General features: G+C 40.8%; 4 protein-coding genes and 2 pseudogenes across 5 annotated transcripts in view; 4 read left to right on the forward strand and 2 right to left on the reverse strand.

The window, feature by feature from the left end:
• Positions 1 to 7,337: 7,337 nt before the first annotated feature.
• IL5 (interleukin 5) lies at positions 7,338 to 9,579 on the reverse strand. The gene is made up of 4 exons (XM_090289238.1): positions 9,412 to 9,579; positions 9,183 to 9,215; positions 7,789 to 7,917; positions 7,338 to 7,681 (listed from the first exon to the last, which is right to left on the reverse strand). Exons 1-4 carry the CDS (start codon positions 9,553 to 9,555, stop codon positions 7,583 to 7,585), a joined length of 405 nt encoding a protein of 134 aa, XP_090145364.1. The 5' UTR covers positions 9,556 to 9,579; the 3' UTR covers positions 7,338 to 7,582.
• Positions 9,580 to 10,452: 873 nt separating this feature from the next.
• On the reverse strand, positions 10,453 to 10,899 carry LOC150000549 (small ribosomal subunit protein eS24 pseudogene; annotated as a pseudogene).
• A 9,884-nt stretch (positions 10,900 to 20,783) lies between these two features.
• RAD50 (RAD50 double strand break repair protein) lies at positions 20,784 to 98,523 on the forward strand. Of its 2 annotated transcripts, XM_090288041.1 has the most exons (25): positions 20,784 to 21,171; positions 22,936 to 23,019; positions 34,372 to 34,523; positions 38,194 to 38,379; positions 38,723 to 38,927; positions 52,562 to 52,690; positions 52,919 to 53,084; positions 54,961 to 55,154; positions 55,547 to 55,753; positions 56,831 to 57,013; positions 57,437 to 57,594; positions 59,090 to 59,265; positions 59,816 to 60,053; positions 65,685 to 65,874; positions 66,176 to 66,302; positions 66,749 to 66,942; positions 68,854 to 68,964; positions 69,507 to 69,599; positions 69,671 to 69,784; positions 80,906 to 81,033; positions 82,269 to 82,493; positions 93,576 to 93,661; positions 94,205 to 94,347; positions 96,647 to 96,780; positions 98,174 to 98,523. In XM_090288041.1, the coding sequence occupies exons 1-25, from the start codon at positions 21,043 to 21,045 to the stop codon at positions 98,358 to 98,360; spliced, it is 3,939 nt and encodes a 1,312-aa protein (XP_090144167.1). In that variant the 5' UTR covers positions 20,784 to 21,042; the 3' UTR covers positions 98,361 to 98,523. The 2 variants fall into 2 exon arrangements, with proteins under 2 accessions (XP_090144167.1, XP_090144168.1); XM_090288042.1 differs by lacking the exons at positions 93,576 to 93,661; positions 94,205 to 94,347; positions 96,647 to 96,780; positions 98,174 to 98,523 and adding an exon at positions 90,640 to 90,821.
• LOC150000551 (ADP/ATP translocase 2 pseudogene) lies at positions 44,700 to 45,605 on the forward strand (annotated as a pseudogene).
• Positions 98,524 to 127,220: 28,697 nt separating the features above from the next.
• Positions 127,221 to 129,148, forward strand: IL13 (interleukin 13). The gene is made up of 4 exons (XM_090289240.1): positions 127,221 to 127,384; positions 128,237 to 128,290; positions 128,507 to 128,611; positions 128,949 to 129,148. Exons 1-4 carry the CDS (start codon positions 127,262 to 127,264, stop codon positions 129,054 to 129,056), a joined length of 390 nt encoding a protein of 129 aa, XP_090145366.1. The 5' UTR covers positions 127,221 to 127,261; the 3' UTR covers positions 129,057 to 129,148.
• An 11,130-nt stretch (positions 129,149 to 140,278) lies between these two features.
• The window catches only part of IL4 (interleukin 4), a 7,185-nt gene continuing 3,284 nt past the window's right edge, over positions 140,279 to 144,179 (forward strand). Inside the window, exons 1-2 of the mRNA XM_090289241.1 lie at positions 140,279 to 140,458; positions 140,718 to 140,768. Coding sequence (XP_090145367.1) covers positions 140,324 to 140,458; positions 140,718 to 140,768 — 186 coding nt within the window. The 5' untranslated portion in view covers positions 140,279 to 140,323. The remainder of the gene's footprint in view (positions 140,459 to 140,717; positions 140,769 to 144,179) is intronic.

Raw genomic sequence — 144,179 nt, forward strand, 5'->3', positions numbered from 1 at the left:
GAAGACTTAAGAGACTGAGTTCTTGGAAGGAAAGCGTGGAAGTAAGCCTGGCAGTTGGCTTCGCTTTTTGTCTTGGGCATTTATAGATGCAAGAGCTGTGGTCTAGAGCTTGAGAAGCTGAGAGAAAAGCTGTGGCTGAGGGATTGGATGAAGCAGAGTTTGGGGCAGTCACGTGGGTATAGAGGAACAAAAATTGGAGTTCAGGGCAGCCCACTTGGAGGGGCTTTCCACTGGGACCCCTGTGATGCTGGAAATCAAGACTTCTGATTTGAGGTATGTTTACATGCCTCTCGGTCCAGGTGTTTAAAGATCCGAGCAGCGAGCTGGACTTGCTGGTGCCGATAGTCTCTGATTGCTCAGGCCTCAGGATCTTAAAGACATCCTGTGACTTAAAAAGAATCTTGCTGAGTACTCCATCTTCCCTGATGTTGATAAGGAAATCAAACAAAACTAAGCACAAATGGTGTTTAACCTTGATTGCTTTCTGTTAGTGTTTAAGGAACAGTGCATCCGTTCCATAGCCTTAAAAGAATAAGTGATTGGATTTCTGTTTTTCTGTTTTTGAATCTACAGATGCTATATAGACTTGTTTGTCAGGAAGCGTTCTCTTCAGTTGATCCTTTAAGCTTCCTTTGTTGTAAGTTTCAAGTACATTGTAATCATTCCAGGGATGTGCCTGTGAGCTCATTCCTGGACCCTCCCTGTTGATTAGCATATCTGCAAAATCCAATAAAAGGAAGGTGCTTGCACTGCTCAGTGCTGATCCTGCCTCAGAGTGCAGCAGCCCTCCGCCCATCCCACATTCTGTCTACAGGAATTACTTGTGTGCCCTCGACCACAAAGTACTACAACACCCCTGAGGAGTTATACTCAGAGAAGTAAGAAGCCACTTAAACTAAACAAGCCTTTTAAAGCCAAACCCAGTTTTCCATCAGCTGATTCTCAGACTAAATTAAGATGACCTGTTCTTACCCTAACTGTGTTCTAGAAGAAAAGTAAATCATTTTTGGAGGAAGATAACATCATCCTGTGTAAAAGAGTAATTGTATAATTCCTTCTTGCATTGCTTCTGAGATGATTCATCTCCTTCCAGAGTATGATCTAGCAAAGTCCTTTTAGTGAGAGTTTATTGGTATAAGCTCTTTTACTTATCTTAAACTGCTCTTAGCTGATTTAAAAAGTGGGCAAAAGATATGAACAGACACCTCCCCAAAGAAGACAGACATATACAAATAAGCATATGAAGAGCTGCTTCACGTCATATGTCATTATGGAACTGCAAATTAAAACCATGAGATACCTCTCACTACACACCTATTAGCATGGCAAAGCCCAAAACACTGACAACATTAAGTGCTAGCGAGCCTTTGGAGCAACAGGAATCCTCATTCACTGCTGGTGGGAATACAAAATGGTACAGCCACTTTGGAAGAGAGTATGTCAGTTTCTTAGAAAAATTAAACGTACCTTTAACATATGACCCAATGATCACGCTTTTTGGTATTTATGCAAATAAGCTAATAACATATCCACACACACATGAACCTGCACGAGGATGTTTATAATTACCAAATATGGAAACAACCATGATGGCCTTCAGCAGGTGAGCGAACAAATAAATTTTGACACATCCACAATGCAATATTACTCAGTGCGAAAAAGAAATGAGCTATCAAGTCATGACAATAGTGGAATTTTAAATGCATATTATTAAGTGAAGAAGCCAATCTGAGAAGACTACATATTGTATGATTCCAATGATAGGACATTTGGAAAAGGCAAAACTATAGAGGCAATAAAAATATTAGTGGTTTCCAGGAGTTGGAGGGGAGGGAGAAATGAAAACGTGGAGCACAGAGGATTTTTAGGGCAGTGAAACTCTCCTATATGATATTATAATGGTGAATATATGTCATTATACATTTTCCAAAACCCATAGAATGTACAACAGCAAAAGTGAACCCTAATGGGAACCATGGATTTTGGGTTATAATAACATGCCAATGTCAATTCATGGATTATAACACACATGCCATTCTGGTGCAGGTGTTGATAGTGGGGGAGGCTGTGCACATGTGAGAGCAGAGGATATCTGGAAACTCTGTACTTTCTGCTCAGTTTTGCTGTGAACCTAGAACTGCTCTAAAACTGAAGTCTATTTTTTAAAAATGTTTCTAGTTCATCCTTATTTTTGAAAGAAATATTTACTGCTCACAGAATTCAAAGTTAACCATTTTCCGCCTCAGCATTTTGAAAATAACATTCTGCTGTCACTAGTCTTCCATGTCTTGCTGTGGAGACCTCAGCCCTCAGTCTTACTGGATTTTCTTTGTAGGCAACCTAGCTTTTCTTTCTGGCTGCTCTTAGATCTTTTTCTTTTTTTCCTCTATGGCCCACAGAGGAGTGAAGCTGCTTGCTCCAGGGCTGGGCACACAAAAGATGGGGTACGATCCACCTGCTCTGCCCTTCCTCTGAGTCCTGAGGTGGCTGCTCCCTGCGAAAGTCCGTGCTGCACTAGGTCAGAAAAGCCCTGGGCCTCCTGAGTTGGTTTTCCATATGTTTTCCGATGAATAGTCTGTGTGCTCCTAAAACAGAGGGGGAGAAGGAGAAATGGGATCGGTCTGCTCCTCATGGAGGCGGACCCCTGTATCATCCCAGGCGCCAAAGGAAAATGTTTTCAGGGATTGGAAACAATCATGGATTAAATTGTATTCTCCCAAAATTTGTAGGTTGAAGCCCTAGCCCTTAGGATCTCAGGGGTGACTGTATTTGGAAATAGGGCTTTTAAAAAGGTAAGTTATCATGTGGCCTCTAAGACAGGTCCTCACCTAATCTGACTGGTGTCCTTTATAAGAAGGGGAGTTTAATCCATCAAGAGAGATTCCAGACTTACATGCACACATAATGCAGACCGCGTGAGGATGCAACGAAGAGGCAGCCCATCTGCAAGCCAAGGAGACAGGTGTCAGAAGAAACCAACCTTGCTGACACCTTGGTCTTGGAATTTCAGCCTCCAGAACTGTGAGGAAGTTCATTTATGTTGTTAAAGTCCCCCAATTGGTGGCAGTATTTTGTCATGGCTGATTCACAAGTAAATGCCACGTGAAGTGAGCTTCAATCCTTCGATCCCCTGGCTAGTTGGTCAGTGGAGCAGGACTGGACTGGGCTGGGGACAACTTGCTCTTTGAAAGCCCTGCAAGAAGTTTTGCAGTTATGCAATGGTGGTGAGGGATGGGGCCTTCCCCACATGCGAATGGCTCCATCTCAGTGTTTGCTCAGATTTCAGAGGCATCTGGGCCATTTCTTCTGGGCCCACATTTGCCAGGAGCTGGGCCCATCTGCTCCTCTTCCTCAGCAAAGCACCTGAACACTGTGAACATTTGTTGGGGGTCTATTGTGTTAGATATTAGCACTACTCTTCAGTAGTTCTGATCGTCCTCTCTTTCCGGGCACATGGGAGTGTCATTGCTCTAACCAATGTAATGTGAATGGAAGTATTTAAGAATGGACGTGTGATTTTTCATGACTCTTGTTTTCTGCCAAAGAAATTGCAAAAGTGCCATTAGGTTGCACAGGCCCACACCCACAGTGTGATGAAGAAACAAATCTTGTTGTGTCCTACCATTGGGATCCAGGAATGATCCGTTCCTGCATCACCACCTGGACTCCTCAGACTGATACATGTGCAGAGATGTGTAAGATGTATCTGCAACCACTGACATATAAAAACAAGAGCTCTGATAGAGACATGTCCCCAGTAACACAGGACACTCAGAAAGGAGCAGCTAATACTGCTGGGCTAGGCAGGGAAAGAAGGAAGGAAGACTCACTTGAGCTGGACTATGTGAGCCAAGGGAGAGAAATGAATGAAATATCCAGGAGAGAAGTCTGTGTTCCACGTGGGGAAGACAGATGTACTGAGTCAGTGTGGCAGAGGCACACAGATGTGAGAGTTCATGAGGTGCTCCAGGATGAATAAGACCTAGCACTCTCTATAGAACATCTCCCCAATGAATGTTTTCCCCACAGAACATTTCTTCATAGGACACATTTAATACGTGTCTTTCAATACAATGCCTGTCTATCAGTATTTATATAGGAAAAATATTATGTTTATGTGCCCCACAGTTGATGCATTTTTTTAACAAAGTGATGGGAGGGAGCTCAACAGAAAAAGTATTTAGATTTACTCCAAATGTAATTGCTAATACAGCAAAGTTCACAGGAGACAATTGGAAAGGCTCTGAGGTCAGCCAAGAGGACATGTAGTGTGTTATAAGACCAAGCAGCCATGTTAATGAGCTAGTGACCAGAGAGTACTGCTTTAAATATTTTACATCCTTATTTTACCACAGTTTACTAAATAAATATATAAATTCCAAAAAATATTTTACAACCTAACACATTAGCTTATTGCTTATATACAGGCATTTTACTATGCTCTATGTTTTGGAAAATTGGCTGAGGGCTCTCAATGGAGCAGTAACGCGCTAGAAATGTTCCCATTGAAAATAACAGGAATGAGGCTCTTGGCTAGCATTTCCTTTCAAACGGTATTAAGTGAAAGATGCCAATATTTCTGGCAGGGCTTAGAGCAGTGGGTCTCAACCTTCCTAATGCCGCAGCCCTTTAATACAATTCCTCATGTTGTGGTGACCCCTAACCATAAAATTATTTTCGTTGCCACTTCATAACTGTAATTTTGCTACTGGTATGAATCGTAATGTAAATATCTGATATACAGGATGTATTTTCATGGTTATAAATTGAACATAATTAAAGCATAGTGACTAATCACAAAAACAATATGTAATTATATATGTGTTTTCCGATGGTCTTAGGTGACCCCTGTGAAAGGGTCCTTGGACCCCCAAAGGGGTCACGACCCACAGGTTGAGAACCACTGGCTTAGAGGGAGCAGAGGTGTGACCTGTGAAGAAGCCTGGACCTGAGGTAGCACTGAGCCAGAGGTTTTGCTGCCCATGGGGACAGGAGTGACATGGGGACATGGGTGTATTTTATCAGCAGCCCTCACTCACACACATGGGAGAGTCCAAAGCAGGGAGCTGGAGACAGCTGAATCTAGGTAGGAGACAGTGGGGTGGAGACAGGGAATCAGAGAGACATTTCAGAGGCTGAATGCTGGGAGGGGAGGCACAGAGGGTAGAGTTCAGGGAGCTGGTCAGAAAGGTGATGGGGAGGAAATCAGGGTTGCATGAGCCACGACAGGGAACCTCAGAGGAAGAGGAGAAGGAAGGAGAAGGAAAAGCAATAAGGGCAGGTTTCAGGGAATAAGGGTGGCAGACAATGAGTGACTTTGGCTTTGGATTTATTACGTTGAGGTGTTCTCTACGGAGGTCCCTCAAAAACCAGGCTCCTGGCCCACATTGACTCCAGCACCCACTGGAAATAATAGACACTACTGAGATAGAGTGAAAATAGATGCTCTGTTATTGGGATAAGCTTTGGGGAGGAAAAGCAAGACTTACGAAAGTATCCCTGTAACTTGAATCCTGCCAAATCCCTCTCCCCTGTGGATCCCCACAGCAGGCAAGCCTGGGTGTGAGGCAGTTCACATAGTGTTCAGAAACCCTATTCCCTCTGGCCAGGGACCATCACAATGGCTCTGTTTCTACGGGGAAGGTCGAACCAGCTAGAGAATTGTAGTTTCTGCCTTAAAAATCCTTGGTACATCTAGGAACTCCCATTTTGTTAGTTGCATACAGCCCTGATTGCTTTTTGCTTCTCTAAGACCTGGAAGATTGGTAACAGTTCATCTGTGAGCCTTTAGATAGGATATTCCAGCCTTAAATCCACATAAACTATATTGGACCTTGGTAAAGAAGTAGAAAGATGACCTTTTCTGAGAGAGAATGTAAGTCTTATAAGAGCAGGGAATTTTGTCTGTTGTATTTACTGACAGATCCTAGTCCCTAAAACAGTCCTGGCACACATGGAAGCTCAATACATATTGGCTGAATTGAATTAGACAGACATCCTGTTTCCTGTCAGTTTCTAGAGCAGTCAGCGTGGGCCGTTCTGATCCATCTTCCTCTTCACTGACTCAGCTCCAGCTTGTGGTGCTTGGTGGGAGCACAGGTGGGGGGCCTGGGCCAGGGTGCAACGCTGGGTTTGTGGAGGAAGGAAAACACCTTCTTACACAGAAGGACTTGCATTCTGCCACCTGGGAATCTGTGCGGACAGCTCTGGCCCCTCTCCCATGCCCAGCAACAGTAGGAGAGGTTGCTCCACACACGCAGTCAAGCACATCACATGCCATCCACACAGCAGACGCTCAGGGCAATGGCTCTATCTGTAAGGACCTTCTTTCTGCACCTGTCCACACTGTGTCCCAGTATGCAGAGTAGGGCCTGTGGTCAGTAACTGAATGAAGGATTCGGTGGCATAGCTAAATATTCGTTACTGGGTCTCTCCTCCAGGTCTCAGTTTTAAAGTATAGAATATATTGTAAAGAATGTATTTTCTGGATCCTTGAGAAATTTTCTCGAGCAGGAAGACCTCCAATTATGGTACAGAGAGTCCTAAGTGGGCAGATAGAGTGTTGTTCTGCCTGATTTTCCTCTGCCCCTGAGAATACAGGCTGGTGGGAACCTTTAGAACCCAGCCTCCCAGACATAACTGCCTGCCAGCGCTGCTCTGCCCCTTGTGTTATGCCACAACGTCAGGCAAGGTGAAGCATAAGTCCTCCCGGCCACCAGGCTCTGGTCTCCACAAAGAGCGTTTCTGGCTCCTTCCCTGAACCAGCGGTAGGATTGACCTGCCAAATTCTTCTCATGGGCTGAGATGAGACCTAGTTACAGATTTGTACACTGTCCTACTGTCCTCCTCAAAAAGGAAGCCTTGAAACTCATTTTAATTCTATGGTCAGTCCTAGAAGGCCTGTGCATGCATGCATGCATTCATTCATTCATCACCTACCATTTAACCTGCATCATCCTAGGTTCTGGGTAAATCATGAAGAAGAAACCAGGCTCAGCCCCTGCTGGTGTCCCTGCTGCCCACACCCCCAAGTCCTGCTGTGCCATGTCCACGGTGGCATGCCCAGCAACCCTGCAACTTCTGCTGCCAGGGTGAAGGGAGTGCTTAGCCGGCACCCAGGCAGGCCCCCCTCCACGCTCACTTCTAAAATAAGAAAAAGGCCAGCAGCAAAGTCAACCAGAGTTGTCTATTTTTATTTTATTGGCACACAGCCTGACATGAAATAAATACTAATTTTCCAAATTCTTAACCATTTCATAAATAATATTAAGTTAACAGACATTTTTACAGAATGTTGCATTAAATAAGATAAAAGTATACATCTATTTTGCCTGGAGCAAACTGGAGGAAAATACTTCCATGATTCCTATATCTGAAATATATTTCGAATGTTTTATTTTGATGCTTTCTGCCTAGGGTGAGGTAGTGAAGTAGCAGTATACCTGAAATGATCGATACTTTGCCTCAGAAGTTTAATTACATTGAACATGAAGGCCCTTCCCTTGGTTGACCCTCATTCTTGTGGTAAGAAAACATCTTTCTCTTCCTCCAAAATCCTTTGCTACCAGACGCCAGTTTAGTCTCAACTCTCCATTGGCCACTCGGTGTTTATCACACCGAGAAACACTTGCAGGTAGTCTAGGAATTTTTTTACTCTCCATCGTTCCCCATCACACTTTTTCTGTGGAAAAGAGCAGACAAGAGGTACTGTAGGAACCTGTCAATTTCAGTAAAAATAGGCACAACCGGACACAGATACTGAAGTTTCCACTAAGTGTTTTAACTTACTTTTTGGTGATCTATGTAGTCTTTTATTGAAGACAGGTTTTGGAAGAGTTTTTCCACGGTGTCCCCTTGTACAGTTTGATTCTTCAGTGTGTCTATACCCTGAAAGACTTCTTCAATACACAGCTGGTGCTGAATAAGGAAGGTTTAAAAAACACAAGTAATCACATCAAGTTATAAAAAAAAATTGATCCAAGAAGCTGGACTTTGTTTTGTGGTGCTTACACGTGTTTTCTTCCCCAAAGAGTGTTTACTTGTTCTGTTTCTAGGTGACAGCCAACTCACACTGATATATAATTTCCAAAAGGAGGTGAGGTTTATACAATTACTGAAGAATTGTGCAAATGATCTAAGTACTGAACCAAAAATAAAATATTTAGGAAGTGTAAGGCAACTACATTACAGAGTTTCTTTTGATAGTTCTACCTGGTAATTTTATTCTATTTAGACTAATGAAGTCATCTATTTTACATTTTAGTATGAACAGGACATACTCCAAATGTAGACAGTTCCATTTGTAATGGGTTATTTTTACTCTTTGCCATCTTTTGCGTTTTACCCCAGTGGCAAGTTATTTTTTTGCTCACATATCCTAGCAACCTTGAGCCCCCCTTCTTGCTAGCTGACTCTAGCTGTTATCTGGCCACCCCAAGGACATGAGAATAGTGTTGGGCCAAGTATTTATCAGCTGAAGTTCCTTCTAAATTAGAAGTGTTGGGCCAAGTATTTATCAGCTGAAGTTCCTTCTAAATTAGAAAATATGTATATATGTAGTTTCTCACGCCTGTGTAGTTTTTTTTTTTCTTTTGTTGTTATCTAGTTACCTCAAGGACATAGGAATAGTTCTGTTGCCTTTAAAAAACCTTTTAGTCTGTAAGGCGGGGCGGCTCTCCCATCTTCTGCTTCTGAAAGTGGGAAGACCCGTCCCTGGCCAGGTAAATAAACGCCATAACTTTACTTCTAAATTGCCTCGTGTCCTCTTTACTCGCTAATGCTCCATAACACATTATATGTCATGATCGTTTTGAAATGTGGAAATGACTGTTAATATACAGCATTCATTGTAAATTTCAATGTGTACTGACCGTGATTCTAAAAATATTACCCTGAGTTGCTAACACTTTCAAAACTACATTCAAGTGAGGAAAGCAGCAGGTGGTCAGAGCTGAAAGGGGATGAGGAGGCACCTCTCTCCGGACAACCTCCCCAAAGGTCCTGACCTCCTTGTTTAATGGGTTCTACTTGTTATAAAGTCGTTCCTGATATTTACAAGTACAAACACTCACTTCACACCCATAAAAACAAAATACAGAACATAAAGCAGTTCCAGAGATAACTATTGCTTTATAGCCTAAAATATGCAATCTACTTATTCATGCAATCATACTTGAACTTACATTATTATGTCCAGGAGTAGGAATCATCAGGTTCTGAAAAAGAAAGGAGATACATTCATTTTCAAAGCACTTTAGCATTCATGACTTAATAAAAGCGATCATGAAATAGTTACCAATTATCTATTACTAACACTCATACTTTCCTTATTCATAATAGATCTTTAAACATCAACCACACCAATGGTAACCGATGCCTTTTAAAGACTATAGGACTCAGAAAGAAAATTACCCCGTCGCCTATCAGCAGAGTCCGGTGAGAGGAAAGCAGTGTCAAGGTCTCTGCCACCAGCCTTTTCATGGGACTTTCTACAGCCACGGCACAAATGGAGGCGGCTCCAAGAGCTAGGAGACTCAAATGCAGAAGCATTCTCATGGCTCTGAAATGTTCAGCAGTCGCCAGGGGCACAGAAAGTGCATTGTGCAAGACTGTATCACCAACCAATTTATTCTCTCTCCCTTGAGGAAATGAATAATTTCCACCCATCAGATAGAGGTTGTCTAATAATGACATACTGTGACACCAAATGTTTCCAATGCCCTGTATCTTAAAAATTTTCATTTTTATCTTTTAATAATAAAAATCCCTGTTTTTCCCCTTCAAAAACATTTTCCAGTACAAAAGAAAACCTTTGGGTTTATATATCATTCTCCCACATTTGCATTTCTTAAAATTAGAAGATAGAATTTCCTCTTAAAAGATATACAAAAAGAAGAGAAGTATGATATAAACCACTAAATAGAATTTTATGCTGAAATATATAAATATTGAGAAATTTTTTCAGATCTACTAAATTCTATCACAGTTTTTACTTGATTGATTTTCTTTATTATTTTAAAGTATATTTTATTGATTATGTTATTACAGTTCTCCCAATTTTTCCCCTTTGCCCCCATCCACTTGGTACTCCCCTTCCCTCCAGCAATCCCTCGCCTTAGTCATGTCCATGGGTCGTGCATATAAGTTCTTTGGCTTCTCCATTTCCTTTACTATTCTTAACATCCCCCTGTCTATTTTGTACCTATCAGTTATGCTTCTTAATCCCTGTATCTTTTCCCCCATCCTTCCCCTTCTTCCTCCCCGCTGATAACCCTCCATATGACCTCCATAGCTATGATTCTGTTCCTGTTCTAGTTGTTTGCTTAGTTTGTTTTTGTTTTTATTTTTTAGATTCAGTGTTGACAGTTGTGTTTGTTGTCATTTTATTATTCATAATTTTGACCTTCTTTTTCTTTTTTCTTTTTCAAATAACCAGACACATAAAAGGTCTTTTATTAATCCTCATGAAAAATCTGCATCATCACCACAGATAAAGTCACTGAAGAATCTTTACTCCTTTTTGCCAGCACCAACATTGACCTTTGCAGTCCCCCTGACTTTCTTCATTCTGTTCTTGCATTCCTTTCTCTTTTCTCTTGAGGTCTTCTTCTTCTCATATAGGCCATGTCTTGCAAGTCTATGTTTGTGTTCATTTTTCTTTGCATAATCCAAGGAATCATAAATCATGCCAAAGCCAGTTGTCTTGCCACCACCAAAATGGGTTCTGAATCCAAACACAAAAATGACATCTGACGTAGTCTTATACATTTTGGCTAGTTTTTCCAGAATTTCTGTCTTGGGTACTGCTGCCTTGCCAGAGTAAAGGATATCAATGACCATTTGTTTTTGCTGAAGTAGTCTGTTGGTCATGAACTTCCTGGTCTGGATAGTCACTGTGTCATTCACGATGGCAGCTAATCTTCAAGCAGCAAGGGAGGAAAAAAGATGATCTTCTTTTTCTTAAATAAGTCCCTTTAACATTTCATATAATAATGGCTTGGTGATGACGAACTCCTTTAGCTTTACCTTGTCTGGGAAGCACTTTATCTGCCCTTATATTCTAAATGATAGTTTTTCTGGATAGAGTAACCTTGGTTATAGGTCCTTGCTTTTCGTCACTTTGAATACTTCTTGCCAATCCCTTCTTGCCTGCAAAGTGTCTTTTGAGAGAAATCCACTGACAGTCTTACGGGAACTCCTTTGTAGGTAATCCTCTTCTCTTGCTGCTTTTAACATTCTCTCTTTATCTTGAACCTTTGGCATTTTAATGATGATGTGTCTTGGTGTGGTCCTCTTTGGGTCTAGCTTCTTTGGGACTCTCTGTGCTTCCTGGACTTGTATGTCTATTTCCTTTGCCAAATTAGGAAAATTTTTTAAAATTATTTTTCCAAATAAGTTTCTAATTTCTTGATCTTCCTCTTCTTCTGGTATGCCTATGATTCAGATGTTGGCACTTTTGGAGATGTCCCAGAATCTTCTTATTCTCTCCTAATTTTTTTGAATTCTTGTTTCTTCATTCTTTACTGGTTGAGTGTTTATTTCTTCCTAATGTTCCAATTCATTGATTTGAATCCCGCTTCCTTCCTTTCACTATTGGTTCCATGTAGGCTTTTCTTCATTTCACTTAGTGTGGCTTCACTTCTTCCCTCATGCATTTGCCATACTCAGTCATTTCTCTGAGCATTATTATTATTAGTGTTTTGAGCTCTGCTTCTGATAGGTTGGTTATTTCCTTTTCACTTAGTTTTCTTTTTGGGGTTTTGATCTTCTCCCTCGCCTGGACCATACTTACCTGTCTCCTCAACTTGACATCTTCCTGTGTTTGCCTCTGTATGTTAGGTAGAGCTGCCACACCTGTTACATTTAAGGGGCGGAGCCTTAGGTACTGGTCAGTGAGGGGCAACCCATTTCACCACGTTGTGGCACTCTATGTGGGAGAAGGGTTAGAGAGGGAACAATGCTGCTTGCTTGGCACTCTCCCCTTTTTCAGTCACTTTACCTATTTCCTGTATGCGACTGGCACTCCTCTAGCTGTTGCCCTGGTGATGGTTCCCAGAGTGGGTGGGTTTACTTACATTCTACGATTGTGAGGGCCTCTAAATGGACTCTCCTGAGGGTTGGGCAGTTTCTTCCACCTCCCCAACCCCCATTGGTTTTCACAGCCAGAAGAAATGAGGCTTTATTTTCCCAGCTCTGGACCCATGAGATGTGTGGTCTAGCCTGGGGCTGGGATCACTCCCCAGGTGTCACTGCCCAGGTGTCCCTCCCGGCTTTTGTCTGGCACACGTGAATGTGAGGTCGCTAGTTCTGCCATCAGCAGCCACTGCCTTGCCACCACTGCCTCATCTCCATGACACCGCATCCCCTCTGCTCCAGATCCCTTTCTCCTCCTACCTGTCTGGATGAATATTTCTTCTTTAGATCTTTGGTTGTTGGACTTCCACACAGTTCAATTTTCTGGCAGTGCTGGTTGTTGTTGTTGTTGTTGCTGTTTCTGAGATAGTTGTACCCTTTATGGTTGTGCAAGGAGGCAAAATGCGTCTACTTATGCCTCCATCCTGGCCGGAACTAGATTGACTTTCTTTAAAAGGAGCTGAAAATACTTGTGTGAAGGTGGTGATTAGAGCAAAGACCATCAAACCTGAGTGGGGTCAAGATGTGTGCACTGGGGTCTTCTTTGTGTTGCCAGTGACCAAACACCGAACCCAAACGGGTTGAAGCCAAACAGGAAGCTCACACTGTGATCCCAAGATGACGTCAAAACTCCCAGATCTATATGTATCCTCTTCATGATTAACAGGAGAAAGCAAATTGCTTTTCTGATTGGTCCATCAAAAGTCCTAGAATTCAGCCTCCTTGTGACAAGGGATCATGTGTTCACCCTCGAATGGTGGCCAGAGGATTAGCATATTACTGGTTGGCTCTCCCTAGAGCTGGAGTTTGGCTTCCTCCCACCCAAATGGCAGACCTAAGAAATCTGGGGTCCTGTCTAGTAGCAAGAGGGATATGGATGCTGGAAAGGTAACCAGTAAGGATCTATCATAGCCACATTCCATACAGGCATGGCCTCTTCTTCATGTCTGACAAGGGTGGAGGTGCCCTTTCCCACCTTGTGTGGGCCAGACATGATCAGGGGAATTAGCTTTTGTGTTCCTTAAACCCAAAAGGGATCCAATGAGGGCCCCTTTAAACTACACGTTTCCTTCTTCCTTGGCCTGAGCACACATAAGGGAGTTGTAAGCCGTTCGCTTTTAATGGAGGGTTTCAGTGAGCATCCCAAAGTGGTTCTGGATTGGTGGCCTGGAAGCCTGACTTGAGGACTATCTTGAGCATCTGGGAAGATAGTACCAAACACAACTGGTGGTGCAGAACCCTTTTCCAAGGCTAGATAGAGTTTTGTAGGAGAGACAGAGGCAGCTGGCAGGTAGACATGCCTTTTGCATGCATGTAAGCAGAGCTCTGCACAGGTAGGACAAAAGTAGGTAGGACTTGGGTGGCAGCCTTCCTGCACCATGTCTTGTTTGCACTGAAGTTTGGGACTCTTGGTTAGACACCTCTGATTTGAACACTTAAAAGGCCTTTTCCTTGAGACTGCAGGCCCACTTCAGGAGTCAGGTAGGAATCACAGTAGACGTGGATGGAGGTGTTCTTAAAATGTGCAGTCAGAACCAAATCTGGGTTCTGGCAGGAGCCTTCTTTCTCCCACAGGATTTCCAAGGAGTGTTCACTCTGGTTCTCCTTTGACTCCTTTGGGCTACACTGAGGAAGGGCAGGTTTAGGTCAAGGTTTCAGAGGAACTGCCAAGGGACTTGTTATTTTAATACCTTAAATACACTGAGTTCAGAGTTTTTAATTTCTATTACAGGGCTGCATGGGCAATCTGAGTGGTAGAGGATTGAGGTACCACTGTACGAGCCGGAGAAAACTAAGCAGGAGAAAACTCTCCAACTGCTCACTACTGTCAGAAGAGTCATACTCAGTGTCTATGAAAATGAAGGAAATGAGCAAGGTGAAACATGACAAAGGTGGCAGGGCTGTGGTAAACTGCAGCATATATGACCTGCCTACAGGTGGCAGGTGCTACTCAGCTACAGCTGATTGCTGCCCTGTGATACTCTTGGGCTTATGTTGCCAGATCATCAATTTTTCAAAGAAGCCAGAGATTTTGACTGTTATATATAACCTCTTGATTTTTAAATTTTGGCAATGAATATTTTTAGAAACCATACATGGTGACATTTTGCAGCTTCTGATTTATAAAATAGCTGTGGATTCCTATTGGAGGACTAGTAATTTTTAAAAACCTATTCAAAATATTTCTTTTTAAAATGTTTTAAGTTGTAAAATACATGTAAGAAAGTATAACATCTTAACCATTTTTATTTGTACAGTTTAAGGTGTTAAGTACATTCACAATGTGGTGTGATCCATCTTCAAAATTCTTTCCATCTTGCAAAACTGAAACTCTGTTCCCATTAAACTAGAACGCCCTATTACCCCCTCACCCCACTGTTGGCAACCAAGCTTCTACTTTCTGTCTCAGTGAATTTGACTATTGTCGGTAACTCATACAAATGGAATTATACAGTATTTGTCTTTTTGTGACTGGTTTATTTCACTTAGCATGTTTTTAAGTTTCATTCATGTTGTAGCATGGGACAGAATTTCTTCCATCGTATGAATATAGCACATTTTGTTTATTAGTCATCCTCAATGGTAAATATTTGGGTTTCTTCCATACTTTAGCTCTTGTGAATAATGCTGCTATGAAGATGGGCATACAAAATTGCATTTCTTATAATGTTGTGTTTGTCATTAACTTTCCTTCTCTGAGTCTGATCTTCCCCACCTGACTGCAAACTCTCTCAGGGCAGTGACCATAAAATAATATATTTAAAAGAACTTTATTAACATAAAACTCCCAAGAAAAGTTAATGGATTTAATCTCCTGTGCAGAAGAATCCCAAGTAATTTATGTAGCTATTCCACCCTCAAAGAAGTGGCGTATCACCCACCTTAAGTGTGGCATACACAGTGACTTTATTTAAAAGAGTGTGGGTATGGAAAGAGGATTGTCAAAGGAATGACTTTGCAATGGAGAGATCTGTCAAATCTCAGCCAGGTAATCAAGATCAACGTCAACAGTGCTAAGTCAATGTTAATAGCATGTACCCTTGATACGATGTGGTAAGAATGGCATTTAATCTCTGTGGTCTTTCTCCCCCAAACCCATACACTCTGTTTAACCATGAGGAAAACATAACACATACCCAAAGTAAAGGACAAAAATACCTAAGCAATACTCCTTAAAACTGTTAAGGTCATCAAAAACTAGCAAAATCTGAAGAATTATCACCACCCAGAGGAGCCTATGGAGACATAATGACTAAATGTAATGGGATATCCTGGATGAGATCCAGGAACAGAAAAAGGACAGTAGGTAAAACTAAGGACCCCTCCCCCCAAAGAAATTGTGGAGTCTAGTAATGTGCCAGTGTGTGTTCCTCAGTTGTGACAAATGTGCCCTACTAATGTGAACAACAGAGAAAACTCAGTGCAGGGTACACAGGAACTCTCTATAATATTTTTGTAACTTTAATGCAAACATAAAATTATTTAAAACAAAAGGTTTATTTTAAAAATAACATTGTACATTCAACAAAGTTAATTGTTTTACTATGAGACTTTGTAGCCCGTGATGTCATACACGTGGGACCTTTTGACTTCACTGTTAGTCTGTGGTCTCCTTGAGAATAAGGATTTTATTTAATTGATCTCTTTATTCTCAAAGATCAGCCTATTGTAGGCACTCAATTAATGTTTGTTGAATAAGTAACTGAATGAATAATCAGGAACTTGGTTGTTTTAGTTGAACAAATTAATATGAATAGTGTGAAAACTCAAGGAGTCTGAAGGAATAGAAGCAACTTTGACAGGGCTATGAAAAATAAAATAAAATAAAAAGAAGATAGAGCAAAATTTTAAGGCTAAGGTAGAGACCAAGCCAATGTGAACTACCATGACATTTAAAAAAATCCACATTACTTTAGAATAGAAAGAAATTAGCAACCAGTGTTAAGAATTAAGAATTATTAGTAATTATATCATTTAGAAAAAGGAGTTTGAATAGTGTTGACAGGTGTACTAGTGGGTAATATCCATTCTTTTGCCATAAAACCTTTATCTCTATTTGTGGCTTCCAAATTGGCAACCTGTTTTTAAAAACTGATAATTGTGGTTTTTACTAACTGTATAGTCATTTAAGGTCAAATGACTTTTCTATGAACTGATTCTAATCAATCAAGTAGGCATGATGCCACAGAATTTTGTTGGTGACTAAATGTAAAATGATACTATCTCTTTCCTTTTTTGACCTTATTCTAACCTCCATCCTTTCAATCCTCAAGCATATGATTAAAATAATTTTTTGTTGAATAAACATAATAGGAAAATAAACATAAAACTTCTTTCCCTTGGCCTAACAGCTATGTTATTTTTTTTTATCACTTCTTCCAATCTTTACTAACCCAGACAGCTCTACAGAGTTGTAATCAATGAATATATGCAATTTGTGTTTATCTTTTTTGTTTATTAATACTTCTTCAAGTATCAACTCGTTATTTTAAAGGTTACTTGCTATTAGATGAAATTGACGTAAAAAAAAAAAGAAAAAAAAAAAGAAATTGATGTACCACAATTTACTTCATTTGGGTTGTTTCCAGTATTCCACAATTGTATCATTTCTAAAAATATTTCCTTATGCTAAGGAACTTGTATGATAATTTTTGTTACATTTTACTACATTATCCCTCTGAAAATATTCAATGCACAAAAAATAAATCTCATAATTTTACAGTGTTTTGCAATTATAAAGCACTTTCAAAAAAACAACAAGAACTTTAATCTTAACATCAGCACTGTGGAATAGAATTCTTCAACAATAGGGTTTGATAGTTCTGCTAATGGAATGAATGAAATGAGCCCCCGAAGGAAGGTGTGATGCCAGAGGCAGTGGTAATCAAAGAGATTGAAAAGTATGTTGGTAAAGCTAAATAACCAATGCCAGTTAAAAATAATTTATTTAGGGGATTTCAAGGCAGTGAGGAACAAAGATATAAAATAATGATAATGCAGGAAATGGAAAGAGTGATGGAGTTGTGCATTTTATGGTAGTTGTACTCTTGGGAGAATGCTAAAGATATGAACTTTACACTTCAAAGTAGGCATGTAAAAAAAAAATTAAAAGTAATCACTAAAATAACAGAAATTGAATGTGTAAGTCCCAAACCAGTAGAATAAAAGATGGGAATAAGGAAGCTCAATCAATCCAGAAACCAGGAAAGGAGAAAAAGAAGAAAATAAAAAGTACAGAAAAAAATATGAGAAATACTTCCAAATTTATCAAGAATCACAGTAATTGAAAACAGATTAAACTCACCTATGAAAAGGAAGATACTATAAAATTATATTAAAATCATCTCATCTATGTTCAAGATATGCCTTTTCTGAAAAATGATATTAAAATGTCAAAAATCAAGGGATAAAAAGATACACTGGACAAATACTAATCAAAATAAAGCTGACATACCAATACCAATACCAGAAAAAAAGAATTTATATGAGAGAGTATTACAAGGATAAAGAGAGTCACTAGTAGGTATAAGGTAATATCTCATGGTAGTTTTATTTTCCATTTCATTGAGTATGATATAAGCGAAACCAAACATTTTTCAGTAGTAATTTACTGAGAACTGGGAACTTGACTGATTTGCTAATTTAGTTCTTTTTATTTAGGGATTAATCATTTTTATTGCAAATCTTTTCCACTTTCCTCCTAGAGTAATCTTAGTTTGAGTTTCCTATTGTTACAAAGTTGAAAAGTTTTGTAAGGGAATTTACCTTGTCATGTCCATTTTTTCTCTTTAACTCATATTTTTTTCTAAAGTATTTTAAATGACAGAAAGCATGACATTGTCCATTAACACATCCATATGCACCTCAAAAATGATCATTTTCTTACATAGCAAAATATCACATCTAATATAATGAAATTAACAATAATTCTTTTTTAGCATTTAATTTCCAATCTACACTTAGAAAGTTTCCCCATGTATCCCCCAAATTCCCTTCACATCTCTGTGTCCAAACCAGGATCAAATCCAGGACCCTGTGTTGCATCTGGATGACATGTAACTCAAATCTCTTTTAATTTGCTACAGTCCTTAAAAAAAAAAAAGCCTTTCAAAATCTCGTTTTAATGACAAGCAGAACCTGGGCTAGTGTCTTGCAGCACATCCCACCTTCCAGATTTGCCTTTTCCATCCTCATGGTGTTATTAGCGCAATCCTTAATTCCTAGAAACTAGAAGTAAAAGGTGTGATTAAAATTTAACCTTAAAAAAAAAAAAACAACTGAGTAAGAGCTGGGTACTTCATGTTAAGATCACCAGAGGAGACATAATGTCTGGTTGTCTGATTCATTGTTAATTTCTTGTGTTACTTAGTTCATAAAATTCTCCTTTAAAAGTGAGGGTAAGCCCTGGCCGGGTGTACCAAAAGGTTGCAGGTTTGTTCCCCTTATTGTGCTGCATATGGAAGGCAACCAATTGATGTCTCTGTATGTCTTTCTCTTGTCTCCCTGCCCCCCCCCCCCTTCCTTTCTCTCTAAAACCAATGAACATATCCTTGGGTAAGGATTTTTTTTTAAGCGAGAGTAATGACATTTCTGGTTTTTTCTTTTATTGCTGTCAGAAATATCGAAATCTTCATCAACCTGGAACTTAAGAGTGGTAAGTAAAATACAGATTTGCTTCATTCTTACTATCATCCAAGTATTTATTTAAATAGTGGTGGTAGGGAAAAAGTGATCTTGGTGGTTGTACATCTGTTTACATTTGTCAAAACTCATAGAACTGTACACTGGAAAGAGTGAACTTTACCATATGTAAATTATGCTTCAATAAACCTGACTTTGAAAAAAAAAAGGGCTTTAATTATGTTAATACCAGGCAAGAGCATAAACCAGATTTCTTAGTTTCCTCACTGTTGATGTTTGGAGTCCTGCTATGAGAATCTCCTTTCAGTCAGCCACAGAAAATAATTATGAAAATAATGAACTCACCAGTAAAGTCGATTCTGAATTGTCTTACATAGAAACTTTGTAAAAGCCTCAATGAGAAAAATGGTGTGAGAGAAGTGGAACCAAATGGAGATGCTAAACATTCATTACTTTAGCTTCTCCAAGAAGTTTTCTGATATTGAGTAAAAAAAATAAATAAAAAAGTAAAAGAAAAATTTTTAATAAAAAATGAGCTTTAATCCAGTGTCATTGTTTTATCACATCTGGTTGGTCACTTAAGACATTACTGTATAATTTTAATGTTTTGTTCCGTTGATAATTTAAAATACGTACTGTAATAACTGACTTTTTAGTTCCTTACTTGGTACATCAAGACACTATTCACTAGCTTTTCCCACTTGCATCCTTTCATGTGAATTTTTGTTTATGTATTAAGTTCTACAAATGATTGTTTTGCGAGTATGTGTTTTGAGAGTGTTTCCTCCATTTTTCTATCTCAGTAGTCTAAAATTTTTGTTTTTAATGTTAATCTCTCCCACTGTTGTTTTGTAATTTTGTTTATACATCCTTGCATGTGATATCCCTCCATTAAGTGGGTTTCCAGAAAAGCAATATTCTCATTTTTGAGAAAGGTAATTTCTCTTTCCCTTATTTTATTTTTAATTTTTTTTTGACATACAAAAGGTTGTACATACTAAATGTATACTATGTGATGACTTTGGAGACAAGACTACTCCAGTCAATGCCATTAGCATACTCATCACCTCCCACTTTATTTTTTTGTAAGAACACTTAAGATCTACCCTCTTAGTAAAACTTTCAGTATACATTATAGCAGTTAACTGTAAGCACTATGGTATACAGTAGGTCTTTTATTATTATTCTTGTATAACCAAATCTTTTTTGAAAGGTGTCCATTCCTATCTTGTGTCACTATTTATAGGAGTGGATTTCATTCACATCATATTTGCATAATATCTTACAGTTTTGTAACAGCATTTAACTTTTGGTCTTAAACAACTGTCTGCACTCTTAAAAATTACTGAGGACCCTGAAGAACTTTTAAAAATATTTTTATTAAAATACAGTTGGCATACAAGTATTATATTAGTTTCAGGTCTACAATATAGTGATTTATACACCTTATGACGTGATCACCACACTAAGTCTAGCAACCCTTTGTCACCATCAAGTATTACTGACTATATTCCGTGTTGTACACTACATCTCCAAAGAGCTTTTATGTCATTTATAATTATCAGCATTTACTAAATTACAAATTGAAATTCTTTTGAAAGCAGAAGAATTAAAGCATACATTTCATCAGTCACCAATGCGATGGCGTCACCAAACGTCATGTGATCACTGGAAAACACTGTAGAAAGGAGCAAATTAGAAAAGTTAAATGACGTCCGAGAATTTCCAGGCAATAGTTTTGACGTTAGTGGACACCGCCCTCCCGTCGATCCTTGGGATCATCACCCTTCGAAACTATTGTCTGTCACAAGTCTTTGTCTCCCCTTAGAGTTAGTGCCTCTAGGTCCAGCCCCGACCCCCAGCAAAGAACCGGAATCCGCGGCCAGCCTTAAAACAGAGCTCAACCCTCTAGTTCGGCACTACTCCCGGAAGTCAGAGTTGCGCGCGCACCGCAGGCCTCCGACTTCCCGGCGTGCCCCGGGGCTGCCATGTAAATACGCGCTGGCTTAGCGACTCACGTGACCCACGGGTCAGCCGAGGCGGGAATCTGTGAGTTGGCAAGGTGGTGGGGTTCCCCGCGGGCATTCCTTGGGCGACCCTTGCCCGCTCTATCCTGCCAGCCTCGAAGGAAGTCGGTGTTGAAGGAAGGTTCCAGCCAGAGCCTTCGCTCCCACCTGGACTTTGACGGCCCGCGCTTGCCGCGGTCTGCCTCCACCGCCAAACCTTGTTGGGCCGTAGGCCCCCGGTGTTGAGATAACATTTACAAACATGTCCCGGATTGAAAAGATGAGCATTTTGGGCGTGCGGAGTTTTGGAATAGAGGACAAAGATAAGCAAATTATCACTTTCTTCAGTCCCCTCACAATTTTGGTTGGACCCAATGGGGCGGGGAAGACGGTAAGTCCGGAGTAGCCACCTTCAGTATAGGGGTCGCTACATCCTACGAACGTGAATAAAATATCTGGAGAGTTACGAACGCGAATTAAGACGAGAGGTATCCCTGGGCCCCAGGAAATGCCTGTTCCTCCCGGGCACTCTGGGGCCCCGGGGCGTGGCCAGCGACTTTAAAAGTCGACCAGACCCGGCATCTTAATGGTGTTGACGTCTGTCTGCCAGACAGGATTTCCTTAAGAATCTCACGAGACCGAGAGCTACGGCTCTCAGCTCAGTCCTACAAGAGGCCTTTTTGTTTGTACTGTATTGATGTTTTTTAAACAGTCCTTGCTCCCGAAGCATAGCACTCATTTCCTGGTGTTGTCTCAATAAAAAGTTACAAAATAAAAGTATGTGAGTTCACAAATATAAGCATAATGAGTGGGAAACAAATGGCCGAATTTTAAGAAGAAACTGATGCGGTGGGGCTTAAATTGGAAAACTGTCGGCATACCTCGTTTTATTGCGCGTGGCTTTATTGCTCTTAACAAGTGCTGCATTTTTTAACAAACTGAAGGCAAGTCCGTCCACCAGCAAAAAATAAATAAAATACGACCCGCTTTATTGCGGTGGTCTGGATCGAAACCAGCATCTCTGAGGTGTGCCTGTATTTTGTTGTTAGGATGCCCTTACCTAGTTAGAAATTTTGAGCACAACTTATTTACTGTGATTTTTTTTTTAAGCCCTGAGAATATTTAGAAATTTAAGTTGGTCCCTGAAATGGAAAGTAATTATGGAAAAAAGTATGGTTAAGAGGCTGTCTGTTCTGGAAAAGTGGCTTGAGAAAAAGCAAGGAGGTAGATCTAACAGGGAGGAGGGTAAATGAAGTTTTGTTAGAAGTGTAGAGAAAGAGAAGGTTTAGTGTTGAGAGTGGAATGCCTGACTCTTGTCTACTTTTATGTAAAAGTGTTCTATTTATTGAGTACCTATCATGTACCTAGCATTGCATTGAGTGATCTACTGTAGATATGAGCACTGGCTGCCTGAATACAAATATTTTGCTTCACCATTTGTTAGCTGTGTGACGGCAAGAGTGACCTAAATGTTCTGTGCATTAGTTTTCTCATTTATAAAATGGAGATAAAAATAGTTTCTACAGCCTAGGATTAATGTGAGAATTAAATGGTTGCTGTATGTAAAAGCAGTTAGTACAATACCTGGCACATAGTAAGGTCTATGTAACTGTTAGCCATTGGTTTTCGTAGTGTTTTTTTTAACTTAAAAATAAAATTCAGTTTTATTAAGGTGTAATTGACATATGAATCTGTAAGATATTTAAAGTATACATGCTGGTGATTTGATAACACCTAATGGTGAAAGGATTCTCCCTGTTAGTTAATTAACAAATCCATCGCCTCACATATTTATTCTTTCTTTAGTGAAAACATTTAAGTTCAGTAAATTTCAGTTATACAATAGTGTCGTTAACTATGGTAACCATCTTCTACATTAGCCGGTTATGAAATTAACTTTAATAATTGGAAATAGAGAATCTTTCCAAATAATTCTTTATTTTATTTTATTATACTTTCTCAATTATATAGTTTTTCTATGAACTTACAAATATTCTTTAACATTTAATTATATCTATATAAGGTTTTGTGTCAGATTTTATCTGATTGTATCCTTTAGAGTCTCTATGGTAAATAATATTTTTATAATGAATATTTTATGATTAACTTCTGTGGTTCTCTTATGACTACATGATATAATTTTCTCTTTCTCTAGACTATTATTGAATGTCTAAAATATATTTGTACTGGAGATTTCCCTCCTGGAACCAAAGGAAATACATTTGTTCATGATCCCAAGGTAATGGTGCTAGTAAAATTTTGTTCTGTTAAAATAAAATTTTTATAATTATAAAAGTGATAACAGCTTATTGTAGAAACCTAGAAATGGAAAAGTATAAAAAGATATGAATGTCACCACAGTAGTCTCAGCACCCAGTGAAAACTATTGTTGATAATTTCATGTACTTTTTTATCCTTTACATACTGTTTTACATAGCTGAAATCATACTCAAATTTTGTATTCTGAGTTTTTTTTCCCACTTATCATTATCATGAAGTCCCATATCGTTAAAAAATTATATTAAGTTATTAGTTTGGGTGTTTGGTATATAGGTGCTTTTTAAAAATCTTTACACTTTTTTGTATGTCTGAAATAGTCCCTCCTCAAAACATGTAACTCTTTATGAACGTTTTAATAATTTCATAATTTTCTTACATTTAGATGGCTTTTAATTTTTCATTAAAATGTACCATAATGAAAGTCTTTGTCTGAATCTTTGTTTGAATTATGGTGTTTATACTATTGGTGTGTGTAAAGAACATAAAATTTTCTATGCATATTTGGTTTATAGGTGTTTCTTGTTTCATATACTGTATAGTGGAGTCATGTGCCTCTCTCAATACCTAAGCTCCACAAGAGTTGGTTGTATATTTATTCCAGGCTTTTTTCTCTGTTTATGAAAACATATCTGTCTGTGTGCATATATAAATACACTCACATATGTAATATTTTATCACATGGATAGAATTTTATTATACCATTTTACAAATAAAAAATTATTTAGCAATATACCACATATGTTTATATATATACATATATATAGGGGTGGGCAAAAGCAGTTTCACAGTTGTCAATACATGAAACAGAGTTTATTCTCATATTATTATTTTTTAATTATGTGTTATATTCCATATGAATGATGATTTTATTATTTTTCACCTCTATATACTCATACAGTTTATATCATTGTTTTTTCTAAGTAGTATTACAATGAGTTTATATTCTGTAATTTATTTAACTGACCCTAGTTGGTGGTCATTGAAGGTTCTACTTTTATATGATTAAAGATAACTAATAATGAAAATATTTATTAATTTTCTTCTTAGAAATAAAAATACCATTAGTACATTTACTAAGCCCTCTCTACAATGACTATTCACGTCTTCTCTCTTCTTGAACCTACAATCTACTCTTCTTGATTGATGATCTTGTCTTGTACTTATTGAGAAAATAGGAAGAGTCAGATGAAAGGTCCCTCCCTCATTTTCCAATCATAAAACCTACCAAACTACTCTGCATATGTACCCATTCTATCTGTTTTCTCTCCTCTATTCAGACTGAATTGTTTATTTTATCTGAAGGTCAGTCAACAACTTAGAGGCTGGATCCAATCCCTTTTGTTATCTCAAGCATTTTGCTTTCCAGTTGTCCCTTCTTGCTCCTTAATAGCAGTTTCTCCCTCTGTAGCAGTGGTTCTCAACCTTCCTAATGCCGCAGCCCTTTAATACAGTTCCTCATATTGTGGTGACCCCCAACCATAAAATTATTTTCGTTGCTACTTCATAACTGTAATTTTGCTACTGGTATGAATTGTAATGTAAATATCTGATATGCAGGATGTATTTTCATTGTTACAAATTGAACATAATTAAAGCATAGTGATTAATCACAAAAACAATATGTAATTATATATGTGTTTTCCAATGGTCTTAGGCGACCCCTGTGAAAGGGTCATTCAACCCCCAAAGGGGTCACAACCCATAGGTTGAGAACCGCTGCTCTATAGGATTGTTCACATCAGCATGTAAGCATGCTCTGGTAGCTGCAATCTATAAGCATAAACAACGGTCTCTTTAATCCAAATCACACTCTGACTACTTACTACCTTTTCTCCGTTTTAGTTTGTAACAAAATTCACAAGAGGTGTGTGTACTCAGTGTCTTCACTTCATTGCTTCCCATGTTCTCTTCAGCCTACTCTGTTCAGATTTTCTTCTTTTTTACCTCACTAAACTGCTTTTGTAAGGTCAGTAATCTCTGTGTTGCCAGATAAGGTGGTCATTTTCTAATTCTCAAGAACTTCTCAGCAGATTTCGTATAGTTGGTTATTCCTTTTTTTAAAAAATTGCTCTCTTGGCTTCCATGACATAATAATCTCACACCTCCTTTTTCACTGGCCACACCATAGTCTCCTTTGCTGAGTCTGCTTTTGCTTGACTATTCTTAGGCAATCTCATTTAACCTCATCACTTTAAGTACTGGTTATATGCCGATGACTCCCAAATTTATTCCTACTCTAGACCTATATCATCAGTTATTTGTCTGGATATTTAATGGGCATCTCAAATTTAACATGTTCAAATAAAACTCTTGGTTCCCTGTCCCCAATTCCTTTCACATTCTCAAATTCATTAATGTCTCAGTACTCTCAGTTTAATAAATGATATCATCATCCACACATTTGCTCATGTCAAAACCCGTGTGCCATCCTTCATTGATTTTGTCGTCTCGTCTTGCTTCCAATTCTTAAGCAATTCCTAGGTACTTCTCTAAAATGTGTACAGAATGTGTCCCTTCATTTCATTTCCACTGCTCTTTGCCTGTTCCAAGCCACCATCTTCTTTCCTTTGAATTATTCTAGTAGTCTCCAGACTTGTTTTCTTGTCCTTATTTTTTTCTTAAAATTTACTTTTCAAATGTTTATATAAGAAAAGTAAAAAGGCTTACAATTAGCGACGTGTGTTTTCATCTTAAAGTTGAAAAAGTTAAATTCAAAATAAGCAAAAGGAGGGAAATTAATTAGAGCAAAAATCAGTGAAATAGAATACAGTTACAACAGAGAAACTAGAAGCTCATTCTTTAAACAAATATAATTAATAAACCTCTAAGCAAAGTGATCAAGAAAAAGACAAATTACCGATAATAGGCATGAAAAAGGTGACATAACTGCAGATCTTACAGACAGTATATAGGGAATATAATAAGGGAATATTGTTAGCAGCCTTATGCCAAACAACTCAACAACTTAGATGAAATGGACAAATTCTTTAAAGGGCACAAGCTGTCAGAGCTCTTTCAAGAAGAAATATACATTTAAGGAAATTGATTCATAGTTAAAAATCTCACAAAAAGAACTTGTTTGAATTTTACCAAACATTTTAGGAAGAAATAATGCAAATTCTATACAAACCCTTTCAGAAAAGTGAGGCAGAGGAAATACATCCCAACTGGTTATGGAGGTAGCATTACCCCATACCCAAACCAGAACAAGACATTACAAGAAAACTGCAGATGGATACCTTTCATGAATACAAATGCCAAAAACCCTTAGCAAAATATTAGTAAATCAAGTCAGCAATATGCAAATAAAGATAATACAGCTTGACTAAATAGGGTTTATCTCAGGAGTGCAAGTTTTGTTTAACATTTGAAAACCAATCTGTAATTTGCCACATTAATAAAAAAGAAATATAATTTGAGCATCACTAGGTACAGAAACACCATATAAATTCAATATTCATTCATGATAAAAACTCAGCACCATCCTTCATTCCTAAGTAAGTCCAAAAGCTAGCAGGTGAGGCTGAGGGAGGACTGCATCAACAAAAAGCTAGCTGTGGGAGCATGGTTAGGAATTGAAGCCCAAGTGGGGAATGAATGAGTCCATAGTTATATTTAAAAATGAAAAAAATCACTGGGGGAAGGACAAATCCTTTTCTTAAGTAGAATTTGTTTTAATTTTTTTGATGTAATCTTTATTGTATTTTTTCCACTACCATTTAGTCCCCCTATACTTCCCTCCCCCCAGCAATCACCACACTGTTGTCCATGTCCGTGAGTCCTTTTACCTTTTTGCTCAATCCCTCCACCCTCTCACCACCCCGCTCTAGCTGTCATCAGTTCCAGTTGACATACACTGTATTAGTTTCAGATGTACAACATAGTGATTAGACATTTATACCATATGAAGTGATCACCCAGATAAGTCCAGTACCCATCTGGCACCATACGTAGTTATCATGATATTACTGACTATTCTCCAGAGAAGGAAAACTCTGACTCCAAAAAACCTCCGCTGCCTTGCGGCATACCTCTTCAGGGGAAAGGCTAAGGGAGTAAACCCCGACAGAAAATCCGGAGCCGGAGTCCCTAAGGCGGTTTGACGTTGTAGTCAACACCGGCAACTCCTGCGGCGCACCTGAAGCCAAGCTGTATTGACTCCGTCTTTCCCTTGGACCCTTCAGCTGCGAAGAGAGGGGGGGCCTGCTGCATGGGCAACAGCAGACCCTCCATATCACCCTGCCCAGGCTCTGTAGCTTCAGCTTCACTGGAGAGGACACTCCAGCGTCATCGCAAGATGTCGATTCAACATGGGAGGAGACAGATACCCTGTCACTCCTGAGTCGGACTGCACAGCCATTCTCGGCGGTGCAGATAGACTCTTAAGAAGCTACACCATCGTCTCTCGAGACGGACGGCTGCCGACGACTGACTATTCTCCATGATGTATTACACATCACTGTGACTATTCTGTAACTGCCAACTTGTATTTCTTAATCCCTTAACGTTTTTCACTGATCTCTCCAACTCCGCTGGCCCTCATCTGCCAAGTATCAACTGGCTCTCTGCATTTGTGAGTTTGTTTCTGTTTTGTTTGTTCATTTTGTTTTTTATATTCCACATATAAGTGAAATCATATGGCATTTGTGTTTCTCTGACTTATTTCACTTGGTGTAATACCCTCTAGGTCCATCTATGTTGTTGCAAATGGCAAGATGTCATTTTTTTTTTAATGGCTGAGTAATATTCCATTTTATACTCTTATGTACCATATAGTCATTCGTTTATTGCTGGACACTTAAGTTGTTTCCATATCTTGGTTATTGTATATCATGCTGCAGTGAACATAAGGGTGCATATATCTTTTCAAATTGGTGTTTTGAATTTTTCTGATAAATACCCAGAAATGGAATTGGTAGGTTATATGGTAGTTCTGCTTTAATTTTTTGAGGAACCTCGATACTGATTTCCTTGGGTACTCCAATTTACATTCCTACCAACAGCTCATGGGGGTCCGTCCCTTTTGTCCACATCCTGGCCAACACTTATGTGTTAATTTATTGATTATAACCATTCTGACAAGTGTGAGGTAATACCTCATTGTGGTTTTAATTTGCATTTCCCTGATTAATGACATTGAGCATCTTTCCATATGTCTTTTTGCCATCTGTATGTCCTCTTTAGAGAAACTTACATTCATGTCCTTTGCCCATTTTTTAACTGGATTGTTTGGGGTTTTATGCTGTTAAGTTGTATGAGTTTCCTATATATTTGGATACTAACCTTATATTGGATACATCATTGGCAAATATCTTCTCCCGTTCAATAGGTTTTCTTTTGGTTTTATTGATGGTTTCCATTTCTGTGCAAAAACTCTAGTTTGATATAGAATCATTTGTTTATTTTTTCTGTTGCTAAGAGCAATGACTACACTTCTAGGAGTACCATGATTTCATGCCTTACATTTAAGTCTTTAATTCATTTTGAGTTTATTCTTGTAAAAGTGGTCTAGCTTCTTCTTCTTCTTTTTTTTTTTTTTGGCATGTATCTCTTCACTTTTGTCAGCTCCATTCATTGAAGATACAGTCTTTACTCCATTGTATATTCTTGCCTCCTTTGTCATAGGTTCATTGACCATATTGGCATGAGTTTATTTCTGGGCTCTGTGTTCTGTTCCATTAATCTATGCGTCTGTTTTTATGCCAGTTACCCATGCTGTTTTGATTACTGTTGACTTTTAGAATAGTTTGATATCCGGTAGCATGATACCTCTGGCTTTGTTCTTTTTTCTCAAGATTGCTTTAGCTAGTTGGAGTCTTATGATTCCATATACATTTTAGGATTATTTGTTTTAGTTCTATGAAAAAAGCCATTGGTATTTTGATAGAGATTGCATTGAATCTGTAATTGCTTTGTGTAGTGTGGACATTTGAACAGTGTTAACATAGTTATGGATCTGTTCAGATTTTTTGTTTCTTGATTTAGTCTTGCAAGATTTTTATGTTTCTAAGAATTTATCCATTTCTCCTAGGTTGTCCAGTTTGTTGGCATATGATTATTCTTAGAATTCCTTTATAATCCTTTGTATTTCTGTGATGTCAGTTGTCACTTCTCCTCTTTTATTTCCGATTTTATTTGGGCCCTCTCTTGATGAGCCTGGGTAAAGGTTTATCAATTTTGTCTATCTTTTCAAAGAACCAGCTCTTGGTTTCATTGATATTTAGTATATATTTTTTTAAGACTCTATTTTGTTTATTTCTGCTCTGATCTTTATTATTTCCTTCCTCCTTCTCATTTTGGGCTTTGTTCTTCTGTTTCTAGTTTCTCTAGATGTAAGTTTACTTGTATATTTGTGATTTTTATTTCTTGAGGTAGATCTGGGTCTCAAGGCCTTTTTTGATTTCTTCCTCGATCTCTGTGTTAACCCATTCATTGTTTAGAAACATGTTATTTAGCCTCCATGTGTTTGTGTGTTTTCAGTTTTCTTCTTGTAAATGATTTCTAGTTTTCGTACCATTATCATTGGAGAATATGCTTGGTATGATCTCAGTCTTCTTAAATTTATTGAGACTTGTTTTGTGACCTAACATGTGTTCTATCCTGGAAAATGTTTCACTTGAAAAGAAAGTACATTCTGTTGTTTTGGGGTGAAATGTTCTAAAAATACCAAATCCATCTGTTTGGCCATTTTAGGCCACTGTTCCCTTGTTGATTTTCTGTCTGGATGATCTATCCATTGATGTCAGTGGGGTGTTAAATGCCTTACTCTTTCTTACTGTATTACTGATACTGATGATCTCTTTCTTTATGTCCATCAATATTTGCTTTATATATTTAGGTGCTCCTATATTTACAAAGGTTATGTCCTCTTGTTGGATTGATCCCTTTATCATTATGAAATGTCCTTCTTTTTCTCTTATATCCTTTGTTTTAAAGTCTATTTTGTCTGATACAAGTATTGCTACTGCATCTGACTTTTTGTTTGCATTTTCATGAACTATCTTTTTCTATCCCTTTATATTCTATCAATCTGAAGTGGGTCTTTTTTAGACAGCTATGTATGTATGGGTCTTGTTTTATATCCATTCAGTCATCCTATGTCTTTTAATTGGAGCATTTAATACATTTACATTTAAAGTAATTACTAATAGGTATGTAGTTATTGCAATTTTATTGTTTTCTGAATGTATTTTAGTTCTCTGTTCCTTATTTTCTTGCTCTCTTTTCTTGTATGTTGGTGACTTTGTACAGTGTTCTGTTGGATTTCTTTCTATTTACTTATAGTATATATCTTGTAGATTTTTGGCTTATGGTTACTGTGTGCTTCATACATACAGGCTGTGTAGATAGCAGTCTCTTTTAAGTTGGTGGTCGCTTAAGTTCAAACGTATTCTAAAATCACTACAATTTTTTATCATCCCTTTCACGTTTATGTTTTTTGTCATTATTTTTTACTTTTGTATCTGTGTGTGTAGCCAATTTATTGTTGTAATTACATATGATCTTCCTACTTTTGCCTTTTAAACCTCTGTACTAGCTTTGGCAGATCTACTGTTTTTACTTTTTGTTTTTATCAGTGAGAATTTTTTTCTTTCCTATATTTTCTTATTCATATTTTCAAGCTTTTCTTCTTAAAGACGTCTTTTAACGTTTCTTGTAGTACTGGTTTAGTGGTGATGAACTCTTTAACTTTTTCTTGTTTGGGAAACTCTGGATCTCATTTGATTCTAAATGATAGCTTTGCTGGGTAGAGTAATCTTGCTTGTAGGTTTTGCTTTTCATCACTTGGAATATTTTATGTGAATCTCTTCTGGCTTGCAAAGTTTCTGTTGAAAAGTCAGCTGATATTTTTATGGGAGCTACCTTGTATGTAACTAAATGCTTTTCTCTTACTGCTTTTAAAATTATCTCTTTGTCTTTAACCTTTGGAATTTTAATTATGATGTCTTGGTGTGGGCCTCTTTGGGTTCATCTTGTATGGGACTCTCTGAGCTTCCTGGACTTGTATGTCTATTTCCTTTGCCAGGTTAGGGAAGTTTTCAGTTATTATTTCTTCAATAGGTGTTCAATTTCTTGCTCGCTCTCTTCTTTTGGTACCTCTATCATGCGAATGTTGGTATGCTTGATGTTGTCCCTTTTGCTTTTCTGATTGGTTGTTTTCTGCTGCCTAGTATTCAGATTGTTGAGTCGATCATTTGCTTCATGTAATCTGTTGTTGATTCCTTCTAGTGTATTCTTCATTTCATTTATTATAATCTTCATTTCTGACTGGTTCTTTATGTTTTCTACCTTTGTTGAATTTCTCACTGAGTTAATCTGTTCTTCCCCTAAGTTCATTGAGCGTCCATATGCCCAGTGTTTTGAACTCAGTACCTGGTAGGTTGCCTGTCTCTGTTTCTTGTAGTTATTTTTCTGGAGTTATGTCTTGTTCTTTCATTTGGGATGTATTTCTTTGTCTCCTCATTTTGGCTGCCTCTCTGCATGTGGTTCTCTGTATTAGGTAGAGCTGTTATGTCTCCCAGTCTTTGCAGAGTGGCCTTATATTGACATGTTCAGTGGGTCCCAGTGGTGTAGTCTCTAGTTACCTTACCCATGTGTTTCAGGGGTGCCCCTTGTGTGGGTTGTGTGTGTCCTTCTGTTGTAGGTGAACCTTGATTGCCGTTGGCATGTCATAGAGTTTAGTTGACCCTCAGGCTAACTAGCTTTGAGTGCTCACCATGACTACAATGGGTGAGCTGTTAGGCAGAAGCTGATGCCATGAAGAGGGCATTGCTTTAGTGGGCTCTGGTGCCTGCTGAGTCTGCCCTTTGAGTGTGTCGTTTGTGGAGCTGGTTTGGTGGTGCTTTGGTGTGGTCTGAAGCTGGCCATTGGGTGTGTTGGTTCTGGAGCCTCTTGGGAGGGGCTGTGGTGCAGGACAAGGTCAGTTGCCACTTGTGCTGAGCTTGAGGTCACCTGGTAGAAGCTACAAAAGGATATGCAGTTGATTGCTGCTTAGTCTGCCTTGAAGGCTCTTGGGAGATACCATGTTGTGAACCAAAGCCAGTTGCTAGTTGTGCTGAGCTTGGGACGTTTTGCTGGATACCTTAATGTAAGCTGAGGCCAGTGCCAACTTGTGTCTGGCTATGGCTGCTTAGTTGAAGCTATTTAAAGCTAAGACTGGTCACCACTTATTTCAGGATATGGCCACCTGAAGGGAATTACAGTGCAAGTTGAGACCAGTCACTGCTTATGCTGGGCTTAGGGCTGCTCGCGGGGCACACTGACGTCAGCTGCTACTTGTTTGGGGCTTATGAACCTCGGAGACAGTTTTAGGAAGGTTTGCAGCATGAGCCTAAACAGCCTCCCTGTGTGGAGCAGGCCCTGGAAGAGGTTCAAGGCAGGCGCTCCCCTTGAGTGGGGTGGGGTCTCAGGGAATCACCAGGGTGGGACTAACAGTGTTAGCCAGGTTATTGGGGAGCTCGCATTTGGTGCTTGTTTGTACCTGCGGGCTGAATGGGAGGAGTGTTCAACAAAGGAGTAAAGATGCCTGTGCCCGCATTTCCTTCCCCAGGGGTAGCTGCCCACACCCTGGCCCCTCCAGCCCTTGCCCCGAAGCTAGTTCTTCCTTGCATGTCCCTGGCACTTTTTAAGCTGCTGTCCCTGCTCTGGAGCCCAGAGTGAATGAGTTTGTCAGCAAGTGAGTTCTTGTACAGGCTCATTAAGAGGGCAACTTGATCTCCAGCAGTCCTCCCACTCACTTGCACTCAATCCCTGCTGGTTTTCACAGCCAGATGTTGGGGGAACTCCTTTTCCTGGCATTGGTGCCATGGGCTGGGACTTGTTGCTTCTTAGGGGAGATATCTGCAACCCAGATAGCCCTCCTGGCCCCCCCCTTTTTTTTATTTTAAATCCTCACCCAAAGACTTCTTTTCATTGCTTTTAGAGAGGGAGGGAGTGGGGGAGAGAGAGAGAGAGAGAAACATCATTCAGCAGCCCTTTCTGCACCCTGAGTGGGGAATGGAACCCGAAACCTGGGTATGTGCTCTGACCAGGAATCAAACCCATGCCCTTTTGGTCTATGGGATGATGCTCCAACCAACTGAGCCACACCAGCCAGGGCTCCCCTTGTGATTCTTAATTGCGACCCGGTTGTGAGACCTTCCCATTCTGCATCTCTGCCTCTCCTGCCAGTCTTGACACAGCTTCTTCTTTATAGCCTTAGTTATAGGACTTCTATTCAGCTGGTTTTCATGTGGCTCTCAGTGATGGTTGTTCTGTAACTTAGCTGTAATTTTAATGTGCTCATGGGAGGAGGTGGGCACAGCCTTTAGCTACTCTACCATCTTGACTAGAAGTTCACAGCATCTTAACTAATAAATGTAGGAAAAATAATGGAACTAGGAAATTACTATTTGGTAGCTGTTGCAGTAATCGTTCATGTAAGATGCTAAAACTCATGGAGGAGAGCTTGATAAGGTATGAGATATTTACATGATCTTAGTAGATCTCTCCCCCAATATTTATTAATAGCAAAGTAGTAAAAAAAACAAAACAAAACCAAACTTATGGTGGAAAATACTGGCAGATACCACCCCTTTTATCAAGAGATTGACGTTAACATCCCGGTAAGAAGATAAACTGAAATCATGTTCCGTCTGGTAAGATACAATGAAAGGAACACTCATCACTTCTATAATATTCCTGCCAAAGATGTGTAATCTGATTATAGTCATAAAGAAATATTAGACAAAGAAATATGGGGAGATATTCTGTAATTTTCAAAATTGTCAGACATGAAAGACAAGGAAAATCTGAGGGACTATTGCAGACTGAAAGGAACTAAGGAAACATGAAAACTGTAATTCTGAACTGTGTAATACAATGTGTAATTCTGAAGTGGATTTTTTTGGTTGTTGTAGTAAAAGGCATATTGGGACAATTGGAAAAACTTGAATGGGATCTGGGGACTATTAATATATCAATAACAATTTTCTGATTTTTATGATTGGAAATGACCTTGTTTTGTAGGAAATATTGGTGATGGGACAGAAGATCAGCAACCTACTCTCAAGTGGTTTTGGGAGAAAATTATGTATACTGTATTTCTACTTTTTTGTAACCTTTAGTTGTTTAAAAAACATTTTTTTAAATGCTTTTGGTGCTTAAACAACTAAAATTCATATATTTAAAAAAATCACATACATGACTTCTTAATAATGCTGAATAACAGAGGGAGATATATAATTTTAACAAATCAATTAAACAGTAAAATTAAATTCTTTTCTCTTATTTCAGTAAGATTGCTTATTTTTTTTCTATTTTACCTTGAAAGGTTGCTCAAGAAACAGATGTGAGAGCCCAGATTCGTCTCCAGTTTTGCGATGTCAATGGAGAACTTGTAGCTGTGCAGAGATCTATGGTGTGTACTCAGAAAGGCAAAAAGACAGAATTTAAAACCCTGGAAGGAGTCATTACTAGAACAAAGTAGGTGTTCATTTTATATTTGATTATCTGTTCATTTTGTCTTTTAGTTTCTTTATTTTTTTCACTACCATGTTAAGTTTATTTTAGAGTATTAATTTTTTAACACTTTGTATTTTAGAGCAGTTTTAGGGTCTTGGCAAAATTGAGCAGAAAGTAGAATGCCTATATTTTCCATGTCCCTATACACACACAGCCTCACCGTTACCATTTAATTGTTTATTTGATTACAATTTATCAGTTAAACAGAATGATCCCATTAAATATTTAGTGATAATGCTCCATTCTTTTGAGTAATTTATGAACAGTTGCTGAATTGAAGGTGCATGATTACTCAAATACAGATTGAATGAATGGAAAAAATGCTAGTATCATGTGTAGGGATGGGTGAGATGAAAAGTAGACAAGTAGGAAAGAGGAATAATTTGTCCATTTCAACTGTCAGCATTCTGTTAGAGCAGGTGTCGTCTGGCAGTGAGTATGGATTTTGTAATTAGTCTACTCTAGATTCAAGGCTTTATCTTTGTTGAGCAAAGCACTTAACTATAACCTTACCTCTTACTTTCATTTATTATTTTGTTAAACTAATTAAATAATCCTTTTATTTAACCATAATGTTTAGCAGCTATTATATGCTAGAAGTACAATACTAGCCACTAGCTTCCCAAGCTGGTTCTTTTCATTGACTTTAAACACACTCAGGTCTCCCATACCCTCGATCTCATTCCACGCCAGTTACTGCTTCCATCTTCCCCTTTCCAGCCAATTACCTCAAAAAAATTGTTGACACTCACTCTTTCCATTTCTTTACTTTCTCCTCATTCCTCCTTTAGCCCATTCCTCTACTGAAGCAGCTCCAACTAAGGTCACTAATAACCTCTGTATTAATTAAGATAACGCTATTGCTGTACAAAGTAGACCTCATAGTGAGCAAGCCTGTTTTTTTCATTTGTAAAATAGAAGTTTCTTATCACTGTACATATCAAGAAAGATGTTGTAGGGATTGAACTAATGCGTATAAAATGCTTAATACGTAGTAAGAGATCATGTATTAGTTTTCCGTGACTGCTATAACAAACCACAAACTTAGTGGCTTAAAAACACACAAATTTATTATCTTACAGTTCTGTAATTTAGATGTTTGAGATGGGTCTAATTGGCCTAAAAGCAAGGTGTTGTCAGGGCTGTGTTCCTTTTTAGAGGTTCTAAGGAGTAGTTGGTTTCCTTGCTCTTTCTACCTTTTAGAGGCTCACATTCTTTGGCTCTTGGCCCTCTTCCTGTCCTCCATCTTCAAAGCCAGCAACAGTGGGCAGAGTTCTCACATCACATCACTCTGACTTCCTCTTCTGCTTCCCTCTCCCTTCTCTTGACCTTGGCCTCACCCAGATAATCCAGAATAATCTATTTTAAAGTCAGATGATGGGCAACCTTAATTTCATCTGTAATCTTAATTCCTCTTTGCCACATAAACTAGCACATTCATGAATCTTAGGGATTAGAATACAGGTATCTTTGGAAGGCCATTGTTCTGTGTATTCGTCGTCGTCGGCAGCCGTCCGTCTCGAGAGACGATGGTGTAGCTTCTTAAGAGTCTATCTGCACCACCGAGAATGGCTGTGCAGTCCGACTCGGGAGTGACATCGTATCTGTCTCCTCCCGTGTTGAATCGACATCTTGCGATGACGCTGAAGCTACAGAGCCTGGGCAGGGTGATATGGAGGGTCTGCTGTTGCCCAAGCAGCAGACCCCCCCTCTCTTCGCAGCTGAAGGGTCCAAGGGAAAGACGGAGTCAATACAGCTTGGCTTCAGGTGCGCCGCAGGAGTTGCCGGTGTTGACTACAACGTCAAACCGCCTTAGGGACTCCGGCTCCGGATTTTCTGTCGGGGTTTACTCCCTTAGCCTTTCCCCTGAAGAGGTATGCCGCAAGGCAGCGGAGGTTTTTTGGAGTCAGAGTTTTCCTTCTCTGATGTACCCTGACTGGAAGATCGAACCAGCGACACTTAGCTCGCAGGCCGACGCTCAATCCACTGAGCTAAACCAACCAGGGCCTGTTCTGTGTATTATAGCTCAGTAAATGGTAGATGTTAATCACTTCTTACTTGAACATTTTTTTAGATTTCCATGACATGTTGCAACAGTGTTCCCTCTTTCTGTTTCTTTTAGGCACATCCTACTCAGCCAATAGAAGTTGAAGCTTTACAGACTCAGTCCTAGATTCTCTTTCATTTGTGTTCTAAATTCTCTTCTTAGATAATCTCATTCATCTCTATTGCTCAAATTACTGTGTATTCATTGGTGACACAGATTTATGTCTCCAGGCCAGACCTCTGTTTCCAGGCCCTTTTGAGTAAAAGGCTCTTTCATTTTCTACTGTTTCTTTTTTCTCAGACTGTTCTTCCTCATGCTGTTACAGTTGTCCCTATTTTTCCCCCTTTGCCATGCTTCACTTCCATAGTCAACTCCCACACCATTGTCCATGTCCATGAGTCCTTCATATCTGTTCTTTGACTAATCCCTTCACCTTCTTTCAGTCAGTCCCTTCATTGACCAGTTGTTTCAAAGACATCTCATATTGAGCTATACCAAGTTCATGATCCTTTCCCCTGACTCCCCTTAAAAAAGTGTCCTGCAACCTGGTCCTCTGTGGTTCTTCTTTCAGTGAGTGACTCCACTATCCATAGAGATGTCTACCTTGACACCTCCTTTCCCTTCATATTCAGTCCATTACCAAGTTGTATGAATTTAACCTAAATGTCTTTTGAGTCTCTTTTTCTCCATCTCTGTGATGATCATTTCAGTTCAAGCTATGATCATCTTTTCCTGGTCTATCTGTGTCCATTCCATCCCCCTACAAAACAGTCTCAATTCATTCACTGTAATATTTTAAACACATAGAAATTACAGTAAAGAAAGACACTGTCTCTGCCCACCTAGTCTAGTTGTTAACAGATAGTGAACAGAAGATACGAAAGAAAATGGTAGATTTGTCCTTCTGCTGAAAGATACTAAGAGATCTCCTGGAATCCAAGGACAAGGGTGCTCCTGACTCTGGGTATAATGATGTAGAGAACTCATTTAAAAGATCCTGAGGCAGTTCTCTCTATTGAATTGCTTTGTCAGTGTGACCCTAGAGCTTGAGGTCAACTGATTAAGAATTCTCCCTGGATTTGCTTAGATGGGCACCGTTAAGGTTAGTTGGCTTTTACTATACTTTTACCATGTGTCTGTTACTGAATAACCCCTTATCTAAACTACACAGACTTTAGATGTTTTTGTTTAAAGGCACCTTTGCCTGTCTGCTGTGGATCATCATGTTTTATTTTTTTATTTTAAGTCTCTTATTTTCCTTATTTTTAAGTTCTAGGGATGGAATATAGTTTATTTCTTCTCTATGTATTATCTGTAAGTATTTTAAATGATTATGTTTAAATGTACAAATATGTAAAAAAAAATTTATTTTTTTCTGAACTGCACAGTTTTATGTTCCTTTTTATTCATGAACTGCTGAATTATTTCAGAATACTTCTTAGCATAAGGAAGCTATTATAACAGGATGAATGAGGGGATTTTTTTTTTTTTTTTTACAAGTACAGCATGAAGGAGTGATTAAGCAATAAAAGGGGTACAACTGGAGGTTATTTTACATAAATTCTTAATTTTCATTTTTTATAGGCATGGTGAAAAAGTCAGTATCAGCTCTAAGTGTGCAGAAATTGACCGAGAGATGATAAGCTCTCTTGGGGTTTCCAAGTCTGTGCTAAATAATGTTATTTTCTGTCATCAAGAAGATTCTAATTGGCCTTTAAGTGAAGGAAAGGCTTTGAAGCAAAAATTTGATGAAATTTTTTCAGCAACAAGGTTTGTAACCTTTAATTAGCCTTTTTAGCTCATTAAGTTATTGGGCCATGGTTACAATTTGGATATTTCTTTTTTAAAACAGATAAAATTTAAAAAGCAAAAAAGTCATTAATTATTTTGTCTTAGTGGCAACCAGTCGACATATTTCCTTTCAGTTCTTTTCTATGCATGTTTATTTACTACCTGGTTGACAGTGTATATATATATAAATTTTTCACTTACCATAATGACATAAGCATTTTCTAAGTTATTAAAAAGTCTAAATGGCTGCATAATATTCCATTGTTTCCTATACTATCATTTACTCAGCCAGAAATTTCTTTTTTATTTAATATCTTCAAAGGTACATTAAAGCCTTGGAAACACTTCGACAGGTACGCCAGACACAAGGTCAGAAAGTAAAAGAATGTCAAACAGAACTAAAATATCTGAAGCAAAATAAGGAAGAAGCTTGTGAGATTCGCGATCAGATTACTAATAAGGAAGCCCAGTTAACATCTTCAAAGAAAATTGTCATATCCTATGAGAATGAACTTGACCCATTGAAGGTAATTTGATTTCTTGTATGCTAAGGAGAGAGCCACTTTTTACCATGGTGGCATGCATCCCTAAAGCACTTCCTATTTTTATGAATTTGAATGATATATATATTTCTTGAAAACAATTATCAGGGACTATATAATGTTGTGATTTAATGTCTTAGGTGTACATTAGATGGTTAGTCTTAAAATTGCCTAAAGATCTTGGATTTGAGAGTAAACAAATTTGTGTTGTCATACTATGTTAGTAATGTAGACCCTTAACTGTTAATTATCAGTATAATGACCCAATTGTAGAGTTTGTATTCTTCAGTAGATTTTTTTTTTTTTTTTGACTGGCCAATCTTTCTAGGGAATTTTTATAATTTGCAGAATGTTCTTGACATTGCACATATATTATAATTGATGCATAACATGTTGATAGACACTTGTGTACCACATAGTGATGTTTTGGTTAACAGCAGACCATATATATGACAGTGGTCCCATGAGCTTATAACAGAACTGAAAAATTCCTATTGACTAGTGACTTTGTAGCCATCCTACTGTCATAACACAATGCGGTATTCATGGGTTTGTGGTGATGTTGGTGTAAACAAACCTGCTCTGCCAGTTGCATAAAAGTATAGCACATAAAATTATGTACAGTACATGGTACTTGATAACGGTAATAAATAACTATCTCTCTGTTTTAAGTATTTACTACACTGTACTTTTTATCATTATTTTAGAGAATTTTAAAAGATTGCTATTAAACAGTATGCCTCATTATGCCAGCAGTAACCTCAAACATCTCTTGTTTACTGTGTCTCTTGATTGCATCATTTTTTCTTGTGCTTGATTCAGTCTCATGTTATTTTATTCAGTGTGGTTCCTAAGTGTACAGAATCCACTGCTAATGTTGCCAGTAAGAGGCCACGTTCAGTGATTGACCTGGAAATGAAATTAAAAGTTATTAAGGGCTACAGAGGTGGGAAAACCAGTTGTGGTTATTGTATGCCAGTGAAACATGTCCCGTTTTACCACAGCTACAATCTTAAAGAATAAGAGAAATGTAATGAAAACTATTTAAGGATCGTTTTATTGAAGGCAAGGAGACTAACAAAAATTTAAGAAGGGCCTATATCATACATGATCTGGATTGAAGATCAGATATAGAAGTGTATCCCTTTCAGCACCGTAACGATCATAGCCAAAGCAAAAACATTTGTGATGTTGAAAGGAAAGGCTGGACCTTACTATGATGTTGAATTTATTGCTAGCTGTGGACGGTTTAAACTCTTCAGGAATAATTATTCATTCCAAAATGCGAAAGTGAGTGATGAGTCTGTGAGTGCTAATGTGAAAGCAGTTGGAGAATGTTTGGAAACTCTAGAGAAGTAGATTGTGGAGGAAAATTACTTGCCAGAGGAGATGTTCAGTATGGATAAAACCTTCCTATTCTGGAAATGGATGCCTAAAAGGACTTCATCCACAAGGAGGCCAAGTCAATGCCAGGTTTCAAGGCTTTTAAGGACAGAATTATAGTCTTATTTGGGGACAGTGTTGCAGTCAGCAAATTGAAATCCTTTGTGATCTGGCACAGTGAGAACCCCAGGGCCTACAAGCGTATCAGTAAGCACACACTGCCAGTGTACTACAGAGGCAATAAGAAGTCATGGATGACCCAGCTCCTCTTCCAAAATGTCCTCCTGAATTCCTGTGCTTGTGAAATGGAGAAGTAGTGTTTCGAGAATAACCTAGACCTATCAAGATTCTGCCTATTGCTGATAGTGCTCTCGGATATCCTCCTTTTATTGGTGATCTTCATCCGAATATCGAAGTGGTGTTTTTCCCTCCTATACTTCCTGTTTGTATCAACCAATAGATCAAGGAATTAGAGCAGCTTTTTAAGGCCTTCTTCCTGAGGAGGACCTTTGCCCAGGCTATTGCTGCAACTGAGGAAGACACTGATGTAATTCTGGAAGCATTTCAACATCTATGACTGTATTAAGAACCTTGCTTGGGCTTGGGTGATGTCATCTAGGAGTATGAATGCCATCTGGAAGAAGACACTTCCAAGAATTTTCCAGTATAAGAAGGTTGCAATAATCAGTAAGACTTTGGTTGAGATAGCAAACAATTTTAACCTGGATGTGGATCAGGATGATGTGGAAGAGCTCTTAGAGGTAGTTGCTGAGGAATTGACTGATGAGGAATTATTAGAACTGGAATAGGAACACAGAGGAGAAGAGGAAAGAGAAAAGGAAACTGAAGAAGAAGAAAAAGATGAAACCCCATGAGAATTCAGAGCGAAGCCACATGAATCCCAAAAGCAAAAGGTTTTCATTAATAGAGAGGAATGTTCATGGTGCATTATCTGCTTGCAAGCAAATCTATGATGAGAAAAAAGAAAGAAACCAAGCAAACCACCATGAACATATTTCTGAAAAGAGTGACACCTATTTAAGAAGAGCCTCAAGCAGTTCCTTCAGGAGGTGTTCCAGAAGAAGGCATTGATATCACAGGAGATGGCAGCCCCATGTGCATTACTGCCCCTAAAGATGAGTTGAGATACAGAGATGAGATGTGGAGATGGGAGACAGTGATATTGATGATCCTGACCCTATGTAGGCCTAGGCTAATGTGTATGTTTGTGTCTTAGGTTTTAACAACAACAAAACGGTATAAAAGTAAAAAAATGTTAAAAGTAGGGATTATAGAATAAGCATATAAAAATATTTTTATACAACTGTATGTTTGTGTTTTAAGTTATAACAAAAGAGTAAAAAAGGTGAAACAAATTAAAGTTTGCAAAGTAGAAGAGTTACAGTAAGCTAAGGTTAACTTGAAGAAAGAAAAATAGTTTTTATAAATTTAGTATAGCCTAAGTGTAGTGTTTATGAAGTTTACAGTAGCATATGAAGTGTAGAGTATGTCATAAGCCTTCATATTTACTCATCTCTCATTCACTGACTCACCCAGGGCAGCTTCCAGTCCTGCAAGCTCCATTCATGGAAAGTGGGTATAAGTGGACCTGTGTAGTTCAGACCCGTTTTATCCAAGAGTTAACTGTACTGTCCCTTTTCTGTGTTTAGATACACAAATACCATTGTGTTACAGTTGCCTACAGTATTCAGTACAGTAAATGCAGTACAGGTTTGTAGCCTAGGAGCAATAGGCTATTCCAGAGAACTAGATGTGTTGTAGGTTATGTCATCTAGGTCTGTGTAGGTTTACTCTATGATGTTTGCATAATGATAAAAGCAGTTAATGGATTTCTCTGGTAAGTGATGAATGACTGTATTTGCAAATAAGTATAGCTTTCTAAACTCTTTTGTTTATTTAAAAAACCTTATGCAAATTTCATTCTTTTAATTTCACAAGCATTTGGGTGTTTCTTGTATACAAGGGTGTACTGTGCTTTGGGCTACAGGTACATTGAGGACCTTCCCCTTAAGGTATTTCTAGTCTAAATAAGTATAAGAGTATTCATGAAAATAGCTATTTTCTAGGTTTCAGATAGGAGATTTTTTAAAGCCATTTTCAAATTATTGATTTGGTTTTTTAAAACTTACCTATTAATGCTGGTATAGACCTTTGAGTGGTAAGTAAACTAGAAAACTGGTTTTGTTTCTGTCCCAAAGCACATTGATATTAATGCATTCTTTAATAAATATTTCTTGTTTTATGCATCGCAATATGCCAGGTGCCCTTGGGGATGAGGAAGCCAAAGACTTGGACTTTGTTTTTAAGAACTTAAAATCTAGGTGGAGAAACAAGGAAACTCTTTTTAAAAATAGATTATAGAAAAGTAAATTGAAGAGCTACATGAATGATATAGTTTGGAACATAGATTCTCTAGGAGCTAAAAGAGTGACTGTAGCATGAGAAAAAATAGATAAATTGGACTTTATCAAAATAAACTTCTGCAAACTATACCATCAAGAAAGCAAAAAGACAACCCAAAAAACTGGAGAAAATATTTGCAAGTCATATATCTGATAAGGGACTTGTATCTAGATGCTAAAAATAACACAGACTTCTGGTCAGAATGGAGGTGTAAGTAGACACTCATCGCCTCCTCATGCAACTGCAAAAAGAATTACAACTAAATCTCAAAACAAGTAATACCCAGAACTGTCAGAGAATTGAACTGTATGGAAGTCCAATAACCAAGGATTTAAAGAAGCCACATTCATCCCCACAGGTAGGAGAGGCAGAGATGGGCAGAGAGGCAGCGTTGGCGTAATGGGCACAGGCAGTCCCATATTCATGTGTGGTGGATAAAAATTGGGAGGAATACCTTGGGAGAAAGCGATTCCAGCCCAGGCGAGACTGCACAGCCTAGGGTTCCAGCACCAGGAACATAAATCCCATACATTATGGCTATAAAAACCACTGGGGATTGGGGTGGCAGAAGAAACTGCCAGATTTTCAGGAAACTCCACTTAAATGGCCCGCATGGTCTTAAAGCATATGTAAACCCACCCACTCTGGGATTCACCACCAGTACAAGAGCTGGAAGTGCTCCAGTCACATATAAGGAGTGGTTGAAGTGACTGGAAAGGGGGCAAGTACCAGACAAACCTCCAGAAGCCAGGCATCAGCGTATTCCCCTCTGAGTCCTCCCCCAGCACAGAGCCACGTATCAGTGAAGCAGTCTGCCCCACCCTGGTGATTACCTAAGGCTCCCCCACACACAATTTACAGGTGCCTTTTCTACAATAGGCCACGCTACTAAGACAAGGAGGCAAAGTAGCTCTACCTAATACACAGAAGACTGCCAAATTGAGGAGGCAAAAAAAAATACGGCCCAAATGAAAGAATAGAACAGAATGTATATGAGTCACGTATATAATCAGAAAAAGAACTAAATGAAATGGAGATAACTTAACCTATCAATCAGATGCAGGATTCAAAACACTGGTGATAAGGATGCTCAGAGAACTCACTGAATATGGCAGCAACATAAAGGAAGAAATGAAGGTTACATTAAGTGAAATGAAAAATCTACAGGGAACCAACAGTGAAGGGCAGGGAGCTGGGATTCAAATCAACGATTTGGAACATAAGGAAGAAATAGACATTCAACTGGAACAGAAAGAAGAAATAAGAATTTTTAAAAGGATAGTGTAAGGACCCTCTGTGACATCTCCAAATGTGCCAACATCCAAATAATAGGGATGCCAAAAGGAGAAGAGGAAGAGGAACAAATTGAAACTTATTTGAAAAAATAATGAAAGGAAACTTCCCTAATTAGTTGCGGGAAATACACATACAAGTCCAGGAAGCACAGAAAGTCCCAAATAAGTTGGACCCAAAAAGGACCACACCAAGACGCATCATAAATAAAATGCCAAAGGTGAAAGATAAAGAGAGAATCTTAAAAGAAGCAAGAGAAAAGCAGAGTTACCTACAAAGTAGTTCCCATAAGACTATCAGCTGATTTGTCAAAAGAAATTTTGCAGGCAAGAAGGGGCTGGTAAAAAGTATTCAAAGTGATGAAAAGCAAGGACCTAAAACTTAGATTATTCAGCAGAGCTATCATTTAGAATGGAAGGACAGATAAAGTGCTTCCCAGACAAGGTAAAGCTAAAGGAATTCATCATCACCAAACCATTATTACATGAAATATTAAAGGGACTTTTTAAAGAAAAAGATCAAAACTATGAACATTAACAAGGCAACAAATTCACAACTACCAACAACTGAACCTAAAAACTGAACCTAAGACAGCTCCGGAGTGCCAACCGGTTCTGAACCTAGTTCTGCATTCTCCCGCTCCTCCTTTCCTTCAACATGACAGATGCTGCTGTGTCCTTTGCCAAGGACTTCCTGGCAGGTGGAGTGGTGGCGGCCATCTCCAAGACAGTGGTAGCGCCCATCGAGCCGGTCAAGCTGCTGCTGCAGGTGCAGCGTGCCAGCAAGCAAATCACCGCAGATAAGCAATACAAGGGTATTATAGACTGCGTGATTCGTATCCCCAAGGAGCAGGGAGTCCTGTCCTTCTGTCGCCGTAACCTGGCCAATGTCATCAGATACTTCCCCACCGAGGCTCTCAACTTTGCCTTCAAAGATAAATACAAGCAGATCTTCCTGGTGATGTGGACAAGAGAACCCAGTTTTGGCGGTACTTTGCAGGAAATCTGGCATTGGGTGGTGCCGCTGGGGCCACCTCTTTGTGTTTTGTATATCCTCTTGATTTTGCCCGTACCCGTCTAGCAGCTGATGTGGGCAAAACTGGAGCTGAAAGGGAATTCAAAGGCCTCGGTGACTGCCTGGTTAAGATCTACAAATCTGATGGGATTAAGGGCCTGTACCAAGGCTTTAATGTGTCTGTGCAGGGTATTATCATCTTATTGAGCTGCCTACTTTGCTATCTATGACACTGCAAAGGGAATGCTTCCAGATCCCAAGAACACTCACATCTTTGTCAGCTGGATGATCGCACAGTCCGTCACAGCTGTGGCTGGGTTGACTTCCTATCCATTTGACACTGTTCGTCACCGCATGATGATGCAGTCAGGGTGCAAAGGAACTGATATGTACACAGGCACGCTCGACTGCTGGAGGAAAATTGCTTGTGATGAAGGAGGCAAAGCCTTTTTCAAGGGTGCATGGTCCAATGTTCTCAGAGGCATGGGTGGTGTTTTTGTGCTTGTCTTGTTTGATGAAATCAAGAAGTTCACAAAGATTATTTCGTAGTCTTTCCCCCTCCCCTGTGAACAGGCATGTTGTGTTATGTAACATATCTTGAGCATTCTTGACAGACTGTTGGCTGTCTATTTATCAGTGGCAACTTTTTACTGGTTGAAAATGGGGAGCAATAATATTCATCTGACCAGTTTTCTCTTGAAGCCATTTCCATGGTGATGGTGGGACTCAATTATATTTTTTATTTCAGTCACTCCTGATAACTGACAAATTTGAAGAAATAAAAAATACCTGAAATAAAAAAAACAAAAAGAAAAACCAAAAAACTGAACCTAAAAAACAAAAACTAGGCAAACAACCAGAACAGAAACAGAATCATAGGTATGGAGATCATTTGGAGAGTTATCAGCTGGGAAGGGGAAGGGGGAGAATGAGGGAAATGGTGGAGGAATTAAGAAACATAATTAGTAGGTAAAAAATAGGGGAGATATTAAGAATAGTATAGGAAATGGAGAAGCCAAAGAACTTATATGCATTACCTATGGACATGAACTAGGTAGGGGGAGTTGCTGGAGGGATGGGGGTACTGGGCAGAGTGGGGCAAAGGAAAAAATTGGGATAACTGTAATAACATAACCAATAAAATATACTTAAAAATAACATTTATATACAACTCAATAATAATATATGAATAACAATTTGAAATAATCTAAATAGATAGTTCATCAAAGTAGATATGTGTGCCAGTGAGCATATGGAGATGCTTGACAACATATTCATCAAGAAAATGCAAATCAAAACCACTTCACACCCACTGGAATGAGTATAAATTAAAACAAAAACAAGTATTAAGCGTGGTGAGGATATTACTATATTACTCACCATTTTTATACCCAGAAGAAATTAAAACATATATCTGCACAAAAACTTGTATAGGAATGTTCATAACAGCATTATTCCTCATAGCCAAAAAATGAAAATTACATAAATGTCCATTAGTAACTGATCAATAAAATGTGGCATATCTATATATTGCATTATTATTTAGCCATAAAAGTAAATGGAGTTCTGATACATACTACAACATGCAGAAACTCAAAAGCATGCTAAGTGAAGGAAGCCAGTCACAAAGACCACATATTGTATGATTCCATTTATTTGAAATGTCCAGAATTGGCAAATCTATAGAGACAGAAAATAGATTAGGCATTGCCTAGGGTGGGAGGTAGAGGGGAATGAACAGTGGCAGCCAATGGGTATAGGGTTATTATTTGGAAATTGAAAATGTCCTAAGATTAGATTTTGGTGATGGTGTACTTCTCTGTGAATACATTAAAAAACATTGAGTTTCACACTTTAAATGGGTGAATTGTATGGTATGTGAGTTACATCTCAGTAGTTCTGTTTAAAAAATAGTGATGGCCTTGAATAGAAATCTGTCACCAGCCTTCAGAGAGGCAGCATGGCTGAGCAGGGCCTTAAAGAAGGGGGAAAATTAAATCAGATTGGAAGACATTTTATGTATGTTTGTATTTATTTTGCATTTTATCTTTTAAAAGTAATATATACTCACAACGTAAAAAATTATAGAATAGTAACAAAGTAAGAGATGTTCTTCCCACTTCTCGTCTTTGACCTCCCAGATACATCCCACTAATAGCACTTCTTTTCATATATATAAATGTGCATATATTAATATATATGTGTATATATTCACGCATAAGTTTATCAAAACAAGATTGTGGGAGGAAGAGCCTGGGTAAGTAAATCAGGGTAAAAGGAGTAAAAGAATTGTGGTCAGTTTACGAGGGTTTATGGGTTTAGAATTTAGTTCAGTACAAAGAAGGGCGAAGTATGCTATATCTTAGATGAGTTGTCTTGGTAACTGTGTGTAGGTACTGTAGCAATTACCAAGATATTGGAACACATTTTATTTTCTTTAGGAGCAGCCTGGTTGGAAACATGACAAACACAGGTAAGTCAGAAAAAGACAAGAGCTGTAAGAGCTCTGAGCTGGCCAGAGAGTATTTTATAGGACTGAATTTTGGGTATGATTTTTTTAACCATAAATGGGTAGATACTTAGAGAGACATATGGACAGTAAAATGCAAGGTGTCTTTGAATACTATCAAGGAAATTTATATAGCTAAAATGGAGCATTTGTATAGGAACTATGTCAAGATAGATCTGTGATAGTGCCTGGCATTTACTGAGTGGTGCCAGGATTCCAAGGCTGTAGCAAACATTGAAATGTTTGTAAATTTGTTTAATTTGACTAGTTCTCCAAAAGTTTAATCTTATTCTCTGCATTCTCAGGGCCTGGACCAGTGCCTGGCACATAGCAGATGGGTCAGTAGATATTTATTAAATGAATAATTTCGGAAGTTCTTTTTTCAGCACTGATATATGAGAATTCTTCCTTTCATAAAGCTCAACATAAAGTTTGGGTCAGGTGACCTTTGCAGCAGCCATCCAGGAACAACTTCATTTCATACTGCACTATAATTCATGCTTTGCTGTTTTTACAGATTCCCTTCATCTTTACGAACTCTCACATAAACTACTTTATTCCCATCCTACCCCATCTTATCCTGACCTTGGCGCATTTAGCCCTGTTTTCCTTTCTTGCCTTCAGTGGAAACTGCTTGAGAAATTAGTTTCCAAATTCAAAAATACCTTTACAACCTCTTATTTTTCCAAACACAAGTACATAGTCCAACTGCCCCATTTGTTTGTCTCATTTCATAGTAATGCCTAAGCTTTAAACACTGCTATATTTTTTGTTGTTTACAAATTTATCTTAGGTCCTTTTATTAGGACCTGGCTGGTCTGGCTCAGTGGATTGAGCGTCGGCCTGCGAGCTAAGTGTCGCTGGTTCGATCTTCCAGTCAGGGCACATCAGAGAAGGAAAACTCTGACTCCAAAAAACCTCCGCTGCCTTGCGGCATACCTCTTCAGGGGAAAGGCTAAGGGAGTAAACCCCGACAGAAAATCCGGAGCCGGAGTCCCTAAGGCGGTTTGACGTTGTAGTCAACACCGGCAACTCCTGCGGCGCACCTGAAGCCAAGCTGTATTGACTCCGTCTTTCCCTTGGACCCTTCAGCTGCGAAGAGAGGGGGGGTCTGCTGCTTGGGCAACAGCAGACCCTCCATATCACCCTGCCCAGGCTCTGTAGCTTCAGCTTCACTGGAGAGGACACTCCAGCGTCATCACAAGATGTCGATTCAACACGGGAGGAGACAGATACCATGTCACTCCCGAGTGGGACTGCACAGCCATTCTCGGCGGTGCAGATAGACTCTTAAGAAGCTACACCATCGTCTCTCGAGACAGACGGCTGCCGACGACGATGCTCCTGGGATAGAGCCAAGAACACAGGTGTCAAAAAAAGAATCCACAGGATCTGATGACTGGCTGGATCTAAAAAATGAAGTGGCTAACGATATCACAAAAGATCCAGGCCCAGATTATGTTAATACCATCAAGAGGCAATAAAAACAGTGAAAGAGAGAAGCCAACTAGTTTTTGAGGAGTACCACAGCTGAGGTGTTAATACAGATACACCTTGGAGATAGTGCATATTTGGTTCCAGACCACTGCAATAAAGTTAGTTGTAATCTTTTTACTGGTGGAGAATCTTCCCAATTCAATTTGTAAAAATTGCAACTTCTGTGAAGTGCAATAAAGCAAAGCACAGAAAAACTAGTCATGCATATAATCAGTGCTTTGAAGACTCAATCCATTTCTCTTTGTTAGACTGAACACAAAATTTTTTTTTCACAAATGATGTGAATGGTCCCATTCATTGAGGGCCAACTGTATGTCACTGATCCAAGCACTTTAAAATGTATTATGTAAGTCCACATTAACCCTATGTGGTTTTTAGGCAAGAAAACTGAGGCACATGTGTTCACATTGGAAAAGTAATAAAGCCAGGATTTAAGTCCAGGCCTCTCTGATTCCTAAATCCATACTTTTTAAAGTAAGATTTATTGAAGTATAATTTACATATAGTAAAATCTACCCTTTTAGAAGTATATAGTTAAATGAATTTGGGCAAATGCATATAGTAGTATAACTACCACTACAATCCAGATGTAGAACATTTCCATCACCGTAAAAAATTCTTTCAGGTCTTTTTGTAATCAATTCCTTCCCTCCACTCCCAGCCCTTCATAACCACTGATTTGTTTTCTGTCATTATAGTATTGCCTTTTCCAAAATATCACATAAATGGAATCATATGTAGCCTTTTATTCTGAATTCTTAGAATGTTGTTTTTTAATTAATCTCTCATGTTGCACATATGGGTAGTTGTTATTGTCATTGATGAAATTATTCTACTGTATGGGTATATTACAGTATGTCCATTTGTTCCCTGGTTGATGGATGTTAGGTTGTTTCCAGCTTTTAGCTATTATGAATCAAACTGCTATAAACTTTTGTGTACAGGTCTTTGGAGTATGTTTAACTCCCTAAGAGTGGGGTTGCTAGGTTGTATGTTAAGTGTATGTTTAAACTTATGAGCTGCCACTTTTTCCAAGTGGCCATCCCATTTCATAGTCCTACCAACAATGTTTCATTGCAGTGGCTCTGCATCCTTGGCAACACTTAGTATTGTTAGTCTTTATTTTAGCCATTATATTAGATAAGTGGTTGTATCTATGAGTGTTTTTTTTCATTGTGGTTTTAATTTGCATTTTTTAACGTCTGGATGTTGAGCATCCCTTTTATGTGTTTATTTGCCATCTGAATATTATCTTTGGTATTAAAGTATCTTCAATTCTTTTGCCTGTTTTCAATTTTTTGGTCTTACAAGCTGAATATTAAGAGTTCTTCATATATGAGGTCTGTCCAGAAAAAATCCAAGCCACTGTTAATATAAAGTTAAATAGACTTTTTTTTTTTCATTTCACTGGTGTGTGTGTGTGTGTGTTCTGTCCAGAAAATGTCCAACCATTGTTAATTTGAAATGGTTTGCGTGACATCAGTGTAACCTGGTAGCCAAGGAGAGTGGACTGGAATGCACATGTGTGGACAATAATGGCTTCACTGTACTAATCAGTGGGGGTAGTAGACACCATGGAGTGAGCATGTGTACTCTGTGGTGACTGAGCAAATAGAGCAGCGAATCTACATCAGATTTTGCATTAAGTTTAAACATTCCTCTGAGGAAACTATTGGGATGATTCAGAAGGCTGCAGCTATGGGCAACTGGTGATTGGCAGCTTCAACACGACAATACACCCACTCATGCATCACGTCTGGTGCAGAGTTTTTTGGCAAAAACATCAAATCACCCAGGTGACTCAGCCCCTCTACAGCCCAGATTTGATGCCCTGCGACTTCTGGCTTTTCCCAAAACTAAAATTACCTTTGAAAGGGAAGAGATTTCACACTGTCAATGAGATTCAGGAAAATATGATAGCTGATGGTGATTGGGAGAACTGTGTGAGGTCCCAAGCTGCCTGCTTTGAAGGGGACTGAGGCATCATTGTCCTAGGTACAATGTTTCTTGTATCTTCTTTAGTAAATGTCTCTATTTTTCATATTACATGGCTGGATACCTTCTGGACAGACCTCATATTCTGGATACAAGTCTTTATCACATATGTATTTTACAAATGTTTTATTAACTGCCTTGCAAGGGCAAGTGTTTTTAATTTTGATGAAATTCAGCTTATCAATTTCTTCTTTTATAGTTTGTGCTTTTTGTTTTCTATCTTGGAAATGTTTGCCTGACTCAAGGTCACAAAGATTTTCTTTTGTGTTTTTTTCTTGAAGTTGTGTAGTTTGAGTTCTTACACTTAAGTATATGTTCCATATCAGGTTGTTTTTTAATATAGTGTGAGGTGAGGTTGAGGTTTTTTGCATACAGCACACAGAGCTACATGACTGTAGGCGTCATAACCATTATATGATGCTGCCTCCCAGTCTTATCTTTAATAAGTATGTAGCTTTATACAAGTCACCTATTTAGAATGTAGAGTCTCATAAGGATTAAAGAGACTGTAGAGCAGCACCTAGTACAATATCTGCAATTTGGTAGGTATTCGATAAGTGATAGCTTTAACTGTAATTGTAAAATTACTTTTAAAAAATCTTCTCATTCTTTTATTCGGCTCATATACTGAACACCTATTATATGTGCTGGTGATATATTAGTGAATGAAGTTCCTATTTTTATGACAGTTAGCTGCTATTCATTAATATACAAATCACAAGAGATGGTCTTAATGCAATTTTATTAAATGGCATTAAAATTGGGGATGCATTTTGGTGTAGCTTTGAAAGCTTACAATTAATATTTTAACATTCTAGTAATGTGTTAGTTTAAAAACTAGGTCCTACAAATGTCCTGGAAGAGAAATTGGCCAGCCTTGGAAATGTAGTGGCAAACAGGGAAGACTATCCCCAGCATCACCCAAGGAGAGACTATTCTGAGCCAGTTCACATACGTTTGTAGAAGATGAGGCAACCAGTGTCCCAGTAGGCATGCCACTGAGGTTATTTGTAACATTTCACTTATTCAAAGTACTCTGTGCTTGAGCAGACTTGAATTAAGGTATACGCGTAGTCTTCCATGTAGATTTGTCGACAGGTCCAGAATGCACTGGTGACTCACCATGAGTCTCTAGCCCACTAAGTTCTAATTTTTAGAAATAAATAGCCTTTTGAAAATCACATTTTAAAATGTGGTACTTGGCATAATGTGGCTCTAAGCACCCAATTAATGAATGACTTATGGAGGTGTTGAAGGCTGGGCATGGGTTTGGAGTTACACTTGGAGTTTAGTGCCTGCTTTTCTTTACTAGCTGTGAGGAATTGGGCAGGTTGCTTCATGTCTCTGATCCCCAGTTTCTCTATACCCTCTTCATGGCAGTGTTAGCCTTAAGTGAGATCACATCAACCAAGTGCCTGGCCCCAGCATGTCTTATTTCTCTTCATCCATCTGTAGTGCAAACAATAGAGAATTTTATTTATGTAGAGTGTTTGTTTATTTTCAGAATCGTCTAAAAGAAATTGAACAAAATCTCTCTAAAATAATGAGACTTGACAATGAAATTAAAGCCTTGGAAAGCCGAAAGAAGCAAATGGAGAAAGATAATAGTGAACTGGAAGAGAAAATGGAAAAGGTTTGTGTGGTGCAATTTTGTTCTACTTTAAAAATCTGGGATTATTGTAGTGAACCTCATCTGAATCCATTTCGCTGCTTATTTTAAAAGAAATCTACACATGGTCATGTTTGTCTTACTTCCATGTATATGTTAAAAGGAAGGATATTGAATAAACTTTGATTTGTATTTTGTACCTCAGAGTGCTGTCTTCTTATTCATTAAAACTCTTTATTTTGGTTCGGGTAGGTTTTTCAAGGGACCGATGAGCAACTGAATGATTTATATCACAATCACCAGAGAACAGTAAGAGAGAAAGAAAGGAGATTGGTAGAGTGTCAGCGTGAATTGGAAAAATTAATTAAAGAATCGAGGCTTCTCAATCAAGAAAAATCAGAACTACTTGTTGAACAGGGTAGGACAAAGTATTTACTTGATCTTATTGTAATATTGTGCATTTTTGGCATGAATGGTTGAGTCTCCAGGGAATTATGCTAAATGAAAAAAGCCAGTCTCAAAATATCATATACAGTGTGTTTCCATTTATGTAACATTTTTGAAATGCCAAAATTTTAGAAATGAGGGACAGATTTGCCCTGGCCAGTGTGGCTCAATGGTTGGAGCATCATCCCATAACCAAAGGATTATGGGTTCCATTCCTGGTCAGGATACATATCTAGATTGCAGGTTCAGCCTCAGTCTGGGTGTGGGCACATACGATCCCGGCTCCCAGTGTTGATCTCCAGTCTGGGTGCGTGCGAAGGCAACCAATTGATGCTTCTCTCTCGCATTGACATTTCTCTCCTTTCATCTTTCCCTATCTCTCTCTCTCTCTTTCTTTCTCTCTCTCTCTAAAAAAAGCAAGTGAAAATGTCCTTGGATGAGGATAAAAGAAGAAAGAAATGAGGGACAGATTAGTGGTTGATAGGGTTACTGAGTATGAGGAGGGGCAGGAAAAAGGTTGGTGTGGTTATGATTATAAAAGCAACAAGAAGGATCCTTGTGGTATTGGAACTGTTTGGTATCTTGACTGTTGTGGTAGAGATACGAGCCAATGCACGCAGGTGATATAATTACATAGAACTTAATATACACACATACAATACAAATGTGTACAAGTAAAACTGGGGAAATATGAATAAGATTGATGGATTGTATCACTGTCTGTATCCTGGCTGATATACTATAGCAGGTACCCAAATAACTGTTTTGTTATAATGTTTTTGAGATGCATAGGAACTTAACTTTTGTCAATATCATGTAGTCTATGAATGGTAAATTTGATTTCATTATATGTCATTTCACTTAAAGTTGCAATATTTATCCACGACTTTAAGTGAGGACTTCATAGGTTTGCAAAATGTTACTAAAAGAAAACATTTTCCTACTCACAATAATGACACCGGATGTGTGCATTTTTTCATACCAAGCAAGTCTCCAATTCTTGGCAACTGAGTGTCCTGTAATTTAATTCAGTTCTGACACTAACTGTCCTGAATTAGCACAGACCCCACAGAGTAAAGGCTCAGTCCATGAGACTGCTTCCCACTTCCAGTGCCAGTTATAAGGTCCAGGTTGTCATCTCTACTTCTGACTACGGGACTATAAACCAGGCATTCCCACAATCCCTTCCTCAGGTTCAATAGTTTGCTGTAACAGCTTATAGCACTTAGGGAAACACTATTACCAGTTTATTATAAAGAATACAGCTCAGAGACAGCCAAATGGAAGAGATGCATATGGCAAGGTATGGGGAAGTGGTCTGGCACTCTTCCTACACCTCCATGTGTTCACCAACCTGGAAGCTCTCTAAAGTGTATTGTTCAGGGGTTTTATGGAAGTTCCATTATGTAAACAGGACTGATTATATTATTGGCTACTGGTGATTGAACTGAATCTTCAGCTTCTCCCCAGAATAGGGGAGGAGGGTACTGAAAATTCCTACTCTCTAATAACATAGTTGGTTCCTTTGATAACCAGCTTTCAGCCTCCAGGAGGCACCTCATTAGAATAAACTCGTGTGGTTGAAAGGGACTTAAGTGAATAACAAAAGACACTCCTCTCACCTCTGTCACTCAGAAATTCTAAAGTTTTAGGAGCTCTGTGCCAGGAACCAGACAAAGACCAAACATATATTTCTTATATTACAATATCACAGTTACTATTTGGGGAAACTGGGCAAGACTGTAAGAACTCTTGCTGTATTATTATTTTTTTTACAACTGCATGTGAGTGTACAATTATCTCAATTTTTAAAAAGTCAGCTAAAAAAGTAATTATGGCTTTTTAAGGTCGTCTACAGCTACAAGCAGATCGCCATCAAGAAAATATTCGCTCTAGAGATTCGTTAATTCAGTCTTTGGCAACACAGTTAGAATTGGATGGCTTTGAGCGTGGACCATTCAATGAAAGACAGATTAAAAATTTTCACAAACTTGTGAGAGAGAGACAACAAAAGGAAGAAGAAACTGCCGGCCAACTGATGGTAAATAGTGTTATTTTCTTTTGTTCGTGTCAGATTCTCTATTTGAATTGTTTTAATCTTCGGATGGGCCTTATTTTGTCATATTTTTGGATTAGTGTTAGGATAGAACCTGCTAGAAGGTAGAAGAAACCTTAATGGAAGCAAACTTTTTAATGTATATAAGGCTAAAAATATGAAGAAAATGCAGACCTACATTTTTGGTTTTAAATAAAGTTTCTTTTTAAAGCTAATGGGAAAGAAAAAGTTTGTTCAGAGTTAATGATGATTATCTCTGGGTGATACTTTTTCATATTTTCCTTAGTGTTCATGTGTTACTTTTACAATGAAGAAACTTTTGCTTAATGAATTGTTTAATGAAAAAATTGTTAATACTCATTCTTATAATTATTTAGAATGACTTTGCAGAAAAAGAAACTCTGAAACAAAAGCAAATAGATGAGATAAGGGATAAGAAAATTGGACTGGGAAGAATAATTGAGCTAAAATCAGAAATCCTCAGCAAGAAGCAGAATGAGCTGAAAAATGTCAAGTGTGAATTACAGCAATTGGAAGGATCTTCAGACAGGATTCTTGAACTGGACCAGGAGCTCACAAAAGCTGTAAGACATAATATTTTAAGGTGTAAGACATTTAGAGTCTTGCATTTTGAAGTATTTTATCTGTTGTTAATCCTAAGTTTATGGCATGTTAATTAAAATATCAATCTTGTCTAACAATCTCATGTTAAATGAATTCATCTAAATATCTTATCACTCGACTCTTTGGTTCTGGAACCCCGTGGATTAAAAATTAGAGTCACCTAGGAAGCTTTTGAAAAATATTTATGCTTAGACCTTACTTCAGACCTTCCAAATCAAACTCTCTAAGAGTAGAGCATGGAAATGTGTATTCAGAACAAAACTAGGTTATTCTTCTGAGCACTTTGGTTAAGAATCAGTTAAGTTAAAAAAACAAGTTTGTTTGTTTTTCCTCTAGGTTCCATACACTGTAGCTTTTATAAGATTTTTGCCATGTTACCACTTTTTCTGAAGTGGAAACTTTCTTAGACCATCTATTCTTTTCATGAATTTCTAAGTTTTCTTCCTTGTTTCTAATCTGTTCTCCTCCTTCACATCTTCAGCACTAAACTAAGCATCCTAAAGCTTGGCAGATCCTCCTCTCAGATCCCATTTTGATAATCTAAATAAATATTCCTTTTTGCTCCCTAACTTAACGTATAATGTATGTTTTTGTCAGTTTAGCATTTTATCACAATATTGTCTTACTGTAATGGGGAGGAATTGGTCAGGGACAGCTTCACACCGTTTTTATAGTTTCTACGTGTCAGGCAATGTAGTAAGTTACATGGGTGCTTGACACATACTTACGCGTTTACTGAAGAGTCATGAAACTATATTTCTCTTTTAATTTTTCACTAATTCTCATTCCATCTCCCTCCTGCCCCCCAGTTTGACCCTTCCAGATTTATTCACTAATTCTCTAGTATAACATAGTAAGGTAACTTACTTTCCTTAAAAATCTTATTCCTTATGTTGTTTTTTTGTCTGTTGGATAAAAGTAAGCAGTAATAGTTTGACCATTTGGAATAAGTAGTTGATTTTTAATTTTTAATACACTTTGTCATTATTTTAACACAAGCTCTATAAACCTGTGCATTTGTTTGAATTACTGATAAGGAACATGACCTAAGGAAGGCTGAGAAAAACAACAACGTAGAAACTCTAAAAACAGAAGTAACAAGTCTTCAAAATGAGAAAGTAGACCTAGACAGGATCCTGCGTAAACTGGACCAGGAGATGGAGCAGCTAAACCATCATACGACAACACGCACCCAGTTGGAGATGCTGACCAAAGACAAAGTATGACCTTTCTTTTTCTTCTAATTATACTTTCTGATATTTTAAATAGCTTATCTTACATTCATAATTGGGGCTAAGTGAGCTTAATACTCTATAAAATAGACTTCCAAGCTTAAAAACTATTTTCTAATTACAAAAAATTAACATAGAATTTATATACACAAACATATATGTACATTGTGTTAATTTTTATATATCATACCGAACTTTTAATTTTTATACCATCAGACTTCTTACTCTTATCTCTTCTGGTTTAGAAAGGTCATCTCCACTCTAAGACTTTAAGAAATTATGTATTTTCTTCTTGCATTTTCATAGTTTTACTTTTTAAGCCTAGTACTTTAATCAATCTAAAATTTATTTTTGTTTTTTATATAATGTGGAAATAGTAAGCTTTATTTTTTAAATATTCTTTTTCTGTAGGCTGACAAAGATGAACAAATCAGAAAAATAAAATCTAGGCACAGTGATGAATTAAATTCATTGTTAGGGTATTTTCCTAACAAAAAACAGCTTGAAGACTGGCTTCATAGTAAGTCAAAAGAAATTAATCAGACCAGGGACAGGCTTGCTAAATTGAAGTAAGTAATAGAAATGTAATAGAAATCTCTTTTTCATGCTTTCATTTTTAACTGTTCTAAAATCATTTATTGTCATAAAAATGGTATGTCTTGTTAATTGACTTTGGTTCTCCTATATTTTACAAATTATGTCTTGTTCCTTAAAAGCTTATAGAGTTAAGTGAGAGGATTAAACTGTTAAAATTCTTTGTTATAAAAAGTGAGACCTGAAACTGTAAAATGCCCAGAAGGAAACATAGGGGAAAAGCTTTATTATATTGAAATTGGCACTCATTTCTTGGCTAGGACAACAAAAGCACAGTCAGTGAAAGCAAAGTAGACAAATGGGGCTACATCAAACTTAAAAACTTCTACACAGCAAAGGAAACAGTAAACAGTGGGGAAAGGCAGCCTATAGAATGGGAGAAAATATTTGCAAACCATGTATCTGATAAGAGGTTAATATCCAGAATACATAAAGAACTCCTACAACTCAACAATAAAAAAAGAAAACTGGATTTAAAAAAAATGAGCAAAGGACTCGAATAGATATTTCTCCAAATAAGATGTAGAAATGACCGGTAAGCATGTGAAAAATACTCAGCATCACTAGTCATCAGGGAAATGTAAATCAAAATGACATCACTTCATACCAGTTAGGATGGCCACTATGAAAAACAGAAAATAACAAATGTTGGTGAGAATGTTGAGAAATTAGAACCCTTGTGCACTGTTGGAGGTGTGTAAAATGGTGCAGCTGCTGTGGAAAACAATGGGAAGTATCAAGAGGAAGCACGCGTGCCCTCATACACATTTTATCTGAAACAGATTTCTCCAAAGAGTACTGGTCCTACCCATGTACAGTCCACTCCGATATACGAGTATTCTGTCTGCTTCATTTTGTTAAAATATGCTGAGGTGATGCATTAAATTGATGACATGACTTGCCTCATAACCTGCAAATTAAGAAATTCTGATCTATGTGGATATGGAGGTTAGCTAGGATGAAATTTAAGAATTGGAGTGGAGAAAAATTGTACTAGTGATCAAAGTCTTCGATGAATGAGAAGGAATGAATAATCAAGCCATAAGTAGATGACAACAAGGAGGGGTTAAAGCAAAAGTTTACAGGAAGGAAGGGACGTAATTGTGAAAAGGGTTCAAAGGGAATTAGGAGGATGTTTTCCCCTCTTCTCTCCTTCCAGTAGATCCAGCAAGCACATTCTCCTTGCTGAGGCTCTTAACCTGAATTATAAGCCCATGAATCCCCAGAACCAGGCATGATTTCACCAATACTACATTTTTCTGGGAGCAGGCAGGCCCGTGGTAAGTGAGTCTGTGTCCAAGGGGGCGAGTTCAGGTGGAAGTGACTGTTGCCAGATTTCTAAGAAAAAGCACTTGGTCACAGCAAACCTTGTAATATTTGTTGGCAGAATTTGTCTCATATCTACCTACTCAAACTTTTCAAACTCATTCCTCATGTTTTAAAATTGTCATCCATATTCTTATTTTATAGCAAGGAACTAGCTTCAGCTGAGCAAAATAAAAATCATATAAATAATGAGCTAAGAAGAAAAGAAGAGCAGTTGTCCAGTTATGAAGACAAGCTGTTTGATGTTTGTGGTAGCCAGGATTTTGAAAGTGATTTAGATAGGCTTAAAGAAGAAATTGAAAAATCTTCAAAACAACGAGGTAAGTTATACCTGCTTTATACTATCAAGGCACTGTAACACTTAAGAATTTTCATTGACAGGTAACTTAAGGATGGGAGATTTAAAAACTTTGTTCTAGCACCAGATGGCTTAAGTTTTAGTCCTGGTTCTAGAATTTAACTTGCTGCGTGACTTTGTGCAAATTATCGAAACCTTCCTATACTTCAAATTCATCATCCAAGGACATAATTACCTACCATCTAGGCTGTTAGGAAGAAATGAGATTATAGGTATAAAACTCTTAGTTTTAGCTCATAAAGAGCTCTAAAATTGTTATACTTTTTGTGTGTTATCAGAAAGTAATTTATATAAATATGAATGTATTGTGGTAGCCAGGATTTTGAAAGTGATTTATACAGGCTTAAAGAAGAAATTGAAAAGTTTGGAAGAATATTTAAATATCAGAGGATTAAGAAATTTTAAATAATATGCTTCTAAAGCAAGAATAATAATCACATATTACTGAAGAGGTTGACAAAACCATATTTTATTTTATTCTTAATGGAAATATATTTATTTTCGTAAAATAGCCATGCTGGCTGGAGCCACAGCAGTTTACTCCCAATTCATTACCCAGCTAACAGATGAAACCCAGTCCTGTTGCCCCGTCTGTCAGAGAGTGTTTCAGACAGAAGCTGAATTACAAGAAGTCATCAGTGATTTGCAGTCTAAACTGCGGCTGGCTCCAGATAAACTGAAGTCAACAGAATCAGAGCTAAAGAAAAAAGAAAAGCGGCGTGATGAAATGCTGGGGCTTGTGCCCATGAGGTGAGACTTGACCTTCACTGTCACCATGCACATGCAGCAGCCACACTGTAAAAGGCACCGGTCCAATGCCTGGCAGTGCCATTCATAGTATGTCCCGAATGAATAAAAGTTAAGTTAGGATCCTGAGCCAGTAATCCCCATCTCATGTTATTTGTATGATAAGAAGAAACAATTATTTTGTGTCTTTTTGTTTCCTTTTTTGTTTTTTTTTCTCTTAAAGGTAAATTTGCTTCTTAATCTAGTCACAGGGCAGACAGATAAAATTGTGCGCGCAAGTGCCTGTGTTTTAATTCCTCGGGCTTGGCTTGAGGGCAGAAGTTTTTACAGATTTAGAACTGTTTGCTCATAAGTAACTTTATAAACCCAGGAAAAGAATTAAAATAACCGAAAAGCTCTCCCAGGAGGCAGATTTTAAACTGTATTATGCCTTTCTCACTTTGAAGAAGAATGAATCCTAGGTGATTTCTATTCTTTTATTTTTCCCTGTGAGAAGCCCTGTGTGATGATTGCCTGGGTGTCTCCCAGAACAGGTCACAGCTGGTCACAGAGACCAGTAAGACATGATGTCCCAAAAAGGAGACAAGCTTTCAGAATGAGATATTTAAGAAGCTGGGCTTAAAATAAAATACTTAAATAGTTCAAACAAATGCATTACTTTGGAAGAGAGAAGCCAGTGGACTACAGAATGAGAATAGGATTTTGAGAACAAGATGGGAAGGGGGATGTAAACCACAGGGAAGTTGGTTCAACTCAGTGTAGAAAAGGAAAGGGAGAGAGAAATGAGAATTGTGTGTGTGAAGGGACAGAGAGGATGACCTGTGCTGCAATAGAAACGCATCTGGAGGAAGGGAGTTAACTGTAGGGATTAATTCCCACACATTGGGAAGATAGAACTATATTATGTTCAGGTCTAGTTACAACTCTCTGATAGGTGATGAGCCATTCTGAAGGTTTTAAACAATGTGTTTAGGAAAATTAATCTAAAGTTAATGTATTGAATGGATGAGAGTGAGAAAAACTATGGAAGCAGGGAAACCAGAAGGGTCTGTTGTCCTGGAAAATCAAAGAGGAGTTTCAGGAAAACAGGAAAGGTTTAAGAACATGTGCTTTGAGGTAGCCAACCTCCAAGACAGGTCCCAATGTTCCCTGCCTCCTGGCATTCACAATCTTGCATAGTCTTCCCTCCTGCTCCGGGATTGGTCTGTATAACCAATAGAATATGGCAGCAATGATAGCATGTCCCTTCCAGGATGTGGTTATACGAGGCACTAGGCTTCCTGCTCTCCTTTTTTCTCTGTTGGATCTGGGTGAAGCGAGGCGTCATGTGTGAGAAGCCCCATGAAGGGACCCACTTGGTGAGGACCTGAGGCCTTGGAACAACCGTTTGGAAGCAGCTTCTCTCGCAGTCAGGCCTTGAGGTGGCTGCAGCCCTGGCTGTCAGCTTGACTGCAGCTTCAACAAGAAACCCAGATCAGAAGTACCCAGATAGCTGCTCCTGATTCTCATATCTGTGAAGAATGAGTGTCGTTGTCTGAAGCTGCTAAATTTGGGGCTATTTTATTGTGCTGCAATAGATAACTAATATCATCATCGAGGGTGAAACCAGATTATTGCAGGCTACAGGGAGTATGTGATAAGGAGACAAAAGCAGTTTATGAATAAAAAGGAAGAGGAATAAGGCAATATCTCAAAAAGCAACAAATCAAAGATAAAATTTAAAGTTGGTTGAAAGTGCATGTCAAGGAAATATGAGCTTAGTTCTGTGTCATACTGATATATTATAAATAGCAGAAATCAACATTATATCCTATTCTGGGACCCTTGCCATCACAGCTTCCCTCTCAGACTTAGGAGCCTGGTGCCCGCCTTACTCATTGTTGGCAATTTCCTAATTCTTTGTTTGTTGTAACTTTGATAACTATTTGCTGAATGAATGAGAACTGTAGTATCTGTACTAGTTATTTCTTGCTGTGTAACAAACCTCCTTAAAATGTCCTGCCTCCCAGTGATGATGATGACTTTCATAGTTCTGTGGAATGATTGGATTCTGCGCAGCATGGCAGTTCTCTTGTGGGTCCTTGTGTGTGGTTGCAGTTAGAGGTTGGCTGCCCAGGAGAGCTGTTATCTCACGGCTCTCCTGGGCTGGGCACTCAAGACGGCTCACTGCACGGCTGGCAGTGATGCTGACTATTGGCAGGGAGCCCAGCCGGGCTGTCAAACAGAATGCCTTCACATGGCTTCCATGTATGTCATGCCATGGGCTTTTGGCGGTATATAGTGGCTAGGTTACCAAAGGAAGTATTTTAAGAGCAAGTATTCCAAGAGATTGGAAAGAGAAGCTGTAATCCATTAAGGTTTGAACCCCCAAATGGACACAGTGTTACTTCTGCTGTTTTCTGTTGGTCAGGGTAGTCACAGAGCCCACCAAGATTTAAGGAGCAGACACAGACTTCACCTCTCAGTGGAAAAGTATTTGTGGCCAACTTTTTTCTTTCTTAGAGAGATAGAAAGAGAAACATCAATATGTTGTTCTATTTATGCATTCATTGGTTGACTCTTGTACCCCTGACTGGGGATCAAAATGCAACCTGGTCATATCGGGATGACGCTCTAACCCACTGAGCTCTTTTGGCCAGGGCTGTGGCCAACTTTAATACACATAATACCCCAGTATCTGGAGTGGCATCTGTGTGCTCTTCTGGTCACTGCACATAAAATGACCTGAAGCAAAAATATTAACCATGTAGTCTGTTAGGTGATGATAGTACTATGGAGAAAAAGATAGCAGGGTAAGGGAATAGAGAGTATCTGCGGGGTGTTAGGAGGGGAATAGCTGGTGAAGGTGGCATTTGAGCGGAGACCTTAGGGAAGTGAGGGGACCTGCCTCGCAGTTGTCCAGGAGAAGAGCTTTCCAGGCAGCACAAAACCCCTTCGCATGTTTGACCTGAATGCCAAAGGAGAAAGGGATTGAAGATGAGGTAGTAAGGAGCCAAATTTTGGTTATTCTCTTGGAGGAAAATAATACTTTCATTTAAAGCCCCAAACTTACTAACACTTAATATTAAGAGCACCATCATGAGTAAAATGTCAGATGAAAATATACCTGTCACTTAAAAAAATCCTCACCCAAGTATATGTTTATTGATTCTAGAGAGAGTAGAAGGTAGGGGTAGGGAGAGAGGGAACATCGATGTGAAAGAGAAACATCAATCAGTTTGCCTCCTGTACATGCCCCGGCCAGGGATTGAACCCACAACCTAGGTGTATGTGCCCTGACTGGGAATCAAACCTACAGCCTTCTTGTGTACGGGACAACACTCCAACCAACTGAGCCACCCAGCTAGGGCTGAAACTATACCTATTTACTGTTTCGCTTAGTACTGACTCAGTTTCATGTATTATAGCACCTCATTTAAATAAAAGCTCAACTAATATTTTCCCCCATTTCTCCGAAAGGTGTTCTTTTTTTAATACCATATCTGTGTTGGTCCATTTTATATATAATCGCTTTGGAAAAGAAATGCTGTCACAAAAATACGTAAATTGAGTTTTCTGAAAAAATTTAAAAACAGAACAGAACTCTGATAGGTCTCAGTAGCCTATTCTCTCAGGAAATATCTTTAATTTTTCTTAGAATACTTAATTTTAAACATCAAAGGCACCAAAGCCTAGGCCATATTGATCAGGGATTTCTTGTGTGCATGTGAAAATGTAAATAGTTAAGATTGTGAATGGATGCCTGTTGTTCTCCACAAAGATGTCCCCAGTCAAGTGAATGTTTGGTTGGCATTTGGCTATTGTAGCTGTGTCACTTTTTAGATACTGGGCACATAATTTAAAGCCAACTGGTGCTCTATAACCACAACATTTAGGAAGTAATGTGAGCGTGGAATTACTCATAATCTCCATATCCTCATATTTACTCGGGGAATTTTTTTATTTCTTTGCTGTAAAAAATATAGATCTGTTGTCACAAATCAGTTTAGGTTGGCATTTCTTAGTCATGGTAGACTTTAAAAAAATCGTTAAGTATGCTAGAGCTAACCTTTTGAGTTTCTAGTTTTTCGTTTAGTTTGTTATAAGCCATCTAATGTTTTTGCATAATGAGACCGAGGTTATGTATTTAGGGCAATAATATCATAGAAGTGATATTGTATCTTTCTCAGGGCATCGTATCAGTGGGTACGTATCAGTGTGTCTTATTACTAGAGAAGTTAAACTTACTCACCTGATTAAGATGGTGTCAGCCAGGACCATTCAATTGGTTTCCATTAGAAACCAAATTAATTTATTGTACTCATTTAATTTAATTAAGAATTTAGAAATTTACCCAAGAACATGCTTGTTGATTGTAGAGAATGGGGAAAAGGGAGAGAAAGAGAAGGAGAGAATCATTGATATGAAAGAGAAACATCAATTGGTTGATTTCATACATGCCCCAACCTGGGACTAAACCCACAACCCAGGCATGCACCCTGGTGAGGACTTGAACCTGCAACCTTTCAGTTTTTAGAACAACAGCCTACCAACTGAGCCACACTGGCCAGGACAAGATTTTGGAATTTTCAAACTGAACTTGATAGCTTTTTTAAAAGATAAAATACAAATTTTATTCTTTCAGAGGTACGAGCAACTTCGTACATTATATAAATGTCTAATCATTGTGTTATATACCCAGAACTAATATAATGTTGTATATCAACTATAAATGAAAAACATTTTTTAAGAAGGACACTAAACCAGGAAAAGAAGAAATTATATGAGAAATGCAGTGCTTAAGTGCTAAATTGGGTGGTAATGAAGTAGACGTAGACATTCAGAGAAGGGGCAGATAAGTAAAAGCTGGTTCTGAGTGGAGACTTCCCAGGAAGAAGAACTAGACTACCTTGAAGATTGGGTGGGATTTAATAAGCTGCTGGGCAAGGACATTTTTTCAGTATTAGGGAATAGCTCTCCTCCATAGGACCAGATCATCACAGACATCTTGAGCTGAGAAGGCAAAATTCTCCCTAGTTAGCTCTCTGGGCTGCCCGTAGTTTTTAGTGTGAATTGCAACTACTCTTATTACTTATTTAACCCTAAAAAGGGTTTAATAAAATAATGAGAGCAAAAAATAATATATGCATGGAGCTAGTACCTGCAACATTAGCTAGAGTAGCAGCAGCTTTTGTACCATAAACCATGTAGCATTTGGCTGAATGGTTTCCTTCCTTCTTTCCATCACTTTAAAAAACTTTATTTTGAAAAAATGTTAGACTTATAGAAAAATTACGAAAGTAATATAGAGAATTCACATATACTCTTCACTTAGCTTCTCCTGATGAGCAGAATTTAATATAGTTAATAAGAAATTAACATTGTTATAATGCTAGTAACTAAATTGCAAATAATATTCAAATTTCAGAAGTCTTTCCATTAATGTCCTTTTTCTCTTTCAAGATCCAAACCTGGATCCCACTCTGCATCTAGTTGTTATCCCTCCTTCAGCTCTTGTTGAAACTGTTTGGTGCCTTTGATGCTTAAAATTAAGTATTCTAAGAAAAATTAAAGATATTTCCTGAGAGAATAACCTCAGTCTCATTATGCAAAAACATCAGATGGCTTATTTTTAATTGTGTGTTTTCTATTAAGGCAAAGCATAATTGATTTGAAAGAGAAGGAAATACCAGAATTAAGAAACAAACTGCAGAATGTCAATAGAGACATACAGCGCCTGAAGAATGACATAGAAGAACAGGAAACACTCTTGGGTACAATAATGCCTGAAGAAGAAAGTGCTAAAGTGTGTCTGACAGATGTTACAATTATGGAGAGATTTCAGGTACGTTTATTGTAATTTGAGAAAGAATAAAATTTGTTTCATGGTGGTTTGAATGTGAAGTGTGAGAATGTTAAAAACAGTAGCTAGTATTCAGGTACAGATCATGGTTTGAGTTCTCCTGTTCTGAATTATTCATAAATTATGAAACATGGGTAGCAGTCCTGTTTGTTTTCATTTTTACTCTGCTTCCTTTTGCTTACCTCATTGAAATTATTAAAAAATTTGTGGTTAAATTGTATCTGAAAGCAGTTATAAATTGCAGTAAGTTTCTTAAAGGAAATAACTTTGTTTTATTCTTAAGATGGAACTTAAAGATGTGGAAAGAAAAATTGCACAACAAGCAGCTAAGCTGCAAGGACTAGACTTGGATAGAACTGTTCAACAGGTAAACCAGGAAAAACAAGAAAAACAACACAAATTAGATACAGGTAATATAGTCTGTTTCCTCGTGCACCCATTAAAGATGCTAACATTCCCAGCTTATGCTTTTTACCATAAGCTTTACACCCAGTATGTGGACAGTGAACTGTCTGCCTGTCTGCCTTCCAGTCCACTGTATATTCACTTTCTTTTCGCAAAAGCATCACTTCTCTGTTTCCTTGCTTAGCACAACAGATTTTGAATAGTGGGAGATTTTGAATGATGATTATCAAAAGCATATCTGCCCTGTGAACCTCACCTGTGAGTGGTCAGGTGGGGACAGAAAACTGGTTTGGGGGCTTAAAGGGGTTCTAGTGGCACTTACATTGCAGTGGGTGGGACCCATAGAAACTTGCCTTTGTGAATCCCATTGACCTATAAACCTGCAACGATGCAGATCATAGCATTTTTTGTACTCTCACATTAATCGCTGTGTCCATATACTTTTGTGCAGTTTCCAGTAAGATTGAATTGAATCGTAAGTTGATACAGGACCAGCAGGAACAGATTCAACAGCTGAGAAGTAAAACAAATGAACTTAAATCAGAGCAACTTCAGATATCCACTAACTTACAACATCGTCAGCAACTGGAGGAGCAGACTGTGGAATTATCCACTGAAGTTCAGTCCTTATACAGAGAGATAAAGGTAAGAACATTTGTATTTATGTTTTTTTTTAATTAGTTCAAATGTATGGAATGCTCTTTATTGGTATAGTGGCTAGAACTATTGTTATTGTGAGGATAAAATGAAAATAATACAAAAACTCTTTTGTGTGGCTCCTGGGTGACAGAGCTTCTGTACTAATAGGTAAAGATTTCTGGGAGAAGGATTTTGGTCATAACAAGGTGGAACTGGCTGCCTGGTTAATTTAGTAGTAAATTTCCCATTATTGGATGAGGTCAGGTGGTAGCTGGCTAACTCCATAAAAGGATTCCTGTGTACGAGGTTTGTTTTATCTACAAGTGCTATACCCACAGTAGACAGACACTGCCTTAGTCAGCACTTTTTCTCTTTGCTTCCGGATGTAGCCTTCCCCAAACAGTGAATAGGCATTGAGTTGCCACATGGAATGGAACCCATTTGGAATCCCTCACCTAGATTAATCAAATCTAAGAAACCAATTAAGTTTTTGAACAGTTTTAGAAACAATAATCTTATTTAGGGTTTTATAATTATACACGTTCTGTAAGCACTAAATATATTACCAGATCTACAGTTACTATATTTCTTAAGTATTTTTGGATTATAAATTATCAGAGGCTTAGAGTATGATATAAAATAGTACTACTTTACATTTATATAATTTTTTAGTGTTTCTAAAGCACTTTGACAATAAGCAAGTTAGTGTTTTAGTAACCCACTTGTGATATGTGACAAAATCCCCTATTATAGAAAAAGAACTTGAGACTTTTAGATGTCCAGTGCAGTTGAGACTTTTAGATGTCCAATGACTTGTTCAATTCATGCAGCTGTAAGAGGCAGGGTTAATTTTCAGGGTTAATTTCAGATGTTAGGTTTACTGACATCTAAGACATCTGACTTCCCACTACACCTTACCACTTTCCAACATGATAAAACACACCTGTATTGAAGTAATACTAAAGTATCATTTCAGGGTCTTAAAATATTTAAAGATCATTGTTTTTGAACAGAGGTTATCATGTATTTATGCTGCAGAGATGTTACAAGGCCAAATAAAGGAGACTTCTGATTAGTATACTAGTTTGTTACTTGAAAGCCCTTTTCCTTCCAAAATAGGTATAGACACATCAATGATATCAATGTGTACAGTACATTTTTTGTTACCATAAAATACAGTATTCCCTCACTTACCACAGGTATTACGTTCTAGACCCCCTCCCACGAAGTAGGAACCTTACATTTATTCCGCACTCTTAAACCTACGTAACTACAACAACAAAGTATACCGTACTGCAAAATACCATGATACAGCAAAAAATCCGCAATAAACAATTAAATATAATATTTTTAAAAATCCCATGATACAGTGAGGCCACGATAAGTGAACCATGATATAGAGAGGGACTGCTGTATCTCCTTAGTCTTAGCAGACTAAGCTTAAGGACAAAAATGTTCTTTACAATCATATTCCTGTCTGTAAAAGAAGCCTGGAGTTGATGAACTTTCCTGTTCTTTGACCACACGGAGTTAACATGGGCCCCTGCAGACTCTTAAAAACTTATACCTGAAGCCACATGCTCATATAATTGGGAACACATTGTGTAGATTAAGAATTGGCACAAATGGCTGAGGCAGGATAGCAGTCTCCCAGAGAGAGACTCTGGAGCTGGATAGGATTTGAATCCTAGCTCCTTTATTTACTGGCTGTTGTGAACCTGGACAGATCATGTCTGTATTCACTCATCTGAAATAAGGGATGACCATAATGGTACTTTTCTCATAAAGTTGTTGGGAGTGGCAGATGAGTTGATATTTAAGGCCTAACACATAGGAAAGTGCTTTTATGACTGTAAAGTCTGACACCTGAAATAAGATAATGGAACATATATAAGACTTCATTTTTTATATTTTTAGGATGCTAAAGAGCAGCTAAGTCCTTTGGAAACAACGTTGGACAAGTTCCAGCAGGAAAAAGAAGAAATAATCTATAAAAAAAATACAAGCAACAAAGTAACACAAGATAAAGTAAGATTTCATTTATGTTTACCTAACAAGTATAGGTATTAAACTTTATTATGTTCAGAGCACCATGTTGAACACTGTTATTTCACATGAAATTAAAAACATGATAAGACAAATAGTATTCTCAGATTTGTGACATAATCTTGACATTAAAAATTCTTGTTAGACAAGAAGTTAGTATTTTATATAACACAATTTAAATTTTAAAAAGTGCTTGTTTATTCACTTGGTTGCTTGACTAGTAAACAGAAGTGAAACTTTAAAAAATTCTTATTAGAATAAGGATTAAACTTAGTTTGTTTCTTGATCTGTAATAGAAGTTGAGAATTGAGACTATTTAATCAAGTTCCAAAGGTGATAAAGGGACTTACTGGAAATAAAATTTGCTGGTGATAAAAACTAGAACCCAAGGCTCCTAACTTCCAAGCCAGTGGTTCACTGTGCTTTCCTATTAAGTTTTTGTTATTTTAATATATTTCCTTGGAAATAAATCTTGTATGTCCTGGTTCTCAAGTAGTGTGTATTTAATAAATATTTCTCCACAGATGAATGATATCAAAGAGAAGGTTAAAAATATTAATGGTTATATGAAAAACATTGAGAATTATATTCAAGATGGGAAAGACGACTATAAGAAGGTAATATTAAACTTAAAACTTATTTGTTTATATTTTTATTTCTTGTGCTTAAAGTATTTTCTTTTTTGTAGCAAAAAGAAACTGAACTTAATAAAGTAATAGCTCAACTAAGTGAAAGCGAGAAACACAACGAAAAGTTAAATAAGGAAATGGGAATCATGAGACAAGATATTGATACACAGAAGGTAGGTCTTTTTTGCCCATGGCTCACTTACACCAATAACATTCTTTATTTTTTACTTTTATTTTTAATAGATCCATTAAGTAGAAAAGCAAACAGTAGAGAATACTAATTCCACTAACATAATCTTATTTCCTTTTATTCATTTTTATTTTCAATAAAAGACCCACTTGGTAAAAATGTAAACATGAAAGACTAAAATTAAAAGTGTCCCCCCCTTTCTGCTAATTCTCAGTCTCACTCCTAGATGTCATTACTGTTATAGCTTTTTTTAGTTCTTAAAGAAGTTTCTTACTCATATACCAGCAGATAGATGGATAATGTGTGTATATACATTTACTTCTACAGATGAGATTATACCATTCACATTCTGCACCTTGCTTTTTTCCACTTAATGCACTTTAGTCTTACATATCAACTCAATTCATAGATCAATAACTTTCTTTTTAGTGATTATAAAATATTCCTTTTGTTTATATATCATAACTTACTTGATTGTTTTCCTTATTGTAAACTGTGGCAGTAATCATCCTACATATACCTGTATTTTTTTTTTCTTGATAAGTATTTTTCCCTATATTATTCTTTTTTAAAAATTAATTTATTAATTTTTTATAACAAAAAATAACAATCCCCCCCTCTCAGACTTAAGACCCTTTATAATCTTATAAAGCACAATGGGTGAAGGCCTCATGCTCCTCTAGCTGCTTCAAGCTGGTCATGGTTGTCGTCCTACCTACCCTTGGGTCCAGAAATCCCTAATAAGAGTGGGGGTGTGGAGGGGACGGTGGCCTTCCCACATGGGGAAGGATCGTGCAGACTCCAGGTCAGTTGGCTGTCCCCGGACAACGGCATGCTTGGTTTAACAGGCTGGCATCCTTATTGTATTCTGGGGGCAACAGATTTGGCAACAGGGTTAAAAGACATCATTCAATCCATAACCACTAGATGACAAAAGACAGGTATTAATTTTTCAATGTCCCACATTAGGGAAAAAAAGGACTTCTTCGGAGGAAGGTGCGCCAGGCACATCACACGTGTCCAAAACCCTTTTGCCCATTATACTTAGTTTGGGCTGAGGGAAATATTTTAGGTTTCCCCCCTCTCAGACCTCTGGGCTCTTTCTGTCCAAGCCTTTAGGACAGAAAAGAGAAACCAGTTTTAAAGTGAAGCCCACAGACCACCCCATTCTTCACCAACCCAGCCACTTAGTTCAGCCAAACCATTGAGTCTCAGGAGGCAGCGATGCAGACAGGATTAAGTGAGGCCTATACGTACAGACAATCACTCAGATAATTAGATCATAGACTTGTGCCCTTTGAAAACAGAAAACACGTTAATTTATGTAACGTAACCCACATACAAGTCTCTAAATCTGTAGGACTGTCTTATTGGAAAGACATCCAATTGCAAGGCATTTGACATGACATTCTTCTTGCCTGTAAATTAAGCATCTTTGATGATGCCACAGACCTAGTTTAACTTTCAAATGAAAATGAACTTTAAATGAAAAGAAACTTTAAAGACAGTTAGCTGCACTACTTTATAGTCTACCACTGAGTATTGTGATTTTCCTTGAATCACGATTTTTCTCTTTAAGATTACCCTCCTTGTCATTAAAGGGACTACATTAAGTCCATTTTTAATTTATCCTGTTCATTTGCATAAACACAACAAGAGCAGCAAATGATCACATATGATCTTTAAGGCTGCTTTGCTGGAACTTACAGAAGGAACATTTAGGGTGACCTTCAGTCTGCCCTTCAGGGCACAGAAGCTGAGTCACATACCTGCCATTCAGCCTTGCCTGTAAACGCCTGTCTTTTACAAGTCCTTCAGGTTTTCCGTTGTGCCTTAAGGTCCCTTCTAGTCATCTTTCAGGAAAGCAACCTTCATTTCTTCCCCGGAAAGATTGCCATGGACCTCACAAACAACCAAAGTACCAGGCGTTTTTTTCTCATGTGCCTTTATGACCTTCGAAAGTCAATCCCCGTTCCTCAGGGCTTTTTGGTAACAACCAGAGCCCAAGTATGTCTCCTTTAGGCATGACATTCCAGTCAAAGTCTTGGTTAACAAAACCTCTATTAATAACTGGTCTTATTAGTTTTATGCAAAGAATCTTATGTCATTACTTCTTCAGAATGTCAAATTCTGGAGGGATCAGATAGGGAGAAAAATATACAGTGTGAAGGAAAATCTTTGTCCTTCTAATATTCACTAAAATTGCATTTCCATTCTTTATTTTTGTTTTCCCCCCACTAAAAATTTTTGTTTGTTTTTCTATTAAAGTTGTCTCACTTTTTTCCCTGTTGCTTCCCCGCACCCTGCCCAGCCCTTTTCCCACAGTCATTCCCCACCCAGTTGTCCATGTCCATGGGTCATTTATACATGTTCTTTGACTAGACCTTCCCCTTCTTACCCCCTTCTTTCCCTCCCCCCTCCCACCTCCCCCCTTGTCACTGTTAGTCTACTCCTTGTTTATATACCTTTGGTTCAATTTTGCTCATTTGTTTGTGTTGTTCATTAGTTTCTTGTAATAGGTGATAGCATATGGTATTTTTCTTTCATTGCCTGGCTTATTTCACTAAGCATAATTCTCTCTAGTTCCATCCATGTTTTTGCAAATGGCAGGAGTTCCTTCTTTCTCTCTGCTACATAGTACTCCATTGTGTAGGTGGACCACAGTTTTTTGATCCACTCATCTACAGATGGGCACTTAGGTTGTTTCCAGCACTTGGCTATTGTAAATAATGCTGCTATGAACATAGGGGTGCATAGGTTCTTTTGAATTGGTGTTTCAGGATTCTTAGGATATAATCCTAGCAGTGGAATTGCTGGTTCAAAAGGCAGTTCCATTTTTAGTTTTTTGAGGAAATTCCATACTGTTTTCCATAGTGGCTGCACCAGTCTGCATTCCCACCAGCAATGCACCAGGGTTGTGTGTTGATTTGTTGATGATGGCCATTCTGACTGGTATGAGGTGGTATATCTCATTGTGATTTTTATTTGCATCTCTCTGATGGCTAGTGATGTTGAGCATTCTTTCATATGCCTATGGACCCTCTGTATGTCCTCTTTGGAGAAGTGTATGCCCATTTTTTAATTGGGTTGTCTTCTTGGTGTTGAGTCATATAAGTTCTTTATGTATTTTGGAGATCAGTCCCTTGTCTGAGGTATCATTGGAAAGTATATTTTCCCATATGGTTGGTTCCCTTTTCATCTTGCTGATGTTTTTGTTTGCTGAGCAGAAACTCTTTAGTTTGATGTAGTTCCATTTGTTTATTCTTTCCTTTATTTTCCTTGCCTTAGGAGACATATCAGTGAAAATGTTGCTATGCGGAATATCTGAAATATTCCTGCCTATGTTTTCCTCTAGGAATTTTATGGTGCCACGGCTTACATTTAAGTCTTTGATTCTTGAGTTTATTCTGGTGTATGGTGTAAGTTGGTGACCTAGTTTCATTTTTTTACATGTCCCTGTCCAGTTCTCCCAAGGCCATTTATTGAAGAGGCTCTTCTCACTCCATTTGATGTTCCTTCCCCCTTTGTCAAATATTAGTTGACCATATAGACCTGGGTTTATTTCTGGTCTCTCTATTCTGTTCCATTGATCTATATGTCTGTTCTTATGCCAGTACCAGGCTGTTTTGATTACCGTGGCCTTGTAGTATAGTTTGGTATCAGGTTCCTTCTACTGTGTTCTTCTTCCTCAAGATTGCTGTGGCTATTCGGGCTCTTTTTTGGTTCCATATAAATTTTTGAAGTGTTTATTCTAGGTCTGTGAAATATGTCATTGGTATTTTAATAGGGATTGCATTGAATCTATAAATTGCTTTGGGTAGTATGGACATTTTAATGATGTTGATTCTTCCCATCCATGAACATGGTATATGCTTCCATTTATTTGTATCTTCCTTAATTTCTTTCTTCAGTGTTATGTAGTTTTCTGAGTATAGGTCTTTTACCTCCTTGGTTAAGTTTATTCCTAGGTACTTTATTTTTCTTGTTTCTGTGGTAAATGGGCTTTTTCTTTTAGTTTCTATCTCTGGTATTTTATTGTTGGTATACAGAATTGCCTTCAATTTCTGTACCCTGCTATTTTGCCAAATTCACATTAGGTCAGGTAATTTTTTTGTGGAGTCTGTAGGGTTTTCTATGTACACTATCATGTCATCTGCAAATAATGACAGTTTTACTTCCTCTTTTCCAATTTGGGTGCCTTACACCTGTATTTTTTCTTACTTATGCTAACATTTTTATGTAAGATAAGTTACACAAAATAGGGATTGAGGTGTAATAATATATATTTTTAAGTTTTAAGTAAAATATCTATATATTAAGTGACCTTTTAGTTGATTCCTATGTCATTTATTTTTTTCTGTTAAAGAAATTGATTGTGCCTGGCTGGTGTGGCTCAGTGGATTTAGTGCCAGCCTGTGAACCAAACGGTAGCCAGTTAGCTTCCCAGTCAGGGCACATACCTGGGTTGTGGGCCAGGTCCCCAGCTGGGGGTGTGCAAGAGGCAACCACACACTGATTTTTCTCTCCCTCTCTTTCTCCCTCCCATCCCCTCTCTCTAAAAATAAATAAAATCATTTTAAGAAAGGAATTGATTTCCACAATATAATTAAAATAACATAGAAAAACTATCTTCAACATGCCTTATGCAAGTGTGATGGTTAATCTACCTTATTTTAAAACTACAGTTGATGCTTGAACAATGTGGAGGTTAGGAGTGATCCCCTCTCCTTCCCACTTCTCAGAGTTGAAAATTCATTTATAACTTTTGATTTCCCCAAAACTTAATTGTCCCTCAGTATCCATGGAGGAGTGGATGTAGGACCTCCTGTGGATACCAAAATTCAGGGATGCTGAAGTCCCCTATATAACATGGTGTAGATCAGTGCATACAGATCACCCTCTGCACCTCCAGGCTCCCAAATGTGGATCAAAAAGCAGTGCAGGTATTCATATATGTTTTGGAAAAAAGTCTGTTTCAGTGGAGCTGGGCAGTTCAAATGTGTGGTGTTCAATAGTCAACTGTACACCGTTTCTCTGTCCTGCTGTTTTAAACAAAACTTGGTATTTGAATGTTTTAATCACTTGCGTGTAAGTTGTGGTAAAAAAAATCTCTTTGAAGATTAGCTATATCAGCTTTCTGCAGGCTCTCTGACTATAGTGCCAGGAATTTCAAATACAAGAATGTCATTCAAAGGTAAATCGAATCTGTGTCATCTAGTGTATGCTGAATAACTATATGATGCATATATAACAAAATAGTTATCTATCACTAGCTTATGTAAGGGTTGCCTACTTAAAATCACAATTTATAAATCAGTAATAGCCCTCCATATGCATGTACTAAGATGAGTGAGATTTACTAACCTGTGACCCTTTTCAAGTTGATGGTCTAAACTTAGTGGATCTTACTGTGTTTCAGTGGAGCTGTGCAGTTCAAACCCGTGTTGTTCAAAATTCAACTGTACACATTACAGTTTACTTCTGTAATCTGCCTTGTTCCAGAAAGTATTTACTGAGTTACATACATAGAGCAATGTCAAATAACATTTTAAATTAACAGGAATATGAGACAATGTGGAAATAAGGACAGGAAGTTAATGAAACCAGGAGAGTAGTAAAACAGCAGGTCCTTGAATAACATTGTTTTGTTATAATGTTGATGAGATGCTTAGGAACTCAACGTGTGTTAATATCAATTAGCCTTTGGTAAAATTGGTTTCTATATATATCATTTCATTTAAAGTTGTAGAACCTACTAATGACATTAAGTGAGGACATACTATGTATAAAATGTAGGCCATGAAATCTGATTTGCTTGCTAAAGATTCTGCTGTAGTAGTCACATGAAGAAAGTCATAATTAGGTAAGACGCACATTGTCCCAGAGTTAACAGGAAACCACTTCCCTGTACTGAGACCAGAGAAAGAGGGGGACACTGTAAAGATTAACCAAAACCATGTCTTCAACAAATTTCATGGTGCTATTTTTTTTTTAAAATGTATATTAGCATCTTTATCGTCCCTCGATGAGGTTTCATAGATGGTGGTGTAACTGAAGTCTAAAATAAATGTTAGTGTTTAGAGAGCAAAGATTAGTTTGGGGCACCATTAAAAAATACCTAGTTTTTTCTTCTCCTAGGTATTTAACCGAGAAAATTTAAAACATGTTCATAGCAGCATAATTAATAATAATTAAAATATGGTAACAACCCATATGGTCATTAGCTGATGAACAGATAAACAAAATGTATTATATCCAATTTATATACATATATAAATTTGTTATAAGGAATTGGCCTGGCCCCATCTGATGTGAAGGCTGAGAAACCCCAAAATCTATAGTTGGCAAGTTGGAGACTCAGGAGAGCTGATATTATAGTTCCTGTCTGAGTCTGCAGGCCTGAGAACCAGGAGAGCCAATAGGCCAAAGAGCCAAGGTTTCCATTTGAGTCTGAATGCAGGAAAAGGCCACTATCCCAGCTCACAAAATCAGGCAGGAATTAGCTCTTATGCAGCGTTTTTTGTTTTAGTCAGGAGTTTCCAATTGTTTGGATGACGCCCACCCACATTAGAGAGGGCAAACTGCTTTACTCAGTCCTAGGTTCAGATGTTAATCCCATCCAGAAACACCCTTCAGGACACTCAGAATAATGTCTGACCAAATGTCTGGGCACCCTGTGGACCAGTCAAGTTGACACATAAAATTAACTGTCACATCATACAGTGGGATGTTATTCAGCCATAAAAGGAATGAAATATTGATATACACTGTAACACGGACAAAACCTAAAAACACTATGCTAAGTGAAAGAAGCCAGTCACAGAAGACCACATACTGTATAATTCTGGTTATATGAAATGTGCAGATAGGCAAATCCGTAGAGACAGAAAGCAGATTAGTGTTGCCAGGGGCTGGAGGAGAGGAGAGAGATGGGTATGGGGTTTCTTTGAGGTGGGAATTATAAAATGTTCTGGAATTAGTGGTGATGGTTGCACAACCTTGTGAATATGCTAAAACCACTGAATTGTATACTTTAAAGTGGGGAATTTTATGTTATATGAATTAATACATTTCGATGTTTTTAAGAAATCACCTGGGTTATTAAAAATATACATGTCTGTTTTTCCATTCCAGACCAATAAATCAGACTCTCTGGGACATGGGCAGAAGCATGTATGTTTTCTTAAAGTACCCCAAGGGTTTTAATGTATATCCTTAACTGTTAATCACTGAGCCAGAGCACTGCATAGCTTTCAGACAGTCCTCTATGAAAGGTATTTTTCCAACCAGATTTTTTGTAGATATTGGACTGTGGTCTGTTCAGTGTATTGTTCTATCACAGGTTCCTAGAGTGCAGCTAATTTTTATGTTACCTTTAGATGGTCAGCTGCAAGCATTAACTAACATCTGAGCTTAGTGATACAGGCTACTCTCTTAAGAGTTGAGGAACCTAACAGGAGCTTACTTACATGATTACATCCTACCAAATTTAGTCCATGGAAAAATGAAATATTTGGAAATTGAATAATCTGCCTCCCTCACTTTTCAGATAAAGGGAACTAGAAGTGACCTAACTTACCCAACGTCATAAAGGTAGTAACTGAGGAGGAACATGGCCCTACCTCATCAAATTGCTAGGATAATAGAAAAGCAATTCTTGTTCACTATAACTGCATCTGGTTACCTTTCCTGCCTTTCTCCGATACTTTATATTTTGTAGAAAGTAATTGGAATTCTCATTGCTTAAAGTATAAGGACAGATTTGATCCACTAACAAATACTGAGGCAGGCACTGTGCTGATGACATACATTAAATCATTTAATCTTCCAATAGCTTATTATCACCATGTTACAGTTAAACTGAGGCTCAGAGAATTTAAATGCATTTGCCCAAAGTCATCCACTTTGAAAGTGTAATGCTGAGATTTGAGCCTAGGTATACCTGACTTCAAAGCCTATGCTGTTTAACTAATAATGCTGTATACTGTCTTTCAAAGTGAAAAAGTAAGAGCAACAGAAACTGACCTAAAAGAAAGAAATGCCTAGCTTTCTGGTGACCATAAAGGAAAGCAAACAAGGAACAGTATTTTGTGCCAAAAATCAATCTCAACTAAATCTGTGATAGCCTACTCAAGAGTCCTTTTGTGGTGACTACCTATCATGATGGCAGAATAGGGAAACAATGCATTCACCTCCACCTCCACTGCATCAAAATTACAACTAAATTATAGAACCACCATCATTGAGAACCACCTGCAAACTAGCTAAACAGAATTCCTAAAACTAAGGATATAAAGAAGCCACCTTGAGACTGGTAGGAAGGGCAGAGATGTAGAATGGACAGGTCTCACCCACGATACGGTAATTAAGAATTGAGAGGAATATCTCTGCTGCGGAAGTCCCTGCTGAGGAACGAGGGATCTTAGCTTCACACCAAGCCCACCATCCCAGGGCACCAGTGCCAGGAAGAGGAGTCGCCATATTATCTGTGAAAACCAGTGGGTATTGTGTCTAAGAAAGAAAATGGGCTGCTAGAGACCTAGGTGCTGTGCTGCAGGTCTTAAAGAGCCTGAGCACAGACTCGCTCCCTCACAAACTTACTCACTGAGCTCCAGCACAGGGGAAACAGCTTGAAGAATTCCAGGGGCATTCCAGGGACATAGGAAGGAACTAAATCCACTAGTGTCAGGGCAAAGGCTGGAGGTGCAGGGGTCGGGGCAGCTCTCTCCGGAGACTGAAGTGCTGGCAGACACCATGGTTCCTTTATTGAGCCCTCTTCCCACCCAGCCAGCAGGCAGGCCCTACATCAAAGCTCTCCATTAACCTGGTTAACATTCTTGGTCCCACCCATCTTGCATAACCTGCCTGAACCTCTTTCAGTGGCTTTTCCACATAAGCAACCTGCAAATTTTCCTAAAGTCTCTCAAGGATCCATATACTCACCCAGGCAGCAGCTGGCCTCGGTTCACAGAGTTGCTACTCCCGGACACCTCCAAGCCCAGCACAGGCAACAACCAACCATAGATCACTGTGTGGCTCCTACTAGGTGGTCCCAGACCAGGCACAGGCAGTGGCTGGTGTAACACTCCTGTTGGCCAGCTTCAGACCACACCAAAGCATTTCCCAACCAGCTCTACAAAGAACATCCCCAAAGGGTGGTCTCAGCAGGCACCAGAGCTCTGCTAACACTAATCTCGCATCATTAGGTCAACACCTGAACAACAGCTTGTCCACTATAGTCACAGCAAGTCAGCCTAAGGATCAGTACCACCCACTGATTTACCAATAGCAGCCAAGGCTCAGCTACAAGAGGACACACAACCCACTTGAGAGGCACCCCTGGAGCCCTGGCTCATGATCAGGGGGACTGCCACTGGGCCCCACAGGACCCCTACTGCATAAGGCGCCCTTCCAAGACTGGGAGGTGGGTCTACCTAACAAACAGAACCAAACACAGAGGCAGCCAAAATGAGAGACAAAGGTACATGTCCCAAATGAAAGAACAGGACAGAATTCAAAAAAAAGAATAAAATTAAATGGAGACAAGCCACCTATGAGCTACAGAATTCAAAACCCTGGGTATACCAATGTTCGGTGAATTTCAGGAAAGAATAGATGAACCAATGAGAAGTGCAATGAAGAGACAAAAAATAAAAAAGGACCAGTCAGAAATGAAGATTACAATAACTGAAATGAGAAATACACTAGATGGAATCAACAGCAGATTACACAAAAACGAGTTGAATCAGCAATGTGACAGGGTAGCGGAAAACACCCCACTGGAACAGTAAAAAGAATTTGAAATGAGGATGATTAAAGGAACCTCTAGGACAACATCAAGTGTACCAGCCTTCGCATCATAAGGGTACCAGAAGGGAAGAAAAAGAGTCTTCATGGAAGAATCTTGGAGAGTCACAGCAGCTACAGTGGTGCATGAAGTTGCCTTGGCAATGAAAGGACATTTGCAACCATATTATTATAGTCCCTTTTAACTGCTTATAATGATGCATTTAATAGATAAGTATATAGTTATATTATTATTTCTAGGAAAATGATGGTATTTGGAGGAAAACCCTCAAAATAGTGATATATAGATGGTCAGGGTTTAATATGAACACTAAACATGTGAAATAAGTCCCACCATGCTTCTCTCCCACCTGGTGACTCTGTTCCGTTACTGTGGGCAAAAAGATTTTGCCAAAGATTTGCCTCCCTCCCACTTTCCACGTGACAGTTTATCTCAGCTGCAAGGGTTACTGAAGGAGAGTCCCAGCTCTTCTCTTTGAAAATGTTGACTTTGAACTTGTGATGAGTTTTCTATAGTCAGTCTTTTATGAGCCAAACCAACATTGTTTCTGCAGGAAATGTTTTCTCTAACTTTAAAAGAATCAAATTATTTTGTTTTTAAATGTGTGTCTCTTGACAGTATAGGCCATTGTAGTCATTGGGAAACCTACTGAAAAAATAATTGTGTTGGTATCACTGCTGCTGCTAAATGATTAGCACTCTTTTTAAGGACAAAACTACTCAATAAGAACAGCTTTTTAAATTTTCAGTTCAGTTCAGTAGCTACAGAGGTATCATCAAATACATAGATATTTAGTATCTTTTTGGCACTTCTTACTGCCTTCTGTGATTATTACTTGTTAGCTTGAAGGTGCAGTTTTTATTTGACACACTTAATGGTATCTTACAGTATTGGCACATGTTAGGAGACAAATACAATTAGGCAAAAAAAAAATTGGAAGGAGACTTTGATAGTATTATTGTCTGGTGATCTTTTAGATCAGTAGATTTTATTGTGGGGATCCTGTGCAAGATGATCCAATGGGGTATAGGTATAAAATATTTAAATACATAGTTACAGTTTTTATTTCATCGTGTAAATTTCTCTCTTGCGTGTCTGTGCCATCCAGGTTAGTCCAGGCAGGAGGTGCCTTTACCCTGGCTTAGACTTCCTCTGTTGAGTTTAACATGATTCTCAGTAAGGCAGAATTAGCACTTACCTGTCAGCTGTTGCCTGTTATGAATCACATGTTGGGAACAATCATTTTTATTAACTGATTTAATATTTACTTTTTTTTTTAATAATATTTACATTTAGATTCAAGAAAGGTGGCTGCAGGATAACCTTACGTTAAGAAAAAGAAATGAAGAACTAAGAGAAGTTGAAGAAGAAAGAAAACGACATTTGAAGGAAATGGGTCAAATGCAGGTTTTACAAATGAAAAAGTATGTCTTTTACAATAGTCTTTAAAGGTCTATTATTGAATTGTGAAGAATATTCAATACATGTTTCTTAAAAATGATTTAAGCCTTTAGACTCAGTGTCCCTTAGATTTACAGGAAGGTGGATGAAGCTTTTATACAAATGTATTTCATGGTCTTATGAATTAAATTACTAAAGAAGTGATAGAATTTATAGTTACACTGCAGTGATGGGCAGGATTACAAATGCCAAGTCCCCAGATTTCTGCTAGACTGTGCCACAGGATAATGGTCCCAAGCAGAAAGCCTGTGGACCCAGCCTGGCTCAAAGCTCATACCGTCTGCAATATTGCCAAAGCAATTTGACATTGGAGACCCATTTTACATGGTCCCAGTTGCAATTATGTGACAACCAGGGAGGGTTTTTTGGTTTTGGTTTTGTTTTAAGATTACCCTGATTCTTCTTTCGTCTGCTTTTCTTGGTATATAACAATGATTTTTTCATCCATTCAGACAATATTAAGTACAATTGATCTTTTTCAAGCCTTTCTTCAACCAGAACACCACAAAAATGTCAACAAAAGGGACAGTCATGCCAATTATGAAAGGATGTTCATAAACTTGACAGCAGTGCCTGGCATATAAGAGGGTGCTTAATAAGTTATTGTTAAATGAATGAAGATTTTTAAAGCATACCTTAAAATCTGTATTATGTACCAACTTATCAGAAAAGTTTGGGTATCTTTTTTGGGTCAGTGTTTTACTTTTTGTAATACTTGTGTGAGAATTTTTTTCATAGAGGAGTATAAATTTTTAGTAGGTATTACTATAGAAATTAATAGTTTGAGATAAGATTATATCTGTCTTTGACATTATTAACAAAATTATGACAACTGTTATATTATTGGTAATTATACACTCTCAGTTCTCAGTCCAAAGTTTGTGAATTTCTAATATTAATCACCAGGAGTTCTTAGTCAATGTCTAAAACTCAGGAGCTTTCTCACCGTTCACATGTTGTTAGCGTTCTTTATTCAGCACACAGAAATGAAATGTTTAGAAACCTGGATGCTTCAGAGATTGGGAAGGAAGAAAATGTTCTTTCCTACTGAAGCCTTAAGTAAAAAGCAAGAAGAGACTCTGTTACCATAAGCTGATTGCTAAGGAGAGTGGGAACTGATATTTATCTCCCTAAAGAGATCTGGCTTTTCCACTTCTGGCTGCTGAAAATGGACATTTGTCATTTTTCCCTTTTATAGTGAACATCAGAACTTGGAAGAAAAAATAGAGAATATAAAAAGAAATCACAGTTTGGCGATAGGACGACAGAAAGGTTATGAGGACGAAATTATTCACTTTAAGAAAGAACTTCAAAAACCTCAATTTCGAGATGCCGAGGAAAAGTATAGAGAAATGATGATAGTTATGAGAACAACAGAGCTTGCAAACAAGGATCTGGACATTTATTATAAGACCCTTGACCAGTAAGTATTGAACTGGGAATTTGGTTCCCTTTGCAGTGAAAATCAACTAGCATATTTTAGTCATATCTTCCTCCTTTTTTACTTTTTAATTATGTTTCACACATATAAAAAAATGGAAAAATACATGTATGTGTATATGCATACATGCTGAAGTAATGAAGGTAATAAAGCATATTAATATTAAGGATCAGTCATGATACCACCCCCCCATTCATCCCAATCCAGGAACTCAACCATTATCACTAACTGGCATCCACTGAAATGCTCCTCCTTGCCTCAGTCTTCTGTCATCTCCACTCCCTGTAACCACAGGCACAGATTTTTGCTTTCTGTGCTTTAAAAAAAAAAAAAAACTTATGTGTTGTTTTTTTGAGCTTTCAAAAAAATATATTCTGTGTACTCTTCTAGGATTTGCTTTTTAAAATTTTTTTTTGTTTATGTTGCTTATAGCTATTCATTCATCTTCACTGATATACAGAATTCTGTTGTGGGAATATTACCATTATGTATCCATCCTCTTGCAGATGGACAATTCGGGTATTTTCCAGGTCTTTACTAATAGAACCTTGCTGCTAGGAACATTCTTGTCATGTCTTCCAGAGCACAGGTGTGAGAGAATCCCTAGAGTATATGTGGGGGTAAAATTTCTGGATTGTAGGATGTGCTCAATTTTACAGAATAATGTTAATTTTTTTGCCAAAGTATTTTTACTACTTTGCACCACTAGCAGAATATAAGGATTATTTTCTTGAGACATCCTCTAACTGATTTTGTCAATTTTTGCCAATCTAAGGGGTTTAAAATAGTGAATCACTGTGGTCTTCATCTGCAGTCTTCTGATTCCTAATATTGCTGGACACCTTTTTCATGTTTGACCATTTTGTTTTCTCTTTTAAATGTTTGTGTCTTTTAACTATATTTCATATATTATCAGTCATCTTACAGATTTGCAGGTGTTATTGATCTCTTCTGCATTTTAATTCCTTTTCAGTTATATGTATTACAGATACTTCCTCAAGCTTTTTAGGTTTATCTTTTCACTTTCTTACAGTGTCTTTTAATGGACAGATTTGATTTTAGGTCATCGAATTTAGCAATCTTTTCTTTTTTGGTTAGCTCTTTATGTGTCTTGTTTTAAGAAATCCTTCCCTACTCCTGTGTTTTCCTCTCAGAGTTTTAAAGTTTTGCTTTTCACATTTAAATACATTTAAGTGTTTAATCCTAAGCTGAATTTTATGTTCAATGTGAGGCAGGAATTCAGTTCCATTTTTTCCCTTATGGCTGACCACTCATCCTGGCTCTGTTTAGTGAGGAGTCTCCTCTTTTCTTATTGATCTTCAGTGTCGCTCACGTCACCTGTCAGAATCCCACATGTGTGTGGGTCAGTCTGCGTTTTCTGTTCTGTTCATTGGTCATAGAGTCCATGAGCCATTGCCTAGACTGCCTTACTTACTGCACCTGTATAATGCGTTCTACATAAATAGAACTTCGTTCTTTTATGTAGTGAATTTTGTACTTTCAGTTCATAGTGATTGATTATTTAAAAGAGTTGTATCTTTTTTTCTACTTTCTTGTCTTCTGTGGAATTTTTCTTTATTCCTCCTTTTTCCCTTCTTTGGGTTGTAACGGATATATTCTACTTTTGTTATTTAGTTGTTTACCTTTAAATTTTTAACATGCATATTTTAAAAACAAATACATTGATTCTCAAAGTGGTTTTGGAGCAGCATTATCTGTGTCACTTGGAACTTATTACTGTGTGGAAATTAACAAGTATAGCTAAACTTTCAAGGTCCCGCTGATGAGTGGGATGTGAGGATGGAGAAAAAGGAGCCCTCATGCACTGCTGGTGGGATTGCAAATTGGTGCAGCCACTGTGGAAAACAATATGGAGGGTCCTCAGAAAAATTAAAAATAGAACTGCTGTATGACCCAGCAGTCCCACTTTTGGGTATTTATCCAAAGAAATTCAAAACAGTAATTCGAAAAGATATATGCACACCTATGTGCATTGCAGCATTCTTTACAATAAGCAAGATAGGGAAGCCATCTAGGTGTCCATCAATAAATGAATGGATAAAAAGGATATGGTACATATATGCAATGGAATTTTACTAAGCCTTAAAAAAGCATGAAAACTTGCCATTTGCAACAACATGGATGCACCTAGAGTGTGTTATTCTAAGTGAAATAAGTCAGAGAAAGATAAATACCATATGATTTCACTTATATATGGAATCTAAAAAACAAAATAAACATACAGAACAAGAACAAATGCATAAATACAAAGAACAAGCTGATAGTTGTTAAATGGGAGGGGGTGGGGCAGATGGGTGAAAAAGGTGAAGGGGATTAAGAATGTAATGACCAATTGGATTAATGACCAATAATACATTAAAAATGGGTAAAAGACACAAATGTTTCCGAGAGGAAACAACAATCAAACATGAAAAGATGTTCAGCAGCATTAGAAATCAGGGACTGCAAATGTAAGAAAACAAACTGCCAGTTATAGAAGTAATCATGCGGTTATATAAATCATAAGGTATGTGGCTAATCACTGTTGTTGTATATCTGAAAGTAATATAGTATTGTATGTCAACTATAATTTTTAAAAAAATTTTTTTAAATCACAAACTCACTGAAATTTAAGGGGGAAAAAAATGACCAGACCCTTGAATTTGACAAAATGGAGGTTGTTAATGACTTTGAGGAGCATCTCAGTGGCTTGGTTAGAACTGAAGCCTTGAAGTTGGATGAGGAAAAGATGGGTTAAAGAAATGGAGACAGACAGTATAGACAATTCTTACAAAACCTTCTTCTGTGAAGGGGAGCAGAAAAATGGGGTGATAGCTTGAGGGGCCCAGTTAGAGAGCTAGGTTTTAAATTTTACTTGCACATATTCTGCTATAAGGTAACTCTTCCTCTTACTCAGTCACTGACCTGCAGACCTGGTTTCATGTGCACTGACTGAATGGAAAAGTGCAGTTAGGAGCCCTCCAGCTATCCCTGCAGATCCTGCGAGCCAGGACAGCCAGAAGAAGAGGAATTTCCTCCGAAGGCACACATTCACTCCAAAATCCCTGTTCCGTCTTCTTTTGTCAGGCTCTGGAAAGACAGAGACATCATACGCTGTTCCTCCTGCAAACTGCTAACAGTCCAGCAGGGGAGACCATGGCAGGTGCCCCCTAGTCTGTGTTGCCCTGGGCCTTGAATAAGGAAGAAAGGGCATCTCTGTAGAGAAAAGTGCCTCTATCTCAGAGGCATCGCACTGAGCCAGATGAGGCATGTGAGGGGACTGTGGGAGCAGGGGTACAGGGTGCTTCCCAGCAGTCCGGCTCACTGAAGGAACCAAGCCCAGCTGTGTACTGAGGTCTGTTATCTGGTAATCAAATGGATTCTACTAAATGAGAAGGAAAGAAGTGGTACAGATTTCCCCCAAATTGAGTCTGGGTTAGCTTCCGCTTGCAACCAATGGCCTTCTTCAGGTTTATACTATGAGCTTTAAATTTGCCTTCTCACCTAGAAGAATGTGAGGTCCAAAATTTCCCTCATTGTTTCACCTCTTAGAATGAAGCATGCACTCAGTGTAATTGTTGCATTTAGCTGTCTATTTAAGGTAACACAGGAAATTAGCAATGCATTTTCAAGAAGAACTGATTACCATCTGTTATTAGTAATCATCTAAAAACATCGCTGATTATAGGCATTGCCAATGGTCAGAGACACACTGGCTAAGAAGGGGGAAAAGATTCATCATTGAGAATATATTATTCCTTGCCCCTTAATAGAATACACCAATTAAAGTTAAATGATTTTAGAATATATCAAAGTACACTGTTCTACCCTATGTCAATCTTCCACTGTCATTCTTCCCCACACGTGGACTGCTGCACATTAAGCCACACCTGCTGAGACTCACTGGAAACATGTAACTTTCACAGTTTTGCATTCAAGGCAACCAACTCTGAATCTGTTCAGAACTTGGCTCCCTAACTTCTGGGGCTCAGCCAGGGCTCACTTCTCACAGCCACCGTTCTTGTCCTCACCATGAATACAGGCCAGTTTCACAGGCCTGGGCCCCTGTGGCATCAAGCCAGTAGATTACAAAGCCAAAGAGGGCCAGACTTTTCCCACTCAGTGCAGTTTTTTCAACCAAGTGTTTATCTTACAGTAGTGGTTGAACCATTGCCTGAATTTTAAAAGCCGTTTTTGGGGGAGTCTGGCTAAAGGAAACTAGTGTGTTTTAAGAATTTAATAGTCTTAAGGGTTTTATCTAGAAAAAGAGGTCATTTTTCTTTTAAACGTGCAACTTAAATTTGGCAAATTAGGGGTTTTGAGTTCGGCCAGGTAATGAAAAATCATTAGTTGGGGATGTGAAACTCAATAGAACATGATACTTATGATGCTATTTCCTTTATACAAGAGGGCTTCCGCAGACCTAAATGTTGGGACACAGGAAGTTCTCACAGGGGTATCAGGGCAGTAGGGAAGAGTATCCAATGTAATAATGAATAACAATGGTCATAGCCAATTTTTTAGCAACCTATATATCTCAAAGTTTGGTACAATTTAAATTTTTATTAAATCCTCAGTTGAGGATATGTCTTGATTTTAGAGAGAGGAAAGGAGAGAAAGAAACATCAATGTGAGAGAAACATTAACCCGTTGCCTCCTGTATGTGCCCCGACCAGAGACTGAACTCGCAACCTTTTGGTGGATGGGGCAACATCAATTCAACCAAGCTGCCCAACCAGGGTGCACAATTTTAAATACAAGGATGAGGGTAATATTGTTGGAAAATGTCTTATGTTAAGTATAATCTTTTCTGCTTTTTTCCAACTTGGTTAATTTTTATTATCTTAATAGTTTTTTTATACTTCTGAACTAATATTTTTTATTAGTAAGGCATTCTTGTATTTGGCCATTTTAATCAATATTTTATTCAGTAAAATAGCTTGAGATGGAAAATCTGATTTAAGATTTACCATTTTATGTACATTTCTGATTTTGAGCATTAATTCAAATTTTGTAAAATGGTAGCTAATCTTCCTTAGTGCCTTAAATCCTGGAGATGGTTTAAATAATGAAAGAAGCAGGACCTAGAAAGGTATTCCTGGCAAGTGAGGTTTTGGTCTATTTTGATGATATTTTTCCAACCCTTTAGATATCTGCTCTCTAATGCCTCCATTTCAGGCGTTCAGTTCTCTGCCAATGGCTAATTCCTTAAGTGATTTAAAAAGTGGCCTCAGAACAGCAGCAAAAAGCCTGAACTAGCTCGGTGGATTGAGTGTGGACCTGCAAACCAAAGGGTTGCCAATTTGATTCCCAGTCAGGGCACATGCCTGGGTTGCAGGCCAGATCTGCAGTTGGGGGCGTGCGAGAGGCAACCACACATTGATGTTTCTCTCCCTCTCTTCCTCCCTCCCTTCCCCTCTCTCTAAAAAATAAAATCTTAAAAAAAAAACCAAAAAAATAAAAACGCTGAACTACTGTCCTGGGGAGGCCTAATATGCGTCATGTGTGATATCAAACTAGAACATATGTATACTTAGGAAGAAGATAATTCAGAAACTTACAGAAGCTTTTCATTAAATGTCCCAGTGTGGGAGGCAGTTGGACAGCTTAGAACAAAAAGGAGAAATCATCTCGTTGCTGGGGCAGCAGCCATGGTGCACAGAGGTGCTAAAGGACCGTGTAGTCAGCCTCACATTTAAAGGAGGTGGCTGTATAAAGGAACAGGAGGGACACAATGGCTGCAGCTGCACAAGTTACACTGAAACAGACCTCTTTCGATTTCTCTTTCTCTCGACTGTTTTTTAGAGCAGTTTTAGGTTCACAGCAAAATTGACCAGAAAGTACAGAAATTTCCCATATACTCCCCCAACCCAACAACCATAGACTCCCCCACTATCAACATCCTTCACCAGAGTGGTCCATTTGGTGAACCTACACTGACATGTCATAATCACCCAAAGTCCATAGTTTACGTTAGGGTTCACTGTTGGCGGTGTACATTCTATGGGTTTGCACAAATATATAATGACATGTATCTCCCATTACAGTTATCATACAGGATAGTTTTGCTGGCACGTCTTTTTGTCTTTCTGGCCTTGTGGTGCCCTCTTTCAAACAGGAAATTGGTAGGCCCTTGTCATTTGTGAGGATCACATCCTAAGACTTTCAAGGATCACCAGTTATCAATACTACTAAAGCCTCATTAAATGCCACAGATTGTTAGTGAAATTTTTAAGGAAATCTTTCAGATTAAGTATAAAACCAAATAAATTATAGACCACTATATTCTTAGAACTTAGACTTTTCATTTTCTTCTGGGAACCAGTTTTCACAAATGATAGCACTTCATTTGAGTTAGTATATGCATTTAACTGAGCAACATGCACTCCAGGCACGTGGTGGGGCTGATGCAAATAGCCAGACAGCCACTTACCTACAACAGTTTCCAGCCCCTGAAATTCCTCTCTTGACCTCAGCAGAATGATTGTTTACTAGAGGTCATGGGCCTTCAAGGTCATTCTTAAATGTTAATATCTTACAAAGTCCAGGTGCAAAAAAGTGTGTGAAGTTCATGTTTGGGCCTGTGTTTGTTAACCTGCAATCCGTTCTCCCAGGGTTTCTGCACCTACTGTTTCAGAGCTGCTGTTTTTCCTCAGCCCCTCCTGAGACTTCCTTGCTCTTACCTGTGTTCCTGTGATAGTTTCCCCATCTCTTCATCCCTCCCACCCCCATTATACAGTACTTCCACCAGGTTAATTTTCTTAAAGGTGGTGGTCTCTATTCCCTGCTCATTTTAGGACTGACTTCCACCTGGCCTTGAACATTTTGCCTCTCAATACTGCGTTCTAAGCAAACAGAACACTTTGTTCCCTTAAGACAACTTTCATTTTCCCATGCTGGTTCTCCTCCTTGGGATGCTACCTTGATGAAGCCCTTCCCAAGCAAATGTAATTTTTCCTCCTGTGTACTCCATAATATTTTGTACGACTTACACCACTTAACCCGTTCAGCCTTGTATTACAGATCTTTATGCTTCTCTCTATACCATTACTATACAGATCACAGGACACGGTTCATGTTGGACTTGTTCATTTCCATGATGCTAACATTTATTTAGCATTGAAGTACATTGGTGACATATTTTCATTTCCCTCACAGCGCCTTTGCATGTATATATACAGAAATATATCTTTTAAAATTTTATGTGAATAGTATCACACTAGGTATTTTTCTTTCTTTTAACATGTGATGAAAATCTTCTATGTCCATTATATATAAGGACCTCATTTTTAATGGCTACATAATCTATAAAATGGGTGTTAACCTACTTTATTAACCTCTGATGGACATATTAGGAAGCTTTTAGATGTTTGCATTACAGATAGTGCTACAATGTATGTATGTCTTTGCACACTTGTGCAGATACACTAGAAAGATAGCTTCTTAGAAATAGAGTTAATGGGTCAGAGGGTACGTACATTTTTAAGTTATTGCCGAATTGCCTTCCAAACACACAAAATTTGTATCCACCAGCAGTGTATGAAAGTACCCGTTTCTGCATTTCATATTATCAGCCTTTTTAATTTTTGCCCATCCGTTACACAAAATGCTCATTTTAATTTACATTTCCTTGTTTACTAGTGAGAATAAACATTTTTACATACTTCGGCTATCTCTATTTCTTCTCCAGAAATTGTCTATCCATATCTCTTTGCCAATTTTTCTATTAGGCTGTCTTTTACTCAGTGATTTGTACCACTTTTTAAATATATATTCTGGATATTAACCCTTTTCATATATGTTACAAATAGTTATTCCTAGTTTATCATTGTCCTTTAACTTTCTTTATGCTGTTATTTGTGACTTATAATTTTTAGGTAGGCAAATCTTTAGTTTTATTTCTAGCTTCTCGATTTAGAAGGGCCTCCCTAATCCTAAGGTTATAAAAATGTTTTCTTCTGATAGTTTAACTCAACTTTTTAATTCATTTGGCTTTTATTTGAGGTTTAATAAAGGATAGTGATATAAGTTTATGTTTCTCTTCTCTCCAACACTATTAAAACCTTTCCTATTGATTTAAAATGTTAGTTATAAACTAAAGTTCTGTATGTATTTGGTTTTGTTTCAGTTTCATTCCTGTCCCAGTACTGTGATTTTATTCTTTTGCATTATTCTTTTGAAATATGAACTTTAGAGTCATCTTATGGATTTCATTTTTAAAATGTTTTTAATCTTGTTGGGAGTTTGTTTGGATTGAACTTACTTTATGGATGACTGAGGAGAATGAACATCTTTACAGTATTGACTCTCCCATAAGTAAGTCTCTTATTTAATCCTATTAGTCCTCTTGTAAAGTTGTATACCTTTTCCCTTTAAATCCTTTACCTTTTGTTAGATTTCTTCCTAGATATTTCATATTTTTTATTGCCACTGTGAATAGGATCCTTTTTTCTGTTGTTTCTTATTGGATTTTGCTACTAGATAATAAAACATTAATTTCTAGGTATTTTATTTCTGACCACCTTATTAGTCTTAATAGTTTTTCAGTTGATTTCTTAGCTTTTCTGAGTACACAATTATATCACCTGCAGAAATAATAACATGTTTTGGGCTTCCCCCTACCCCCTTTCTTCTACTTTTTAAAAATTGTCTTCCTGAATTATTAGGGGTCTCTAGGATATTATTTTAGGGTACCATAATAAGAAGCATCTTTCTCATGTTCTTATTTTTAGGAGGAACACTTCTGTATATTTTAACATTAATTTGATGTTTCTGTGGATATATGATAGAGTCATTTTGTCAAATTAAGAAAATTTTCTTCTGTTTTTCACTGGGTTTTATCAAAACTCAGTGTTATACTTTTTTTGAATCTAATTTTTTCTTTCAATCCATTAATGCAATGAATCATCTTAATTTTTTGTTGTGTTATTCTTGCTTTCTTGGGAAAAACATTACTTGGTTATGATATATTGTTTTTAATACTCTACTAAATTTGATCTTATTTAGAATGTTTGTTTCTAGTCGTAAGCAAAATAAGCTTATCCATTTTTTCTCTTTCTATTTATGTTTCATTTTGCTATGTAATATGTTATATACTTGAGAGTTAAGTGTAACAGTGTACCTTTAAGATTTGATAACATTTACTCATAAAACTGTCTGAGCTTGGTGGCCTTAAAGATGGCATTTTGACTACCTTTTAAATTTTTAATTATCGTATTCAAGGGCTCTTAATATTCTACCCACTTTTCTCTGACCTTGAACGAGTTACTACATCAAATCTCAGTTTTCTTAATGGGAAATGGGGATTACCAAACCTGACTCTCCCAATATTGTTGTAAGGATTAAATGAGGTAGTATGATTGTTTACACAAAAAATGTGCCTCCCATAAGGTACTGCTCATCAGTAGGAACCACTATTATCATTGTTCTTCCCTCAAGTGGATTAATGCATGATAATTACTGTAAGCATCCGCAGCTGTTGCGCAGTAGGGTTGTTAACTCCAGACTAGACAGAGGATACAGCCCAGGGAGCATCCACTCCGTCTGACACACCTGTGGGTGCATCTGGACCTTTCTCAGTGCTGTCTCTCAGCACACCTGCCCGTGGCCAGGATGCACCCCCTCAGCTGTACAGGGAGCGCGGCAGAGGCTGTCTGCACCAGGGACCCCCGCCCCACCTGGAGCTTGTTCTCCACATGGGGAATGCTTACTTACGTTATTTATGGAAGACTTCTAACTTGTACGGAATGATAACTTTAATAAAAAGTCATTTGAAAAATCAGGACTATAATAGTATATAAAACTATGGATTAAATGATTGGTCCCAAAAACATTATCTGACGTTTTGTATGTGTTTGTTTGTTTAGCAAATATTTAGAAGTTTTGTCTCTGTCCTTTGAAAGGAATATAAAATGTTAGGCTGAAACAGATGCATAAAGTAGAAAATGGAGACTTATTGTATTCTCATCAACAAGCAGCATATGGTTTTTTTTCCAGTCTATTACTTGAAAATCCTTCATCTGATATTTAAAATGTATTTATGTTGAGTCATTTCTTTCTCTTTTGCTGGTGAACCAGAAGATCATGAAATGATTATGCAGAGGCAGAAGCATTACGTTCAGTTTCTTTTTTTGTATATATCAGATAAGAGGCTTGCAAGTGGAAGTCAGGCCACCTCACATCCTTTGTATGGTTGTGGCACTGATGTGTGCCTGTTTGTCACCGTGCAGCATCTGTTAGTTCATAAACCTGCTTCCAGAGAACCTAAGGGCCTTTTGATGAAAGGAGGCAGTACTGAGAATAGTGTTAGATTCTGAAAGGCTACTTTTGGTTTTACAAATGTTTCTTTCCTTCTTTTTAGTGTTTAGAAAGTACTAGTTTTTTTAAGTGTTGCAAGGGGGTGGGAGAGGTGTACATATTTAGAGTTAGGATTTCTGAATCTTCAGTGAGAAAGGGAAAATAAAAAGTTTTGAGGTTTAGCTCAGCTTAAACCTCTAAATCACCCTTTGTGAACTAAAGCTTCTAGATAAAAAGCTCACGGATCTCAGGAGTAAAAGCAACCTGAGAGGCTGACTTTTGGTAAACCTTATAGTAATAGAAGAGAAAAAGGCAGCAGTTCCAAAGATTTGCCTATTTCCCCAGAGAGTAAGGAACCCTGTACACCTCACCCCTCTTTAACTCACTCCCTTCCATTCAGCAGGTCTTCCTGTAGTCTGTGGGCATCTATAGAAAGTTATGCCTAAGAAAAAGTCTATTAAAAAACTTTTCTGAAATTTTCACAGTATTTATGTGTGTATTGGGGAGTGTTTGTCATATCATAAAGAGTAAAAATGGGGAAGTGTAGGGGCCCTGGAGCGCTGGAAAAATGGCAGTTTTCATTACTAGCCAAGCAGCAAGGTTTTGGTCCTGTTTATTTTTTCCAGCTCTTATTTCAATGGTAATAGTAGGATATAGTATCAGGGAAGTTACTTCATGATACTGTTATGACCTTACTTACATTATTGTATATTTTCTTATAAATTTCACATTATTATTCCATTAAAGTACCAATGGCTTTTTTTCTAGAGCAATAATGAAATTTCACAGTATGAAAATGGAAGAAATCAATAAAATCATCCGTGACCTTTGGCGAAGCACCTACCGTGGACAAGGTAACGGACATGGTGCGGACAAGCACTCTTGCAAAGCCCTGTCCCTGCTCTTGCCCCACCCGGCTTCTCAGCATGCCAGTACTACCTCCTGGACCCTTACTGAACATCTCTTTGATGTTTTCTAAGAATTCTTATCTTGACAATATCCTGTAGCAAGAACAAAAGGCAAAGGTTTCTATTCCAGGGCCTGACAGGACTTACATATTTGGGTACGATGCACATTAGATTTAGCTGATGACATAATAGGTTCTGTGGAGTGTCAATAGGGATGAGCAAAACGAGATAAGAAAACCATCAGGAGGAAACTGCTAATGGAGGAGCTAGGGAAGGCAGAGCTGAGACTGAGGGTTGGGATATCTGGGTTCCTTCTTGCCAGGAATCTTCACAAATCTTCTCAGCCAGGGAGATGGGTTCCAGATGAGCCAGGGCTTTCCCTATAATGTCAGCCTCACTCATTGCTCCTAGGCTTACTTGATAATGTTTGCAAAGGACAATAGGCCACACAGTGTAGGTTCCTCTGAAACCTTCTTCCTTTTGTGTCAGATATTGAATATATAGAAATTCGGTCTGATGCCGATGAAAACGTATCAGCTTCTGATAAACGGCGGAATTACAACTACCGCGTGGTGATGCTTAAGGGGGACACAGCCCTGGATATGCGTGGACGGTGCAGTGCTGGACAAAAGGCAGGTATCGCAGGAACCTCAGGGCCACTTGACCCAGGGAACTGTCAGAGGGAAGCAATTGTCAGTGCACATTGCCAAGGTCACATTGAATGCTGGGAGCTCCTTACGCTGCTCCTGGCTGCCATGTAGGTGAGTCAGGATCCACTTTCCTCTTTATGCTCCCCCACTTCTAACCAGTGTTTCCTGCAGCATTAGTTAAGTTAGGCTTTGGGGAGAAGGGCCTGAAACATTCTCACAGGGTAGACTAAATATGAAACAAGGAGCTGAAGGCCGTTGTTTTACAGCATTCCTGATGAGGTTAAGTTAAGACACTGCTATTTTATGTGCCACCAAGAAAGAAGAAGGCCGTTGTTATAAGGTGCCTCCTGATTTCAGAGAAGAGTGGGCGAGAGGGCAGATGTGCTTTAGAATCAGTGACATATACTATAAGCAAACCAGATCCCAGGCTGAACCAGATGAGGCATTACAGTACATGAGAGCCTCATTGAGAAAGCAGTCCCATTATAGGACTGAGTCCCCCAACACCACCCTGCCCCACCTTGGGGCCTGCAGACCATGCTAAAGAAAGGTCTCTCTGAGCCAAAGGCCATGATACTCATAGGCACCTCTCCCCTGCCACTGCCACACACAGAGATCAGCTGCTGGGCAGGCCTCCTGGCTCCACAAGGGCTCTGGGAGGATGACTGAGGGCAGGGATGGCGCACAGGGCAAACGAGGAGGAGGAGGAAGGTCTAGCATTGGGAAGTGGGACCTGCATCCCCGGGGAACAGGGCTTAGTCCTTTCACTGTGCACAGGTTTATACCCAATACGTCACAGATTCTCGAGCTTCCTCCCTTCAGATTGGAAGCAGATTATATTGATAACAACTCTGGACCCTTGATTTCCTTAACAAATTTTTAAAATTCTAGAAATAGATGCTCACATTACCTAAGTGATTTTCATAAATAGTTTTAGATTTTTACCTGAAGACACTCTACACATGTATGTATTTTGTTGTCAGCCCAGATAACTATACCAATTTAAGGCATCTGCAGATTATTATCTTAATCATAGTCTGCAAAAAAAAAATGACAAATTTGTGATCTCTAATCAGTATCCCCTACTTGGCTCTGATGATTTTTAGTGGTAATTATGAATGGGAAAGTATAGTTTGAAACATGTTTCTTTGGATTAAAAATAATTTCAAAAATAGTTTTTGAACAAAAGTAGGTTTCCTGTAGCTACTCTAAACTATAAAAATTAATTAGCAATAATTGCTTCCCTGGTGTTGGGGGAGAAGACAGACAAATGGTTCAGTAGAGGTGGGCCAGGCCCTCCTTAGACGCCACTCTGAGTAGGTGGTGGTGGAGGTGGCAGCGGTGGGAGTCCAGTGCCCCAGGAAGTCCCTGTGCAGAGGGCTGTGCTGTGGCCCTGGCCTCTGCCATCTGCTGGCCTGCCCTGGGCATTCGAGAGAAGCTATGAACTGCTCTGAGATTACTAACTAACTTGCTGATTCTCCTTCACTCTCAGATTCAGGGGAGAGGGAATTTACAGCTTCCACAAAAGTGGTTTAGACTTCCTAGAATTGTCCTTCACTCTTAATTCTGGGCCCTTATACCTTCAGATGGTTTCAGCTGGACTTGAGGGGTTTAGTATTAGGTTTCTGTGAACCATGAAAGTGCCTCGGTTTCATTTGCTTGGATTTCTTAAGGTGAGTTTCAATGATACCGCACTTCTGCACTCCTGATACTTTGGCCCAGAAATTCATCTGTCTTTCTGTCTCAAAATTATATACAGAAACACGTATGTGTGGGTTGGAGTGTGATGCAAGTCAGGTGCCTCTTTGCATCACAGAACATAGAGACAAGACTAAGAGTGAAAAGGTCTCTGAGGCTCTGGAAAATGTAATATGTCCAAGTTTTCTAATCTTATCAGGAAAATAAAATAGGTTGTGAATTTTTAAGGTTGTGAATTTTATACCATTATTAAAATTATTAGTTACAGATAAATGGTACTGTATTGCCTTTCTGATTCACAACTATGATTACAAGTTTTGTTATAGCCAATGTGTTTGGGGAAGGGGGAATCAGCATTGCTTTTAGCGTTGTATTTTCTTGCAAATGATAAGCTGAAGTGATGCACCTGGCACTTCTTGGAAGGCATGAGAGTCCGATCACAGTGCCTGCTCTCCCAAATCAAACAGAGTGATTTACCTAAGGTCAGTGACCCTGTGACCTTTCCCGTCCACAGGGATTAAGCCAGGTCTCCATGCTTTCCTGAGTGAGTGCGGCACAGCTCAGCTTTGGTGCTCTTTTCCAGGTGTTGGCCTCTCTCATCATCCGCCTGGCCCTGGCGGAGACGTTCTGCTTGAACTGCGGCATCCTGGCCTTGGATGAGCCGACAACAAATCTTGACCGAGAAAACATTGAATCTCTTGCACATGCTCTGGTTGAGTAAGTTTCTCAAATTTGGGGACAGGTTATGATCATTTTAAAGACAGATGAAGAGAATTCTGTGGTGAAGCCCCTCTCTAGATGTATCTTCCTTGGAGAAGCTGGGTGCCTTTCTCTTTTGATAGTAGTTATTCAGAGTTTTTAAGAAGAACTAGCTGGTGACCAGCAGCAGTAGACACATCCTACACGTCCCACATGTGTTCATAGGGAAACTCATGGTGGGAGTTCTCTGGCTTGGCTTTCCTGTAAATCCACCTGGGCCCCGTCTCCTGTACCAGACTTAGCGTGACTTGCTAAAACATTCTGAGTGGTGACAGTGGTTTTGGGCTGGCTCCCCAGCTTTCCACACATGTCAACATTGACGAGGCAAGACGGCTCTCATTCAAAAAGTATGTTAGTGGCTCAGTACAATCCAGACAAGGTAAACTTGCACACACCTTTGACCATGTTCACCTGGGGTGAGGGCAGCTGCAGCAAGAGGAGCCCTTGCCAAAGAACTGTGCTGGCAGAGGAAAAGCACGTCCCCTCAAGGAGGAAGCTATTTCAGGTGCCCCTGGCTCCAGCTAGACTCTTGGCAGACATCATACTTCCTGTCTGATAGCAGGGATTGGGCCAGAGGGAGAATGGGGCAGCCAGAGCACCTTTCTGCAGCTGTCTCCTAAAAGGCCTGTATGACCAGCAAGAAAGGGCTGGTGCTTTTGAAACCAAAGTGCGTCCAGCTCCAGGCAAGGGACAGATACAGAGTTAATTTCAGCTCTCAGCCTCTTAGTTACCCCAGCATGTAGATAATTAGCACAAATGTTCTCTGTACACCCACTCAGGACTCTGTGTCATACCAGTGATGCATCTAGTGACTGGTGGTGGCAGATTCTCAGTAGGCACAGCTCCTAAGGTGGCGGCAGGCCTTGCATATGTTATTCCCCTTGCCTATAGTCTGTCTTTACAAAAAAAATAAAGTATTTTCTTCCAGAGAAAACTAGTCACAGGTCAAGAAAACCCCAGGCTCAGGAATAAGACTCCTAGAGTTGAGCAGCACAGAGATTGAGGAAAACTCAGGAGAATGTTTCCACCTGCTGTGGTGAGAAGAAATTTGTGTTCTGAAAGAAACTCAACCATGTATTCTTACCAGTGCATAAGCCAGACCTACAGGAAGAGTCAAGCCATGCACCTGCACTGTCTGGAGAGGAGCTGGGACTCCTCCCTGGCTGGGCTGGAGGCAGGGGTCCCCCACCTCTCCCCACTTCCTGGGTCTGACACACACAGCACAGGAAAAGCCTGGTCACTGCACACAGCACGGCCAAGTGTCTGATAGGGTTCTCCGTGGCTTTTTCAAATAAAGGAAAGGGTTACTTATGCTCTTTAGTAACAACATGTTCTAAATATATTGTTTCAGGATAATAAAAAGTCGCTCACAGCAACGTAACTTCCAGCTTCTGGTGATCACTCATGATGAAGATTTTGTGGAGCTCTTAGGACGTTCTAAATATGTGGAGAAATTCTACAGGATTAAGAAGAACATTGATCAGTGCTCAGAGATTGTGAAATGCAGTGTTAGCTCCCTGGGATCTTACGTTCATTAAAAATACTTGAGATTTAATTGCCTTAGAAACACTGGTTCTCAGGCAACTGCTTATTTCTGGTATCAACTGAGTCAATAAGCAAATATGTTCTTTAAAAGCAGCTTTGTACCTAGGATTTTGAATGTCTGAGAGGTTCTAAAATTATTAAAATTGTTTCCCATGAGACTCGGACTAATTCTTGAACTTCACCCCTTCCAGGCAGCCTGACAGGCCTACAGGACTCAGCAGCAGCACAGCCGGCCTCGGCCTCGCTTCTGCCCTCCCTGGCACAAATATGGGATTCCCGAGGCTGGAGCTGCTCCCTTTCCCTTCCCAGCATTGTTGAGAAGTAGGTCCTCACTGCCCTGATGATTTATGGTTTTGGCATTTTTTAAAAATCATTGTTAAATGTTACCACTAAATTTATTTACTTGGATGTGGTTTTTAAAAACTGAGTTATTAGTGAATATTTTCTGAAGATGACCATAAATAATGAGATTTTAATGTATGGCTCCACTCTATAAATCTAGCCAACGAACCTCCTGCTTTGGGCCTCAGTTTCCCCAACTGAGATTTTAAGTAGTTGATTGAGCCTTTAGGGTTTCATGGGAACCTTAAGTTCAGTATTCACCATGTGCCCTCCCCACACATCCCTGTAGGTTATCATCCAGACATCGAGAGAGAGAGAGAGAGAGAGAGAGAGAGAGAGAGAGAGAGAGAGAGAAGTCCCCCACTGTGCACACCCCCCTGTGGACAGCTCTGACCAAGAGCAAGGTCTCCCTCACTGGGGGCCTGATCTGCCTGCATGAGGCTTGAACTCTCCTATGTGTCTACCTCGCATATCCTCCCAGCCTCACCCTCAACCCCATGGCTCTCCAAGTGTGCACTGTAGAGGGGAGGCAAGCAGGGCTCCCCGACGGAGTCAGGACCTGCTCCCAGTGTGGTCCAACCAGACCTGGGGGAGTGGGCCTCTCATTTCACTCCAGATGTCACTTCTTTTTTTTATTAAGTATATATAGTCTATTGTTCATGCTATTATAGTTTCCCCACATTTTCCCCCATTGTCCCCTCCACCCAGTACCCCACTTACCTCCAGCAGTCCTTCCCTTTAGTTCCTCCGTGAGTCGTTCATATAAGTCCTTATAAGTTCGTACTCACCCTTTCCTGTGTTATTCTTAACTTCCCCCTGTCTATTTTGTACCTACCGATTATTTGTCTTAATCCCTGCATCATTTCCCCTATTCTCCCTTTCCCGTTCCCAGCTGTTAGCCCTCCAAATGAGCTCCATACCTCTGACTCTGTTCCTGTTCTGGTGGTTTGCTTAGTTTTGTTTTGTTTTTAGATTCAGTTGTTGATAGTTGTGAGTTTATTGTCATTTTAATGTTCATAGTGTTGATCCTCTTTTTCTTAAATAAGTCCCTTTAACATTTCATATAATAATGGCTTGGTGATGAACTCCTTTAGCTTTACCTTGTCTGGGAAGCACTTCATCTGCCTTTCCATTCTAAATGATAGCTTTCCTGGATAGAGTAGTCTTGGTTGTAGGTCCTTGCTCTTCATCACTTTGAATACTTCTTGACAGTCTCTTCTTGCCTGCAAAGTTTCATTTGAGAAATCAGCTGATAGTCTTTAACCTTTGGAATTTTAATTATGATGTGTCTTGGTGTGGTTCTCTTTGGGTCCAACATGTTTGGGACTTCCTAGACTTGTATGTCTATTTCCTTTGCCAAATTTGGGGTTTTCCTTCATTATTTTTTCATATAAGTTTTCAATTTCTTGCTCTTCCTCTTCTGTCACCCCTATGATTCAGATATTGGCACTTGTGGAGATGTCCCAGAGTCATCTCTCCTCATTTTTTTTGAATTCTTGTTTCTTCATTCTGTTCTGGTTGACCGTTTATTCCATATGTTCCAAATCATTGATTTGAATCCCAGCTTCCTTCCCTTCACTGTTGGTTCCCTGTGGATTTTTCTTTCTTTCACTTCGCGTAGCCTTCATTTCTTCCCTTATGCTTTTGCCATATTCAGTGAGTTCTCTAAGGATCCTTATCACCAGTGTTTTGAACTCTGCATCTGATAGGTTGGCTATCTCTGTTTTGTTTAGTTCTTTTTCTGGGGTTTTGTTCTGTTCTTTCATTTGGGCCATACTTCTTTGCCTCTGCAATTTGGCAGCCTCCCTGTCTTTGTTTCTGTGTACTAGGTAGAGCTGCTTTGATTCCCTGTCTGGTGCATCTGCTAAGTTGTATGGGGGCGGAGCCTAGGTATTGCCGCTTTGTGGCATTTCACTGCTTTGTGGCTCTCTGTGGGGGAGGGGTTGGAGAGGGGACAGTGCCACTGCCTGGCTGCTGGAGGCTTGCTTGGCATTTGCCCTATTTCCAGTCACTTCACCCCATCCCATATGTGACTGGTGGCCCTCTAGCTTTTGCCCTGGTGGTGGTTCCCAGAGTGGGTGGGTTTGCATATGTTCTAGAATCATGCGAACCCTTTAAATAGACTCTCCTGAGAGAACAGCAGTTTCTTCTGCCACCCCAACCCCAACTAGTTTTTATAGCCAAAGGTTACAGGGCTTTATTTTCCAGGCACTGGAAACCTGGGCTGCACGGTCTGGCCAGGGGCTGCAATCGCTCATTCCCAAGGTATCTCTCGATATTTATCCACCACACGTGAATGTGGGACCACTAGTTCCTCTAGCTGCCACCTTGCTGCTGCCACAACATGTCATCTCTGCCCTGGCTCCCTGTCTCAGCCCTTCCTACCCATCTAGGTAAATGTGGGTTCTTGGTTGTCAGACATCCATACAGTTCAGTTTTCTCGCAGTTCTGGGTGTTTCTGTTTTGAGGTTAGTTGTGATTTTTCTTATGGTTGTGCAAGGAGGCAAAGCATGTCTACTTGCGCCTCCATCTTGCCCAGAAGTCCAGATGTCACTTCTAATAAAAGCCTAGTCACATTTTTTCTTGGAATCACCAGGTGACATCTTGAAGCCTTTCACGAGTATTGGATACAGAATGCTATCAAATTAGCATACTTTTGAGCTAGACTTTCTAGAGTTTGATTATTCAGAGCCTGTCAGTCACATGTCACAGTTTTGTGTCATCTGCAGACCAAATGAGGATGTGGTCTAGACAGCCTTTGTCAACCAGGGTCTAGAAGAGGATTAAGCTCTAAGGCCCTTACAGGGGTTATAAATGGTGACGGAAGGAGATTAGACTTTGGGTGGTGAACACAAAATACAATATGCAGATGATGTATTATAGAATTGTACACTTGAAACTTGTACAATTGTATTAACCAATGTCACCCCAACAAATTCAATTTTTTTAAATTGGGTGGAGGAGGTAAGCTCCAAGGTCCTCAAGTACCTGTAATAGGCTGAATAGTGGCCTCCCAAGATACCAAGATCTTAATTCTTAGAACCTGTGAATAGGGGGCTTTGCAGATGTGATTAGAGCTAAGAATCTTGAGATGGGATTATTCTGGTGGGCTCTGAATGTAATCACCAGTATCCTTACAAGGAGGACCCAAGGAAGCTGGCCTGCAGAAGAGGAGGCCAGGTGTTCTCAGATGCCAGGGCATACAAGTGACCACTAGAAGCTGAAAAAGTCAAAGAAAACAGTTTTCCCCTCCAAGCCTCCAATGGAACCAGCCCTGCCAGCCCCTTGACTTTTAGTCCAGTGAAACTCATTTTGGACTCTTGACCTCCAAAACTATAAGAGAATAAATCTGCATTGTTTAAAGCTGCTTGGTTTGTCGTAATTTGTTAAAGCAGCAACAGGAAACTAATACACTATCCCCTGTATGTAATCAATTTCTATGCAAATAAAACGATACTAGCTATGTACTGTATTCTTTTTTTAAAACATATTTAACTGATTATATTGTTAAAATAGTTCCAATTTTTTCCCCTTTGCTTCCCTCCGCCCAGCACCCCCCTCCCCCAACAATCCCCCCCCAAGTCCATGCCCATGGGTCGTACATACAAGCTCTCCTGCCTCACTCCGTATATTATTCTTTTTTCTAAATAATTATTTTAACAATAAAAAATAACAATCCCTCCCTCTCAGACTTAAGACCCTTTATAATCTTATAAAGGACAATGGACGAAGGTCTCATGCTCCTCTAGCTGCTTCAAACTGGACATGGTCGTCGTCCTACCTACCTTGGGTCCAGAAATCCCTAATAAGAGTGGGGGTGTGGAGGGGACGGTGGCCTTCCCACATGGGGAAGGATCGTGCAGACTCCAGGTCAGTTGGCTGTCCCCGGGCAATGGCATGCTTGATTTAACAGGCTGGCATTCTTGTTGTATTCTGGAGGCAACAGATTTGGCAACAGGGTTAAAGGACATCATTCAATCCATAACCACTAGATGACAAAAGACAGGTATTAATTTTTCAATGTCCCACATTAGGGAAAAGAAGGGCTTCTTTGGAGGAAGGTGTGCCAGGTACATCTCACCTGTCCAAAACCCTTTTACCCATTATACTTAGTTTGGGCTGAGGGAAATATTTTAGGTTTCCCCCCTCTCAGACCTCTGGGCTCTTTCTGTCCAAGCCTTTAGGACAGAAAAGAGAAACCAGTTTTAAAGTGAAGCCCACAGACCACCCCATTCTTCACCAACCCAGCCACTTAGTTCAGCCAAACCATTGAGTCTCAGGAGGCAGCGATGCAGACAGGATTAAGTGAGGCCTATACGTACAGACAATCACTCAGATAATTAGATCATAGACTTGTGCCCTTTGAAAACAGAAAACACGTTAATTTATGTAACATAACCCACATACAAGTCTCTAAATCTGTAGGACTGTCTTATCGGAAAGACATCCAGTTGCAAGGCATTTGACATTCTTCTTGCCTGTAAATTAAGCATCTTTGATAATGCCACAGACATAGTTTAACTTTCAAATGAAAACGAACTTTAAATGAAACTTTAAAGACGCTTAGCTGCACTACTTTATAGTCTACCACTGAGCATTGTGATTTTCCTTGAATCGCGATTTTTCTCCCTAAGATTACCCTCCTTGTCCTTAAAGGGACTGCATTAAGTCCATTTTTAATTTATCCTGTTCATTTGCATAAACACAACAAGAGCAGCAAATGATCACTTATGATCTTTAGTTCTGCTTTGCTGGAACTTACGCAAGGAACATTTAGGGTAGGCACAGAAGCAGAACCACATACCTGGCATTCAGCCTTGCCTGTAAACACCTGTCTTTTCCAAGTCCTTCTGGTTTTCCATTGTGCCTTAAGGTCCCATCTAGCCATCTTTCAGGAAAACAACCTTCATTCCTTCCCTGGAAAGATCGCCATGGACCGCGCATCCATCCAAAGTACCAGGCCTTTTATCTCGTGGACTTTTATTACCTTTGAAAATCAATCCCAGTTCATCAGGGCTTTTTGGTAATAACCAAAGCCCAAGCATGTCTCCTTTAGGCATGACATTCCAGTCAAAGTCTTAGTTAAAAAAAACAAAAAAAAAACAAAAAAAAAAACCTCTGTTAACAACTGGTCTTATTAGTTTTATGCAAAGAAACTTATGTCCTTACTTGTTAAGAATGCCAAACTCTGGAGGGATCAGATAAGGAGAAAAATATACAGTGTGAAGGAAAATCCTTGTCCTTCTAATATTCACTCAACTTGCATTTCTATTCTTTATATTTTCATTTTTTTCCCCCAGTAAAATTTTTGTTTGTTTTACCATTACAGTTGTCCCACTTTTTTCCCCCTCTTGCTTCCCTGCACCCTCCCACCCTTCTCCCACATTCAGTCCCCACCCAGCTGTCCATGTCCATGGGTCATTTATACATGTTCTTTGACTAGACCCTTGCCCTTCTTACCCCCTTCTCTCTCTCCCATCTCCCTCTTTGTTACTGTTAGTTTATTCCTTGTTTACATACCTCTGGTTCAATTTTGCTCATTTGTTTTTGTCGTTCATTAGTTTCCTGTAATAGTTGATAGCATAAGGTATTTTTCTTTTGTTGCCTGGCTTATTTTGCTAAGCATAAATCTCTAGTTCCAACCATGTTGTTGCAAATGGTAGAAGTTCCTTCTTTCTTTCAGTACTTATTCATTGTCATTTTCCCCCTTTGTACTCATGTTCCTCTCTGTCTCTCTCTGTTTCTTCATCTTCTTAAAGCAGACCCTTTAGCATCTCTTGCAATGCTGGTTTGGTGGAGATGTATTCTTTTAGCCTTCTTTTGTCTTGGAAACTCCTTATTTCACCTTCCATTTTGAATGAGAGCCTTGCGGGGTAGAGGATTCTTGGTTGTAGGCCTTTGTTTTTCATTGCTTGGAATATTTTTTGCCATTCCCTTCTGGCTTGTAGTGTTTCTGCTGAGAAATCTGATGAAAGCCTTATTGGAGCTCCCTTGTATGTTATGAGTTGTTTCTCTCTTGCTGCTTTTAGGATTCTCTCTTTGTCTTTGAATGTTGGCATTTTAATTATGATGTGTCTTGAAGTGGGCCTGTTGGGGTTCATCTTCATTGGGACCCTCTGTGCTTTCTGGACTTGCGTGACTCTTTCTCTCCTCATGTTAGGGAAGTTTTCTGTCATTAGTTTTTCAAAGAGGTTTTCTATCCCTTGCTCTTCTTCTCTTTCTGGAATTCCTATGATATGGATATTATTATGTTTCATGTTGTCCTGCAGCTGTCTTAGAGCCTCTTCAGTCTTGTTCAGTCTTTTTTCATTTTGTTGCACCGTCTGGGAGTTTTTGTCTACATTGTCCTCCAGCTCGCTGATTCGATCTTCTGCTTCCTCTAGCCTGCTTTTAATTCCTTCTACTGTGTTCTTCAATTCAGAGATCGTATTCTTCATTTTCTGCTGGCTCTTATTGATAGCTTCCATGTCCTTTTTTATGCTGGTGTAATTCTCAGTAAGTTCCTTGTAGTCTTTCTGGAGTTCCTTGTAGTTTCTGCTGAGCTCATTGAGCTTCTCCATAACCCATGCTTTCAATTCCATATCTGATAGTTGGCTCCTCTCTATAATTTAGCACTCTTTCTGGGGATTCTACCTTTCCTTTCGATGGGGGGTTGTTTTTCTGTCTCCCCCTTTTTGTGACTCCTATTGTTTGTTGGTGCTTATTAGAATGATCTGCACTTCCTGGATCTGCCTCTGGTGGCGTCAGATCATGTACCAGTCTGGGCCTAGGCAACCTGTTGGAGGCTTCCAGGGATCTACTACCTTTGTCTGACTTCTTTAGTTGTTAATCTATTCAATCTGTGATTAGCTGTCAGACTTAAAGACCATGGGTGTGGCAGCTTAATTCCTGTAGGCGGGGCTTTTGTTTCCCTCAGGCTGATGCCACTTGGAGGGAATGGTCTGCCTGCAGTACTGGGGATGAGTCAGCACTGGGACCCGGTCGGCCACTTCCCCAGCTCTCCCCTCAAAGCCACCACACCGAACTCTCCGCAAGGGTCTCCAGTCCTCTCTGCCTTCCCTCTGCTTGAGCCCAGGGTAAGTGGGGGCCAAAATATTTTCGTACGTGATCTGCTTAAGAGCTCTTTTTCTCCAGCTGTTTCTGTCCGGCTAGCAAGAAACCCTGTGGCTTTTTGCTTTTCTCAGCTGGATACTATTTTACTTTCCACTCTGTTGCTGTAGGCTGGGGAGCCCGGCTGGGAGTTTAGACCCTGCCCTTCTCAGGGGGAACCCCCGGCTGCTGAACTGTTTCCAGCACTTCCTCGTCTCCGCACTCCCTACCGGTCACGTTGTGATGTAGCGGCCTTTCCTGTCTCTCCGTGATTATAAGACTTCTCTCCAGCTGGTGTTCGGTTGGTTATTCCAGATGATTTCTCCAAAATTAAGTTGTAAATAATCCAGACTAGTTCTGGGAGGAGGTTAGTGTAGCTTCCACTTACTCCTCCGCCATCTTGTTTCTCCCTTATGTACGCCCCGCGATAGGTAAAAATCCGTGAAGTAGGAACCTTACATTTATTTTAGTATTTATATATGTTTTAAGGCTTTATAAACCCTTCCCACACACTTATAAACTGTTCCCAGTCCCTTATTAATCTTTTCCACACTTTTATAAAGACTACTTATGTTCTTAAACATATTCTACACTCTTAAACCTACATAACTGACAACATATGTATACAGTACTGTACAGCAAAACCCCGCGATATAGCGAAAAATCCACGATAAATAAATTAATATTTTTTTAAATCCTGTGATACAGTGAGGCTGTGATAAGTGAACCGTGATATAGAGAGGGACTACTGTATTTTCTGTGCTGTGTTCTATGGTTCCCGGGAAGAATCCTGGTTGAAAAGTGCTGGTCTAGACCCTCTGCCAATTATGGATGCAGGGCCAAGCAGCATAGCCATCACTCCAGCCACCTGCTCCTGCCCAAGGCCCCTTCTTATGACCATGTTCAGTCATCCCAATTAGATTCGAAAAACTCAAATTACCCACATTTACCAAAGTAGCATGACCTTGACAAAGGTACCACGAGAGAAAAACAGACCAATTTTCACTCAGAGCACAGCTCCAGGAATTTCTCAGGAGCAAGTCTATTCCAGCCAAATTAAAATAAGTATAACAGTTAACCAAGCTATTTTTATCCCAAGAGTGCAAGACTATTTCAGAAAAAGAGAAATCTGTTTCTAAATAAACATAGTAAAGCCAAAGGGGAAATTTTCTGATAGACACCTAACTGGGCATTATTTGATAAAATACACTCTCCTAGCTTTAGCAAACTCATAACATTGCAAAGAATAAAAGATTTTCTTAATGTTACTTTTCCTCAGATCAAAATTAAACTCGAGCAAAAGATGAAACATTTCCATTAAATAATAAAACCAGTTACCTAATATCAGCGTGTTTCTGAAAGCTCTGGACATTTCAATTAGAAATGACCAAAAACAGCAGTACAGGACAAAACATAGGCTATGCAAAAATTCTAAACAGACTTCACAGTTTCGAGTCTGGTTTCCCCCAAGGATGTGCTTCCCTCGCAGCCCTACTGAGAGTGGCTGCTTGGTCTCCTGGTCCCCTTGTCTCACTGGGTGTGGAAGGTGGGGTGCGTGCCCTTGCTTTTCACTGCTGCTGCTCGATCATCCTTCACCCCATTCTCCTCCACTGGATCCCCCTCCTTCATGCTTGGAATGAACAGGCATCACAGGATGGAGGTGAAGATGAGCCAAACTTGTGCTCAGATCTTAGCCCCACCACTCACTAGTTCTGCGACCTTGGGCAAGTCATTTACCCTCTGTTTCCTTATTTGTAAAAGTAGGTAAAAATGGTACCTATCTTACAGGGTGGTTAGGCAGATTGAATGACATAAACTAGAACGGCCTGACACAGAGTAGGTACTATGTGTTTGTTAAAGAAAAGTCTCCTAGCTTCTGTCTACTCTTTCTTGTGGCAATTATTAGCCCCCAGCCTGGCCCCTTCCCTTGTTCATTGACCTTCTCATTTCCCAGTTCACTATCATTCTCCAATATTACCTTCATAGTCATGGATAATGATTTCAGTATCCCAAATGATGATCGAATACAAACTCCTGGCCTCTCAGCTCCTTGTTCTTTTCCTCCAGTGAGAACAGACTCCGTAGTCTTACTCCTCAATTCAGTCCTTTTAATAACAATAACTTCAGCCCTCCATGAGTTCCATTTGAAGTCTCTCTACTTCACTCCTGGGGTCTTTAAGCCCAGCAATTCTTTGAGCCCACCAGAATTTCAGTCCATTGATTCTACCACTTTTTCAGTTGTCTACTTCCCTCATGCCTTCTCTCTGGGACTCCTGAAATTCCACGGTGCATCAGTATGTCACTTTTGCATAGACCCACAGCTGTCTTGCCTCTTCTGTCCTTCAACTTTCCCAACAACCTGCAGCCCTCTCCCTGCACATGCAGCATCCTTCACTGGTGTCCATTTCCCTTGCCCGTGGATGCAGCAGTGCTTCGGTGCTCAGGATGTGTCTGTACCTCCTTTCTTCTCTGCACCCCCTTTTTGGTGAGCTCATCCAGTCTCACAGCCTTAAAGCTATTATCTTAGTTTGTGTTCTCCCAGCAGCAGAACCTAAAACAATGATTCGAGCAACAGTGAGCAGTGGGAGACCACGGGAATGATATAGTGAAGACAGCCAGTGCAGACTGAGTCCTTAAACCAGCAACCCTAGTAGGCAACTGGGGCTCAATTCCATAGGGAGACTGGAAAATTTGGCAAAATATGTTTCAGAATTGTCCCACCTGAGGGACAAGGGAGCTGGAGTATGTATGTCCATACAGACTCCTGAAAGTCACTAACTGGGGGTTATTCCAGGGCAAACCAGCTACTGGCTTGCCATGTGCACCAACAGAGCTGCCTTGTACAATTGAAAGAAAAAGGAAGAAAGAAGAAGCCTTTTGACAGAGATACACACAGTAGATCTAGGTGGGCTGGAGCATACTGGAAGTTTTTAGGATAGAAGGGGTGCCCTGATGCCAACTTTAATAAACATGTAGACGCTACTCCTCAGTAAGTCTCTAGACCATGTTGCTTCTAAACTCCTAGCTCATTAAGCTGCCTACTGGACACATAGTTGCACTTGAATATCTAATAGACATTTAAAACTTAAAATGACCAACACCAATCTTTCTCTCGAACCTGCACCTCCAATAGGCTTTCAATTAATGGCAACTCAATTCTTCCAAATGCTCAGGCAAAATCTTGGCATCATCATTTATTCTATTTATCTCACATCATGCATCCAATCCATCAGTTTAATACTATGGGTTCGACATTCAAAACATATCCAGAATCTGACCAGGTCTCAGCAGCTAAACCACCACTGCTCTGGTCCAAGCCACCATCATCTCAAACCTAAATGAGTAAGCACCTTGTGCCCTGAGTTGGCCCTGCCCCTCACAGTTTGTTCTCGACACAGCAGCCAGTCATCTTTTTAAAAGTAAATGAAATAAATGTTTCTCATAGGGATGTGGGTTAGCAATTTTGAAAACACTTTATATCAAACTCAAACACACACATACATATACTGTAGATAATAAGACTGGAGTTTCTCACTGTTGAAGAAAGATGTTTGCACATCCGGAAAGGGGAAAGATTATTTTTTAAAAAACAAGACCAGTACTGTTGGATCAACTCCAGAGTATCGGTGTAAATGTATGGTTTTACTAAATAAAGGATTTCTATTTCCATAGGGGAAGAATAAAGACTGCCTAAAATCTGCTTCTCCATAAAAGCAATGAGAACAAAGGCAAAATAAACTTTTTAAAGAATTTGGAAGTTAACTAAAGGCTTTCAACAAGCCACACAGTGTTTATTGAAGAAAAACAGCTGAATCTCAGCAGGAAAAGCCAGTGCATTTTAACTTGCCCTGATCCCACTCTCACTCCCCGTCCCTGTTGCAGCTTTGAAAACCAACATGACTACAGTACCTGTGACCACCAGAAGCCACAGAAAGAAGCAGAATGGGTTTAGAGCTCCCCAAAGTTTTCAGCCTGAGAGAAGTGCCACTATTTGACCTGCCTGGCAGCTCACAGAAACTCTCCAGCCTCAGGGTGTGTCTTTATTCGACCTGGGGCAAGCTTAATCTGTAAACAGCCCTACTTGCTATAGGCAATCAATGATAATTGGTTAACATTGCAGCTTCCTGAAGCAATAAGAGAGTGAGAAACAACTTAAAAGGACACATGTGGGGAAGGATACACCCATGAGGGCTTTGACAAACTTGAACATGTTCCTGGGAATCTAGAAGTTCCTGTGTGTGTCAGAGCTTTCTGCATTTGCAGGAAAGACCTGAGAAGGCCCTAAGCATTGACTCCTGACTGATAATTATGCAAGAAGTGAAGGCTAAGGCACAGTTATAAATTGCCTGCTGGAGCACTGAAAACATGACCAAACAATCTCAATCTCTCTCTCTCTGTTCCTCTCCCTCTCCCCATCTCATACACAGCACTCAACAAAGGCTTGGAAACATATTAGTTCAAGGCATTAAAAGAAATCTATGTCTAATCATAAACTTACTATTAAGCTAACCAAGACTTCAGTGACCACACATGACAGAGAATACAGCTTTACTTAATTAGTCCGTGAAAGTCAATACATAAATAGCAATAACAACAATTACAAACCCTGGGGACGAGGTAATCTGATTTTCAGAGTTGACACATCATATTATGCCCAGTATTCAATCAGAAATTATATAACATGCAAAGAAAAAGGAATATATGACCCAAATGCAGACCAAAAAATGCAGTCAATAGAAACTGTCCCTGAGGAAGACCAAATAAAGACTTCAAATCAACTATTGTAAATATGTTCAAGGAACTAAAGGAAACTGTGTCTAAAGAATAAAGGAAATTATGAGAATGATGTCTCACCAAACAGAAACTATCAGTAAGGAGATAGAAATTATATATATTTTTAAAAGAACCAAATAGAAGTTAGGGAGTTAAAGAAAACAGTAACAAAATTTACTTGAGCTCAACAGCAGATTTGAACTAACAGAAGAAAAAAGATCAGTGAACTTGAAAACAGCTCAGTTGAAATGATCCAGTCTGAAGAACAGAAAAAAGAATAAAGAAAAATTAGCAGAGCCTCAGAGACCAGTGAGACACTGTCAAGCATAGCAACATACCAGGGGTGCCAAACACAATGGGAATCTCAGAGGAGTGGAGAAAAGGGCAGAAAGAACATTTTAAGTACTACCAGCCAAAAACATCCCACATTTTATGAAAAACATTTTCATATCCTAGACACTGAACTAACTTCAAGGAGATTTGTACTTAGCTGAACCATAGTCAAACTGTCAAAAAACGAAGAGAATCTTGGAAGTAACAAGAGAAAGCAGTGAAGAACCCTCAGTAAAATTAACAACTGCTTCTCCTTAGAAACAACGGAGGCCAGAAGCCAGAGGATGACATACTAAAAGTGCTCAATGAAAAAGACTAGAAAAGAATTATGTACCCAATAAAACTATCCTCAAACTGAGAAACTAAGACATTTCCAGATAAACAAAAACTGAGATGATTTGTATCCAGCAGACATGCCCTACAGCACTAAAAAGAGAATTTTTTAGGCTGAAATAAAAGGAAATTAGACTTAAATCCACATGAAGAAATAAAGAGCTCCAGTAAATGTAAAAATATGGAGAATTTGAAAGTATAAGTAGCTTTTGCAGAGATCTAAGACGGCAGAGGAGTAAGTGGAAGCTACACTAAGCTCCCCCCAGGACCAACCTGGAATTACAACTAAATGGTGGAGAAGTTATCCAGAAAAACCAACTGAACAATAGCTGGAGAGAAGCCTTATAACCACAAACAGAAAGAAGAAACTGCTTCATCACAACATGACTGGTACAGAGTGTGGAGAAGACATGAGAGGGCTGGCTGGGCCCCCACAGGCAGCAGCTGAAGTGCCAGAGGGAAATATCAGCAGCCCAGGGGTTCCCCCTGAGAAATGTGGGGTCTAAACCCCAAGCTGGGTTCCCCAGCCTATAGCATCAGAACCAGAGAGGAATCCAGGTAGCATCCAGCTGTGAAAAGTGACAGGGTTTCTGCCTTCTAGGGAGAGGTGGCTGGAATCACAGAGAGCTTTAAGAACACAAAAAATTTTGTTTGCATCCACTTACCCTGGGGTCTGGCAGAAGGAGGGCAGAGTGGACCAAAGGCACTTGAGAAGAGTTTGGAGATGGAGGCTTTAGACAGAGAACTGAGGGAGCAGCTGATGGGATCCCCATGCTAAGTCATCCCCCATACTGCAGGAACCATCCTGCTCAGGCAGACCACTCCCCTCCAAGTGGGATCAACCAGAGGGGAAGCCATAGCCCCACCCACAGGAATTACTCTGCCCCACTCTGTGGTTCTTGAGCCCGACTGCTGATTATAAAGATTGACTAAATTAACAACTGAAGGAGACAGCTACAGACTGGTCCACTGGTAGTCTCGAACAGGCTGCCTACAGCCAGACTGGGACACAATCTGACATCACCAGGGGTGGATCCAGAAAGAGAAGAAAGTGGTAAACACTAGATCAATTCCACCATGGTCTTCTTCATGATTTGCACTATTTTCTCTCCTACATAGCTTTTTAGCATGCATTTCTTGTCCTTCAAGTTAGTGCATATTAAGCCACTAGTTTTTATATTATAGTTTATTTCAAATCTCACATTTTAATCCTCCCTTCTCTTACTCCATTTTACTTTATTTCCTCTTCTTATTTTCATTTTAAATTCTATTTTCTCTCTTGCTACGAGTTTCCATTCCACACTCTTACTATTTCTCCCCTCTCCAGCCTCTCAAAAACATTTTTCTTGTCATCAGTTATCTCATATTCTTTTTTTCCATTCTTAAAGTACCCTTATTTTCTTTCCACCTTGATCAATCTTTGCTCGTTGGTTGTGGATATGGTGGCTGTTGTTGCATTTCTTCGATTTTATTCCTAGATCTTCACTATTTGTATTCAAATCTCAATTTTTACTGTTCCCCTCTCTTACTCCATTTTGCCTTCCTCCAACCCTTTCTTTTTTATGTTTTAAATATGAATTGTTTCCTCTTTTAGCCTGATTTTCATTCCTTACTCTTACTATTCCTTCTCTCTCATCTCAAAATCACTTCCCGTTCCTCTAGCCATCTCTTAAGCTTTTCTTTCTTTATTTTTTCCCTCTTATTGCCATCCCACCTATATTAATTTTTGCTCATCGGTTGTCAATAGTGCTGTGGTGGATCTTTTTCTCCAATTTAGTTCCTATTTCTTTCTTCTTCTTCTTCTTCTTCTTCTTTTGTTTTTTGTTTCTGTACTCCCTCACTTTATTTATATTTTTTAGTTTCTGTTTAAACCTAATACTATATGTTTCCATTCTCTTACTCCATTCTACCTTCTTCATTCCTTTTTTTATTAACAAGGTAAATTTTTCTTTCTTTCATTGCCTTGTCCCTATTGACTACTCTTATTATTGTTCCTCCCTCTATGTTCTCAAAAATCATTTTTATTTCAGTTAGTCATCCCATATTCATTTTTTCTTTCGTATGATAGCCTTAATCTCTTTACACCTTTATTAATACTGGCTCATTTCCTATTAATAGTGTGATTGTGGGTGGGCATTATTTTTACAGGTGTGGATTTCTTTCCTGGGCTGTTTGGTTTTGTTTTAGCAGCAGCTCAACAACAGTTTATAAAGCGTGGTGGGTAGAGCGACTCTCATTCAGCTAGCAGGAAGGAAAGACCCACCAAAAAATGACCCAACAACAACTAAAACCCAGTTGCAACCAGAGAGCCCACATAAATGGCATAAAAGGCATCCTAAGAGCATCAAGTTCAGAAGATCAAGGAGACTACACTACTGAATCTCACAGGTCTCCTACCACTGAAGGTCACACCATGAAGACAGGAAGTCTAAGCAGATCAGTCTAGAAGCAGAAACAAACAAGAAGAGTCACCTAAAATGGAGAGACAAAGAAACAACCTCAAATTGAAAGGAAAGGAGAAATCCCCAGAAAGAGTGCTAAATGAAATAGAGGCAAGCAAACTATCAGACATTGAATTTACAATAATGGTTATAAGGAAGCTCAATGAGCTCAGTGAGAACTACAAAGAACTCCAGGTAAGCTACAAGGAACTTATTGCAAACTACACCAGCATGAAAAAGGACATAGACGCTATCAATAAGAGCCAGGAGGAAATGAATACACTATTTGAAATGAAGAACACAGTAGAAGAAATTAAAAGCAGGTTTGATGAAGCAGAGGATTGGATCAATGAGCTGGAGGACAAGGTAGAGAAAAATTCCCAGACCGAGCAACAAAACAAAAAAGACTGAAAAAGAACAAAGGGAGATGCAGGACAATATGTAACATAATAATATCTGTATAATAGGGATACCAGAAGGAGAAGAAGAGGAGCAAGGGATAGAAAACCTGTTTGAAAAAACAATGGCAGAAAACTTCCCTAACTTGGTGAGAGAAAAAGGCATGCAAGTCCAGGAAGCACAGAGGGTCTCAATCAAGATGAACCTAAAGAGACCCACCCCAAGACACATCATAATTAAAATTGCAAGATTCAAAGACAAAGAGAGAATCTTAAAGGCAGCTAGGAAGAAACATTTAGTAAAATACAAGGGAGCTCCGATAAGGCTATTAGCTGATTACTCAACAGGAACACTACAAGGCAGCAGGGAATGGCAAGAAATATTCCAAGTAATGAAAAGCAAAGGCCTGCAACCAAGACTACACTACCCAGCAAGGCTCTCATTTATAATGGAAGGTGAAATAATGAGTTTCTCAGACCAAAAAACAAAAACAAAAAAGGCTAAAAGAATATATCTCCACCAAGACAGATGAAGTGCTTCCCAGACAAGGTAAAACTAAAGGAGTTCATCATCACCAAGCCATTATTATATGAAATATTAAAGGGACTTAATTAAGAAAAAGAAGATCAAAACTATGAACACTAAAATGACAACAAACTCACAACTATCAACAACTGAATCTAAAAAATAAAAACAAAATCCAACTAAGCAAACCAGAATAGGAATAGAATCATAGATATGGAGATCATTTGGAGGGCTATCAGCTGGGACGGGGGAAGGGAAGAAGTGGGGAAATGGTGCAGGGACTAAGAAGCATAATAGGTTGGTTCAAAATATACAGGAAGGTGTTAAGAATAATATAGGAAAGGGTGAAGCCAAAGAACTTATATGCACGACCCATGGACATGAACTAAGGGGGGTGGGATTGTTGGAGGGTAGGGGGGTACTGGGCAGAGGGGAGCAAAGGGGAAAAAATTGGAACCACTGTAACAACATAATCAATAAAATATACTTAAAAAATAAAATAAAATAAAATACATCTTTACACCAGGCTGAATATTACAAAGGGTAAAATTTCACTTTCAGTTCAGGAGTACAGTACTTATATACACATCCCCTGACAAGAATGACAGGTAAGATATCATAGGGATTATTATCTCTGGTAGCTGGGATTTGGGGGATTTCCTTTTTTTTGCATATCTGCACTTTACACAGTAACATTTTTGTGTAATTTTTAAAATGCAGAATACTAACATTGGAGAATGTCCTTCATATATTTTAAGTGAAAAAAAGGTAAAAGCTACACAATGTATTATCCCATTTTTGTAACAAAATACGAATATGCATAGAAAAAGGAGTGTTAATGGACTCCGAGGTTTATCAGTGTCAGGGCAAAAGGGCATGAGACCAGTGTTTGCTTCTCCTCGCTTGTTCTTTCATAAATTCCCTATACTAAAAGCATATATTCCAAGTAATAACAGTGGAATGAACATAAAAACTCCACCTGATAATCCACTAAATGTCAGTAACTGAATGTTTAAAAGATTTCAGCCCATCAGCATGGGAAAAAGGGGCAATAGCAACAGCATCCTGAGGGGCAGGGAGCAGATGGACAGCAGGTGGACTGCCTGGCTGACCCAAGAAGACTAGATTGCGAACCAGCCACAGTGAAGGCCTACTCTGACATGCAGATTCCCCCAAATGCTCAGGACTGGCAGAAAGACAAGCACCTCTGGGCAGGGAGTGGTGAAAATAAGTTGAAACCTGGTTTAGGAAACAGACGCCCATTTCCACTCTTCAAAGTTGAGTGATCTTAATCCAGCAGAAGATGGAAGGATTTTTTAAGTCTTCAGAGTGTATCGGACCAAGAAACACTAGGCATGGTTGAGGGTGGCCTAGCTCTGCTGAAATCAGGGTCCTAAGTGAACAACTGAGAGATGCTGAGACCCCCAAGCCCAGCCCTCTACCTACCGTTGGCTGCCAACCTGCTGGCAGCCAGGCTGGAGACAGGGAGAAATTTTTCCAGGGAAGCTGCCCTGCCTGCCAAAAATGACCTAGAGAAGCTGGCATGGGAAGTCCCCCAAGTGAAGCAACCAGCCAGTGGCTGCAAAATTATCCTTCTAAACCAAAGGAGAGCCCTGGCTGTTGTGGCTCAGATGGTAGGAGCATCGTCCCATAACCAGAGGGTTGTGGGTTTGATTCCTGGTCAGGGCACATACCTAGGATGTGGGTCTGATTCCCTGTTTGGGTGCATGTGGGAAGCAACCAATCGATGTTTCTCTCTGGCATCGATGTTTCTCTCTTTCCCTCTCCTTCTCTCTCCCTTCTTCTCTCTTTAAAAGCAATGAAAAAGAAAAAGTCCTCAGATGAGGATTTAAAAAAGACAAAAAACAAACATTCCTGGCCAGTGTGGTTAAGTGGACTGAGCACCAGCCAGTGAACCAAAAGGTTGCTGGTTCGATTCCCAGTCAGGGCACATGCCTGGGTTGTGAGCCAGGTCCCCGGTTGGGGGCGCGTGAGAGGCAACCAGTCAATGTACCTCACACATCAATGTTTCTCTTGCTCTCTTTACCCCTCCCTTCTCCTCCCTCTAAAAGTAAACAAAATCTTAAAAAAAAAAAAAAAGAAAGAAAGACTCAGATTGAAGGAATCTGTTTCCAGTAGACTCGCCTTGTAAGAAATTTATAAGAAATTCTTTAGAGAGAGAAAAAATTGTAAAACCCAGATATACATAAAGAAAGAAGATTGGAGGAGGAATAAGTGAAGGTAAAATCAAAACGTTTATTTTTCTTCTTAATTCATCTAACAATTTGTTCAAAACAGTAATAACAACAATGTATATGATTATATATGTTTGTATGTAAATACATATATGCACATATGTGCATAAGCATACATGCTTATGTAAAGTGAAATGAATGACAATGAAACAAGGGATGGAAGAGAGGAAGTAGGATTATTCTGTTATCGTGAGATATACTACCCATGAAATATAGTGTTATTTGAAAAAAAAAGTAAAAAAAAAAAAAAAGCTAGTATACTAATCAAGGAGAGAAAAAACTAAATCATAAAATGCTCAATTAAAACAAAAAAAATCACAGGAAAAGAGTGGAAGGCAAGAATAGGAACAAAGAACAAGGACAACAAATAGAAAACAGTGACAACTGTGGTAGATATTAATTAACTGTACCAATCACTTCAAACATCACGGACTAAATGCACCAATTAATTATAGATTGTCACAGTGAGTCAAGAAATGAAACCCAACTATAAACCCACTTTAAGTATAAAGACATATGTAGAATTGTGGGAGACTGATATGTATGGTACAGAGGGCTGTAGCCACAGTGTGGAGCCAGGATAGGAATATGGGCCTGTAAGCCTTAACTGGCTGGCAAATGCGCCCAACATACCATGCTGCCAGTCCCACACTCCAGGGGGTTTAGAAGTAGAATGGGAATGCAATGTACTCTTTGAAGCTGATGAAGCCTGCTTGCTCTGTGTGGCCCCAAATTCTTATCAGTAGAATGTGAAAACAAAATGTTTAAGTAAAAGGAGACATCTAGACTTCTACGATATGCCTTGGTACCTCACAATCTTGCTACCTATCTCCCAATGCTGATTTATGCTTCCCTTTGTTGGTGGAGGTCTGCATGCTTACCCCGTGCATTTCTGCATGTAGCAAACTCAATAAAAACCCTGACTGAGAAAAGAGTGATCAGTAATCTCCTATGAGAGACACCCACCCTTCTCTCTCCTCAGACAATTCGTTTCTGAGTCAGTTCTTTCATCCACGCCAAGGAATCTACAGGACAAGGAACCTCCCATAGAATAAAAGTAAATGAATGGAGAAAGATGTACCATGATAAAACTAATCAAAAGAAAGCAGGAGTCACTATGTGAATATTAATAATATAATAGGTTAATTTCAGACAGCATACTTTAGACCAAGGAAAGTTATCAAGGATAAAAGGGGGCATTATATAATGATAAAGGAGTCAGTTTTCCAAAAAGACATAATAATCCTAAACATGAATGCTGATAGAACTGCAAAGAGAAACAGATGAATTCATTATTACAGTTAGAGACTTCAGTCACCCTCTATCAGAAATGGATACATCCGGCAGGCAGGAAATGAGTAAGGACATAGTTGAATTCAACAATACCATCAATCAACTGGGTACAATGGACAACTATAGACTATTTCACCCAACAGCAGCAAAATGCACATTTTTCTCAAGTTCAAATAGAAATTTCACCAAGATAGACCACCATTTGGGACCCTAAAACACACCTTAATACATTTAGAAAAACAGAAATCAAACAATGTCTGCTCTCAGACAATGGGATTAAACTAGGAGTCAATAACAGAAAGTAGGAAAATCCAAAAGTATGTTGAGATTAAACAAACACTTTAAATAATATAGGTCAAAGAGGAAATATTTAAATAAATTAAATAATATTTTGAACTAACTGAAAACACAACTTGTCAAAATCTGTGGGATTTAGTGAAAGTAGTGCTTAGAGGGAAAGTTATAGCATTGAACATGTATTAGAAAACGAGACCTGAAACAGATTATCTAAGATTGTACCTTAGAAACTAGAAAACAAAAGCAAATTAAATCCGAAGTCGTCGTCGGCAGCCGTCCGTCTCGAGAGACGATGGTGTAGCTTCTTAAGAGTCTATCTGCACCACCGAGAATGGCTGTGCAGTCCGACTCGGGAGTGACACGGTATCTGTCTCCTCCCGTGTTGAATCGACATCTTGTGATGACGCTGGAGTGTCCTCTCCAGTGAAGCTGAAGCTACAGAGCCTGGGCAGGGTGATATGGAGGGTCTGCTGTTGCCCATGCAGCAGACCCCCCCTCTCTTCGCAGCTGAAGGGTCCAAGGGAAAGACGGAGTCAATACAGCTTGGCTTCAGGTGCGCCGCAGGAGTTGCCGGTGTTGACTACAACGTCGAACCGCCTTAGGGACTCCGGCTCCGGATTTTCTGTCGGGGTTTACTCCCTTAGCCTTTCCCCTAAAGAGGTATGCCGCAAGGCAGCGGAGGTTTTTTGGAGTCAGAGTTTTCCTTCTCTGATGTGCCCTGACTGGAAGATCGAACCAGCGACACTTAGCTCGCAGGCCGACGCTCAATCCACTGAGCCAAACCAGCCAGTAGCAGAAGAAAATAAATAATAAGAATTAGAGCATAAGTCAATGAAATTGAAAACAGGAAATCAACAGAGAAAATAAAAGAAACCAAAAGCTGGTTCTTTGAAAAGATCAATAAAATCAATAAGCCTGTCAATAGGTTAAGAAAAAGAGAGAGAACAAAAATTACTAATAATGTAAATGAAATAGAGATATCACTACAGATCCCATGGACATTAAAAGGATAATCAAAAATACTATAAATACTGTGAATACTATGAACTAATCTATGCGCACAAATTTGATAACCTAGTTGAAATGGACCAATTATTTGAAAGACACAACTGGGCAAAATTTATACAAGAAGAAACAATCCAAATAGGTTTATATCTATTGAATAAATTTAATAATAATTAAAAATGTAAAGCACCAGGCCCAGATTGGTTCACTGGGGAATTCTATGAAACATACATGAAAGAAATTTTATCAGTTCTTTACAATCTCTTTCAGAAGATGTAAGTAGAAAGAATACTTCCTAACAAATTCCATGAGGCCAGCATTATTACCCTAATATCAAAACAAAGACATTATAAAAAAATAAAAGTGTAAATCCATATCTCTTATGAACAGAGATGCAAAAATCCTCAACAAAATAGTAGCAAATTAAACCCAACAAGTATAAAATGGGTTTTCCCCAAGATATACAAAGCTGCTTCAACATTCAAAAATCAATTAATATAATCCATATCAACAAACCAAAGACTAGATATCACATTACTATATCAATTGACAAAATCCACCACCCATTCATGATAAAAACTTTCAGTAAACTAAGAATAGAGGGGAGCTCCCTGAACTTGATAAAGAATATCTACAAAAAAATCTATAGCCAACATCACACTTCATGGGTAGAAATACAAAGCTTTCCCACAAAGATCAGGAGCAAGGCAAGGATATGCCCTCTTACCACTGCTTTTCAATATTGTACTGGAAGGCCTTGCTAATGCACTAAGACATGATAAGGGAATAAAAGGTATAAAGATTAGGAATGAAAAATAAAACTGTCTTTGCTCACATATGACATGGTCATCTAAGTAGAAAATCTGAAAGAATAAAATACTACTAGCATTAATAACCTATTATAGCAGGGTTACAGGATACAAGGTTAATATACAAAAGTCGATCACTTTCCTATATACCAGCAATTGACAAGTAAAATCTGAAATTTAAAACATAATACTATTTACATTAGCATCCCAAAGTGAAATACATAGGTATCAATCTGACAAAATATGTATAAGATCTATATGAGGAAAATTACAAAACTCTGATGACAGGAATCAAAGAACTAAATAAATGGGGAAATAGTCCACTGAACATGGATAGGAAGACTTAATATTGTCAAGATGTAAGTTCTTCCCAACTCAATCTATAGATTCAATGCAATTCCAATTGAAATTTCAGTAAGTTATTTTGTATATATTGACAAACTGATTCTAAAGTTTATATGGAGAGGCAAAACAATAGCCAACACAATATTGAAGGAGAACAAAGTTGAAGATCTAACACTACCTAACTTCAAGACCTACTAAAAAGTTATAATCAGAATAACATGGCAATGGCAATAGAGTAGACTAGTTGATCAGTAGAACAGAATAGAGAGCTCATAAATAGACCCCCCTAAATACAGTCACCTGATCTTTGACAGAGGAGCAAAGGCAATACAATGGAGCAAAGATAATCTTTTCAACAAATGGTGCTGGAACAACTGTACCTCAACATGTGAAAAAATAAATCTGGACACAGACTACACCCTTCACAAAAAGTAACTAAATGGAGAACAGACTTAAATGTAAAACTTAAAGGTATAAACTTCTATAATATAGGAGAAAAGGTAGATGACTTTGGACTTAGTGATGACTTTTTACATGCAACCCCAGGGCCACAGACTATGAAAGATATAATTGATAAGCTGGACTTCATTAAAATTTAAAAATTTCTGCTTTTCAAAAGACACTGACAAGAGACTAAAGACAAGTCACAGATTGGAAGAAAATACTTGCAAAAGATAAAGGACTGTTATCCAATATATAGCAACCCAAATTTTAAAATGGCCAAAGACCTTAACAGACATCTCACCAAAAGAGATATACAGATGGCAAGTAAGCACATGAAAAGATGCCTCACATCATATATGTCATCAGGGAAATGGTGAGATACCTATTAGCATGGCCAAAATCCAAAACACTGACAACACTAATGCTGGTGAGGATGTGGAGCAACAGGAAGTCTCATTCATTGCTGGTGGGGACGCAAAATGGTATAGCCACTTTGGAAGACAGTTTAACAGTTTTTTAAAAAGTAAACATACTCTTACGATATGATTCAGCAATTATGCTCCTTGGTGTTTATGCAAATGAACTGAAAACACATCCACACAAAGCCTGCACACAGATGTTTATAGAAGCTTTATTCACCATTGTCAATGGTTGAAAGCAACCAAGATGTTCTTCAGTTGGTGAATGAATAAACTGTGATACATGCAGACAATGGAATATTATTCAGTACTGAAAAATAAATGAGCTACCAAGCCATGAAGAGACATGGAAGAAACTTGAATGCATATTACTAAGTATATAAAAGAAGCCTGAAAGTATATAAAAGACTAAATAGTGTATGAGTCCAGCTATATGACATTCTTAAAAAGGCAAAATTATGGAGACTTCAGTAAAAAAGATCATGGTTTGGGGTTAGGAGGGAGGAAGGGGTGACTAGGTGGAGCACAGAGGATTTTCAGGGCAGTGACACTGCTCTGTATGACACCATCATGGTGGATACATGTCGTGATGCATTCATCCAAACCCACAGAATGCACAACACCAGGATGAACCCTGATATGAACTGTGGATGGTGATGGTGGCAATACAGGTTCATCAGCTGCAATGCACGTACCCTCTGCTGGGGGTGCTGATGATGGGGAGGCTGTGCACGTGTGTGTGGGCAGGGGGCACGTGGGGCCTCTGGAACTGTTCCTCCACTTTGCTATGACTAAAACTATTCTAAAAACAAAATTATCTTAAAAAATAATGACTTCACAAAAATGAATAAATAATATCAGAAAGTTTTATTTTTGTAAAGGAAGACAATTTCCCAGAACTTAGAAACATGTTTTCAGTTTGAAAGGGCCCACTGTGTGGATGAAAACGGAACCACACCAAGGTACATTGGACATCATTGAACAATTTGGAGCATGGAGCTGGGCAGATTCCCTACAGATTTCTAGAGAGAGAGTTTGAAAAGGTCTGGATTCAAAAAAGCTTTTGGACTTCTGAAAAGCAATATTGGAACACAGGAGACGGTAACACAGACATTCAAGATTCTGAAAGAAAATTAGTTCCTGCCTGAAATTCTGTGTTTATTGGGATGTGTCCTCCCAAGAAAGAGGAAGACCTGGGGTGCATCCGATAGTCACATCGGAAAGAGGGGAAGGGAATTCCATGGTGGTGGTGACAGGAGACTTCAGGGTCACAGCTGCGCAGACAGGTCAGAGGGCAGTTGTCCATGTCAGAGCAGGTTGGCAAGCTCTGAGGAAGACTTTTTTAGGAAGATGAAATTGTAAGAAGAACTGATTTACCCAAATCTCTTGAGATGAGATTTACATGGGTGGCCAAAAATTTAGGAGTAAGTCACTGAGATGATAGCCATAACTGACCATGTTTCATCCGTAAATATATTAGTGTAATTGTGTGAATGGTAACAAGGCTTTTGACTGACCCAAACTATGAATGATGTATATTGGTGGGGTGGAAACAGGCAGAATGCAAGTGGAAGAAGTCACTAGTCAGCTAGACCACAGGTAATGGCTACAAGAATTTGGAAACATGGAGGGGTAAATACCAAAAGAAACTATTAAAATGGTGGTTTTCCTTTTTAAAATTATTTTTTAAAGATTTTACTTATTTTTAGAGAGGGGAAGGGAGGGAGAGGGGGAGAGAAACATGCATGTATGAGAGAAACATCTCTCCCACGCATGTGCCCTGACTGGGAATTGAACCTCTGACCTTTTGGTTTGTGGGAGGGCACCCAGCTCACTGAGCCACATCGGTCAGGGAAAGACAGTGGTTTTACTGGAGAAGAAGCTAAGAGTGTGTGTTGGGGTGGGGTGGAGGGAAGGAGTGCTGTTTGTCAACAGCTGAAAAGTCTGAGATTTTAGCCCACTCACATGCTAACCGATCAGTTTGTCAGTTTCATGAATGCTGTCAAAAGACGCAAAACTCCGGGATCAGAGGCAAAGAACCAGTTTCTTTTGCACAGCAGTCGAGTCGAGTCGGCAGCCGTCCGTCTCGAGAGACGATGGTGTAGCTTCTTAAGAGCTGAAGCTACAAAGCCTGGGCAGGGTGATATGGAGGGTCTGCTGTTGCCCATGCAGCAGACCCCTCCTCTCTTCGCAGCTGAAGGATCCAAGGGAAAGACGGAGTCAATACAGCTTGGCTTCAGGTGCGCCGCAGGAGTTGCCGGTATTGACTACAACGTCAAACCGCCTTAGGGACTCCGGCTCCGGATTTTCTGTCGGGGTTTACTCCCTTAGCCTTTCCCCTGAAGAGGTATGCCGCAAGGCAGCGGAGGTTTTTTGGAGTCAGAGTTTTCCTTCTCTGATGTGCCCTGACTGGAAGATCGAACCAGCGACACTTAGCTCGCAGGCCGACGCTCAATCCACTGAGCCAAACCAGCCAGGGTTGCACAGCAGTAGTATTAGAGTATTAGCACTTTTTTATTTTGTTCCCTGAACCCCAATTCTCACAGAATGGTGCCAAGAGAGCCAGAGGGAAGCTGTAGGTACAGTGAGCATGCGAGGAAGTCAGAGTTTAGGGCACCTGGATGTTTAATAATGGTGGGTACCTTTGCCTGCCCTTTGCTGATTCAGAGGAAGATGCCATCTTTTCCAAGGGCCATTGGCTGTGCGAACTTCTTTAAAAAGATAGAAGGGAACCAAGTAGGATAGCCAGTGCCTAACTCACAAGACGTACAGAAATGCAAGAGAACAATGGAGAGCTGATTCTCAAAACTGCTGTTATTTATCATTAACCTTCTTGAATTATTCATTTTTAAAATTTGCGTGCACGCATAATTTCCATAAAAATTCAAATCTAATGAATTAAGTATTTTAAATTATTCAAATAACTCCTCCTGACTAGGCATATTTTCTTTCTAATTGAGACCCAAAGTTGGAGAAAGTTGGAAAAGGAAGTTTTCAGAAACCTTGCACAGGGGCTGGCGGGGGTGGAGGGAGCCGGGGGAGGGCGGTCCCGCTTCAGCAGTCCCTCAGATCCCTCGTGGTGTGCTCCTGCGTGCTGAGTGCGGTGGCTGCGCTTGTCAGACAGGGACTCAGCGGCCCAGCCGAGGGCTGCAGAAGAATTTCGAGCCAGGGGTGTCAAGCGTCTGCAGCAGCCCTTCTGAAGTTTGTGTTGATTACAATTATAGGGTGTGAATGGAGCCCCGCAGAAAATCGAGAAATAGCAACATAAACGCGCCAGTTGACATAGGAAGCAGAGCCTGTCCCCAGGAGGGCTGAGGGCCAGAGGGTCTCCCAGCCACCTCTGATGGCGCAGCTTCCACACCCACGGTGGCAGGAGAGGAGGAGGGGCGGGCAACGCAGCCGCGTTCCCTTACCCTCATTTCACAGGGGCCTCGGCCCCAGCGGATGCCCGCCTGGGTGCCTGCCGGCGGGACTTGCGCGCCACCCCCTCGCCTGGCCCTGTCCTGCCTGGCGCGGGACCCATCCCGCACACCTTCGCCAGCCCCTCGCTCCGCCTTCGACCTCTGTGCACCAGCAGTGGGGGCCGGTGCCCTGCAGCCTCGCCCCTCCCTGGAGCATCGGCCACCATCTGGGGCCACGGAGGGGAGCCGGCCTCCGCTCCGAGCCTGCTTATCGGGCCCATCGCTCATTACATAAGGACGCGCCTCTATCTCCGCGGGGCATCGCTGCCGCCGCTGGGCCAGCGCATGTTCTCCCACGCGCGCGGGCGCCCCTGCCCACCCACCCCGCCTGGGTTTCGCTGCTCCTGAGGATCAGGGAGGTGTTGACTCATCCTGGCACAGGGCTGCGGGAATTGGCAGCTCACGGTGGTTCCCCCCAACACCCCCATCTGAGACCCAGGCAAAGATATCTGTGACCCTATTCTACAGATGAAGAAACTGAGGCCCATAGAGGGGTCACACAGCCAGGAAACAGCACTCCAGGCACTGGGCGGTGGGGGTGAGGGGTGGGGAGCGAGGGGCACAAGAGGCAGGTGCTAGCTTCTGCAGTCAAGGCCTGCAATTGGGTGGGAAGCTTAGGGTTTGACCGGAAGGTGGGATAGTGTTACCAGTGGGAGGAGAGGGCCAAGGCTGGGAGGTTTCTGAGCAGGAGGGACAGCTCCAGCATCCCTGGCAGGCCCTTTTGAGGAGGTTGATCCCCACTGAGGGGATGACAGAGGAGGCCTGATCAAGCAGAGAGGGGGCCTGCAGGGGCAGGCAGTGGCTTAGGGGAGGGAGGAAGTGGGTGAGGGAGAGCGAGCTTGACATCAGCACCCAATAAGCAAAGGCAGCTGCCTGTGAGGGTTTCTGAAGGACTTTAGAGAAAGGAGGGAAGAGCAGGAAATGGCTACATGCCAGAGTCCCTGCAGGGGATGGGCTGCACCCAGGGAGCCCAGGAGTGGGCTTCATTCTGCAGAAGGGAGACTTGAGGCCACCAGAGAGCATGAGGTTGGGTCCACAGAGACTGGTGGGCAAAGGTGGATGCCCAGATCTCAGTGGCACTGCATCTACCTTCCACTGACCTGGCACAATAAGGGCTTCCCAGCAGGATAGGCCCACCCTGAAGGCCTGGGGGGTGGGGTTCCCAGTGTCCAGGTGGCCTGTGATCCAACCTATCATCAAAGCAACATTAAATAGGAAATGTCCCTGCCCTGGTCGGGTGGCTCAGTTGGTTGGAGCATCCTCCTGTACAACAAAAGGTTGTGGGTTCAATCCCCATTTGGGCCACACAGAGGAGGCAACCAATCAATGTTTCTCTCCCTTTCCCTCTCTCTCCCTCTCTATCTAAAATCAATTAACCGATCACCCTGGCTGGTGTGGCTCAGTGGATTGAGTGCTGGCCTATGATCTGCAAGTTTGCTGGTTTGATTCCCAGTCAGAGTGCATGCCTGGGTTGCAGGCTAGGTCCCCAGCTGGTGGCATGCAAGAGGCAACTGATTGATTATCTTTTGCACATTGATGTTTCTCTCCCTCTCTTTCTCCCTCCCTTCCCTTCTCTCTAAAAATAAATAAATACAATCTTAAAAAATCAATGAACATGTCCTTGGGTGAGGATTTAAAAAAAAAAAAGAAAGGAAAGGAAAGGTCCCAGGAGGATCCCTGAATCTGTCTGGATCTTTCAGTGGAGACCTGGGAATCTGAACTTCTATAGCCCTTCCCACAGGAGGCCGGTGGGGAGCCAGGTTGGCCAAGAGAAGTGAACTTCACTCTGTTCCTTTTTCAGTTTGTACCTAGTATTCAAAGCCAGTATTCCTTTGATGATGCAAGAGACCAGGTCATTGAAAAAATAAAACCCCCAATTTCCGAAATCTGGTGGACTGGGGTCACAGCACTGTCTGCCCAGCATATATGATGACCCCAACAGGTCTGGGGACAACAGGTGGGCAGGCCCTCAGGGAGGCTGCCAGGCAGGATCGCGGCAGCTCCAGCTGCATGGCTGAGGCCAGGCCCCCCTTAGGCCTCTCACCTGCCCCTGGAGGAAGCCCCTCCAGATCTTGGAAACTGCCCAGACCCCTTCGATATTAAGTCCGCAAGAAATCAAACGCTTTCCTTTATGCGATGCTGGATTTTCCACAAAGTAAAATCAAGATGAGTAAAGATGTGGTTTCTAGATAGTGCCTGACAAAGCAGAGACCAGGGTGTGAAGCGTCATCACTTGGGCCTATAAAAGCTCACAAAAGACCAAGGCCACAAGCGCTCAGCCTAGGCCAGCCTACGTGTCTGCTCCTGGCTCCTCCTGTTGGCTCTGGCTCCATGGCGCTCTGGTTGACCTTGGTCATTGCTCTCACATGCTTTGGAGGTCTTGCCTCCCCAGGCCCTGTGCCCTCCTTCACGGCCCTCAAGGAGCTCATTGAGGAGCTGGTCAACATCACCCAGGTGAGTACCCTTTGGCTAGGGTCCCTGCTCTGAGGGTGCTGGTGGTTGATGCTCGGTAAGTGTACTGGTCAGGGTCTGGGCCCGGTGCTAAGAGGCCCGTGGGTCAGGGAGAAGCCCCATGAGCCAGAGGTGGATCGTGAGGGAGAGAGAGGAGCCAGACTGGGGTGAAGGGGTTTGGCAGAACCCCCGCAAGTGCCTACTCAGCCATTCCTGAACAGAGAAAAGCAAAGGGCCACTTGCGCTTGCAACCATTTGGCATTTGCCAGTGAGACTTGAACGCAGTCACAGGCCACTATCCATAGCACCTTAGTGAAGCCCGTTCTTATGGAAGCGTCCATGAGTGGGGTCAGCTCCTGATTATGTGCCAGGCCTGGGACTGGGTGCTGCCATCTCATTTCACTGCTGCCAACCACCTCGAGAGGCAAGCATAGGACCCCGTTTTACTGGCTGAGCCAGTAAATTCACAAAACCAGATTCAAACCAGGCCTGGCCAACACCAACTGCGGTGTCCCCCAGTTCAGAAGGCAGGGTGTTTGTATCCACATGCCCACTCCCTCACCGATGGGCTCCCTACTGACTGGCCTGGTGTCTTTTGTCCTCCTGCCCAGGCTATAGTGAGCGTTGCAGAAGGCTCATCCCTTAGCGGTTGTATCGTTCAGTTTTTCCCTCTCAGCTCAGAGACCCCCAGAGAATGGGTCTCCCTGATTGTGCAAAGAAGGAAATGGGGCTCAGGAATGCTAAGGGGGCCAGGCCTGCCTCAGTGCAACATGGGGGTGCTTGTGGGGCCTGACCCCATGGAGACCAGGCCTGGGACCCCAGCAGTTCTCAGCTCACTGTCCTTTTGCTCCCCAGGCCCCCCTCTGCAATGACAGCATGGTGTGGCACGTCAACTTGACAACTGGTTCGGTAAGGATCCCTTGCACACTGGGACCCTGAGGCTTGGGCTTGTCTCCTCTGAGTCTCTCTCACAGGGTGGGGGGCGTCCTGAGCAAGCTTCAAGAGCTACTCTCTCCCCTCCTACCACTCAGTCCCCCTCCTCCTGTAAATTCACTGAAGGTGTCATCACAGCCAGAGGCTGGGGGCACCCCGCAGGGCCTGACCTCCATCTCCTCCTCCCTGCAGTACTGTGCCGCCCTGGAGTCACTGATGAACGTCTCTGATTGCCGCGCCATCCAGAAGACCCAGAGGATGCTGCGGGCACTCTGCCCTCACAAGCCCTCCATCAGGGTAAGGCCCCAGCCCTGCCCCCACCCTCCTGCCAGCCCTGGGTGCCTCCCCTACCCCCTACCCCCAGAGCTCCAGGGAACCTGGCTAAGCATCTGAAGCATGTGTCCACCAGGGGGTGGGGGGTCCACTGTGGTAGCAGGGACACATGCTCGGGGGTTTCCGGGACTTGGGCATGAGGGCTCCTCTTCCAGCCCACCTCTGTAAAATGAGAGCAATGACAGTACCCACCTCATGGGGTCTTCTCTGAGGATCTGACCCTGGAAAGCTGCCCGACTGAGGCTGGTTTTCCTGGCTCTGGTATCTTCCCACTAATGCATTGGTCTCTCTGCCACTACAGCAGGGTCCCAACCTGCCCATCCGAGACACCAAAGTTGAAGTGATCCAGTTTGCCAAAGACCTGCTCCAATACTTGAGGAAAACTGTGCGCCAGAGAAAGCACCACTAAAGGCATCTAGCACGGAATGCCAGCATCACTGTTGGCAGAGGCTGACCCTGACCATTTCAGTTGCAGATTCATTCTCCTTTCAGGTGTCAGAAGTTTCTTGGGAAGATGGGGGGAGGGGAGGGGACAGGGTAATACTTCCTTAGCTTAGACCTCAGCCTGTGCTGTCTGCCTGCAGCCCAGCCTTGGTGCCCAGGCTGGGGATCCAAGCCCCACGTGACCTCCTCTTCCTTAGAACCAACTGGAGCGTTATAGTGGGTGCCACCCTTTTGCAGCGAGTGCTGGGACAGGGCGTGTGAGCACAGCTCAGGTCTATTCTTCTTGGCCTTATTTATTATTGTGTGTTATTTAAACAAGTGTGTCTGTCTGTGCCGGGGAGAGGGAGGGACTGATGCTGCAGAACTTGGGGCTGCAGGCATGGGCACGCGAGGCTCCAGCACTACAGCAGGGGCGTGAGGACCCCCCGGGAACATGGACCGTGTGCAGACTCTGCTACCTCACTGGGCCCTGGGCTGAGGCTCCTGTCTGCCAACCAGCCTTTGGCCCTCAGACAAGCAGTAATTTATTGTTTTTCCTTGTATTTAAAGTTAAGTATTAAAATATGTTATCAGGGTTAATAATATATACAAGAGCAACCGAGAACACTGCATATGGTATGTGTGGACTGGGGGTCATTGGATATATTTTTTCATTGACTTTGTCTAACTGGCAGCCAGAATAAAGAAAGTGACAAGAGACCTTGTGGTTTTTGCCTTTTATGTTGACCTTTGGGAGCATGGGCCTGGGTTCCTAGGACTCTGTGGGGCTCCTCTGGAGGCAAGCAAGTGGAAGAGGGGGTCTAAGAGGAAGTGGAGGGAGAGCCAGGGACAAGACCTGGGCAGAAAGACAGGGAGCAGCCCCTGGTGGAGGGAGGTCCCAGCCTGGAGGAAGTCCCCCCACCTACCACCGCAGAGACCAGGGAAGTTCCCCCACCCCCCTACGCAGGGAGTGGGGGAAGCTTGGGCCAGATGTCAGGGTTCAAGCAGGGCATCTGGAGCAGACAGAGACCTCAGAAGTCATCTCATGATCACAGGTCTTGGTGAGTGGCCAGTCTGTGTCTGGTACTACACACACCCACCTGTGTCTCCCGCATTATCTCTGATGCTCAGAGAAGAGAAGGTGGCTTGCCCAAGGTCACATGAGGAGCAAAACCAGGATCTGAACCCTAGACTCACTCCAACTCCACTTAACACTTAACAACCCTGCCTCCCTCTGTCCAAGTGCCATCTGGCCTGAATGGATGATTTTTATAATACTTTCATCAACCTGTTTGGTCACCTCCCCTAATGGGGAGTTCACTACCTACATTCTAGAGACAGTCCGTTCAATTTCTAAACATCTCATCATTAGAGAGCTCACACTCACCACCTCTGTGAAAGAAGGCACACCAGTTGACTTGTGGCCCCCAGACTGTGGAGCGACTAAAGTGGAGAGCCAGGGTCACGGGGCCCCGGTCAGGGCTCCCCTGAGCAGGCGCTGTGGCGCAGGTGCCAGGAGCAGCAGCCCCAGCTGACGGCCATGTCTATCTTCAGTGGTTTCCATTGTGAGTCTTGGGGAGCTGCCCAGAGCAGAGGGGCTGTCCCAGGAGGAGGGGGTGCCTTTATAGTGGGTGGAGAGTCATTGGAGACCGGTCTTAAATGCTGAGTGGCAGGCAGGTGCCCTCGATGGGGAGCCCAGAGCCCCATGGAAACAGCTACGGTGATGCTCAGAAGTCAGCGACAGCTGCTGCAGGCCGCAGAGGCCATAGCAGGACCTGTCCAGGGCACAGATGACCACAACAGGGGTGGTGGAGGGGACGCCTCCCTCACTTGCACCCAGGCAGAGTGCAGGAAGAAGCCATACTGATGGAGCAGGACGCTAGGTTGCTTCCTAGAGAGGGAAGACCTGGGGAGGGCCACGGGAGCTAAGTGTCCCACAGGCTGTCCAGAGCAGGGACTGGGCTGGGCTCTGCGGTCCCCAGGGGTCCTAGACCTGGTCAGCCCCACACTTGCTGGGGACTGCCTGTGGCCTGCACTGCACCTGCCACCTGGGTGGGCAACGACCGGGACACTGCATGCACTCAAGGACATCTTTGACAGTGGAGGGTCTGGGGAGGGAGCTCCACCAGGGGAGGATGGGCAGGTTCCAAAGTCAGGGAGAGGGATAGGAGGCAGGATCTCTGCTATCCCTCTCCAATGAGAGATTCGAGGATTGTAAAGCCAGAAGGACACTTAGGAAGACTGACTTTTTTAGTACAAAACTTAGTAATCCACCTGCTGGTAGCATCACTTTTGACTCATGTGATCTCTGCCCAACCAAGGCACTGGCCTCTCTGTCCAGAAGGAAAATGGAAAGTCTCCTGGGGAAATTCTCTGTGAATCTCCAAGAACATAGACCGGAACTGAGAATGGCCTAGGGGAGGGTCCCTAAGGGTTTCCAAGGCTGGATTTCACGCCCTGCAGCCCGAGGGCCCTGGGGCTGGGTGCGCAGGGTCCCACCACTAGGGGTCCACAGCGTGCCACAGGCTCAGCCACCCACAGCTCCCTGCCAGCACCTCTGAGCCTGTCCCCCAACAGGGGACCTTTGGTCACCAGCGGCGTGCTGAGTCAGAGAAGGCTCGGGACCTTCCAGGGATGACAGATGCCTCACAGAGCCACAGAACCAAGCCAGCTCTGGTGGCAACGGAGGTAGGCTCAGCCAGAAGTGAGAAAGAAAAAAAGGAAAGAGAGAAAACAGAAAGGTCCAAGTCAGCCGCTGTGGCTGGGAGCGTCAGCACCTGGGCACTGGGCCCCAGGGTCTTCATTGGGTTTCCTCTCCCCATGTCCTCTGGCTCCTCTCATGCACCAGGCAAGGGCGGGCCCGGAGAAAAGGGGGGTCAGGAAGAGACAGAGCACTGGGTGAGTAGGAGGGAGATGCTGATTGCGGGGCCCAGGGCGGGGAGCCCCCTGGCACCCCGGGAACCCCAGGCCTGGGAGGTTTCACTGGAAGAAGGGCTGGGGCTCCAGTGAGAAGTGAGACACATGTGAGTTTCCGGTGAAGTGGGCCCCAAACACCTCCGTGTGCCGTGGGCTGAGACCCAGAAATGCTCGAGTCAGCTCAGGGCTTCTCTGGAGCTGGCCCTTGAACTCTCAGGCCCTGGCAGGGCAAGGGCAGCCTCCTACTCCTCAGTGACCCTGCCGCTCGGAGGCTGGGGTTTATCGAATCCAACAGCTTATCACTTTTTCATGATGATGAAACAGGAAAGTGCCTTTTGCTTATGATCTTCATTGGGCAGGTCAGTTTTAGCAAGGTCAAAAATTGTTCCTCCCTTCAGCAGACTGCAGTCTAAGGGGGACCAGGCAGGCTGACTGCCCTAGGGCTGGGGTGAGGGGTCTGACCTGGGACAGGCTGGCTGGTTAACTAGCTTTGCTAGAGAGCTGAGTCCTGTCAGAACTAGTGGCTGTATGCATGGTCACCCTCCCCCACATGCAGCCCACTCCTACTCTGAAAAAGAAAAGTCATACAGTCTCATTATCTTCGTTCATTTCTCGGCTCCACCCAGAAGCTGCAGAGCAAAGGGTTTGCAGCGAACTTTCCCAGATCAACTGATTTCCCGGCAGCCCGGAGGGCCCCATGACGACGCCGGTGAGATCCCAGAAGCGGTTTCTGCTCAGGGCCTCACTTTCTGTTGTGCTCCCCCTTCCCTCCACAGTGCCTTCTCTTGTGGAAAGTGACTCTCTCAAAGCGTCGTTCAGAACCACCCCCAGCCCAGTGCCCTGCCCTGGCCGTCCTGCCCTGTCGTCACTGTGACGCAGATGCCAGAATTAAACAGCCACTCTCATCAGCTCCGCTGACAAGCCTATGGCCCCAAGGCTCTTCCTGAAACCCACAGGGCCGTCCTGAGCAGACCAGCGCCTGCAGCCTGCTGACCACACCAGCCAGCGGGTCCGTGGCCCCTGCTGAGCCTGAGCTCTGGCCACGGAGCCACGAGATACCACTTTAGAAAAGCGATTGTTCCTGTATCTTCTCTTCTTATGTCTGTTTTCCCACATTTTCTACAAGGAGCATGTATTAATTTCCCATCGGTGGACAAAACAAAATTAATTAAAAACAAAAAGGACGTGAAATTGATGTCACCGGGAGTGGATCACAACTGTGGCGCAGAAGGGGCCTGTGGCACTCCCTGGGTGGGCCACGCGCCTGCAGGGCCAGGAGGCAGGAAGCCAGGCAACCCTTCTCCCCCAGGCTGGGTCCTGTGTTGCCAAAGAGGGAGAAAGGCGCTCCATTCTTAGGGGTCTTCACCCAGCCCGGACCCACCAGGCAGGGGCAGGGAGACTGGGGGTGAGACAGGAAGGGGAGCTGAAGTGACAGCGATGCCCTGGGACAGAGGGACAGGCCTGCAGACTCCTCAGCTGGCTTCCCTCTCTCAGCAGGAGGGTCTTCCACCTGCTTCTCAAAGGAAAGAGAAGCCAGGGCCTGTGGAACTACTTCACCATCCACTCAGCGAAGCCGGGCTCCAAGGCCCTGCCTGCCCTGGCTCCACCCTCCCCTTGGCCCCTTCATCCACGTGGAGGGGTTCCCCCTCATCTGTGCACAGGATCCCATCCCCCTACCTTCTCCAGGGACTTGGGGGAAGGACTCAGGGTCCCTGAAGTGCTCCTGACTTCCCTTCTTACCCAGCTGCCCCGCTGTGGGATGGAGGTCCACCCACCCCTTCAGCAGGTGTCTACCGTGGCCTTTACCAGCTGCTGGATGCTGTCCTAGGCACTGGGATCCACAGTGAATAAACAAGGTTGCTTCTAGTGGGGACGCAGGATCCGCCCGCAGGAGAACCCGAGCAGGCAGGGGGCTATGGGCGCTACATGGATGATGAGGCAGGCAGGGGCTGCCGTGCTGGGAGGGGAGCGCAGAGCAGCCCTCCCTGGAGAGAATCCAGAGCGCAGACCTGGAAGAAGTGTGGAAGAGGGCAAGGCATTTGGTGTGGTGTACGAAAAAGAGCCAGGACAGAGGACAGCAAGTGCCAAAGCCGTGTGGGCGAGGAAGCCGGCCCGCTGCCTGCGGTCTGCTGTGTAAGGAACAGAAAGTGGGAACAAAGGCAAGAGCAGGACGACTGGTTAGGAGGCCCCTGAGAAACCAGGTGGGAAAGGACAGGGGACAGGCAGTGGCGGTGGGGACAGCGATCAGGTAGGCAGAGACCAATCAGATAGGCCACGTGGGACTCACTGGTGACGCTCGCGAGGGATAACGAGGAGCTACTTTTGTATGAGTTTGAAATGTCCCAGAATAAAAGATTTTTAAAAATTATGTAGATTGAAAATGTAAATACATATTTAATATGTGTATAGTATGTAACGTACAAGTATTTAGTTTTACACATAGTACAATGTTTGTGTACATGGCATACACATACGTGTGTATTATATAGGTAACATACACACATGCAAATCTCCGAACTTTGAGCAGGGTCTCGGGCGTTCGAAGGCAAAGGCCTCGGCTCTGGGCTGGATGTGAGCACGCGGAAGGCGTGCCACCCTTCCTGAGCCGGAGAAGTCTGTGCTCACTAACTGCTGAGCCCTGGCCAGGCAGCTCCTGCGGTGTAAGTGTCTCCCTGCTCAGGGCACATACAAGAAGCAACCAAGGACGCATAAATAAGTGGAAAAGCAAATTGATGCTTTTCTCTCTCTATAAAAATCAATAAAAACAAGTAACTGTTTATCATGCATAATTGCCCGCCCCTTGCAGCCAGCACCACTGCTCAGACCCACGTACACCATCCACACTGCAGCTCCCGGCCCCCGTCACCTGTGGTTCTGCCCTGACTGCGCTCCAGAAGCCACCTCAGGGGGGTCACCAGCAGAAGCATGTCTGCCCGTCCCTCTCCGGACCCGGGGGAACACGGCCACAGCTGACCACCCGTGCCTCCCCATGCCCCGCGTCTCTCCACACCGGCTCAGGCCTGGGCTCCCTCTCAGGCTCCTTGGCGCGGCCCCCTCTCCCTCCTTCCCCGAGTCCAGCGTCGCTGCAGTGCTGTGGGCATTTCTTGTCCCCCTTTGCCCACATCCTCTTGGGTTCCTCACCCTCTGTGACTACAACCCAAACCCCCTCTGTGTTCAGAGCTGCAGACCTGAGACAGGCAGCTCGGCTCCTGGTCCCCCCAGCCCATCCCCTGCCCCCCTGAACTGCCATCGCCTCACGCAGCAGCCCCTACCACAGCCCTGGCGTCCCCGCAACTGGTCACCCTCCTCATCCCCACAGTCAGCCAGCTCCAAGAGCTGATGACAATGATGATGATGATGATGATGATGATGACAGCTGTCATTTGTTACAGGCTTTCTACGTGCCAGCCACCACACCAAACACTTCCTATTTATTACCACATACAATCTCCCCACACCCGTTATTAATTAGTCCAGCTGAGAGAGAAGTCTGGACAGGGCAGCTTTTCCCAGGTCACCCAGAGTAAGTGGCAGGGCTGAGACTCAGAACTACCGGGTCCCATGGGCTCCACGACACACACATCCACACTCTCCTGCAATCCAGCACCCCAGACCCACAGTCCCCCCTCCCACCCCCGAGTCCCACCCCATCCACGTGGATGGGCCTGCAGCGTCCTAGCCGCTTCCCCTCCCAGGCCCACTGATGTCTTCCGGGGCCTTCCCTGTGCTGGCCCCTTGCTGCTGGCTGGAGCCCACCTCCTCGCTCTGTTGGAGGACTCTGGGCTCTTCTGTGTGTTGTCCTGCTCAGCTGACAGAGGGAGGAAAATTCACAGGGCTGGGGGAGGCAGTGGGGGGACAAGAATCATCAGCCAGGGGCCACGGAGGCTGGGCTGCTCTGCTCAGCCTCCACACCTTTCCCCGTGAATGCTTACAATTCATTGCCCCCCCACGTGCCGCCCCCCCCCCCCCCCCCCCCCAGTTAAAGTTTGGCTCTGAATTGCTCTCCAGGGACCTGTGGAAGGTGGGAGGCAGACACCATCTTCTGGCTCCCTTGGTTGGGTGGGGGTGGTTTACTCCCAGCAGTTTCCTGGGCGTTAAGAGGCAGCTGGGGAGCCACTCTGGGGTCCCTGGATTGCAGCCTCAGGGCTGTGTTCCTGACTTCAGCCCAGCGGTGGCAGCTGCTAGGGTAGTGGTCCTTCCTATGGGCCACTTTCTCAGTCGTGAGCCCAGCCTGGAGCCTGCTCCTCACCCCTCCCAGCATGTTACAAGCACCTCCTCTCCTGCATTAAATGCTTTCTGCCTTAGGTGCCCACAGCAGTCTCTGTTTCCCGCAGCGAATACAGACACAGAAGTATGAGGGCTGCAGTGTAGCAATGAAAGGTGACTCCCTGGAACAAGGACAGGGCCTGAAAAAGGGGACACATTCAGTAGGGTCATACATGGGGAAGTGTCCATCAGCAAAACTTCCACGGGTCCCGTCCAGACTCGGGTTTGCCTAAGACATTCGGTACCATAGTCACTCCACCAACCGAACATAGGATTGATGATGATGAGGAGGAGGAGGATGAGGAAGATGATGACGATGGTGACGCTCTCACCTGCAGAGCACTTGCTGTGTGCCAGGCACCCTTCTGATTCCTTTAACAGCGTTAACTTTTTTATTCCCTAGAAGAGCCTCGTGAAGCAGGCACAGCTTCAGAGGAACTGAGTGGCACCTGAGGTGGCACAGTGACAGTGCAGAGAAGCCACCGTGTGCTGTGACAGCATCTAGTCACACCCTGTGTGGAGTGCCGTGAGTCAGCACATTCCACGGACTCTCCCTTGCCCCTCATAGGAGCCCCGTGAGGAGGAGCCACACTGCTCCCATTTTCCAGGTGAGGAAACTGGGACCCAGAGAGTCGATGATCACATGGTTGGCAAGTGCCCTGTCTGCTAAACTCTAAAGCACAGTGCTTCTAGCTGGTTTGGTTCAGGGCCTGAAAGGCAAGCTCTGAGGCCACACAGGGGCCAGTGCTTACGGTCAGTTCACGTGGAGGGCCAAGGGACGAGGGAGTGGGGCTCACGCAGCTGGCACCCAGCGGAGCCCCTGACTCCTGCATGCTGAGTCGGTCCCTGACCTGAAGGCTCCTCCCCGCTAGTTCTGCCCAGGCAGCCACATGCATGGGGCCATGTCACAGGAGACAGTCTGTTTTCTGCTTCCCTTTGAGGGGACCTCTGTTCACTCCTTGATGCTCTGGAAAGTTAATTCTTTTCTCCCTGGCCTCACCCAACCATTGAAGAGCCGAAAAGGAAGCTCTATTCCTTTCCTGGCCCACATGTTTGCCCCCGAGCCACAAGCCTGTCTGTCCCCCCACCCCCCATGAAGTCAGATGCTCACAGAAACCACTGCTGAACATGGGGACAGGTTTCCACGGCCCCTCATATGTATGCTCCTCGGTGCTCCCAGCTTAGAGAGGTGTGCTCTGCACCCCAGACTCTCCTCCAGTGAGCCTGTACTCCCAAGTTCACCCCTGTTTTAACTGGAACCTTTCCTCACAAAAGGAGCAGGTACCATTTCACTCCAAATAATAGTTCATATGAATTGAAATCTCCACCTGCTCTGGGAGGAACCTGTCTGCCTGTCTCATAAACTCCACCGTCTGTGTGGTGAAGGGTTAACTTACCCTCACAAAACCCAAAGAATCCAATTTAAAAATGGGCAAAGACCTGAATAGACATTTTTCTATAGAAGATATGTGAACAGCCAAGAGGTACATGAAAAGGTGCTGTACATCACTAATCACTGGGGAAATGCAGGTCAAAACCACAGTGAGATATGGCATCACACCTGCCCGGATGACCATCATTAAAAGGACAGAAAATGACAAGTACTGGTGATGATGAGGAGGAAAGGGAGCCCTTGGGTGCTGTTGAGGGGAATGCAGACTGGTGCAGCCACTGTGGAAACTTTATGGAGGTTCCTCAAAAAATTAAAAATGGAACTGCCATGTGATTCAACAATTTCACATCTTGGTAGTCATCCAACGGAAACAAAAACACTAACTTGATATCTGCGCCCCCATGTTCACTGCAGCATTACTTACACTAGACAAGACATGGAAACAACCTAAGCGTGCATTGATGAATGCACTGATAAAGAAAACACCACACATGCACATATGGGCGTGCATGCATACACACACACTAGAACACAGTATTCAGCCATAAAAAGGAAGAAAATCCAGCCATTTGTGATGCATGGATGGACCTTGCGGACATTATGCTAAGTGATCAGTCCAACTGAGAGAGACAAATACCATATGACCTCACTTATAGGTGGATTCTAACAACAAGTGAACAGACAAACCAAACTCGTAGGAAAAAGAGATCAGCTCTGTGGCTACCAGGGTAGAGGGTGGAAGGAGAGGAATTGGATGGAGGTGGTCCCAAGGTGCAAGCTTTCAGTCATAAGCTGATGCTCTAGGCTACCATGAACATGACTATTAATAACACTGCTGGGTAGTACATTGGAAAGTTGCTAAGAGAGTAGATCCGAAGAATTCTCATCACAAGAAAAAACACACGTTTTTTCTTTTCCTTTTTTTGTTGTATCTATATGAGATAATGGATGTTAACTAAGCTTGTGGTAATCATTTCACAATACATGTAAGCCAGATAGTATGCTACGGATACACTTTAAACTTATAGTGCTGTATATATCTCAATAAAACTTGTGAAAAAAAGAGAAATACCTATTTTTTTAAAAAAAGAATTAACTTACCCAAAGAATTCTGACCTTTGTCCCTGCTCTTGATAACCTCTAATTTGATAACCTCTGATTTATGCTAATGAGGCAACTCAAGGTGGGGGGCCAGCCATACCATTCAGCTGCTGTGGTGTCAGCCCAATCTCTGGGGAGGGGCCCAGGATCAGGTCAACGGAGTGGCCAGTGATTCAACCCATCACGCCTACGGAATAACACCCCAGTGAAACTGCATGGGAAGCTCAGCTGAGCCCCCTGCTGAGAAGCACCCCGCCTGCCGTCACACATCAGGGTGCCAGGGAGGAGACACACTTTCCTTCCATAGGGAGAGGATGGCAGAAGCTTCAAGTTGCGTGTTGGGAACACTTTCAGACCTCACCATCTGATTGGATCTGACTAGCCTCCTTCTGCGGTAATGAAAATGTACAGCGCCTTCCTGAGTTCTGATCATTCTGGCAAATTATTGACTGATAGGATCTTGGGGATTCTGGAGTTTGTGGCCAGTTGGCTCCCAGCGAGAGTGGACAGAACCCCTATCTGCAGCTGGTGTGTGGAGGGAGGGCCGTCTGGCGGGGGCTCTGCCCTTAACCTGGAAAGCTGGCCCAGCCCACACAGCTGGCGTCAGAAGCCATCCCTTGAGTTTGGCAAGCATGTCGCCCAGTCCCAACAGCAGCATCTGGGGCACTGGGGCAATGCCTGCCATCTGCTGCCCGTGTGTGATGCTGGGGGCGGGTGAGGTGCTCGGCACCACACTGGGTCCAGGGCAGTTGGACTAAAGCAGCAGGTGGGTGGCAGCCATTGGCAAAGACATTTGATTTGTAAATCAGGAAGGTGTGGCTCCTTTCCTCTATGAGCTAAAGATGTACTTAGGTTCCATTTAAAGCAGTCACTCCTGAAACCTTGGGATGGACCTAACATGCCTAGCGCCCCCTTACTGTTAAAGACCTACTCGCCTGCTGTGCCCAGAACTAAGCCCCTGCTGGTCCCTGTCCTTCACCAGGAAGAATGGCACGCCTGAGTCTAGGACAGAAGAGAACCGGCGCTGCTACTTTCCTTCTGCCCAGACGAAGAACCCCAGATCAGCTTTTCCACAAAAAAAAAGTTTCCAAGATGCCACCCATACTTGGAAAAAGCCAGGTTAAAATACCATTCAAGTCAAACTTTCTTGATATTACTCTATCTTTCCCCAGGAGGACTGCGCTAAAACAAATTCGGACACCTGTGGCCTCTTCCTGCAAAGCAAAAAGCCAGCAACAACCCCAAGCTGATAAGATTAATCTAAAGGGCAAATTATGGTGTAATTTCCTATGCTGATACTTTGTAGTTAACTTTAAAAAAGGGTTTCATTTTCCTATTGGTCTGATTTCACAGGAACATTTTACCTGTTTCTGTGAGGCATATTTTTTCTCCTGGAAGAGAGGTGCTGATTGGCCCCAACCTGGTGTAATGAAAATTTCCAATGTAAACTCATTTTCCCTCAGTTTCAGCAATTTTAAATCTATATATAGAGATACCACTGTTAGAATTGCATTGTTAGCTTCTCCTGGTAAACCAGTTGTCTCACTCACACTGTCATTGCAAACAGAGATCTATTAATGGGTCTCCCCTCCCAACTGATTCCAGCTCTGGTCTGCTTACTGGCATGTAGCAGCAACTTCATCTATGGACACAGGTACAGCAACGCCTTAAAAGAGACCATCAAAATGCTGAACAACCTCACAGCAAAAAAGGTGAGTGAGCTATCTGGCACCATCTCCCATATGTGTGGTGATGCTGCGGGCATTTCTTAGACTATGAGAACATAATAGCTTCCAGAGAAGTTAGTCGTTGGTAGATGGTGTTGGGAGGCCTCTCCCCTGGTGCTTCCCCCCGCCCCCCGAGGGATTGTCGGAAGTTTTCTCAGTTTGAGAGTGGGGGCTGGCTGGCAAGGGTTACTCTGTGCAGTTGGAGATACCTTATCTCTTGTCTCTCATTTCTGCCCGGACCAAGGATCCATGGTGCATGGAGCTGATTGTAGCAGACGTCTTGGCTGTCCCAAAGGTAAGAACTCTCTGGGGTGCTCTGCTTGGCAGATGGGTGACTTGGGACAGGAGAGCTATCCACAAGTGTCTGAACAAGAAACTTTTAATTTTTTTAAAAGATTTTTTTACTTATTTATTTTTAGAGAGAGGGGAATGGAGGGAGAAAGAGAGGGAGAGAAACATCCATGTGTGATTGCTTCTCTTATGCCCCCCAACTGGGGACCTGGCCCACAACCCAGGCATGCGTCCTAACAGGGAATTGAATTGACAACCCTTTGATTCGCAGGCCAGCACTCAATCCACTGAGCCACACCAGTCAGGGTGAAACTTTTTAAACAAAAAACGAACCGGTCGAAATTAACTATAAGGTGTTACCTGTTTTCAAAGATTGAGAATTCTGATCTTTACTCTCAAAACATGTTTTGGTGTTTCTGCTTGTACTTGATCTAGAAGATGTGTAACAGGAAGCTTGGATTTTGTAAACCTAACTCAGCTCCTGGTCAGGGAAGAGCTCTTCAGGATGTGCTCAGCCCTGGCCTAGTACCTGGGATATAGGAGGCAATCAATAAATGCTTGTTGAAGGAGAGAATTTTCTGGCCCATACATTTCCGAAAAACCAAATACTCTCACAAAAACAGATATTGAGATTACAGGTTGAGGGAGCTTTCATTTTGTCTAAGAGACTTCCTATGGCTACAGTGAAGGTATTTCCAGAGCCCCTCCTCTTCTGCAGCCTGGTCATCTAACAGCCCACCAGCTCTGGGGTGACTATCTATAGACCCTGGGCTCGCTCTGTCCCTGCCACCTCCCCTCCAGCCTGGTCCAGAACCTCCTGCCAGCTAAGGTCCATCTCATTCCTGCTTCTGGCTGCTCAGGCACCTCACCTTCCCACCTCCTGTGCATCTCACCCCCGCCCCTCCATCTGCAGTGGGAGGAGATAGATTTGACAGCTGATAGTGCATTTTCTCTGACAAACACATGACTACAGACATATCAATAGCTTTGTGCACATCAGTTCCTGTTTTCATGGAAACACACAACTGAGAATGAAAACCCAAAGCTTCAAGTTATCAGTGGTCTCCTAACTATCTGCTTTCCACGTGTAGTAGGGGGTAGCTTGGCCAGGGTGAAGCCCCGTGGGCTGGGCAGGGCCACACCCAGCTCCGGGTCATACACAGGTGCGCTTTACTTCGTGAGAAAACTCTTCTTCAGGTCTTTACCTGCATACCTCATTTCATTAAAGATTATTTCAGGAATCTGATATATAATCATATATAATATTGAAATATAATCATACATAATAATACATAAATGTATCATATATAAGAATATATATTATATAATTTTGTCCTTCAGAATTACATTATGTATCAGACTCTGTCTATCAGTAGGTTAGAAGGGCTTGGAGATTTTATATACATATAAAATATTGTATGTTAATGTGATATATTAACATTTTATACGTATATATAAAATAGACAAGAGTCCATGGCACTGTGTGCTGGGACCTCCAGAGGGCCCTCCCAAAGCCAGGGGCAGGGCCTGAAGGAAGTGCAGAGGGTCTGAAAGTGAGCTAGGCTGGTGTTAGCCCTGCTCCTGGCATTAACTAGCTGTGTGGCCTCTGGCAAAACTCCACACCTCTTTGTGCCTCAGTTTCCACATCTGAAGAAATGAAGTGACTTTGAAAGTTGGTTGGAATCCGACTCTTGAGTTAGTGGAAGGTGTAATTGTAAGATACTATGATTCTTGATGCAAGACCAAAACTGGCTGCAGAGAAGCCAAGTACAAGGCAAGCCAGCAGCTGGTCTAGGAAGGATTTCCTGGGTGGACCTGTAACTGGAGGTACTTCCTACCCAAGAGAGCTAAAAGTCATCATTTTTCAGAAAGCTCTATGTCAACTCTCAATTTTTTTTTTAAGTGAAAGTAAAGGATTTTCTCATAAACAGCACTGGCAGACTAAAGTTGGGCAGAAGTGGAGATAGTGGATGTAACACAAATAGGACTGAAATTTTATGACACTGAATGAAGCTCGTCCTGAGCCAAGTTAGGACTCTGCAGAAGTCACTGCCACAGAACCTCCCAGCCGGCGCTGTGCCCATCTGTCATTCCCATGGGGTCCGGGTTCCCTCCTGGCATGAGCCTGGCCTCCTTGTTAAGCCTCTGTTCTGGAGCAGCTCTGGGATGGCGAGGTCCACGGAGCCATGGAAGTGTGCCCTTTAGCTGTGCTGGACACACTCAGGTGGCCAAAGCTGGACAAGTAGTGCAGCAGTCAGGATGAACATCTTCCTGTTGCTGCAATACCAATGGAACTAAGACTTGAAGGCCCTTAGCTAAAACAGCCTTTAGAAGGAGGTGTTATTAAAGTTTTCCTATTTGATTAAAACTCTTTTCAATTCCTATTTTACTCCTCATTACCCTTAAAAAGTCCTTTAACAAAATCTTTAGGCTTTTCTTATACCATATGGCCACATATGCAAAACTAAGAGGCAGTTTAATTTCTAGGCTCCCAGCTAGTTTCTCAAGTCTTACTAGGTTTTGATGGAAAAATAAACAGAACTCTTCTCCTTTTGTGCCTCTTGAACCTCAGGGTTCTCTCTACAGCCTCAGGTGTGTCCACAGGCAGCACGCCTTCTGCTGCCTCTGCTCACCCACAAAGCCCCTGGGGGCGTAGTGATTTATGGGAGGTTTCCTGGCTCCTTGGAGTCCAGAGATGCTGGTGCTGCTCTTCAACTTTCAACTATAATAAGGGCCCAGGAGGGCTTCAACCAGTTCATTAAGTGGTCCTGCCCACGGGCCAGCCCCGCGGGGAAACGAAAAGCTTTTGTAGTTAGGAATCCTGGGGCCTCTAGAATTTAGCCTGAAGAAATAAGAGATGAACACAAAGATTTACACAGATGGCTCACTGCGGGGCATTATTTACCAAAGCAAAAAGCCGCAATGATAGGGGATTGATCAATGATGGTATAAATAGGCCATGAGTTCCTACAGAGCTCTCAATCCCATGTTCCAAATACTTTTGAACAACTTACAAAAATGCTTGTACTATGTGTTAAGTGTAAAAAGTTACAAAGCAGTACTAATAGTTCTTATTTTGAAAAAAGTATTTTAAAAAACCCTGGAAGGTATTTTCCAAAATATTAACAGTAGTTATCTCTGGCTGGTGTGATGAGTGAATTCATTTTTGTTGAATATATACTATTTTTATAGTAAACTTATATTACCTTGATAATCAGAAAAAAATATGTAACAAAGCTGCTTGGATAGTACTTCTGAGATTTAAAAAAAAAAAAAAAAATCCCCTGGAGATACTGTTAATGCACGTTTGTGATTTGGGGTGGGGGTGGGGCCCGAGAGTCCTTATTTCTAATAAGTTCCCCCCTGATGCCTATGTGCTGCCTGTGGACCACACTGTGGGCAGCAGGGGACAGAG

Source organism: Furipterus horrens, unplaced genomic scaffold (assembly GCF_987537825.1).
Source record: "Furipterus horrens unplaced genomic scaffold, mFurHor1.1.pri manual_scaffold_10, whole genome shotgun sequence".
Lineage (NCBI taxonomy): Eukaryota > Metazoa > Chordata > Mammalia > Chiroptera > Furipteridae > Furipterus > Furipterus horrens.

Excerpts from the sequence above, each read along its gene's own strand:
- RAD50 (XM_090288041.1), top strand. The coding sequence starts at position 21,043 with ATGTCCCGGATTGAAAAGATGAGCATTTTGGGCGTGCGGAGTTTTGGA. Across the intron at positions 38,380-38,722 it reads GAAATTTTTTCAGCAACAAG|GTACATTAAAGCCTTGGAAA; the intron begins GTTTGTAACCTT and ends ATATCTTCAAAG. Across the intron at positions 82,494-93,575 it reads TATTATAAGACCCTTGACCA|AGCAATAATGAAATTTCACA; the intron begins GTAAGTATTGAA and ends CTTTTTTTCTAG.
- IL5 (XM_090289238.1), bottom strand. The coding sequence starts at position 9,555 with ATGAGAATGCTTCTGCATTTGAGTCTCCTAGCTCTTGGAGCCGCCTCC. Across the intron at positions 7,918-9,182 it reads CTACTCCTGGACATAATAAT|CACCAGCTGTGTATTGAAGA; the intron begins GTAAGTTCAAGT and ends TTCCTTATTCAG. Across the intron at positions 7,682-7,788 it reads ACTACATAGATCACCAAAAA|AAAAAGTGTGATGGGGAACG; the intron begins GTAAGTTAAAAC and ends TCTTTTCCACAG.
- IL13 (XM_090289240.1), top strand. The coding sequence starts at position 127,262 with ATGGCGCTCTGGTTGACCTTGGTCATTGCTCTCACATGCTTTGGAGGT. Across the intron at positions 127,385-128,236 it reads AGCTGGTCAACATCACCCAG|GCCCCCCTCTGCAATGACAG; the intron begins GTGAGTACCCTT and ends TTTGCTCCCCAG. Across the intron at positions 128,291-128,506 it reads TCAACTTGACAACTGGTTCG|TACTGTGCCGCCCTGGAGTC; the intron begins GTAAGGATCCCT and ends TCCTCCCTGCAG.